This window comes from Athene noctua, chromosome 7 (assembly GCF_965140245.1).
Source record: "Athene noctua chromosome 7, bAthNoc1.hap1.1, whole genome shotgun sequence".
NCBI classification, from domain to species: Eukaryota; Metazoa; Chordata; class Aves; order Strigiformes; family Strigidae; genus Athene; species Athene noctua.
In genome coordinates this window covers 19,234,046-19,378,224 of record NC_134043.1, presented here as the reverse complement: position 1 = coordinate 19,378,224, position 144,179 = coordinate 19,234,046, and the positions used below count along the sequence as shown (strand labels likewise).

The 144,179-nt window shown below is 38.6% G+C and overlaps 3 protein-coding genes across 4 annotated transcripts; all 3 read right to left on the bottom strand.

The window, feature by feature from the left end:
• Positions 1 to 15,638: 15,638 nt before the first annotated feature.
• Positions 15,639 to 21,978, bottom strand: TBR1 (T-box brain transcription factor 1). The gene is made up of 6 exons (XM_074910928.1): positions 21,198 to 21,978; positions 20,654 to 20,808; positions 20,213 to 20,334; positions 19,702 to 19,860; positions 18,810 to 18,871; positions 15,639 to 16,665 (listed from the first exon to the last, which is right to left on the bottom strand). Exons 1-6 carry the CDS (start codon positions 21,887 to 21,889, stop codon positions 15,822 to 15,824), a joined length of 2,034 nt encoding a protein of 677 aa, XP_074767029.1. The 5' UTR covers positions 21,890 to 21,978; the 3' UTR covers positions 15,639 to 15,821.
• A 4,145-nt stretch (positions 21,979 to 26,123) lies between these two features.
• Positions 26,124 to 74,240, bottom strand: PSMD14 (proteasome 26S subunit, non-ATPase 14). Its single transcript, XM_074910616.1, has 12 exons — positions 74,034 to 74,240; positions 69,022 to 69,109; positions 66,012 to 66,063; positions 51,165 to 51,236; positions 50,714 to 50,833; positions 49,544 to 49,614; positions 48,429 to 48,579; positions 35,910 to 36,017; positions 32,527 to 32,601; positions 30,066 to 30,191; positions 28,744 to 28,806; positions 26,124 to 26,549 (listed from the first exon to the last, which is right to left on the bottom strand). The coding sequence occupies exons 3-12, from the start codon at positions 66,057 to 66,059 to the stop codon at positions 26,451 to 26,453; spliced, it is 933 nt and encodes a 310-aa protein (XP_074766717.1). The 5' UTR covers positions 66,060 to 66,063; positions 69,022 to 69,109; positions 74,034 to 74,240; the 3' UTR covers positions 26,124 to 26,450.
• Positions 74,241 to 106,916: 32,676 nt separating this feature from the next.
• TANK (TRAF family member associated NFKB activator) lies at positions 106,917 to 135,301 on the bottom strand. Of its 2 annotated transcripts, XM_074911266.1 has the most exons (10): positions 135,231 to 135,301; positions 134,450 to 134,584; positions 130,475 to 130,621; positions 127,174 to 127,282; positions 126,224 to 126,336; positions 117,505 to 117,684; positions 116,162 to 116,238; positions 113,866 to 113,984; positions 111,687 to 112,270; positions 106,917 to 107,321 (listed from the first exon to the last, which is right to left on the bottom strand). In XM_074911266.1, the coding sequence occupies exons 3-10, from the start codon at positions 130,571 to 130,573 to the stop codon at positions 107,154 to 107,156; spliced, it is 1,449 nt and encodes a 482-aa protein (XP_074767367.1). In that variant the 5' UTR covers positions 130,574 to 130,621; positions 134,450 to 134,584; positions 135,231 to 135,301; the 3' UTR covers positions 106,917 to 107,153. The 2 variants fall into 2 exon arrangements, with proteins under 2 accessions (XP_074767367.1, XP_074767368.1); XM_074911267.1 differs by lacking the exons at positions 134,450 to 134,584; positions 135,231 to 135,301 and having other exon boundaries at positions 127,174 to 127,278; positions 130,475 to 130,583.
• Positions 135,302 to 144,179: the final 8,878 nt, after the last annotated feature.

The window sequence follows — 144,179 nt, the reverse complement described above, 5'->3', positions numbered from 1 at the left end:
AAAGTCTATAAGCCTTCAAAGTCTTGATGCCACATAAAATCTTTTTAAAACTCAAACTGCCCTCAAATGTTCAAGAATTTGATCTCTCAAGCGAATGTGTCTATACGAGCACATTTTAAAAGGCTTTGTATTCTCGACTTTTACTAATGCTTTATCAGAAAAGTGGTCAGGTAGCCATTTCAATAAGCCCAATGGGTTTGAAACGTATAGACCCAATTTGGACTTGAACTCTTATTTCATTACAGAAATAGTACAATATACCTTAAAGAGTAAATGAGAGCATTAGCACAATAAATTAAAATTACAACTAAGAGTAAATGAGAGAGATACCCATTAAAGTATTTAATGTTCTTGAAGACACAAATCATTTCATACCATCATCACAGGATTACCTTATAAAAAGTAGCTGCCAAGAATGATTTGCTTCCTTCTCTTGCCTATCCTCATGAAAATATGGATATCTGTAAAGGACAGAAGAGATCTACATCTACAATTGCTATGAAAGAGAGTTTATTTTGGAAGTACATCCTTTATGGCAACAACAGAATCAAGTATTAGACGACAATCAATTCAGCCATTATTTTTATATAGAACTTAAATGCTGACACAAAAGCCAAAGTCAATTATTACTAGCCAAATCTGTTAAATTTCTCAAGATTAAGATGGGAAAAAATGGAGAATTTTCACATTAAGGTGGTGGGCTATATTGTAGCTTAATTTATAATTTCCAGGCGTATAAGGCAAGCATAGACAGACCATATGTCTTTTCTTGGCCTTTAAATGCTCCTATTTTCCACTAGACTTGCCTTTTTCTCCATCTATTGGCAGCCATACCATTTGCTATTCAGGTGATTGGCTGTAATGAGCCAACTCCTGTTTCTGTATGAATAACCACTTTTTTCCCCAATTACTTAAGCTGCCAGCAAGTCACTGGTGTCATGTTCTTTGATGCAAATCTGACTGTCAATAGAGAACAGGACTACATAAAGAGAAAATTTATGATGATACCCTTAGCTTAATATTTTTTGTAAATGCTATTCAATTTAGTTTCCAGGGAATATGGGGAAGGCAGCAATGGTCCACAGTTAGAAGTAAGAATATCTTTAATTGGCTTTGTGCTCCACATGCCCTTGTAATCAGCCTTCCCAGATGGTAGTCTGAAATAAATTTATCAATCTCCATTTATGTATTTATGTCACTTTAAAAGGTCCATTTTAGTCAATATCAAAATTTATAAAAATGTCACATTTAATTTTAAAATTGTATTTTAAAAGTTAGAACACTGAAGACATAGTTTGATATTTACAGTTTTTGGAAATAAGCAAACACATAGAAAAGCATGGGGGGGGGGAGGGCGGGGGAAGCTTCTGAGGCCAATGAGCACCAGTTATTAACAATACAAGAACTAAATATATCATTTCAACTCACTTTTTTGAAAGGTTATTTTTTATTAATCTTTCTTAAATGGGCTTGGATATTTTTCACTTAAAGGAAAACACATTTTGCAAGCTAAGAGACCTTCCTGGAATCCACCATGATAAGCATGATCATGGGGTAAAGGACAGATTCCTTCCTGGTGTTGGCACTCCTGACTGCAAGCACCATCTTTGACAGTAAATATCTACAGAACAAAACAATTATTTTCCATCCCCAAAAAAAGCTATGTTAAAATTCTATTACAAAACAATAAAAGGTCTAGTCTATTGACTACCTACCTTCAAACCTGTATCATTTCACGAAGCTTCCCCAGATCTCTATCAAGTATATTTTCCACGTTTTGCCCATTTTTTCCAGGTGATTCCAATTAAACACCATTGTAAGCCTCTGAGTAATTTCTTTAACATCTGCTTCTGCAGTAGATACCAACAGCCAATCTAAAGAGAAAGACATTTGTAGTTCATATTAAAAACTGCTATTGGTGCTACAAAACTCAGATTCAGTTCTGCATGTTCCCAGGTGCTCTCAACTGGGACTTTACTTATGAACTAATTAGCTCCTGTAGGAAGATCTTTTATAACAGCAGGTGTCCTAAACAACTACTGCTCTTTTGCTGAAAGGGTTTCTGGGTTGTTTTTTTAATCATTAAAAACAAAATAATAAATTATTGTTTACATAAGGTTGACAGCACTTTTCACAGAGCTGAGACAAAACAAGAAGCCAGAAAGGGAAGACAGGTGAAAAGCAAAATTATTTCTTTAACAGTCTGCTAAGAATTATATCATCTTTGATTGGCTGATTCACAAACAGGAAAGATCTAATCTCTGTAAGGAAAGAGGAAAAGAAAATAGCTGCTAAACCTGAAATTCATTAGTGAAACACATTTAATATCTAAATGGAACAAAACCGTAATGTTAAATGCAGCGTGCTTAATTAACTTGCAAAAATACAAATTCTTTTAAAGCTTAAAGTTGCTGTTTAACGACAACTTGGTTTTATTATTATTGCTGGGCTAACATCTGCTTGTAGATGCACACATAAAATGAGAGCAGGTCACAGGTTTCTTTTATTACTCAAGATCAGTACTGGATTTGACTCTGTACTAAGCAAGGTTTTCTCCCCCCATGCTGAAATAGCACACAAATAAAAATAAACGAATGTTGCAATTCATTAACTTTGATGCAGGAGTTAACTAGAATTTGTACAAATAATTTTATGCATTTTTTTTCACCAATGCATTTTAAAAGGTGTTTTAAGACCCTTGCCCACTATAAAGTATATACTCAAGCAAAACTGGCTGCCACAAACTCTATAGGAGCATTGTTGATCAGGTAGCAGGTCAAAGGCATTTAGACCCTGAAAGGAAAGAAAAATCCTGACTGGATTTCCAAAATGTACCTGCCTTGCTCTCTAGTTGCCTAAATGCTTTCAAATCTCTTAATAAATACTAATGGACTCATACAAGGCACAGACTAGCTGGAGCCTACATTTGAAATCTGCTCTCAAACCTCATTTGCAGATTGGCCAGATGGTAATTAGTGTGGAGGTGTTCTCCAGGCAGACTTGCTTTCAGGGCAGGTTTTTTTAAATTTTATTGGGGTTGGGGGAGGAGAAAAGGAAGTCTTTTTTTTTTTTTTTTTTTCCAGTTAAGATTAGTAACAGCTAGGAAAGGGTGAATAAAAGCTGAGCTACAGCAGAATATTCTCTAGTTTGTTATATTTAAGAAAGTGCTTGCAGTTTAATCCAGAGAGACCAATAAACAGAAGACTAAAATAAAAAGGCAGAAGGCTGCAGTGTCAAAGTGCTGTTAAAGTACATGAGAAAAGCAATCCACTTGGGGTTCATTGTAACACTTCTAATAATGAGCTTCCCATATTTAGACACAAGAGATAGCAAATTCAAACCCCCTGGAAGGGATACAATACAGTTATACAACAACATAGCAAACTGTATTTGTTTTGTTATTACTACCTATGCACCCTATGGTTTCTTTAGGGAAGACGATATGATATCTTTATACTGTGGTGTGTAAAATAGTCGGAAATCTCTATTTGACATCACTAACATACCAAAATCCTTCCCGAATAGTGAAAGACCTCCAACTTGATGTAAGCTTGATCTTAAGCGTCACTAAAAAAATAATATGTTTTGTTACTGCATTTCTCTCTGAGAGGTTTTCAAAATCCTTCCAGTCAGTACATGAGATAGGATACATATTGTCGGGGATAAGTTGTTAAAGTGAATTTGAAATGTGCTTCTCAAAATATCGTTTACACATTTACCAGATGGTAAAATAAACATGTAAATTGTTATCGAGTATACACCAACTTTATACTACAATTTTACCCACTGTAGAAATGGTGTAAAAATGTTGAATATAGTGTTACTTGTTCATTTAATAGTTTATTAACATTTTAAATACATTTGGAGAATAGGTTTACTTTCAAAGAAAAAAATTACTTACAAAAGCATCCTTTTAAGCCATTGATCAGGCCGAATTAACCTCCTTGCTTCTACATTTATCATTTTCTTTATCAATAATAGGATTAGCATAATTATAGTTGATTCCTAAGTATTTGCCTATGTATAGACATTATGCATGTTTAATGGAATGGGTTTTCAAAGATAGATTTAAGTTGAATGAAGTGCTAAAAAAGTAATTTTAAAAAGTATGCTTACCAACAACTAAGAGTAGCTGCTATTAAACCAACAGGTTTCTTTGCCACTGGAATTTACTCTTTCATGAGCCACCATACACAATCAGAAAGTGAAGACCTGAATACTGTTTGTATGGTGAAATAGAAAGTGTGTACTAACAAACCCTTGTATCCAAAGAGCCTAATGCATGCACTATTTAGCAATATGAAGAAATTAAAATCTTCCAGCTTGAAGAGTGACCCTTGTCCTTCTCTAAAATAAAGGTTCCATACATGTAATCACTTGTTAATGATCCTGGTAGAAGACAACAGATGAAGGATTTTGATGGAAGACTGTTGATTGTGCTACCTATGACTGGTCTCTCCTCTTGCTGTTCTGTTTCTACCAACTCAGCACATAGATTACACTGTTCTATAGGATTTTCTTTCCCACCTTTCAGACTATACAAGCTATTTAAAAAAAAAAAAAAAAAGAAAGAAAAAAAAAAGAAAAAGTAACTTCATTATTTTGCTGTCTTAGATTTAGGAACTTTCCTCATCTATGAGGACACATATTCACTCAGTATATTTTACTTGTAGTCTTATGTACCCAGCAGACTCTGAACTAATTACTCCTTAGAAATGAGCATATCCACTAGTCTTCAAAATATCCAAGGACTTTTTGGTCAATCCACAACAGGGTCTTCTATCCTCACCTGAGTTTTGTCTGAATTATTTTTCTCAGAGGCTTTTCACAGCATCTAAATTCAATCTCATGTGAGCCATTAAGTTCCTGTTTACTATTACGCTGCAGCTTTACTATCATATGCCCTTAGCAGTAAGGTGTTACCATGTAGGTACAATTAACACGATTCTCAAAAGTAATAGCACAGAATTTACTTATATTAACTTTATAAGTGAATTTTGAAGGAGCCTGCATATCCAACAAATACCATGTATTAGTAGGTGCCACAACATAAAATACTCCTAACAAAAATTACCTTTAAAGAATGTCCCCCCTATACAGGGAGCTAGCACAAAAATAACAGATAATAAGCTTTAACAAACCTGTCTGTTTTCTTGGACTATGGAAGCTTGTGATTTAAGATTCAGAAGTCCTGCTGAAAAAGCAAGTTCCAAAAGCTACTCCATCCTGGGTGCTTGACCAGGGCTCCAGCAGGATACTCTAGGAAAAGATGAAACTCAAACCAATTTGCATGTGAGCACTTTTAAAACACCATTTGGAGTTTGTTTCTTTACCAACCTACCTTTTGGATTACACTCTGCAGCTGAAATATTAGGCAAAAAGACAGAGAAATATTTGGTGATATTTAAGAGATTGCAACACTAAGGTTTTCATATAGGAATAAATAACATAACTTAATTATATACCCCCAAAGTCTCTGGAAAGGGATGGCTTAGAAACTGTTAGGCAGAAACACAAGTTCAAACTTAAAGCAATAACCTATGTGGGATAGGTGGAAGATTGACAGAGGTCAGAGAGGAGGTGTCCAATAACACATCTACAATTACAACTACACCTCTATACATGAATCAAGAAAAATGTGGGGAAGCTCAAGTGTCTGACTACCAAAATTCCTAGTGCATTCAATTCATGCGCTGGCTTTGCTGTACAAACATGTACGACAGACTAAAACACGAAACACGAGAGGGAACTGATGAAGAAAGCATTGTCTTCAGAGCCTGAGCCACAGAGCACCAAACACCTCTGCCAACTAACTTCGAAGCAGAGCCTGAGCCAACACTTCTATAAAAGCAGGGTGAGCACTGGAAACTTGTAGCATATGCTGCTATTTACATAACTAATTGTAGCATGCACAGTCAAAAAACAGCCTCTAGCTTTAGCATATACGTGCAAAATAATTGATTTTATTATGTACAGAAAATTAGAAACTGTCAGAAACAAAGCCACTAGTAACAGCCGTGTGGAAGAATTTAGAAGATGCATCTCCTAGATTGCAGAGGCTAGTCTTCACACAGTTGTGTGGTTTACAGCTAGAATATAAATCTAGACAAGATTCAATGACAGCTGATACCCTATCCAAGCTTTCGGTAAAACTGACATACACACACCATAGTCTGATGGTGGAGACACTCAAGAAAAATTTTCCCAGTCTCAGATGAGCTGTGGTTTGTCATTTCAGACATCGTAATGCAAGATCAAACTTTGCAAAGGATATTGCAAATATAATGATAAACTAATCTTATAGAAAAAAATGGAAGAAAAATGTGATGTTGTAGAATAAAGGAGTCCCTCCTAAATCTCTGATGAAAAATAGAAGGACACCAAGATGCGGAAAAAGACAGAAACTGCATTATACCGGCTACTTCTCTGTTGAAAAACAAACCCAAAAAATACCAAAATGCATAAACCTCAAGATTTCTCAAGCAAAACAGTGTGTTTGTGCCACACAGAAAAAATGCATATTGATTCTAGAATGTTCTTCTATTATTCAGAAATAACATTCTTTGAGACAACAATTAATCCAATAGATTAAATCTATATTGGCTAAACATGACATTCTTGCAATTACCGAATAGACTGGAATTTGTCTCAAGTTTAAATATTTTTACAAAAGAAAAAATTTTAAGCACGTTATTTTAAGATATCCTCTGGCCTGTGGTCTTTTGGAAAATGGTGTTAAAATTGTAAAAAAAAATAAAAGCTATAAAGAATCGAGCTTAGATCAGCAGAGGCCCCATAAATTAGAATGCAACACCCATGAAACTAGAAGTTCACCTGTTACGTGCTACTTAATTAAAAACTCAGAAACAGATACCCTGGTTATGCAACTGCAAATGCTAAAAATAATTACATTGTAGATTCTTATAAAATGTGTCATGTTAAATGTTTTATAGGAGTTAAACCCCTTATAATCACAAGAAACTGTATGTAAATGTAAATTTAAAAGTCTGCGGACAAGAGAACAGCCTCCCATGGATTTTGCCCTCTTCGCTAAACCCGAGCAAGGCTTTCCTTGCTTAAGCATCCTCCACAGAAGGAGTTAAAGGAGAAGGCACTCGTCTGCATGCTCAAGCTCTAAAGAGAAGAAGCCACGGAGGAGCCAGTGACGTGCCCCCCCAGTAGGGAAAAGGATGGAGGAGAGCAGGACAGAGGCTGGAGCTCATGGGAATCTTTGCAGATCTACCAGAGGAAGAGACCAGGGGCTACTTGGGGACCATGGGGGTTATCTGCATCAGCTTGGAGCTCTGCTGCTTCATCACCCAGAAATGCAGCGATGCATGCGTTATCCTAAACAACTCTCTGAGGGCAGGTTTCGCCTTATAGATAAGCCCATCTCATACCCACCTGCCTGTGAAAGGGATCACCAGCTTCCGGCTGTCCTGCCCTTGCACCCACCAGCCTGGCAGCTTTTCCCATGCAATAGCACCATCACCGTCCAAGCAACTTCAGAGAGTTGAACTGACAGCAAATCAACCCTCATGAAAAGGGCTGGGTACACAGAACTACACTTAAAATCTCCTAGGTCCTTATCCTGAGGCAGCTGTAGATATCAAATAAAGCCAAAATTACATATAATTAGTTTAGCACAGTGTGTGTTTAGCACAGGCATTACCCTTGTCCCTCTATAGCTGGGAAATGTGACCCCAGGTACAGAACTGCATTTTTATTACTAAGGGAAAAAAACACCACAAAACCCACAATGGATAACACTGCTGAAGCAAAACAGACTTAGGCCCTGATCCTGCAGAGACTTATGTCCACATATATGCTAAACTTTACACTGTCACAGGACAAATATTTGTGTTACTTCTCCAGTTATAACATATTTGGAAAATAAGCCTATACTGCTAATGGACTACTGTGGGGTTTGGCATTTTAGGTTACATCTGTATAAATGGCGTACAGGGAAATATATTTTTGAAGCAATCTTATATCCACATGTTGTTACAGAACATTTTTATGTTCATTTTTAAAGGCCCAATTTTCATTTCTGTTGTTACACTTCATGTTACTTTAGCTTATGTCTATGTATACAAATTAATCAGTTTGCTATTTAAAAAATTATTTTTAACTATTTTCATTTATATCAATGATGAGAGAGAAGTTATACATGAACAATATATGGAAACACAACAACCGAAACACTGAAATATTTAAATATGTAATACTGAATGTTAACATCAAAGAAGTTTTATAGTATTAAAAACAAAGGAAAAAAAAAAAAAGAGAGCTACACTAGATAAGACTGAAAAGAATGTGAAAAAAATATTTGGTCATTACAAAATCCCAGACACAGATTAGGAGGACTGAAAATATCCGATTAATTTCCTTTCGTTCAACTTCTGAACTTTTCTTTTATATTGAAAGAATATAGCTGGACTAAGTAGTCCCAAAAAGGGGACAAATTCTTTCATAACACACACCAAGCAAATTGATTTTAATTCAATTATGAAGACAATTAAAGCATCAAAATCAACCTTGATAATAAGCAGAAATTAAGCTTCAATTATTCTTCAATAAGCTTCAATATTCAGAGAGAAATAAAAATCTAAATACAGTAAGATATCAGTAGATGTTTTTATAATTAACACAGGAGAAACAAATATGTATACCAAATTAATACTTGGTCCTATTCATTCCATCAAACAGCACCTGCTTTGGATAGTATCTAAACCACAAAACAGTCAGATGATACAAATCAGTATTGAACCACTGAAGCCAATGAAATGACATAATTGTACAAGAGTTGAGGATTTAATCCACACTATTCTGACCCCAACTCTGCAACAAATACCAATCCTCAATATCTGAAATAATTGCTCAATAATGCACCCAAGAATAAAATTGTAAAAAGTATGGAAACCATTTAAAACCTCAAGCACTGGAGATTTTTCAGTGAGGTTTTCATCATTTCTAAACACAGGCTACTAAGCCACTCAAAAACTTCTGAAAAATACCTCTACCCCTCATCACTTATTGCACAGTGGTTTCCAAAGGAAATTCAGGAACTGTCAAGAGAAAGCAAAACCTTTTACCTCTTAATCAATACCTTGCATCTCACTCAGGTGAAATGCTCCCTTCTCCCAATGCAAGAGTAAACTGAGCTACCAGAAGAGAGCTTACACCAAGTTTAAAGTAATACCTAGGTACAACATTGTCGTGCTTTAGAAGTATAGTGGTAAGGTGATGGCAACACGGAAAACGGGGAGATGCTTTAAGAGCTTGCTGAAAGGGGATGTAGCGTGGGGAGCAGTTATTTCTCTGTGTTACTGCACCACAGATCTAATGTAGTAAAACGTAGGCACCGATCACAGAGCAACAGGCAAGACAGGAGGTGCTGCTGTCGGCCCCTTGGGTGGGATTCCCAGGATACGGGGTGAGGCTGGACTTGCCCCAGGGCCAGAGAGCAGCCACCATATTTCCTCAGTCCCTCCAGCAGGAGTCTGTGGGAGACAGACAGTCTAGTTGCAGTCAACTCCTGATAAATAACGCTTCCCCTCCAGCAAACATTTCCACAAAGGTAAATAAGCTGTAACCAGGGTGTTGATCAATCACCAAAAGCATTTGTTAGCCTGTTATGATTTTAGTTTAATTCTTGGTGGGTGGGTGTCTCCGTCTAAACTAGGACACCTTTCAGCAACATAAAATTTCTCTCAACTCAGAACATCGGTGTTGCTCTCTCACCCATCAGTCCCAGACCAATATTATATGCTTCTTGGATAAACAAAAGCAGTTAATGTATAACTAAATCTAATTCAAGGAAGAAGCCTACTTACAAAAATTAATTCCATAGCATGGCCTATAGAAATTAAGACATTACTTTTAAAAAGTTTAAATAATTATCTGTCAGTGCCGTCACTTAAAAAAAGAATTACCCAAACAAGCTAAAAGTTCTATTATAAATGATTGAAGTAGGCACTTGTATGATGCGCTTTGGTAAGTCATCAGTGCAGTGTTTCCACTATATTAAAAAATCAAATTATTAAGTGTATTCTAAATCAGTCAGTTACTTCAAGGTACACGAATATCACAATTATTGAAAAAGGCCTTGATCCTGAAAACATTTATGTCTGTGAATTTTTAGACAAGTGAATAGTCTTTGTAGGACTGACCTCTTACTTCACGTTGTTCACACATATGAACTTGCATGCACGATCAGAGACTAAGGCAGGAATACACATTTACAAGCTATCAACATTTTACCTAAAATGTCTCTTAAAACAGATTCAAAGTCATTACCAGCTGTTTCTTATTTAAAGCTTAAGAAAAAAATGCTTATTAATATCAATGTAATAGTGTAGATAGTTTTACATGGAAGTACTGCACCTGAAGTTTTCATCCATTCTGCCTTCAGTTTTAAAAAAAAAAAGTAAAATTAACCTAAAAAGCCAGCCTAAGACCAACAAGATCATTCGTACTCGTATCAGCCCCTTAGTGTTAAGAACACTGCAACTATGAGAAACTGCAGTGATAGCATGAATAAAACATCGCAGATCTTATTGTGTAATATATTTTATAAGGCCAAAAGTTACATCTAATCAGCAATGGCAGCCTTGGATCTTTATGAATTAATGATTATTCTGCATCTGTAAGAAGGAAAATATTATGTATGCTCAAAAATTCAAGAGTTATATATATTTCAACTAGTATATATATTTTTCAGATATACATAAATGGACAGCTTTCAAGTGATCACACTCTGAAATAAGCGGTGCTTTTGTTTGTGCATTCCCAGATTAATATGCATTCTGATAAATGCATGAAATATTATCACTAATCTGTGCGGCTTTCTAGACCTACCACAAATATATTACATCTATTTAGCTGGAAAGAACGAGGTACTGAACGCAAACAGTCTGCTGCCTTCCGTCTACTTATCACTCCGCTATTTCAATCTTTTTTCTTCAACTTTGCCCCCGTGTCTTAGCAAGTGACACATTCCCCACCAGAGACCACATCCATGACAAGTTTTAATACTTCAAATGAAACCTTGTGTCCATTTTGCACAGAAACAGTACCTGGAAAGCATACTTTCATGCAAAATCCTTTTTTCTGCTTTTCCCAATACACATGCTTTTTTTTTTTTTTTTTCATCACGGCGATTTTAAAATTGTCCTATGTAATTTAAATAAAATTTCCAAAAACAGTAACCTTTTACAGGGATAAATCGGAGCATTTCCAGCCAACAAAGTAATTTACGAGGGACATACAAAGCACCTGAAAACACAGACTGCGAAGAAAACCGTGTTAACTATAGCAACAGCACTCACTGCATAATGTTATAAGGAAAATTATGCAATTAGGTCTCTTATCAGACTTATGAAAATTCAGATTTATGCCATTGGGGGGGGGGGGGGAATTATTGTTCACCACATCTCCCTTGAGCACTACCTAGGGGAGGGGAGTGATGACCAGACAGCGAAAATTAAGAAGAACGTGTCCCACCTTACGCCTATTCTGCCAATCTGTCGCAGTTGTTCTTCTAGCTCCATAGGTTTACATGATTTTTTTTTCCTAATTTTTTTTTTTTTTTTTTTGCTGACAAGTAATACAAGACAGATTCTTGCCTTCTTAGGATCTTGCAATCTAGTTTAGACATAGCACGTCAAGTGGTGATGAAAGAAGGTTAGGGTGGGTTTGAAAAGATGAGGATTCCAACAGTAAACGATGCAGAGACATCAGTTTGGTAATGTACACATGTTTTGCATGATTCATTGGACCAAAATGGCCAAAGGAACTTAAAAAGCTGTCAAAGGCATCTTTACCTCTGACCTACCTAGTCATCCATCTGCTTCCTCATACTGTCAATCAAAACCCTCCCATCCTTATCACTATTCTATTACACACATTTTCCACAACCATTTCTCCTCCAGCTCTTAAAAAATATCTTAGCAAACATTTCAATCAGTCATTAAAAACCTTGTTAAAATATGCAATGTGTCATCAAATATGCATAGCGTACTCGTGCAAAATCTGCAGAGCGTAAATCACTGTATTACATTTGATATAGTATTAATGCGAAACATCGTAGAAAGTATTACCAATAAGAACTTTGAATTACTTTCTATGGATCGGAGCTTAATTTTTGTGTTATATCAAATAAAGCAAAGAAAGGACAATTCAATAGATTCTTTTACACAATAATTAAATTAAAAGCCCTTTCAGCATGCCTAGAATAATAATAGAAATTGTACTTCATGTAAAATTCATGCAATTAGTTGCTGGTCTAACAAATTCATACACAGGGTTTGCTTCAACCAAACTGAGCGCACTGCAAGTATTTTACACACACCGGGTCAAAACCTTCATGTTCGATCCTCGGCGAACGCAAACACGGTAACGTGTCAGCAAACATATGTTTAGCAGAGACACAGGTGCACCTCTAATAACAATAATCTAAAATATCGCAATAGGAATAAAGTGACCTACCGACAGGAAATAGCCTTTTTTACTTCTGCAGCCCTTAGCTCTTCCAGTCTCTCGCAGAAATAGTTATGGAATTATCCTGCCGAAATAGTTATGGAATAACATTAACCACTCACGCACAGGAAAGGATTTTGTTCAGACCTGTCACACGTTACGTATTTATTTCCAGACCCGCTGGCTAACCCCCACGGAACAAAACCTAGCGAAACCATTTTTGAGGAGCGGTCTGCCGGCGGTGCCTGCCGTACCGGCGGAGCCCCCCGCACCCCGCCGCGGCAGCGGGGAGGCGGGCGGCGGCGGCTGCCGGCCGGGGAACGGCGCCGTGCCCCGCTCCGGTCCCGCGGCCCGCCCGGGGGCAGCGCAGCGGGACAGGCAGCGGCGGGGGGGGCGGCTTGTGCGGGCCGGGAGAAGAGCGGGGAAGGAGGGCCAAACCCGCTTGATTGCTTAGACCCTCGGTCCCACGCGTGCGGGAGGGCGCCGGGACCCACGGGGACCCACGGGGACCCACGGGCGGCAGAGGGGTGCTGGCTGTGCGCGGGGGGACGCGAGCGGCTCCGCGGCCTCCGTCGCTCAGGGCGAGGCGGCCGGCGAAGGGGGCGCTCCCCCCGCCGCCCCGCCTGCCCGCGCTTCTCCTCGGGGTCCGCTCCCGCCTGAGGGCCCGGGCCGCCCGCCCTCCCCGGGGGGGCACTGCCCCCCCCCCCGGCCCCTCTCCGCTAGAGCGGGGGGTTCCGCCGCACCAGGGCCGAGGCGCCCCGCGGCCGCGCAGCCCCCCCAGGCAGCGCCGTGAGCCCGACGGCAGCCGCGGGGCGGGCGCCGCTCCCCGTTGCCCTCCGAGGCCACCGCCACGGGCCCGCGCTCCCCGCCGCGTTGGAGGCGCAGGGGCCCTGCTCAGGTAGAGCCCCGCACCTGGCGGGGTGGGAGAAGGAGGCGAAGGGGAATGCAGTTGGACTGCTCAGGTCCCCCCCACCAATACCGCGACAGGACAAAACGCCCCTGGTGACTACGCACCCGCGCTTCCCCCGCCGAGGAATCTAGAATAAAAGCGGCTTTTTACCCCCGGCACCTGCGCACCCCGACCCACGCAGGTGCCGGGGGCTGGCGCCTTTCCTGAAGCCTATGGGTGGGTATTTTTTAAAGGGGGGCAGCAGCCCCGGGAGGTCGGCAGAGGTGGTGCCGTTGCAGCGGGGGGTTCCTCCGCCGCTTCTCCGCTCTCGCGGCCGCCCGCGCAGCAGGGAAAGCTGCTCCCCTGAAAGGGCACCGGCCCCAGGGGGCCGGCCGGGCACCTTCCTGAACCCGGCGGGGGCTCCGCCAGCGCTGCCCCCGCCCCGGGGGCAGGCGAGAGAGGCTGCGGGCGGGCAGCGCTGCGCCCCTCGCCTCTGCTCCGAGAGCACAGCACACACCCACCCACCCCCCGCCCCGCGCCAGGCACCTCTCCCGCCTGCAAAATACTGTCAGGGGGTTTAAGCGTCAGAAACAGGGATAATTATAAACCTCTCGAGCCCGACGGGGTTTCGTCTCCCTCGTTCTCCGGCTGCAAACCTCCACGCTTGGCCACGGAGTGTACAGGCTGTGCCCTACGTTCACTCTCCCCCCCCCCCCCAAAAAAAAAAAAAAAAAAAAGACAAACGCGGGGCGAGAGGGCCGGCTCCGGCGGGGAGGGGAAGCGGCGGGACTGCCACCCCCCGAGCCTGGCTCGGCGGCGGGGCGGGAGAGGGGCGAGCTCCCGCCAGCCTCGGCCCCCTGGCCTCACCCACCTTCGTCCTTGCAAAACGGCGAAGTGCTTTCCAACACGACGTTCACGTTTTGCCAGGTTTATTTTACTTGTTATACACAGACGATACAAACGGGCAAAAACCGAAACATTTCTCAATGGAGCATGTACTGGTATAAATTATTCAGTTCCACAGACGTAACAGAACAAATATAAAAATCACAACATTCGATTTACAGAAGAGTCAAAAATATACACACGTTTATGACCCTGAATTTCTATTAGGAAATTTCCCCGTCGAGTGTAATCTAGACTGAATATTTAGCCTGATGCATATTTCAGTTTGTAATTGTGTTGGTTTTTTTTCTCCATATAAAAATGCGTTAATTGTATAGATTTGCTACTCAAAATTCGAAGACTTACTATTCTGCTTCGCCGGGGGGGAGACCTGGAAGGATATTGGTTCTCCTTCATTAATAGAATAAGAGGTTTACAGGAAAGATCTTACTTTCGATGTGCATTTGATTCCCCAGGAAGTCAGATCTTGGTTAGCTACTTTATGAAAAAGTCAATTCCAAAACTAAATGCAGTAAAATATACAACTCACAATTCATCTTCACTGGACTACACTATGGTTACCAACAATTCAGTCGTCTATATCTTTTTTTTTTTTTTTTAGATTATTCATTACAAAGATTTACAGCAATATAAAGAAAGAGGGGAAAACTGCAAAGAAATTTGAAAAGAGTTTGTCAGCATATTTGGCACCTGCAGGGACCAGTAATGGATTTGGCACTTGGGGGCGGGGAGGGGGGGGGGGGAGGAATACCACAAAAATAATAATATTGCTGATATCGAGCTATTCCTTTTAAAGAAAAATACAGAGGCAGTTAATTTTGCTTTTGGAAGGCGTCATGCTACTTTAATCGACTTTCCTACGAGACGTATTTCTGTTCTTTTGAAGGGAAAGCTGAGCTATTCCTTAGCTGTGTTAGCCCAGGGCACAGCGTAATTATTTCATGCGAGGAATTGCAGAGAAAGTGAGAAACCCATTACTCGCTGCTACAGCTATGGACCACTCTACATTTCCAGAGGCATTTAGAGTGTTCACCTGGGAGGGGCAGGGGGAAGAGGGAGCAAAGGAAAGGGGGGGTGGGGGGGGTGTGTTAAAGAAATTGAAACAGAATATAAGTTTTGTGACTTAACAATGAAAACCAAATAAAATCCAAACAAGAAGGAAACAGAACCAAAGAAAAGTAATCGGTTACAATAAATTAAATACTATGTACAGGCATTTCACAGGCTCTTTTCCCCCACTATTACTGTTATCCCCTAGTATCCATCCGTGGTAAAAGGAAGGAAGCGCTGTACGGTTTGAGAGAGTCTAAGCATCCTACTTATCAGTGGGTTTCGGAGTGGCGGTGCCCCCCGCGCCCCCGGGGCGCCGCCGGGCCAGGCCGGGCCGGGGAGAGGGGCGGGGGGGCGGCGGCAGCCGCGGCTCTGCCTGCCTGCCTGCGCCTGCCTGCCGGGCCGGGGGACGGATGGGGCAGCTAGGGGCGGGGGTCAGTGCGCTAACGCGGAGGAGTTATTGTGCAAAAGGACGGCGGGGCCGGGCGGGCCGCGCCTAGCTGTGCGAGTAGAAGCCGTAGTAGCCGATGTCCTTGGCGCAGGTCTTTTCGCAGTCCCGCTGGGTGAGCACCTCGCTCTTGAGGGGCGAGGAGCTCTCGGACACCGGGGTGTCCGAGGGGGAGATCCGCCTCCTTTTGGCCTGCTCGTAAATCCCAGAATCGGTGGAGTCGATGGACTTAATGGACGACGGCGTCTCGATCCAGCTGGAGTCGGACAAATCTTTGGGCTTGGAGTCCTCGGCGCCCGGCAAGGGGGACCGCTCGGGGGCCAGGCTCTCCGCCTCCTCCCCCAGGTAGGGGTTGCCGGCGGCCATGCGGGCCGCCGCCGCGCTGTTGGGCCAGCAGGAGAGCACGGAGCCCGACTTGCTGCAGTACTGCGGGGGGCTGCGGGCCCCCCAGCCCGAGGGGTCGGCGTAGTAGCCCAGCGGCCGCCCGGCGCAGCCGGCCGCCTGCAGCGGCAGCGCCTTGACGCCGGCGGCCGCGTAGGAGAGCAGCGTGGCCGCGTTGCCGGCGAAGTCGGTGGCCGTGTCGTAGGCGGAGGCGGCGAAGTCGAGGCGGTTGTTGGCGGGGGCGACGAACCAGCGCTGCGGCGAGGGGGCCCCCGGGTCCTCGGCTTGCTGTGGGGAGAGCAGCCCGTTGGTGTGGGGCACGCTGCGGTCGGCGCCGGGCCCCGGGCCGGCTCCTGCCCCGGGGTGGAAGCGGGACTTGGCGTAGTTACTCACGAACTGGTCCTGGAGGAAGGAGCCGGCCATGGCGTAGCGGGCCCCGGGCACGATCTGCGAGCGGGGCGAGTCGTTGGGGGAGGGCGTCAGCCGGTCCATGTCGCAGCCCGTGTAGATCCTGCCCAAGAGAAGGGGAGAGAGCTGGGTGTCCGCCGCGGCCCAGCGCCCTCCTCGGCTCGGCACCCGACCGGCTGCGGCCCTCGGGGACGGACGGGACGGCGGCCGCCCCAGCGCCCTCCTGCCCTGCCCGGGGGCCCGCGCTCCCATCCGGGCTCGGCCTCCGGCACCAGGAGCGCGGAGAGCCCTAACGGGGGAGCGGGAGGCTGGGGGGACGCAGGGAGAGCAAATCTTTCGGAAGCCCTTGGCCACTTAGTGGCAGGGCTGAGATCCCCTGCTCCGGCCCGAGCCCGGCATCCCAGCGGCGTGGCGTCCCGCTCGGTGACACATTGACCGGTCCCGCCATATGCGCAACAGGCAACCCGGTCATTTGCCTCCAACAGCATGAATGGCAGACTACGGAATTATATCGGCTGTTTAACACTTATTATTGGGAGTCACAGACGAACCATCAACATTTTACCGAGTTTAAATTAAGCTAATCTGTAGGAAATGTAGAACCAGACACATCCAGTGTTCCCTGCGTGGCCTATATATAATTCTCCCATGCTGGGCTGCAATTTGCGATTATAAAAACTTTAATGGATGAATAACTACTATCTGTATTTAATTCAGGCTAAAACTGTGCTTTAATTAACCCTCCACGCCTCCTGGAATTTCTTATCCAAAATAAACTTGGCCCTTAAACAAATTCAACGTGCTAGACAGCATTGAAGCTTCCCCCTCCCCCCGTCTCCTTTCAAGTGACGCCCTATAAAGTTTGTTGTGGCTTTTTTTTTTCCCCCTATTAAAAAGAGAAAAGCACTTGCGGCTGGGGGCGAAGGCCACGCAGCCTTTCGAAAGGCCGCGCATCCTCCTCGCAGAGCTCCCAGAAGAGCGGGCTGGCAGGGCCGCCGCCCTCCGTGGCACCAGGGACCGCCGTGCCCCTGCCGCGGCCGCCCGGCTCCCCGCCACGGCCGCCGCCACCCCCGCCCGTGGGGGAGAGCGGCCGCACCGCAAGCCGCTCCCCCAGGAGAGCCGCTGCTCGGCCCCGGGCCCCTCTCGCACTTGTTCAGGCCTCGGCGTCGTTTCCACCCGTGGGTGAAATCCCGCTGCTGGGGGACGCTGGGCCGCTCTCAGAGCTGAGGGAGGCTTAAGCGGGCACTGAAGATAGGCGCGGGTTTAGGCGCTCCCAGGGAGGCCGCTCCCCGCCGCAGTTTAGAGAGGGAAAAGGAGGTTTCCCCTCTCAAAGCCGGAGCGCCGTCCCGCAGAGCCGGTGCTTGCAGAGGGGTGGGTGAGCTCCAAAGCCACCCGCCCCCCGGACGGGTGGGCCGGCCTGTGCCCGCCGGCCCGGCCCGGGCTGGGCAGGGGGTGCCGCGGGCCGTACCCCGGGCCGGGCGAAACCGCAGCCCTCAGCGCCCGCCCGGCCGGGATGTCCCCGCTCGGCTCCCGAGGGCCGGAAAAGGCGGCGGGGGTGGGGGGGTGTCGGGGGCTGGGCCCCCCCGGAGCCGCACTCGGGGCGGCACCAGCCGCAGCGAGCAGGGCCGGGCCGGTCAAACGGCGGAGGCCGGGAACAGACGGACCCGAGGCGGACGGGCAGAGGCAACACGGGGACAAACCGCAATTAAAACTTCGGAGGTTTTAGCTCCACCCAGAACGAAGAGTGGAAAATGAAAAAAAATCCAACCGCAGAGAAGAACAGAACGATACCAAGAAATTTTCCTCCGGCCACCGGCTCTGCGGACCCCGGGATTATGCAAAGCCGGTGGGCTGCGCGGGTGCTGCTTGCGGAGCCCTTGCGCGCAAGTGAAACGGGAACTTGGAAAGGGGCGCAAAAATAGGTGCCAGGAAACAACAACAACAAAACCGGCGCAAGTGCCAAAGCGAGATGCGGGCTCAGGTGCGGGCAGCGCGGTCCCCGGACGCGGAGGTGGCCGCAGGCTGCGCAGGGCTGCGCGGAGTCCAGCCGCAGGGACAGCCCCTCCGCGGCCCTGCCGGGGGATCTTGCGGGTGCCTCCCTCCCAGAGGGCTCTGGAAAAGCCTGACATTACACATTTCGGTGTGAAACGAAGCCAGCCCGCATCCTAAAGCTCCCCCCCCCCCCCCCCCCCCCTTGACATGTGTGTGCAGCCGGCAGAAGGGTAATAAAAAATCCGGTTTACTTACGTGTCATAATTGTCTCGGAAGCCTTTTGCGAAAGGGTTGTGGTCTATTTTCAGCTGTGTGATCTAGGGAAAGAGAGGACCAGAGCGCACGTTGTGAAAGCCTGCAAAACGTCCCCTACTGCAGCAAACGCATTTTTTAAAAGGATCAAGCTCTACTCTAGTCGATAAAATTGCCCTTAAAACGTGAAAAATAAAGCTTTGGCATGCTTGTAGGTATCACAGTTTGATTTTAAGATTTACTTCATTGTAAAAAGTACGACAAAATTTAATATTTAACCCCATGTTTTGAGACGTATCAGTATTCTTACTGCATGGGTATGAATGTATTTAAATACAGAAATTAGGCAAAACCTACCGCAGAACGGTAGCTAAGAGTTTACATTTGCATCGAGCAAAATAATTAAAGCAGGAACGTGGACTGAACATATGTCATTTGAAAAAGGGGGCACCAGTCTGTAGCAAAGCCAGACCACTCCGAAACGCAGCCAGGCATTAACGAGCTTTTAATTTGAGGAAGTTGCTCCGTCACCCCCGGCGCAATCAATGAGGTTGTTAATTGATCTTTGCAGATTTAGAGCTTAAGCTAACAGTTTAACAGCTAACTGAGCTGTTTCCGACTGGAAGATAAACGCCGCGGATAAACACCCAGCTCCAGGCGGAGCGGGCTTGGGGCCGGCCCGGCGGGGAGGGCACCTCCGCCGGCGGGCACGGGGCTCCGGGGGCAAATGCTCTGCAGCCTCGGCCGAGGCGCCGCGGGGGGATCTGGGGAGCCCCATGGCCGGAGCGGCGAGGAACGGAGGGAGGGAGGGAGCGCAGCGGCCGGGCGGGCCTCGGCGGGTGCCCTGCGGGGAGCGCGGCCGAACGCGAGCGGGCTACACCGGGGAGCTCTTTACATCGGTGTTCTGGTAGGCGGTGACTGCTATGAACTGGGTCTCGGGGAAGGTGAAGGTCTGCACTCTGCCCGGCTGGTTGGTGTCCTCCGTCCCGTCTTCGTTCACCTCCACCACATGCAAGCGGGGCTGGTACTTGTGGAGGGACTGCAAAACCACCATCTGTCAGGCAGAGGAAGAGGAGGGAGGGGGCCGCGGGAAGAAGAGGACGTGAGAGCGAAAACGACGGGGAGAGCGATGCCCGCGAGCGGCAGGACCCCGCCGCCACCTTCCCGGGACCCCACCGCTGCCTCCCCCGGTCACACCGGACAGCGGCGTCAGCCCGGGCAACGCGCTCGGGGTCGACGAGGCCCGTAGCAAAATAAACGGGAGGGCCTTTCCCCCCACCCCCCTTTTTTATTTTCACCTAACGACACGATCTTAAAAAAAAAAAAAAATCCTTTCGGAAACGGCAGGATTTTGCTGGAAGCAATAAAAATAAGTCCAACGGAGCGTCTGCGTTCCCCCCACTGACCTGCCCGTTGTTGTTTGATGCTCCTTTATTGTTTGTAAGTTTTAGTTTCCCAAAGGAGATTTCCTGGCGCATCCAGTGGGCTCCCGTGTTGGGGGAGTCGGGGTGCATGTACACCCGGTTTCCTAAGCAAAACAACAAAAAACACAACCACATCACAGTTCTCGCGTATACCCCGGTTCTGCCACGGCAGCAGCACACGAGGTCGAAGGACCTTGTTAAAGTTAGCAGCATTTTACTGCTGAAACTCCCTTCATTTTAACCGAGAAGGATGAAAAGAGCATTTTGTAAACACCTTTTACTTTCTTCTCCATCCTCCTTTTTTTAAAAAGCATCACTGGCCCGTTCTCGTTTAAAAAGTCGCCAGAGCCAGTCCACAAAGGCTTTAATTAATCATTCTCACCTACATATGTGTCGGGAAAAGTGTTAATTGGAGGAACTTGCCTTGTACATTGGTGTCCGCCTTGCCGCAAGGAACCCATTTGCCTCCCTGAAATCTCCAGTGGTTGGGATCCGCCAAAATTACATCCACAAAAATATTGTAGTGAGCCGTGGGGTCGAGACCAGAAATATTAAAACTTAGGAAAGGGAACATGCGCCTATAAAAAGAAAAAAAAAAAAAAAAAAAGACAGGAAAGAAGGAAAGCGAGCCACCGGCAGCGACAAGCACACGCGGAGGAACCAGCCCGTTGTGCTTTATCCTCACGGCTCCCGGTAGCGACCGGGAAATGAAAATATAAAGAAACTCCTTCCCCGAAACACTGAGCTGTCGGCGGGGAAGGGATGAGGCCAGCGGGCGCGGGAGCCCGCGGGGAGGCAGGGAGGGCTGCCCCGCCGGGGACCGGTACCGGCGCTCCCGGCGCCCAGCGCAGGGGCCCCGGCGGCGGGCGGGCGGCTCCCCCGGGGCGGCGGAGGCTCCGGGCGGCTCCCCCGGCGCAGCCCGGCGGCTCAGCCCCGACACCCGGCGAGGGTCCGCGCGGTGGCTTACCTCCCCTGCTTCGTGATGATCATCTCCGTCTGGTGCCGGTGGAATTTCAGCCAGAGTGGCCTGTTGCACAGGTAGACCTGAGCCTTGCCGGGAACTAGCCCCGGCTGGGTGGAGGAGAACTGGTAGAAAGGTGCCCCTTGGTAGGAATGGCCATACTGCTGGGGGTACGGGTAGCCCGCCGTGGGGTAGCCTTGTGGAGAAGAGTTGGACAAGAGGCTGTTATAAGCTCCGTTGGTGATCACAGGATGGTGAGCCATGTAGCGGCTGGGGCTGGCGATGGAGAAGGCTGGGTGAGCAGGTCCATGCTGGCTGGGGTAAGGGAACATGGTACTAGGAGCAGAGGCAGCAGACTGGGGCTGGCTGGACTGAGAGAGCAGATAGCGATCTGCAGCAGATCCATCGAAACTGTGACGAAGCTCAGAGACCCCGTCCAAGACGGGAGAGAGTTTATTTCTCTGGACGTCCCCTGGTGTGTCCTTGGAGTCAGGAAAATTGTCTGTATCTGACTGATTCGTCATCCCCCTGGTAATTTTTTTCAAAGGTGAACTTCTCTCCAGGTTGTCAGTGGTCGAGATAATGGGATGATCATGCAAGGCAAGCTCAGATCCGCCTGCATGTGGGTAACTGCTGCTCACATTGAGAAATTTCTTGGAGAGCATGATAGAGGGAGAAAGACAATGCTCCAGCTGCATAGCTCTAGCACCACAGTAATAACCCTTCAGTCCCTGGATCTGAAAGGGCTCCTTAGTATCAGAAGCTAGACATCCTGGGACCCTCACTAGACAGAAAGCACTTCATCCACCAAATGCTTCCCAAACGTTTGATTTACTTTTTTTTTTTTTTTTTTTTTTTTTTTTTTTTTTTTTTTTTCCCTGGGAGAAGAGATTGGCCAATTGACACTATGCAGCAATCAGGAAAGACTCACTTTTGATCTTGCTGCTTGTGGAGAGGATGAAACGGCTTCTGCCATTGGTTAACCGCTGACAGTAATTTAATTAGATAGACATTAATTAGGATAATCACCTGGCTCCTGGTCGCGACGATCATGGCAAATTGAAGGAGATGATTTTATTGTGAGAGAGAAGGAAGGGGAAGGGGGAAGGGAAGAGTGTGTTTGCTGTAAGAACTCATTATTATGTGACCTTTCCAGCTTTTTTTTTTTTTTTTTTTTGACTACGGCTGGAAGATAAACCCAAACCCCTGCGATTCCCCAAATATTGCGCGTGTGTCCCCCGCCTTTGTGTGTCAGGGAGGAGATCGGGCGCTGGGGGCTTCGAGGAGCGCCGGGCTGGGCGGCCGCTGCCCTGCGCTCACCTCCGCGGTTCGCCTCCTCTTTCGGGGCGCGCAGCCCCCCTCCCCTAGCGCCTGGCAGCGACCCCCCCCCAGCGCAACGCCCCCACCCCTTCCCACCCGTGCCTGCTTCGCGGGGGAAAATACACCCTCTGTCCCCGCTGAACGGCGGCCGCGTATCGTCTCTTTTAAGTTCTGAAATAATCATGAGCCCTGCAGCCGAAGTGCCCTAATGTATCTGCCGCGATGTTTACGGGTTCTTTAGTAAATAAATATTTTATCTGGGAGCCGTGATGCCGGAGATTATCGGCAAAACAGCGTGGAAGGCATCTATCTACCCACCCGGCTCCGGTTTTCCACTTGATGCCTGCTTTCCCTCCGTGACTCAGTCCCGCAGGCAGCCCTAGGAGGGGGGAGAGCTTTTGTAACGCGGTTGTCAGGAGCCGCTGCCTCGCCCGGCGGCGGCGGGCGCGGGGAAGCCCAAACCGCGCCGGAGCTGCAGCGGGAGCCGCCGGTACCCTCTGCCCGGGGGCGTCTCCGCCAGAGCCGCGGGCCCAGCCGAGCCCCGGCCCCGGGGAGCGCACCCGCGGGGGGTGAGCGCGGCGCCGCGGGCGGCCGGGGAGCGCGGCGAGGCGCGGGCGAGCCCGAGCCCCGCGCTGCCTCGGGGCGGGGGCTGCGGCCGCCCGCCCGCCCGCCGGGACCCCCGGTAGCGGGAGGGACCGGCCGGCGGGTCCCGCAACGTGCCCTCTTGAGCCTCGGGCTAATGGAAAGCGGGGCCTCCGAGGTGTGAAGATGCGCCTGAAGAGTTCGGGGGACTCGCTTGCCACCCCGCCTCTGCCAAGCATCAGTCTTAAACTCCCTTCCTAAGCAAGCTTGTGAGTTTTTAAAAGCACCATTTCTTTGCCCGGGGAGGAGCTCTCCTGTTCCATTTGTCTTCGTATTTTCCCCTTAGTGGTTTGGACCTCAAGTTATTTTACAGACCCCGTCTCTTTCCAGGTGACATCAGCAGCCAGCTTCAAATTCCACTGATAGTTAACGCAGCCTGGACCATCACATAATAGACCCAAGAACAGCATGTCATCGTCTGAAGCCAGGCTGAAACTTCACAAACTCAAATCCAGAGAAGACTAGAACCAGGATGACTTGTCAGAATGCGTATTTCAACGCTCTTACATCCCATGGCCATTTATTTTTCTGTTGCTTAAACCACGAGCTAGTTTGGTTATTTGGTGTTTCACAGAAGCCAGCATGTGCACACTCTGCAAGGAAATTATTCTAATAATTTATGAAGCAAAAAGCAAGCAGTTCACTGTTTTACTCGCAGTCGGGTGGTACAGCGTGTGCAACTTTCCATCCCACACCTTCTCCTTTCGGTGCTAAGAAAATAGTTTTATTAGTATCAGTCCTAACTAATGTTTCTGATACTTGTTTCGCCAGTGTGCTCACCCCTCCCTTTCCCTGCTCAAAACCAGCAAAGGTAACGGACTTATATAGGCAGGAGATGAGTTTAAACGGAGATAAACCCTGGGAAACGCTGCCCTGAATTACAGAGCTACACCCATATAGATGCGGAGCTGCAATGAATTCAGTGGTATACTGCCAATCACATGGAAGTGCTAATATATGCCAAAAATCTTCCGTGCACAACTCCTAAACTGGTATAATAGGGGGATATGCAATGGCAGGTGGTGTTATAGAATCGTCACAGAAAGAGGGAGAGAGGTTTGCTAATACAATATGCCTGTCCTTCGTGCTGACAGGTGACGAGGGGTCAAGCTGCTAATGAAGGTCTGCTCCATTGCGGCTGGAGGCTCAGAAGGCGGCTGCTTGAAAACCTTTCTTCCTCCAAGATGGTATATGGGCTGCTGCTTTTCAGGTTACTGCATGCACACGTTCTTCCAAATCCGCTGTGCGGCTCCTAAAGCACTGGACAAAAATGAGGAAAGATGCCCCGAAAAAGCCTTTTGATTATTCATGAAACATCTTAGTAAAGGGAGAATTGTGCCTCCAAGTCAAACTGAGGACTGGATAGAAAGCAGGGTACCACAGCACAAGCTCATACTACAGATCTGCATCTCCAACAGACTCCCTTCAGCTACCCTCTGCACGATGTACATTTGCCAAAATTAATGTAGAATATGCAAGACTCCCTGGTTTGTCTCCCTGCTTGCACCGGCCTTTCACGCATGTATACACTGCAGCACTGCGATAGCTCCTCTCCTGTTCTGCAGTGCCATGTTACCCACGACCTGCCAAACTATGTCTCCCTCGTGGTGTTACACGTGTGTGTGGGAGTAGATAGCGGCAGGGATGCAGAGCCCCGCTGGCAGATGAGCCCTGGGGCAGGTCCCCCCCATCAGCTCCTGCCCCATCTCACCCTGGGGTGCACACATTGGACAACAGCAAGGCCCAAATACAGCCCTCCTCGATGATAGGCAGGTTTTTAGTGCAAATTGCCAGAAAGCACTTCCACTTAACTATATGCAGGCAAATGTAGTTTGGTATGTCTCCATTTTCCCAGTCTGATATTCTACTGCCTACTGTGGGGGCAGAGGGAAGGCCATAAGGAGGGCAGCTGCAAAAATCTGCATGTTTCCCTCTGAAGTAAGTGCATGCTAAATATACTTTGCGAGAGTGTTATTCTAAAATAGTATATTAAAAGGCCTAAATAAGAAATTCCAAACAAAAGAAAAACCTTTCAATGGTAATAAGTAAATAGAAAATTACTGGGCACAAAGTGAAAAATAAGACAATTTTACAGGCTATTTTTTTACTATGCAAGAAGTCAAATTTAAAAAATAATCTTCAACACAGAAAGATGTATTGAGTTTTAAAATATATGTCTGCCACAACTGTTGCCATTTATTTAAAAAAAAAACCCAAAACAGTAAACAAAATATTGTGAGTGACACAGAAAGAGAACACTTCTGCCCAGACAAAAGAACCAAATCAGCCTAAGTACCACCCAATACTTAAAAAACAATGAAACAAAAAACCCAACCAGACCCCTGCCCAAAACCCAAAGTCACTCCCCAAACCTAGTTATTTGGGTTTGCCTGCTTAAAACCAAGCAGCCAACCCACCTGCCTTCCTGTGAGTGTTTCCCTCCCTAGTCAGTGGAAACGGTTTTAAATACCGTATTGTAGTTAGGACTCTTTCCCTGTATTTATATATATGGACATCTCATGTACATTCTCTTTTGCAGGAGGGAGGGTTCATATAACCTAGAACAGCCTCCATCACTTGAATGTTTATTCTCAGAATACTGCTATTTATGACACTGCTTGTGAGAGTTGTGTGATTCAGTTATCAGCATAACTGAATTCATTTTCTTAAGGTCAATTGTCTTCTGTGGATATTAGGGTTGAATAATATGGAAAAGGAGTCAGCTGGGAATTTTCAGCATTTTAGTTTCTGTACATTCTCAGAATTCAGCTCTACTACAAATTTTAAAATATTTTTTCTTAATCTTAGTGAGAATATCTGGTAATCAATGGGAGCCAAATTTCATTTTGCTGTCCTAGAAATTAAAGTCTCAGTAGTTTTACAGTGGGTAGAAATAAACCTTTACCAACACTTTTCCTACACTGTTAATTCCCATCATCCTTTCTCAAAAAAGGCCTTCCAGAACTTAAGACAGGTTTGTAAATGTATTTTTATTATGTTGCAACAATCAAAATATATATGTACTACTGATTTTATTTCCCCCAAATATTAAATGAAAATGTAATACATTTTTTCCCACATTGTGTTCTTGAATGCTTTGGAATCTGTAAAGATCCTGACAAAAAGAAACTGAAGCAACTGCACAATTAAAGACTGAAAGGTGTTACAGTGCTGCACTTACATTGCAAATGAAGTCAGATGTCTCTGTTTAATCAAATATAGCCTCAACAGTCTCTGTTTTGTGAGTATTAGAAACAATAAACAAATATACACAAAGCATCACAAACAGTGAATCAGTTATTTAAATACAACTGTATCCAACATAGCAGCTAAACACTGGACAATGTTTGAGGTCATCAGCACATCCACATGCTCTTCTAAATGACGTTTGGGGTCCTGAAATACAAAGGATGCCATGAGAGAAATGACTGGAACACATCTCTGAAGGATTTAATTTACTTCAGGTCTATTTAAGGTGATTGTGAGTTAAGGAACACAGGCCAGTAATGCTCCTAAATTGTGCATTCTAACAATACCTAACAAATGACTGAATTTCCATGAGTATGATTTTATTAGTCCATGCTATCACTCAGATAAGTTGAGGACAGGTTTAGGAAATACATTTCTACCCGGCATCTGAAGAGTAACCATGACAGCTGTGAGTTTTAGGGACAACACACAATATGTGAAATTTACTATACATCTCACTAAGGCCAATATTTTAATCTTAGTTCTGGTACATTGCAATTTGTTTTCAGATCTTTGCACAAATGTGTTTTAATCCTGTAAAGACTCAAATCTGATCTAACACACTCTTTGAATAGTTGTGTTGACTGCAAGAAAATAAGCATATTTATACCCATTAAAAAAATGAAAAAATGCACAATGCTGTGTTCAAATATTCTGAAAAGTTGAACATTAAGACTGAGCAGCATTCTGAAAATACACATCCCCACACACTATTACTCAATTGATGTGGGCATTTGTGGGCATCTGCATAGAACAATAAGATTATTTCTGGTTGAAAACCACACTCATGCACTTCTTCAGTTTCAGAACTGAGATTAAGTAACTAATCTCCAAATACTGCAAAATTATTAGGCATATTTAAAAAACATCTCTAAACTTTACTGTAGTATTATTGTAGCATTCTTGTGTGTAAATAAATTAAAATACAGGAGACAATCACGTGGGAATTTTAACTTTTCAAAAAAGAATTATTGTCAAAATGTAACAAACCCATCTAAGTTTACGTAAAGGTGTACTAGAAAAATCTGTGTAAACTGTCCTTCTTAAATACCTCATTTTCAAAGATCATACGGTTCTTCAATATTCTCTCTGTTCCTAGCAAATTATGCAACCTAACAATGTAATATCCCTATTGTGAGCAGCTGTTTGTTTACAAAGGTTTTTATTTAAGTTGCGTAAAAAAAATCACATGGAAATTACTTAACTGAACCATTTTATAATTTAAAGAAAACACAATAATTTTATCAAGAAAAAAATTCTTTTTAAAGAACTATATAAAAATAGATTTTTTTTCATGGACGCATAATGATTTAAACAACTAGTAAAGCTCAAATTCTGTTTGAGATGACATCATAAGCATTAAAATACAACCCTTTTTACATGTTTTTATATATATATATTTATGTATGTGTAGGTGTGCATAAACTCCATTGTTCTGAATGCTACAGAAATACACGAGTGACTGAACAATAGTGCAGATGTGTTATGACATAGCTGCTAGAAGCTGACACATAAGAGCAATCCAGAATCTTTTAAATTCTTCTACTGCTACTAGCAATACAGTAAATACTGGTTCTTTAAGGACACACTGGATGTTTTTAAAGCTATTTCTTGTTTCCACTGCCCTTCTTGAATTTAAACACTACCTCTTACAAACTTGTCTTGCTCTCCCTCACCAAAGCGCATTTTCTTAACCTTTATGTTGAAATCTAATGTAGAAATAGTTTTCAGTCGAGTCTTCTATAAAGATGTTACAGCCTGACATTGCAAATGGATAAAATGAATTGAGTGGGTGTTTTCTGGTTCAGCTGTGGTCCTAAACTGCCTTCTTTCAACAGCAATACAAAGCAACACAGCTTACTTCCATACCTGTGTACTGGAGCTAAGCACTGTCAGTGTGATCATGAACTGAGAATAAGGGGTGAGGTGGTTCTTTAACCAAGATAATGTAGAACCAACACTCCCACTTTTTTCAATTATTATTATTTTTTGAAAGTCTTCACAGTTTTGGTCTCTCTGACAGAGACTTGGATATCTTTACGCCTTTCTTGAAAAGAAGTTAAAAAAAAAAAAAAGGAAAAGAAAAACTAGCAAATCTCAACACTGCTCCTTAGCATGTAATACAAAACATGTAGAACGAAACTCGCACATATTCTGCCAATGACCTATAGCCAAAAGCCTTGTTCCTTACACAACAATGTTCAACAAAAATAGTCATTTTTCTGAGCATTGAGAATATCTTGCACGTAGAACTAAAATCACCTACGCACATGTAAAAAAATTAATATTTAGAATGAACGAAGCGTATCATTCCACCTCACTCTAATTCATCACACCTCACCTGCTTGCCAACATTTTTTATTGCCAGCTGTTCAGGTGTCATCTTATCTTCTTCTTCAACAGCCTGTGAAAGAAACAGAGAAAAGGTCAGTGTTTCAGATTTCATTTACTTTTTTCCCAAGCCACAAGATTCTCAAAATATAATTCTCTTCCTCAAAAAAAAAAAGAAAAAAAAAAAAAATCAAACAGCAACACATTTCAGAAAGTCAAAAGGAAAGGTACTTCAGCTTTTCAGCAGACGTGGCTTTAATTACTAAGTGTTAGTGCAAAAGATCAAGGCAAATACTCATGAATGGTTTTATTGTCAGATATTTACAAAACTGTTTTTAAGCAAAAATCTTAAATGAGCGGTATCAATACTTAAAGATAATTGAAAATAGTTAACTTAGAAAAGTAGAACCAAAAAGAATGTTACCTTCATTGTTTCAGCTACTGGAGGTTTGATCACAATAAATTTTTATACTGTTTAAAGTCACTTATTTTAATACATATTTTATAAATGTTCCATTGCTTTCAAACACAGTGTCTTTATCAAGTAAATCCACTCACTTAACGTAATATTGAATTTTTTATTAAAAAAATAGCACTCATCAAAAATGACTGACATGCTTAGTACTCAGAGGATGCTTGTTGAGATCTAGTATTTATAAAAAAATATTACTACGTGTTAGTGACAGTATTAAAACAGTACAAATAACTGATTCCTCTTTCTTACAACACCAATAATAACTTTTTAACCTAAAAGGAACAATGAATTAGGCTCTACAATGATTCTAAATACTTAGTATCTATCTACTGGAATGATACAGATAAATAACCTTTCTTCTGCTATACCGGGTCAAGTAGTCCTTGACTGAAGAATATAATCAATTGCTTATTTTGATCTACAGGAACCTTATAGTCTATTCACTAAGTAAAAATACAAAATTGATGTGATTACTCAAATTTCAAAGGAAAACATGTAACTAAACACTTTGTTAGTTCAGGGCAAAAAGTCAGGTAGCAAAGCCAAGAGGTAATAGGCAACTTCATATGGAAATAATACAAAGTTGAATAATAAGAAACACAGTCTCCACAAGGCCATTAAAGCCACACTTGTGCCTAATTTAACCAGATCCCAAAGAAACTCTTTGCTGAAAACAGATTATACAAACCAAAAACCACCAAGCTCCAGAAGAGTTCCTGCAACAATCATTTTGTTCTTATAGTCTAGTACTTTAAAATTCTTTCTGAGTAAGGCTTGATTATCAGCTTCTGAAATTAAGTAATACATGTCTTCATAAACACAGCTACAGTTATACTATTGTTATGGGATATGAATACCTTGTTGTAATTTTTAGCTAATTCTAACATCTCCTTCACTACTGTTTCATTGAGTTTGCAATGTTCACTGTAGTCCTGAAGTGTCAAACCTTCCATCCAACTCTTCTTATGCAAATTTAGCAACATCTGCAAAAGAAAACCTCTTTAAAGCATTCATTATAACACATTCATAATACTATGAAGATCTCTTTGACAGAAAAACAATTTATAAGAGTAAGAATGTAATAAAAAATGTATTGATCTTACAATGTTTGAATACAGTAATCAACTATTCTGCTAGAACACATGATAGATTTTGCATGAGTTTTTAAAGATCAAACTTCTTGAACCCTAAATACGAAAATGAGGCATGTAAACCAGGGCCACACTTACTTTGACAGGAATACTTAGGTTTTTCTTTTGTAATTTTTTATTTTTACTGTAGGGTGAAAATGCACAACTGAACTGTAGGAGAGCTAACAGAAAGGTGAATATTTTAACTGCCAAATGAGGAATGGTTACAGCTTCTGGCCTCTGATGAAGTGAAAAAATATTTTAATGCTTGGACTAAATATATGAAGTAGTTATTTAGGCCTCACTGATTATCCTAAACTGTATGCAGGCAGCTGCCACAGTTGTGATGAAGTGAACTTCAAAAGCCAAAGCATGACTTGTGTGTTTGTCCTTGTATAAAGTAAACAGCCCTAAAAACAACATGATAAAGTGATGCAGAGTTTTGATGGTGATAAACGCAGGGTCTATTAGAAATATCTGAAATTTTTTGCTTGACACTCTGATGTCCTTCCTGAAAGAGCGAAGGAATAACTACAAAGGCAGTTTCCTGATTTTCCTGGGGGGGGGGGGGGGGGGGGGGGGGGAAGTATATTTTGTGTATCTTCTGCACACTTGAGGACTGTAGGGAGGACCCTTTCAGCAAACACTTCCAGCTTGCCTTCAATTTGCAAATATTTACTACATCTTTGAGAACCTGTACGTCCTGTAACTGTTACCAGCTGAACAAAAGTGCCTGTTTCATCCTGTGTACAGCTTCCAAAGAAACCTGGCTTTGGAACATATGAACCGAGTAGGAAGTTTATGTCATAATTTTCATTAGCAAGATCTTAGTTACTGACAGAAAGAGTTGTAGGCAAACTGCATATGGACAGTTTAGCTAGACTATCCGGATTTTTAAATTATGGTTTAGTGTGATGGGCTCCTCATGTAATACATGAAGCATGTACTCTTCTTACTACAGATGGAGATAACAGATCAGCACCACCATGAGAGGGGTTTGAGATATGTATGAACCTGTCTTATCAAAGATGTGTGGAGATAGTTGCTGCCTCACAGATTAAAGTTCTCCTCACTCAGTCAAGATTATTCTCCTACATGCGAAGGTAGTAACTTACATATGTAAAGACAATAAATAAAATACACACTGGGAACTTCAGAAAAGACTGGATTGACTACATTGTTGTATTTGAATGGAAACAATAACCTCCAAAAGCTTCATGGACATTTACTGAGAACTGGTTTTGTTGAATCAGTTACTCTTTTCAGTAACACTGAGGTTTTGAATGCCTGATACCATCCTAAAAAGGGTTATGCATTTCACAAATTCTTTTAAACTCCCCGATTTGCATACACATTCTTCCGTTATTCATTTTTCTAATTACTTCTAGCCCTCTAAAAGTCACAATTAATGAGAAAGCTATTCTAACCTCTTCATCATAAACTCCAACTCTGACATCAATTTATAACCCTAAAAAGACCATGAACATACACAGGCATAACTGAGGACAGAATCTGTTTTTTCAAGAATTAACTGCTGTAAGATGATAAATAAGCTTTTTTTTCTTCTTTCTGTTTCTTTCTTGGTTGAGATGTCAAGCTAGATTTTACCGGTAACTGTGGAAGTTTGATACAAAAGTAACTGACAATATTTTTTCAGCAACTGAACAACATTTTTTTCTGTAAACGCATGACATCACAACTTCCTGATATTCAGTGAAGTCTTGGGCAGCTCCATTCATACCAACTGGAAGCCCCTTCTGTCAAAGTGATTATAGCCAATAAAAATTTGAGATTCCTTGGTTCTACAATTCCATTTTGGAAAACACAGTCTTATAGCTTCAGGAATTCCAGCCTGTGAAAACCTAAGGCAGCTAGTATGTCTTTTAGCTTCATCACTTGAAACTTTGAACAAACCTGTTAAGCTCAGAAAACAGCATGAGGACTTCCCATAAAAATGTGGACAAAAAGGATGTCAAGCTATTTATACGAATAATAGAATGTGGTTTTGGAAGGTTTGTTTCATCATCATGACTACACATTTAAGTGCCTTCTGGCAGAGAAGCTATCTACTCCAGGAGAGTTAAAACACCTACTGAAAGTATCAGCAGTTGAAATCAGAATATTATACAAACTATTTAAGATTTGTGGCAATGTTCTTTGTCCTCTGAATAAAAGCTGAAACAATTACCTTCTGTTCTAGTTCATTCTTCCTGTAGTTGATGGTGATGGAATAGTAATGTCTGTTTAGTCCATGAATTAGTGCCTGTAAAATTCAGGGAAAAGTTTGTATAAAAATTGCCCATCTCTGAAATTAATCAGTATTAGAAGAAAAGACTTAATTTAAATACAGCCATCTTCAAACATCACTTAAATAAAAAGAAAACCACAAAGAAACAAATACACAGACTATAAGTACTTATGAAGTAAATATACCTGTTCCTATTTCTCTTTCAGTGTTCGTTAACTGACAGTTACATTTTCTATTTCTAAACCATGGATTTTTTTCACACAGTAACAACTATCAGAGAAATAAGTGGTAACTGCCTGCAAACATTTGACCGATACATATGCACAAACATATTTCTCTCAAAGCCTTCCTCCCTCAATAAATTCAGTTATCATTTTTATTAAAATATAAGGCTCTTTCTGTTGCAAACAAAAGAATGTTGGCTATCTTTATTTACAATCACTGCCAACACTCCAAAGTTCCTTCTCTAAGGTACAATACAAAGAGAGAGTAGCTGAAGCAGTGATTAAACATGTCAGGTATCAGTTAGACTGCACATCAAATTAACCTTGGATACTAAAGCTATTTTTTTTTTAACTTTAAATGAAAAAAAGACTTTCTCCTTATAATTATGCCCTTTGTAAATTTGTCCTTGAACTTGTACATCACAATCTGATCAACTAAGATTAGGTTAAGTGACATCTATATGCATGTATCTTCTATTTTCCTCATGTGCATTACTTTTTTTTTTTTTCCTTCTTACATTTATGCCTTAAGGGTGAGTTGGATTAATATTTAGGGGCTGTGAAGGGTTAAAATTCTATGATAAATCCTCATCACAGCTAAAATAGTCTATTTTCCAAATAAAATTTTATACATTTCACTTAGAAATTTATTATATTTCACTTAGAAATATGATAAACCCACACATAATTAGTGGCAAATATTTCTTATGTTCCAATCATTCCACCTATTAATGTTTAAATATATTCTTCAGTGCTATACAGAGTTAATGTGTATTTGCATCTTACACAACTTAGTATTTCAGCATTTCAAAATTATCTGTATGAAAGTTGAAAATGTTCTTATACATATACTTTAAACAGATTTCTTTTGCAAACACATATACAAAGATACAAAACTACTTGAATGGTTACATTTACAAGAACCAGTTACAGATAACCATCACTTGTGTCACTTATAATTGAAACTGTAAAATACAGGTTCTATCATCAATAAAGTAATTTATGGTTCAAACTATTAGCAATAAGTAGTTTCCACTGCCATTTTCTTATCCCACTCAAAATGACTGCATATGATATTTTGTGGTCTGTGTTTAAACTCAGTTGTAGATGCTTATGGAGTTTTCTAAAGCTCCTAAAATTTGACAAACATCTTTCCCTTCCCCCACTATCCTCTCCCCTTCCAAAACTGCTTTTAAAGAGTGAAGCAATGTAAAAGGTAAACAGCTGTTCCACTTCAAAACTGAACAGCAGTTGTAGTTTAGTCACTGCAACAGGTTAAAATAAAACCTATAGAACACTTTAAAGCAAAGCTTGTTCTTCGTATGTTTTGTTTCAAATGGAAACCATAATTCCAACAAGCCTTACAAATCAGATGCACAAAGAGCATGTAGAACCAGCTGCTGATAAGGGAACACGAGAAAAAACACAAAAAAGGAGTGAAGTCAAACCATGTACTATTCTTATTCCTGAGACTTTAAGGAATGTTTTAAAATCCTTGCTACGAGCCCAGCTGAAATCAATATTAAGTTTGCTGCTGACCTCAATTGGGTCAGAGTTTTATTCATGACCTTAGAATAAAAGGAAAACAACACTGCAAGAACCCTTGCAGTTTTAATAACAGAGTATCATTTTAAACTATGATTCTTAGCTTAACAGTGACATTTCCAACAGCTCACTGCCGACTTGCAAAAAAACCTAACACAAACAAAGAATACCCACTCTAACAACAGAAACCCAAAACTCCCATCGCCAAAATATGCCATGCTGTAGGGACAGGGATCTTAAAATAATGAAGTTGAACAATACTACAGGGGTTTACAAGGGAGGTCATTACACATGGTCCAGAAAAGCTCAGTTAAAAAAGCCCTGAAACATGCAAGCATGGGCTTGCTTATATCCAATCAAGAGTATTAGCTGCCTATTTCATACTCATTATAGTTCACAGTTTTTACCGATTCAAAAAATCAAAAGTAAAACAACAACCACCTCCTGAAGCAGACTCTTTAATCGTCTTATTTTTTGGGCTAGCATTTTTACAGCTAGTAAAGGGTTTCAATGCATTAGTGATAAAAAGAAAGACAGGGGTATGGTGATTTAGTAATTTCCAAAGGATGGCTCTCTTACAACAGAAGTTTAGCCTTTATTTCAGTTTTACTGTGACTAGTGTACAGTCTTTTTCTTGGACATTTATCTAGCAAATATTACTTTTACTGTTCAAGTAACAGATCAAAAGAGCAGGAATTAGGCTTCGTGGTTGCAAGTACACATGTCTTTTAGAATATATAGTAAGGGGAAGAAATTTTCTGGAGAGAAAAAAGGAAAAAACATTGAAGCAGAAGAATGACACAGATAAAAACAGTAATCACTCCAGGGGATACTTGTTTCAGGACAGAAACTATTTCTCAAAATAAAGGTTTGCTTCATTGAAGACCAACATTTATGTCTCACTAGTGAAAATCAACTTCAGAAACCAAATGTTGTATATCTAGGTTTCACAAATGCTTTCAAAGAAATATAAGACAACATACTCAAAAGAAACATTACAGTTGAAGCCAATCTTCACCCATTGAATTTCCTACTCCACAATTTTTTCAGCAAATTACTGCATTATATAAAAATCAGAGATTAATTATTTAAAACACAAGGTTAAATCTAGATTATACAATAAGCAAGAACCTATACAAGAATACAGCAGAAAGACAAAATTATTAATGAAGAGGGAACTTTTTCCATAATTTGCTTCAGAATAATTTATCTTTAGGACAGCTGAGATGTTGAGGTAGTTTTTAAATTGCAGTACTGAAAACAGTACCTATCTTGCATCACGTGACATCAATAGTCACTTTTAAAAGTTTGTATTTCCATAAATCTGTACTTTAACCTTTACAGTACTTACTTATACATGAATTCATACTTAGGTAGCTAATTTCGGGCTCAATTTTTAAACCCTTTACATACGTAACTCCACTGATGAATCGTACCAATTATAAAACGCATGCAGAGAAATGCTAGAGAGAGAACAATTTGTAGCTTAAGTACCTTTCCCCCAAAATGCTGAATAAATCTTACAATTTACAGAACTATCAACACTGGCTTTACCTGGATAGATGGCTTGTTTAAGTGACCCAGATTTGAAGTTGTTTGTCTTGGTTCATGTCCCAAGACCATCATATTAGCATTGATCAATCTGAAGGCATCAATAACAACCTGTAAAAACAAGATGTCAAGTCAATTCTTTTTAGAAAACGCAACTAATAGTGCCAAGCAACAGTGGACAAGGCACAATCAACTCTCATCTGTTTTTGGCCTTTATCCAGAAAATCATTTAATTATAATATTAATAAAAAAGAGCCTCCTGCTGGCTATGCTATCAGCACACTACACTACCTTGTATTGTAAGGTGACACCAATTATTACCTTTTCCATGGAGCTGTAAGTTTTTTATACATAATATCATCATATAACACTGAATTTTTACGTACACTTACTCTAAGCTTCAAAGGTATGCATATGTTTGTCACCTAAAACTCATCCAATCAAAATGAATGACAGAGAGAGTCTAAAACTGAAAGTGAGCACAAGCTAAGGGACTGAGTCTAAAGCCCAGTCCTGTCACATCAATTATACTACTACAATACTTGAAATGACAACAAAATTATAGCCAGCAAGGAACTTGCCCCATGTATTCCCTTCTAGTCAGATGCTTTTTGCTTCTTGTGACTACGAAAGGGTCTATAAACTGTCTGATGGATTAAAAAGTCCTTGTCAGTGTCATGCTCAGGAGTAAAAAACAGAGTAAAAGAAAACCAAGGTCATTTATGATTTAAAGGTACACAGTAGGTAGTATTCAGCGCTTTTTCATTGCAAATAAAGTAAAACCATCACTGATTTTTATTCTGTCCTGTGCTGAATTTGTCTATGAAAATCTTTGGAAATAGGATTTCATGGCCCCATACAAAAAACCCCACACCCCTACCCAACATCTACGTGAGATGAGACAATTGAGAACATACCAACAATACAGCCAAACCCACTCTTACTGGGTACCTGAAATTATGGATTCATAATTGCAAGATAAGATTTCTCATTTAGGCCCATCTTTTAACTCGACCAGTGTACTTACAGCCTTGTACATCCACAGAAACAGTACCAGGCATACATTGCAGGCATCTTGTCTGCATATGTTTGAAGAGTTATTCTAGTTCATTACAGTAATTTAAATCTCCTTTTAACAACTTTTATACAATCATTTTTATACTTTTCCTCTCCATACTACAACAGATGCATTTATATGGCTGGTTTGATATTTTGAGGAATTAGACCTAAACCAGATCTTTTACGTTGAACAAACAAGAAATCAACTAAGTCACTGAAAGTCTGCAGAGAAAGCAACATTGAGTCTCCCACCTTCTTCTAGAATTTTCCTCTCTATTTACACAAATATTCACAGCCAAATATACATGCAATTTTTTAAGGAGTCATTCATGTGGAAATAAAATTAAATTGGCAAGTATTTATAACAAAAGAAAATAATCTCAAAGTATAAACTGAGAAAGCCTAATAACGTATTTACCTGTTGTATTTTCTTTTGAGACCCAACTATTTCAATCATGTTGAGTGACCCAGTGCCACTAATGGCTATTGCCTGGACTCTCAGATGACTGGCCAGATACATCTGCATGTCATGTCTTAAAACTGCATGCAGGATATGTACAATTAAAAAATCTTTAATATAAATGTTAGGTTGTGACCCCATTAAAGTGAGTTAACAGTAACAATTTTTTCTGAACAATAATAAAACCAAAACACAATTCAGAATTAATATGCAGCAGAATCATGACACTGATTCTAATGCTGCAAAAAAAAGAACTGTATTTTAAAAACCCTTAATTCTCAAAAAGATTCTATATACATATACATTCTTCATGGTAACATACAAAATAATTGTATTTTTTCCTTTTTAATCATTATCAGATTTTTCTCTATATCAAAACACTTGTGACTTTTTATATATCCCTCTGTGTTCCATTTCAACCAGATGCTCTAATTTATGAACACCTGGAAATGCCCAACCATAACAAACAGGCAGTATAAATTAAAGAGTCAAAGCAAAAAAAATTCCACACCACAAGTTCTCTAGAGACTATCTAGATAAAGGGGAAAAAAACTCAAGGAAGCAAAAATTTACTCTGAGGAGCAAGAAGCATGAACTTGGCAGTACGCTATAATCAAAAGGAGCTGCCTTATAACTTACTAACAGCTATGCTTCTAGAGTCGACTTTAACCGAAAACTTTACTAGATAAGGTTGAGCCTATCCAAGAACAAAAGGCATTATCCAGCATGGATTTGTTTTGGGACTTGAGTCATGTAAAATAGAAAGAAAACCCCAAATAAAAAACTGGTTAAACTTGGTTTTGATAATAAATTCAACATTTCAGTTGGTATTCTCAAGGCTATGTTCAGATATATTTCACATTAAAATAAGAGAATTAGCTGCTAAAATATTTCTATGTGATACTGAACATTACTCTAGCATCTTAATTCTGACCAGAAGTAATTTTCGTTATGTTTCAGGTAATAACTGTATGAGAAAGCACTGCCTGCTCTAACTGTCCTCCTGAAGGAATGAAATGCAAGTATTTCCTAAGTAGAACAAATATCAATCTAACAGAAAGTGGCATGAAATATTAAAATCACAAATATTAAGCTTTAGAACGGGATAAAATGGTAATTTCTACAATCTCAGGGGTGTACAAAAAGTACGCATGTGAATTATATTTCTCGTCTCAGTTGCACTGTGACGACCAATGGTAACTAAATACTTTAACTACACTAAGATTAAAGGAATTTGCTGCTATCGCTATAGCAACCATCTTAAAGCAACTAACATGCTCAACAACCTGGAGGCTAAATTTAGACCTAATACGCAATAAAAACATAAATACAACAATAAATCCTGCATATTCATTTCTATGAAATGTAATTGCTTTTTTCACAGTGAACACAAATCAGTCTCTCCTTTAGAGGATTATATCAAAACAAATTGACTCATTAATGTCCAGTGTACTAATGAGCAATGGGTGAAGTAGGTGTTAATTATGCCACAGTAAGATTCAAGAAAAAAGCCTGGTGAGCACTTGGGAGGTGTGTACAAGCTGAAGTCTCCTCTCTACATTTGTGTATTTTGAAGTACAGCATGATGCAATCAGATAACAGCAACATGGTCACCCCGTATTCTATGATGGAAACTTTAGACACAGTATTTTGAACAAAGAACCTCTAAGGATTAATTAAAAGCAGCATAAAAACCCACTCTGTTACTTAGATTTTTGTTGTAAGAAGTCAACATTTCTCATCCAAAAATTTTAAGCTTTCATCGTACTTAAATTACCTAATGCAGCATTCACTGTTTCAGTGAAAACTACAGTTTCCAAGCTTCATGCTAAATTCCTTTTCTGTAAAGACATAAACAAAGTTAAACAAAAGTCTATGTCACTGGAATATTTTCCAGAAATATGAAGGTAGATTTTTTTTTTTTAAATGCACTTCCATAGTGTAACTCTTTCACCACTCTGACCATTTAATTTTTTGTAGTATAAGTGTCTTCAGACTTTTCAGAGGTCATTTCAACAGCAGACAGCTTATAACAAAACCATTAGCAGTTTGGCTAGCTTAAGGAAACCTCTTACTTTCCTTTTTTGTTTATTATCACTGCATGAATCTGCAGCATATGAGAGTTTATAATTTCTCAGGCTTGTTAAATTCATGTTAAAGGTCTGTTTTCTTGTTGAATAAATTTTGTTCATATAATGCTGCCTATTTCATATACTGAGTCTTTAATAGCACCTTTGGTCTATGCGCAACTCACAGATCAAAACAGAGGACTAAAATAGGGGTTGATGATGCTATTTACATGTGTGATTCCTGCTGTCTTCTTGTTAGTAGCTTTAATATAATAGAAGACCTTGTCTGTTTTGTAATTAACACATCTTTACTGGAGAGATATTTGGAAGTGATTGCTGTGAATATACTGGTTAGTAAAATAAACACAATCACACACCACTTTCTGTTATCAGACAAATTTGTGAATTGTACACATTATACTCCAGATCAACAAACTGTGATATAACAGCCAAGTAGAAGACACATTTATATAACCCTTTATTTTTCTGAAAATATGTATTCAATCTGACCTTGCAAATATAATTAGCTTGTGGGATGTGTGGATTTCAGTACCATGGATGCTTTACTAATTGCAGCTCTTGGAAATAGATACTAAATATTTGGAAGCTGCCAATACAAAATAAAAACTGCATCTTTTTGTACATCTGTCTTAGCTTCAAAAAGCATAATAATCTAAAAAACAATAACTATACAGCATTTTTTAAGCACTTCCTCAGGGTCAACAACCCACAGGAGAGCCTGCATAACATATTTTTAGAAACAAAATTTGCAGTTATGTTCAGTGTACTTAATAAATTTGAGGATAGCTATAATTAATATGATTCATAGTTATTCACAATTTAAGACAAGTGCTGGACTCCTCAATTGCTAACTAGATAAAAATCTGGCCTTTTATAGTACATAGTTATTAAAAATAATGGCTTGATTAAAATTTAGGATGCTTAGTAGCCAGACTTATTTTACCTTCTTCAGAGAGTGTGAATGCCATATATAACACCACTTTTTCTAAAAGAGTCTTCATAACTTTGTGGGGTAATTTTTACCAAAAAAAAAAATTGTAAGAGAATTTCAAGAGTACTTTACACACTTGATTCTCAAATCCCTCCAATATCAAATCTACAAACAATATTGAAACAAGCAGTCCTGTTTTGCAAGACCCACTATATTTTAATGGTAAACTTCAGTTAGAAATGTCAGCCTTTTTTGTTTAAATTAAAAAAAATTCTAACATCAATATTTTTTCCAGTGAAGAATCTATGACATATGGTGATGATCTTTAAAAATGTATCGTGTCCTTAGAATTCAAATAGCAATGTATTGTTTATGCCATATGTTTATGAACAAACATACCAGTGCTTAAAGACAACTCTTCAAAGCATATAATGTGGTTATGCCAGGTGTGGAAAAAAGAAGTAATGTCCCATCTAAAATCTCTTTTATCACCTGCAACTGACCTGTTATCAACTGCTTAGTTTGTTTCTAGATTCTTTAAAAATGAAATGGAACATGTGACCTGAGAAGTGCAGCTCAGGTTTATGACCATTTCGTTATTTATGCTGCCATGCACTGTTAGACAACTACAAGTGAAGAACATCTCCTGTCCCCTGTAAGCCCACAACATAAAAAATTCAAAGAAATCTTACTTTTTATGCCATTTCCAATGAAAAGCACTAAGAACTGAAACTGACTCATGCCAAATGCATATCACTGAATTGCTGTGATTGTGAGTTTGAAGTTTGCAACATGGAAATTATTTATAAAATGTCAATTTTAGCTCTAGAAAATATATTCCTAGGAGTATGTGCATTTTCCTTGTCTATCCTTAGAGAATTGCTTACTTGTGGTCATAGCCACAGTACAACTTGAATATCCATACTGGGAGGGGAGAGAACTACAGTATAATACATTTATCTTGACAAGTGAGGGCATGCATCCATAACTCCCAAGTAGAAAGCCACAAGTTTTAAAGCTATATTCCTTAATGAAGATAAATGGACTATTCTACATCCACCATGGCAAAAGGAAATTAAACATTTAATACTTCTCAACAAAAAGTCTTCTTGGAACTTTTTTTAAGGAAGGGAATGAACTGAGGTAACCTATGTAAATGGTTTAGTAGGTAAACATACATTGCTTAATTAAACCACATCAAATCCAAAGGACATTGCGTAACAAATTTTAGAACACCAATATTGATATTAACAGCTTTGGCATATCATTAAAAAAAATAGGACATAAAAGATGTAAAATATGTTATACTGAATATGTGCAACTACTATAAAATGTGCTGGTTTTCAAACAAAACAGTGGTACACTGGCAGTAATAAAACAGTTCAATACTTTGTAGATTATGCCTAGGTTTAGAAAAACACATCCTGAACTGAAAACACCACGTGGTCTACGCTGTAGTGCAATTCATCTCTTACAAATGTGATTCTTCAGGAAAAAGAGCATCAATCTTTATTGAATCAACAGTAATCAAACCCAGCACAAATTTATTCTCCAGATCAGGCTCCTACTGAAACTTGGTTCTTGCCTAGATCAAATTAGGATGTTTCTGTCTCTGATATGCAGGTTACTGCACCAAATGCTCTGTCAGTCAACGTAAAGAAATACCACAGCACTGTAAGAATATCAAAATGTACTAGACATTGTACAAAGAAGTACAGAAATGTATCCCTGAAACTTAAACCAAAATTACACATTGTAAAATTATCTTCTGTATTTTAGAATTTTTCCCTTTATAATAGTAAAGTGTTAGCAACTCCAGTTCTAATAATGAAAGTTATTCCAGGTATAAAAGATTCTGATGTAAAATTGTAGGTATCACATGTTTTGAAACATATTTTCTTGTAAAATGTTATCTGCATAATAGTTCACAATAAACAGACATGTCTCCAAAGCAGTATTGACAATATAGTCAATTTACTGTTTTGTTTAGTTGTTTTCAATTAATACTTTCAAGCTGTACTGACTGAATTCACTTGTATGTAGGGAAGATTTATTAAGGTAAAGGTTATTAAGACGAGCACATGAAGTGAGGAGGGGGAGTTTGGTATATAAAGAAAATCTTGTTGGTGGGGGGGTCCAATCTACTTAAAGTTCTTACAAACTTAATTCTTAATGGGCTATTTTAAATTTCAAATTTCAGGCATTACAGCAGTGTCTCCACACTATCTCATTTTAAGGATTGTTTTTAAAAATGGCAAGAAAAAAAGCAGTCAGAATCTCCTCCAATCCTATGGTTAATTCAAACCAAGGAAAACGACAGGTTCAAAGGAAAAACAATAGCACTAATAAAAAAGCAGAGGTCTGAAAACATGCAATCTTTCAGAAAACTAGTATAAGATTTATGTTCAGCTGAAGAAAATTCTTGAGGCTAGATGGTAATTCCAACATTCAGAAGAGTAATTGTTAAATCTCCATCTGCTTTTGGTTTCACTCTTTTAGACTACCAACTGATTACCAAGCTATAAAACCATTCAAATATATATTTGTCTTGATAAGTTGGGAGGATTTCCAATGCAAAATCTGTCTCAGAAAAGGAGTTCAGGTTCCTTTTCCACATATAAGTCACCGAGCTAAGATAGTGTAGTGTATAGAAAATTTAACCTCAACTAGAACACAAAGTAGCAGAAGAGAACAAAACTATTTGCAAATAGCTATTCTTATGGTCAGCACTCAACAAAATGACCCCCTATTACTCTTAAGAGTTAAAAAAATGAAATCAGGTATTAACAGAACCATATTACTCATATACCTAACTAATTACACATGGGTTGTCACCTAGATTTAGAAGTAGCAATGGGCAAAAAAAAGGGGAAGACTAGTGTTTTATGGAAGAGGTTGCTAGAACAGGTCATCCAGCAAACAAAAAACACAGCTCTATTCAACCGTATGATCTACTGGGTTTTGTGGTGACATTTCATCCCGTGCCATTTTTTAAAAATGGACAAAATCTCATTAGCACAGTAAGAATTAAAAACATTCTGGAATACTACAACATTTCAAAGCATAGTATTTGAGCCACCACACTTGTACAACGGGCATAGAATGTATTATCATTCTAAAAAGAAATTTAATTAAAGATATTATTTTTCTTTGTTAACGGCTCAAGATGACTGAGACCTTCACCTTGCTCAAGATGACCTTGGCTTTGGGCAGACATAACTTTGCTGTGGACCTCCAGCAGCAACTCAGCTAAGCTCTCTTCTCAGCTCTTCATTTGCACAAGGAGGATAAAACCAGCATCTCCCCCCCCCTCAATAAAAGCTATTTTAGGACAAATTTTTTTTTTTTAAAACATACAGTATAACTGTCCCTCTTTGGGACTCAAAGGAGTATGGTAAGAATCACTTTTTTCACACTTGAAAAATGAGTAAAAGAACAAATGATAAGGTTCATCACATTTGTTACTCCTTTAAAAATAAAATTCTAAAGATCTCATAAATCGAACAAAAGAAAGCAGTTTACAACTTCCACTGGAAAGAAGCTGCTTGAACAAAATGGTTTTATACTACAGCTCACATTCTGGCTACTCTATGAAGTATCAAACCTTGCAATTCCAGAAGAGGTTACTCGGACCACAGAACAAGGTTCTTCAATGATCTATGTGGCAGGAAGCAGACAGTAGTAATAAACTGAAATGGGGAGCTGCTGACCGTACACAAGGGAAAAAAAATAACTGCAAGAATAATAAAATGCTGGAACAACTATTTGCATGAGGTTGTTGCATCTCAAGACTCAAGTGTACAAAACCCTAAGTGAGCTGGTCTGAACTCAATGCTGACACTGTGCTCTGCACAAAGTTGGACTAGATGATTTTCCAAGATGATTTCCAACTGGAATTATTTTCATTTACCCGGCTACCCAAATGTACACGGGTTTTTTCTCCTTTTACTTCTGAATGAAATTAAGATAAGGATAAAATACCATAGCAAAAACCTCTTACGAGGCAGGATATAATTTAAACTCAAGATAAAGATACATAGCATATTTGTCAGGAGGTGATTAACAAGTAGAATTTATAAAAAGTTATCACAAAGACTAGTCTTTTCCTCAGCAAACAATAAAAAAAAGAAAGATTTTTGCCATAAACCAACACCTTCCCACAAATGCTTCTGTCAGTGCCTTGCTAGGAAAAATTATAACAGACATGAAATTTTGCTACATATCCTACAAAACACAATAAAGTGCAAACAAACTTCTCAGGTGTACAAAATGGACTTCTGACAATTTTGGGTATTTTACTAATCCTTATGCCAGCAACTATTAATCAAGGGGAACTTGACTTATCTAATTAATAATGAACTGCTTCAAGAAACCAAGCCATTTTAAATGGTGACTTTTAATAATGAAGATTTAAAGTGTAAAATAGTTTGAAAAAGAAAACACCACTTTTTTCTTAATTTATCATACAAGTGCAACACAATTCTTGTGGAGTTAAAGATACTGTTACAGTGGGCTTAGTGTAGTTATATTTTCTGTAAGAGGTGAGGAACAGCTGCTAAGTTAAGGTCCAAAAAAAAATTTATTTTTAACATTTGGCAAAGGTATGTAGTTCTCTGTACAGACATCTCAAAATGTATGTTGGAAATAAACATGAAATGTCAATATTTAGCTTTATTCCAGATCTTTAATGAAATTACTGCTTCTGTGGAATATTCTAAATATGTATTACAATTTCCACTGCACAGACTGAAAAACTGGAGGGGGTAAAAGAAAGGCTTATTAGTAAGTACAAGATGAAGCAACAGCTAGCCAGGTTACCCCACTGGCCATATTTCAGCATGTTTACTTTGACTTCATTCATAGAAATCAATTTAAAAGCCAAAACATAAAGCTTTTTCTACCTGGGTTCTGATAACACTGACCTTCAGTTAAAATTCACAGATCTGTTGTGAGTTTATTTTACAGAGAGCTAGAACATTATTAGCCTAAAAATTGCAATATATGGTACACAGTCATGAAAAAGCATATTGCGTGCGCAAGGATATGTATGTAAAGTAATAAGATCGGTATTTAGAATTACTTGTCCTTCATGTGTCCTACTATATTTATGTAATAAGATCCCAATCCTAAAATGGTCATTAAAGCAGTTGGCATTTAAACCATCGATCTATATGAGGGTTTTCTTTTTATATAAGGATTTTATACGACTTTTTATTTTTGCTCATTGGCTTTAAGAAGAAATAAAATGACTTTTTTTTCTTTTAACTGATGAGAATTATATGTATTCCTATCTTTAAATTGCAGTCATACACCCCTGTCCTACTAGTTTGGAACACATGTATCCAGACGAGGACAGCTAACAAAGAAGTTAACAAGTTTTCGCTTTCTACCAGTGACAGGGCAAACTGCTTTTTAATGCTTTAGCTAGGCAAGGTGAACCTGAGGCTCCTCATCAGAATTCATTTCAACTTCCTGACACATGAAAATAACCTCTGCCCCGGTTATTCTTCACTAGCACAACCATCACTGCTTCACTGACTATAAGCCATAGCAATTTGTATGGGCACGGACCTGCCCTGAGGCAGGTTTAAAATCAGCTAATGTGTTATTTTGGACTTTGTTTTTAAATACATCTAATCTCAGTCAAAACACACCATATTAAAATCTTCTATGCCACATGTTCGCTATGATTTTTTGCCAGACAGTTATGTTAGTAAAAGGTATAATGAGTAATGATCTTGGACTCATACAGCTACATACACGAGCAAAAGCCCACCAGTGTAACGGCTACTACACCAGCAAAATTAACTCTGCAAGCAGTTCTTCTTTTGCTGGCACTGAGAAAAAGCAGGTACTTCCCCGAAATAGGCTTAGCTTGAGTTGTCTAAGATATGAAGAGGCCCTGGACACCATACTGAGGCAGTCATGCATGAAAGCAGTCAAACCTGACCTAAGAAATCCCCTTCAGTTCTAATATATCTGTTCTTCTCCCAGTTCATATAAAATCAAAATACATTTTAACACAAGTGATCTTGCCAATCAGGATCATAACAGTTATACACATTCCATAGCCCAATCTCACCCCCAAAATCAAGAAATTAATTAGAAGTGGTATGCATAATTTGGGGGATTCTTTCTATTTCTAAGCTTCTAAGGATGCACTTGCCAGAAACATGACAGATGTAAACTTTTTTTTAATGTGAAACCTGAGAATGTAATATAATCTGACTGTAGCAGCTAGACATGTATGAAAAACAAACATTAGAAGATTTCCAGTGATCTCAAGTACTGGCAGCAATGCCATAAGAAAAGCTGTAATTGAGAAATGTTTAGATGAACAGAAATTCCAGAAATGTTTAGATGGACAAAAATTTATTCACATTCAAAATACATCTGCCAAAGATTATTTTCTTGAAGAGAACAAAGACCCTCAAAGGTGACACCTGTGTTAAACAACAGTGGCAAAATTTAAAAAAAAAAAAAAAAAAAAGCACTTAGCGAGCAAGTGTGTTATAACAGTAGTGTGACTTATTAGGAAGCTTTTCCCCTTTACAGATTTAATAGCTACTGAGGTCTAAATTAATTACTAGTATAGTCCTGAAAATTATATATTGACAAAATAAGAAAAATCCTATTTCAACATTGTTATTGGAGTGGGAAAATAAGAAAAAACAAAAGGAAAAAGTTCTAGAAAAAAATAAGTCGGGAGTAATTAAGTATTCTACTGCATCTTTCCCCCCCTCCCCAACCCACCTAAATTTTCTTCTATTCTTTATGCAATTTAAAGGGAGCAAAATTGATTCAGATGTCTAATGGCTTTCAAACAACCAGAAGCTACTAATTTTTCAATTGCCTGTTACATAAACAAATTTCCTATAAGAAACAGAACTTTAAAAAATCCTGTAAATGCAACTGTAGGTTCAGAATATTCTGTTACGAAATTAAGGGAACCCTTAGGGGAATTGTTTGGTGGCTTTAATATGATCTGTCTTACAGGAAATATGATACTACAGCTTTACAGAAGAACACTTACTTTTTAAATATTTATAAATTTACATTAATATCATCCATATATACCATGACGCATTTCAATAATTATTATACAATACAATGGGAGTGCATGCTCAAACAAAACACCTCAGCAGTATTTTAAAGCAGCAAACCACCTAGCCAATTTCTGTACGTTCTGTAGTTTTTCTAATCCACTCTCCCTGTGGTTGAGCAAAATCGAATTGCCTCTCACATTTGCAGACAGCTCTGTGAAGGTGATAATAGAGCTGCTCCCTGCTGTCATGAGGCAGGAAATAGGAAAATGGCATATGGGGCTAGAAAGAAATAAAAAGAGAACTAAACAAGAACAAAAGAGATTTCAACAAAGGACAACTATAAACCAATATGCTTTGCAAGTTAATCTCTTCTCATAATCATTTAACATACTTAATCATTTATCTGCACACTTCTCAAAAACTCAAATGCTTGATACCAAGTCTTTTGTAAAGTTTTATTGCCCAAAACATTTTGAATAGAAATGATACTAAAAGCCATCATATGTAATGCCTATAAATCAATGCTTTCTTAGTACCCACATTAAGGGACTGAACCTATTCCAATCTGTTAGTAATTGATCTTTAACCATAACTTTTATGGTCAAAATGTACTATCTGGACCAAAATATACTTGGATTATTAGTTGCAGATATGTTGAGTGACACCTAAATAACAAAATACTAAGGGAGGATTACAATTGGTTATGTGTACTGACAATACCAAAGACTTCCAAGCCTGTTTAAGGACTACTGATGTAAGATGCAGAATAAACTAAAAATCATTTTTTCATTTACAATGAGAAATCTTTTTTATTTAAGGCAGAATGGGCTTCTAAAAAAAAAAAAAAATCAAGAACTTATACATATTTACAGTGCTTCTATATTAATTCTTACTGAAGTACCTTAAAAAAAAAAAAAAAGAGGAAGCCTACTATACCTTTCCTTTTACACTCTGAATGGGATCCACCACCACAGCAACAGCTCTTTCTGATAAGGCTTCAAAGCTCTGCTGAGTATTGATATCTACACCAGACAACCAACAGCCAAAGCCAGGGTGACTATGATACCAACCAACTACCATCTCAGGTCTGAAACAAAGAGGACATTGAGGTTCTTAAAAATAAAAACATGTAATACAAGCAGAAATAGTAAGGTATCAGGGCATAAATTAGGAAGAGCTGTGAAAAAAACACTATTAGAAATATTTAAATTACTCACCATGGTATGGTGAAAACATGGACATGAATAAATGTGACAAAAGAGGGCTATCATTAAGGGATGCACATTAGCAGTGGTAGATCATGCTTTCAGTTTTTCACCCTGTTACCACACCTTCCCTGAACCAGTTTTTACCCTTTCAGCACTTGAGTAAATATCTACTCTTAACTCCTTGGCGTCGAGGGCTGAATTTTCACGGCAGAAAGTCCTTTTCAGATATGGACAACGGGAATCAACGGTGGGAAAGGATTAAATATCAATTAAACCAGCAGTAGAACTAGGAACTCAGTCAAAAAGCAATTTGCACTGTTCTGTTCAGCTGCTGAGCCTTTTGCTAACATTAATTTTGAAGTTTTTCCCACAGTAAAAGAATTTGAGCAAGGAGACGACAACTGTTGAGAGACAGGAGCGAAATAAAAATTTGTTTAAATACTAGGGTCTTTTACAAAATTGTTTTCCCTTTTCATTAAAATTTCTCATAAATAAGCTACGACTTTAATTTTTTTATCTTAATTAAAAGAAAATTTTTAAAAAATCAATCTTTTAAGCAGGTAGTGTCTAGTAACTCCCTGTACTAAATTGAGCAGCATTCTAATCTTTCTGTGCAATAATCAAAGCTGTAGGTTTAACATGAGTGACAATCTCCTGACAATTGAAGTGCGTGAGGTGGACTCAATTACATGCTATGCTACTCACCTGATTTCTGGGCCAATTATTTATTTTTAAACATTACTAATAACCCCTAGATCACTACTTTTGTGGAAAATCAGCTGTTTCTTCTAAATAACATGCAGGGAGTACTTGTTACTGTCAGCCCTCTTTACGGTGACTTACCTTCCCGTCTGTTTCAACATATCCAGCATTTTTGCTTGAAATACAGGATCAACTGCCTCCACACTGACACCCTGATGTAGAAGGCAGACAAAAATCAGTTGTACATAAAACAAATTTATCTTTTAACTTGTTACTTTCCACAAACAAAAAATACCTTTCATAAACATCTGTTTAAAACGGCAACCCAACTACTTTAGAACTAGTTGACAGAACACCCTTAAATGTAAAATAAAATTTTGATAAATTTATGTGATTTTTAAAACACTGAAAGAAGATTTTGAATTGCTATTTAAATTATCTCTACTATGAGTAAACATGATTAAAGAGGCATAGGAATTCATCTTTTCCTCCTCTTTTTGTTCTGTAAACTCTGGCCTGTTGTTTCTCACAAATTTAGCTCTACAGGTTTTATTCAAGATAAATACACAATGGCTTTCTGCAGATTTTACTTATACTATGTACATGCATATGATCAGCTCAAGACAAAAGAATTTAAAAATGTAATTGGTATGCAGCTCTGAGTTACAAAGGGATCCGTGCTTCTTTTAAGAACAGTATTTCATTCAAGTTACAAAAAAAAAAAAGCATCATAAATTCCACTTATACCCATCAGCTCATCATCTCTTTAAAATATATCTTTGAAACATGAATATTCTCACTCAAAATGAAAATACATTAATTTTTTTCACATCACAAAAATATCATTTAAGAGACATGCCACTAAGATCTGTCAAAGACAGTAAGTTTGAAGTATATCTATAGCACCATCACAGTTAAGGGTATAATACACTTCTAATACAAACTTTTACATTTTGGATCCTTCCCCTGGTCATAGTATATGAGTTCTTAAAGTTATAAATTGATAAATCTTGTAAGTGATGTTATACCAATATATTTATACATAAAGGCATAACACCTCCATATATTGATATACATGCTTACGTACTGGTCTTTGCTAAAAAAAAAAAACCCAAATCTGTTTTAAGTTTGTTTTTTTTTTTTTTACTGAAACAGTTATATCCATTAGACATGTCTGAATTATACCTAGTAGGTTATACATTAATATTGCATAAATGAGGTAAAGCAGGAGAAGCTTTTAAAAAATATTTACTATAAGGAAAAAACAAACAAGTAAACAAAATTATCAAGATCTAGCTGCAAAGAACTCACCGTTCCTGACTGTGGCATTGCAAAAACATCAATCACTCTCACAGTGTAATCATCAACAAATTCCCCGAGCATCAGACCCATAACTTCCATAGGGACACCAGCACGACCATGTTTCAACATCTGGAATTAAGACCAAATGACACTGTATGTTTAACAGGGAGGTTCAAGTTTGACTTGGAATAGTTCTTGAATTCAGCCTTTGTTGATCTATAGATAATTTACAACTTGTAGCACTTTTGGAAAATGAGAAGTATAAAATAGTAAAAATTAAACCAAGAATAGAGAAGTAATTAAAATAAGTTTCTTACTCTGGGTGTTCCAAACAGTATTGATTTATTTTAAAGATTATTCTGACCAGCACCTAAGGAGCACAAGTCCATAAACTTTGGATGGGTGCCAGGTACTCTATCTCCAACACTATACACAGATTCAGTACACACAGAACACTTACTTTCAGCAATGCAAGCGAAGAGATATAAACCTGTTCCGCCGTATCGACTGCAGGAGCATCTGTTGGTGGCCCCTATGAAAAGAATAAATAATTATTTTCTCTATCATTGTTATTCTGCAGTTTCTAAACATTTTTTTTTAATTTTCCATATTACAAAACTTACAGAAAAATGCATATATAACTGTGACTTTGTGTGTTAGATGCAGTTCTTACAAACAAAACCAAAAAAAGGCACACCTAAACCCCAAACAGTTCTTTATAGCTCCTTCCTTCACTAACATATTTTGTAATACAAGTCACCTAGTCATCATCCCCTGCCCCCCCTCACCCCAGAATGTATCAATCTGAAGAAATCTTATCAGAATCAGCCAAATAAAAAACTGGCAAGTAGTGCACTAGGTACAAACCTGTTACAAGACATACAGGCTAAGAGTCATGTAAGCTTCCATTAGTCAGCCTTGCTGCAATGCTAACCTTCGTCAGCTGTAAAATAGGGCCAGTTCTCCAATTAACTATGTGTTTCTTACAGTGGTGTGAATGTAAATGCTGCTGGGCTAGCATGATTAACTGGCACCAACACAAACAGCAATTTCCCTTTGCTTCATCAGCTTCCAGCTAAAGCGGACTTGCAGATAAAGGCTATGGGAGTACTTTGCAGATACACTGGTACAGCGAGAGAAAAAACGGACCTCCGATCCCTAGGTGGAAAAGCTGTGAACAAAATACTTTGCTCTTTGCCTTATGAGTAGTTATTCAAAAATTAGCACAACTGTCCCAGGTGTGAATGATTGGTTGAAACAGGTTCTGTGTACTGCTGAAAATGAAAAACACAGGAGGCAGCAGTTTAAATGTTCCTTTTTCGAGGAGCAAGAGACATATTGCTCATATACAGAATTCTGTATCAACGTACCTCATTACAGCCAATTAACATCACATTCATTACTTTATTACCAAATTGTGTACAACAAATTTTCACAGAAAAGACAAAAGGTTACTTCTGCACTAAGTGATGTAAACTTAGAAGGGCAACAAAGCAACTACGGAGTACAGTTAAAAAAGATTCTCTATGTTAAGGAGGACAAAAAGTGTCTTCCACAAACATTTTGCAGATTTAGAACTTTGATTCCACAGTTATAAACAAAATTGGGGGAAAAAATTGAGTAAATTCTTGATTTTCCACTTAAAGTGGAGAAATTCAGTACAACATGCTCCCACGTGACATCAAAGACATGGTGATCAAAACAAGCCATCACCTCCTGAAGATAAAATCAGGAACTTAGGTAATCAGCATATTAAATTTGTATAGTAATTCAACTTTCTGCGTACTATCACTTTTACACACACAGAAAAACATCTAGTCTTCAAAATGCTTTAGACAGTAAGAAAATTCAGTTGCGTTTTTTTTCCCCCCAATGCCAATGAATTCCTTCTCTATTAGCTCCAGATCCAATCTTATATTTTGAGTACAATCTTTGCATTTTGAAACTCACATGCATGCATGGATCTCTGTCAACCACAACTCTTTCCTAACACCTTCAAACCTTTATTTCCAACTTTGATGCTGCTGACCATCACCTCCTGATATTTGCTCTCTCTCACTTCTTACTACTCATTGATAATTCTTCTGTCACTTTGGCCTTTCCATCAGCAATCTTCCAGCAGGTTTAACTTTTCACCTTCTATAATATTCTCACCAAAGGCCCATTTTTAATCAATTCCACCTCTTCATCAAGTATTTCTCTGACTAGCCATAGACCAACAGTGAGATGCTCCAGTGGAAAGGTGTTCCTTTAACACTTACGATGAAAAACTTTACAAGCAGTTCTTCAGTACATTTCACAGAACGAGATGCACAGGGCACTCAAATCACTTATTCCCAATTTACAACTAAATTGCTTGACCAATAAACGTTCAAATGCCCAATCATTTTCTGATACCATTACTATGTTGGTTTTCTCCATAAACATGTAAATTTACTTTATTAACTTATCTCTCGCCTGTTTTAAGTCTACTCTAAATTATCTTATTTTCTCTTAGAAGTCCTAATACTTTGGAAAGCACAAAGACTTATATTTCCACTTAATCACCACTAAGAATAAAGCACAGAGGAGTTGGGTTCTAATTAAAAAAAATACTGGTCTGATAACAACCCCTTTCTTCATACATAAAGCTCTCTTCCAATTTTCTACCAGTTCTAGACCAGAGAGGATGTTAAGTTAGGGTAGAAGTAGAAATACAGTAACCTTCTGCTTCAAGAATAACCATAACATCCGTGCTGTGATCACCATACATATTCTACATTTGTCCCAGAATTTGTTTAACATTTCCCCATAAGCAAGCATCCCAGTACACCATCCAGTATTTTTTAAAATAAAGAACAGCATAAAAAAAAAAAAAATCTCCCCTGAACTGGCATAAGTAGCTCTGTGGTTTCTGGAAGGGTAATGTTGATGTTTGATTGAGATTAGCTTCTCAAAAATCAGGAGCTTATTCCACAGACTAGGGCTCTTGAACAGGCCCGCCTACATTGAATCTCTAATGTCTGTGAAGATGGCAGATCACACTGACACCCTTCCTGCAGCCGAGGCATTAACCATGTCTCTGTCCCCTACGTAGACACCTGTGTTCACAGCTTCTAAGAGTTTAATTATTCTACATAACTTTTCCCGTTTTAAAATCAGTCAGTAGATTCAACACTTACACTGAGGAGACAAACATTATCACATTTTGCTTCTGTAACAAGGCAACTAAATTACCTTTAGTTTAAGCGAAGGCAGGAACTAAAGCTGGGTGCTCCCCTACTGTACTCATTCCTAATCTTCCCTTCTTCTATTATTTCTATACTCCTTGGAGGTTTCAAATGCATTTACCTTGGTGATGGTCCAGAAGAGAGAATATTTAATATTACACTTTATCAATTCTTTAGGCATTCTACAAAATAAGTTTTGAAAACAGAAACTGCTTTATGCTGAAGTTCTCCTGCCAGCTGCCATTACTCACAGCCAACAATTCACTTTCAGCACAGGAAACGTTGATAATTCATAAAGGTGAATCGCCTTGCTTAGCATATTTTTTCTTTTTTGAAGCCATAGCATTAGCTGTGAATGATTTTGCACACTAAATGTGAGTTTAATACATAAATGATTACACTAAGGAGATATTAACTGCAAACTTCACTGTTTCACTTTACACACGTGCCTGAGATAGTAAAAATATTAAAGGTTAGCTTCCACTCTTGTCATGCAGTTGAAGCAACTTACCTGACCTCTTAAAAATTAGTTAATGGTAGGATACAATGCACATATAATGTAGGTTTATTAGTAGTCTTCTTATCAAATACAGCACATACTTTTTAGTTCCTTGGTCACAGATGCTTCTTTTATGAAGACTATGATCTCCTTTTAGTCTGCTCTGTTCTCCTTATAATTACTAGCTAAATTATCAGAAGAGGAAACAACTCATTGCACCGTACCAATTATGTGTATTAATTTTCATATTAATATTCCTTAATTTGTTTTGAATAGAGATTAGAATGAACTGCTCAAAAGAATTCTGAAATTATTCTGATGCACCAATTCAGGAATTTTGAGGAGGAAAGGATCCATAGGTCAAAACCTGTCCAGAATTCACTTTTGCAGTAGATTTAGTTTCACATTATTTTTCTACCAAAAATAAACTGGCACGTAAAATACTACAGGCACACAATTGTCTTTCCACAGAAAATTATAAACCCAGGGTTCATCAAAATCATAACTTAAACTTTTAATGATTTAACACATCAGAATAGAGCTTGAGTCTTCCAAGTAGTATACTTGGCTTTAGACAATGCCATTTCAAAAACCAGACATTTGGTAACTAGAACCAATTTACTTCCATCTCTGACCACTTCCTTTTCTGTAAATGGCTGATAAACTAACACAGCCTTGGACTGACAGCCACAGCTTCTGTATGCTAGTTACACGGTATGGGGGAGCTAGCTATGGGTTACATCTTTTGAGACTTCTTTGGCCTGTTTCTGCTAGCCTTCTACAGAAGTTTATGCATTTCTTTCATGAAGCAAAGAGGAAGAAAGACTTTATCAGCTAATCTCTACATGAAGGCAAAGTATTTTACACTGACCCTCCACAGCATGTGCTATTATCACTGTTCATAAACTTCACTGCCTGCCAACTTTAACAAGGGAGCACCATCCTTATGAAGCAGAGTACCAAATTAAATTAACTGGTGTCAGAAACCCAAACAAGAAAGCATTTGTATCTGCAATGAAAAAGGTCTGCTTTATGGTTATTTTTGGTTTCATTATGGTATTCAAAGGCCAGAGAATTCTCCCACTGCACTGAGTTTTGTAAGACTGTTCATCTCACTGCAAAACAGCAAATACTGCCTTCATTCTGCCTGCCCACAGCTTTATTAAATAATTTCTTGGGGAACTGGAGAAAAACAGGATTTGAAAACTGCAAGGAATACCGAACACTCTTTTTCCCAATTATTCATGTATAAACTGGATACAGTAATTATTAAACCTCAAAAACTGTTCTAAAAAAGTGTTATTGTGCTACTTACTGAAAATGGATGTTTCTTCTGAATCAACTAACTATACATGCTGTCAGTCAGTGCTGTCTGATGGCCAGCAATCTCATAAAATCCAACCAACTTCTGGTTTTGTTTTTCTTTAGAATGGCAGAATCCCAATTTCAATAATAATTGATAAAATTAAGTTACCACTACTAAAATACATATTTTTGTTCATATTTTTCAGTAGTACTTAATGGAGTCATGTTCAAATTCTGAACAGAAGATTACATTGTAATACTAAATTATGCATGATACTATTTTTGTTTCAAACAGTTAAGAGATGATCCAATATAAAAAGCAGCCCTTTACTTGGGCAGCTCTTGTTGATGAAGTGTTAAAGGCATTTGCCATTCTAACAGGATAAAAACTAACGCCTTGAAGTGTTATCTACTCAGGCCTTTTAGCAAATTTGTTAACACTTTTAGGTATATTACTCCACCTTTCTCTTAGTGTGAACTGGTATCAATTATTTAGCCAATTTTATTATGTTATTAAAATACCTGCTGATTAAATGTGAACTAAAGTGTCATTTTAGAGCACTGCTCTTTATTTGTACTACTTTACATTTATTCAAATAGGTATAGAAAGTGGACTTGATTAATTACATGAGCAACTGAGAAATATTCCACAAATGGAGACACTTTCTATTGTTTAAAGGCATCTTAAACACTGCTCTGGTGTCACATTAATAGCACAAAAGATGATTTTGAAATATATCATAGCTGTTTCAACAATGAAACAGTTTTTCAGGGGCAACTGTAATAAAAAAAGGCAGTGAACTAAAGTGCTGTCAAGCAAACCTTAGCTTTATTGCACCAAACAGCATTATTTTACACAGAAAATGTAAGAACTGCTACAATCATTACTACTTTTATTTTTGTAGTTGGAACAATTTAAACATGAACATAAGACACAAGCAAACACTGACAGCTAGAGTTTTTATTTCTTTCCCAGTAAGGTAAGAAAGAACCTTTTAATAGTTTAATTTTGTGAGTATTAAACAACTAGTGTGAAAAACAAGCTGCATGTAAACTATTTCTACTGCCTCTGCTTCAATGACTAGCTGAGGCAACCTGTTATAGGAGGTGTTAATTGGCAATAGGAGTACAAGTCAGAAGCATGTTCCCCATCGTCCTAACCCAGCAAGGCTAGGTCATTAAAGTGGAAATGAATTCTTTCATGCCGACTTAACCCTTTCAGTACATATTTTCAGCTATTATATCTAAAGACAATTGAGAAATAATAAAAAGACAGAAAAAAACTTGCATTACTTCCAAATTTTAAAAAAGTATCCCCCCCCTTATTCTTCACTTCCCTTCTCTACCTCCTCCAAAACAAGTGTTTTAGGTAATCCTGACATTTATTATGCAGGTGGAGGGGGAGAAGGGCAACTGGTGTATAAATGCAATTACAATAATTGTAAAATAATAATTTATCATATTAAAGGGTGCATGGAAAGATCAGGCACTTAAAGTGAGCTTAAAAATGCTGTTTTGTGAAGGTGAATCCAGTGGTGGGCATACAGCTTGGCATGACAGAAAAAAACATTACAGAATACTACCTGCAGAGAGGACACAAACTAGAGCAAGCACGCAGAGGAGGTAGAGGTATTAGTGATAATAAAAAGACCTTAAAAGTTCACCAGAGTACCACTGCTCTTCTCTGCTTACCCTCTGTCAGCAAGTGGTATAACCTGATGATATATTGACATAAAGAATAAAAGATTCCTTAGACGAGCATAGTGCTTTTTACACATTGCTAAACCTAAAAATCTAAACAAAATTGTGATTGTGGAGAAATTTTTCCTGTACCAAGATGATACACTTTAGAAAATACCAGTCATATGCAATCACTGGAAGTGGTGAAGGGAGTAAACTGTATTCCCAGATCACGGTGGTTCTAGTATCATTGTCATGACAAGCACCAGAAGCCATGTATTGCGTTTTCCACAGTACAGGAAGTTAACATAATCAGTCATGACAGAAAAAATGATCCGGTTCATAAAAAAATTTTAAAAATCATAGAGTTCATAAAAAGAGAAAAAATATATTACTTTACACTGTGAATCACACACTAATTAGTAGCAATTTGAAATTTTATTGCTGTTTTCAAGCTAGTACACACACAATTTTACAGTTAGTTCCACATCAACAGGATTATATTTTGAAGCTAGCATTATGTCTAAACAGTTTGTATGTTTAGGCCCATTTTTATACCAATTATAATCAAGCATACATAACAGACCACAAAATACCATAAGTCTCAACAAACAGACTAGATTTCTGAAAGGATCACATTGTCTTGTTACACCATATGTCAGATGAAATAAAAATTGTAGTAATATGTTTAGTCTCAGACTCCAAAATGGAGTAGGGATACTAGGGAAATATGGTATCAATTGCTACTTTAAATTAAAAATATCTGCAAAACCCCCTTAACAGGCTAGATAAAAAAGTGTCTCAGTCTGTTTTATGAAATCCCGTCTTCTAAAAAAAGTTTATCCAGGTTCACATTTGCAGAACTCCGTAAACAGCAATAGAGATGGACTTGAAATATACAATGTTTTCCATCTCCCCTCCTCTTCAAAAAACAAAATTACAGAACTTTGTATAGCTTTGTGCAGTTGGTTAAATGGGTTGGGATCATGAGTTTGCAAACAACTCTTCAGTGCAGAGCCAAAAACTTTACTGCTTACCTTTTCCATTTGTTTAGAGTTTTTGTCTCTGTGTTTTTTCATGGTGTTGTTTTTTTTTTTTTTTTTTTTAATTAAGCAGAACTTCAAACAAAAATAATCTCTAGTTCACTAGGACACTCCACAGAGAACCTGGCCATAATTTTTGTTAAAGAAAAAAAGACACAAAGAAAGCCAAAGTTTAGCTTATGTTTCTATTCTATCCATCTATCAGTAATCTCTCTCGCACTATGGAAAGTTTCATGAAAGAGGTACAGTAATCCACCAACACGGGCACATGCAGGATTACACTCTACAGGTACATGTGGTTTGCTCATTTAACTGACCAAAATTGTTACAATCTTAAAAGGTCTTTTACAAAAAGCAGCACTCTTGTTTTCCAATACTACCACTGAAAATATTATGAAAGACTGAGGCTTAAAGTTTGCTAAGAAAAAAAAAAAATTACCAGCATCTGACATCAAATTATGCTAGATGATTTTATTTTGAGGTCAGATAAGCTTAATTTTATTACAGTGTACTTTATAGAAAGTCATTCTACTTAGTATAATTTTTATTAGAAATAAATATTACCAAGATTAACATTTATTAATGATAAAAAGTTATTTACACGTATCACCTTGATGCAATTTGCAATAGTCAGACTTCCTGCAATACTCTCAACACAACTGTTGCAGGAAATGGCTGCTTAAGTGTAATCTTTCCTGGTTCCAGTGTTCCCTCTCTCTGACCCATTCAACCTACAAATTCATTGAGCCACACTAAAAAGCAAGGAAAGGTATGCTGCACCGCTCCAGTTAACATGCCTTGTTATCAAGCAGAAGGACAATTTGGATTAGATGAACCCAAGTCATTCTATGGTTCTATGACAACGTCATGGTTAGTGAAAAGCCGTAAGATCAGGGACGCAAAACCTCAGTAATGTACATGTTTTGAAAAGAACTACTATTTTTCACAACCTCAGGCTACTGGGAAAAAAGAAAATGCAGAAGATACAAAGGTCAGTTTCACTCCAGAATAAAATCAGGGCTAACCTGTTATCTATTCCTATCATCATTATAGAAGGTATTGGGATTTAGAAAGGAGAGCCGCAAGGCACATAATGAGTTAGCATTTGTAGATTTTGTCTGCCTCTAGAAGTCTTGCTCTGATGCAGATCTTTAATTACCTTATTCTAGACACAGTTCTGCCAAGAAGGCAAGGTAGACTTCAGCAGGTGCTGTCTGAGGTTACCCTAGAGTACACTTTCTGCAGCAAAGCAGTTAAAAGAGATTCACTCACAACATAAAAGAATGCATTGGATTCTATATGCCTACATGGTCTCTGTTGTGAAGAGCTGGTCCTCTGGACACAAGCAGGTCATCTGGGAGACTTAGTGGCAACATGTAGGAAGGTTAGCTGTTTGTAACACTTTTTAAAAACAAAATGAATAGACAAACAAGCCACCACACCACTATTAATACAAAAAGAACACTCCAAACTTCCAGGAAAAACTGAAGCAGACCTTTCTACAGTGCAGACAGAAAAACCTAAGCCCTTGTTCAAAGGTGCTGCATAGTAGCATTGCAACTTAATATTCAATAGCACGGGATTTCAGAAAGAAGAAACAATTTCCAAAAGAAATAAATTAAATCGATCACTGTAAGGGGGCTGTTTCCTGCTTACAGAAAGGAACATTACCAGTGAACAGGTGTAATGCAAAAGACAAAGATGTCTGCTCTTGTTTAGTCTTTTTTCCCCCTGTTCTTTCTCATTATGGCTACACTCATTTCCTTGCCCAAGCTCCTTTGTCTCTTCTGGGGAAAGTCGGCTGGACTATACTGGCAATTAAATTGAGGAGAGAGAAGCTAATTACCTAATTATTAGAAATAAGGAAGTTTAAGATCTGAGGCCAAGAGAAGGCAGCTAAAAATGGTCTCCAGAGTTTACAGGAAAACAGTAGATCAGAGGAAACTGGTAATTCTCAGGCACAACCCACTAGCTTTTTTAGTTTTAGGTTGGTTTGTGATTAATTTGTAAGGTATGACTGTAGTGCAGCCTATCATACTTTAAGGCAGCTTTTATAACACAAAATACACGCTGTGTTGTAAGTACAGTCATATGTCTGTTTCTAAACCAATTCTAGCATGTTTCTCTCTTCCATTAGCACTTTTGGATATAAATCAGGTTACAAACGCTCAACCGTGTTTCAAATATAGGAAAACTATACTCAGCCTTCAGCAATTCCCAACAACTTGCAAGTAAGTCTGTACTACCCATGGAGCTATCATCATCTCTAGTGTAAGCACACCCAGGCTACACCAGTACCCTAAATTTGATATGAAGCTTTTGATGAACAGCCCTGTTTTAAAACACTGACCAAAGCAGTAAAATACACAGTTTAGTATATCTATGGTGTTTTTTTCCTTAGAACAAAATCATGTGTTTTGGATAAACTGACACTGAGACTTTCTACAGGAGATAACACAGACAATCAACTAAGTCTTTTGAACTTTTTACAGGAATTGATGTTGGATGTTTTTAATGGATGAAAAATGTTTGTCATGGAGAAAAATTTTCTACTCTTCAAATGGGTTGATAGCTTCTGAGGAAAAAATTTGAACTGGAATAACCCATTCCAGTTGTACACCATCTCATCCACTGGTAGGTATATTGTAATTCTAGAAATATTAGCATTCTTAGTACTTGAGAACTTTGCTGGAAAATGTCTCAGAAGCTATGGCACAGAATGATGTACAAAAGAGTTGTAATTCAGATTTATTCCCCTGGCAGAGCATTCTCAAAAGGATTATCTGAAGCTTCAAATATGTGTGAGAGGCAGGCAGTGTGTCACCACAATTCAAGCCACATAAAGCATATGCACCCAGGAGACACAGGAGGAAAAAAAGTCACACAGGTGCAACAGATACCACAATACCAAAACACTCTAGCTTTCCAAAGGAAAAAGCACTTCATTACATTAAATGCAACACATTCCGACCCTTCTAACTAAAAAGCAACCTGTTTCAAGAATCAGTTAACCAAGACAATTTTCAACAAGCTGTTACAGTATTATTGTTTTTTTTCTGGATGGGTTTTTGGGGTTGGGGTGGTGGTGGTGTTTGGGTTTGGTTTTCACATTTTTTGTTGTTGTGGGTTTTTTTGTTTTTACATAGGGAATCTTGGGATGCAGATTAGCCAGCTAGAACACATCATTTACTTCAAGAGACACATCAGCTTAATGAAGTAACTCATCAGAATTTGAATTTAATTGTTAATTGAGAATGATCTACACTGAGCCTGACCCTCCTTTGCTTGCCAGATCACGAACTCTTATTCTGAAGCCCTGAAGAATACTGAGCCAGCTCTTCTCTAACAACCATCCTGGCTATATCAGCAGATGAAACAGAACTTTAGATCAGTGGCAGGTCTCCCAAGTTCCCACGGTGCCATAGATTTACTAAATGGGATCAGCATGTTCTAAAAACCCATGATAATATGAGGGAAAAAGGTTCCACAGCATCAAGCAGTACAATGTTTGAAACCTCATAATCAAAGTGACAGTTTTCAAGTGCCATTTACAATGCCCTAATCTGGAAACATCCCAGCTAACCCATCTGATCAACTGTTTCACAGATGGAAGCACTTGATGGCTAATTGGCAAGTCCATTATTCAAATAAAATAGCTATCTGCACTTCTATTTTCTATATTCCAAGTCAAGGTGTAAACACTCCTTATAACACACAGGTCACTTTTCTGTCTCTCCCACCCTTCCCGTTTTGATTTTTTCCCTTCTCCTCTGCCATCAGATATGTTAATTCAGAAATACAGAATCAGTTTTATTTTCCATTTATTGCACTAGAACAGTTGTCTGCACTAACAGAGCAATGTAAATGAGCTTTCTCAAAAATCTATCAAGTAATGAAATTATTTCAACAGCATTTTTAAAAACTGTCAATTATTTCACTGCTTCCTATCACATCTGGATTCAGAAAAATAGACAGGATGCGTTAGCATGGACAAGAACTTGTACAGCTTGGATTATTGTTCTGAAAGTGTTGGGGAGAAGACTCTCCTAAAAATGCACTTAAATTTGCCCACACTCTTAAATGGTATCCAGTAGGATTGCCTAATACAGGCATATGTGGAACTGATTTCACTAGCAAACAATAGTTCAGCATACCAAATGAAGAGGAGTGTTGCTCCAAATTCCTGCCTGCTACGTAAGTAGAATGCTTGTACATACCCCACAAAGCCTGTTAATTTGTCTGCAACAAATGTACAATGCAAAGTGAAGTACTAAATCACTAGTGAAATTCTGCAGTAGGCAGTATTCCAGGGAGGGTGAAGAGGGAGAATGAAAAGAATGAACCAGGAAAAGGATGATAATAACTAAAAAAAAACAACATGAGAAGGGGCAGGAGGAGGAAGAGAGGAGGCCATACAAAAAAAAAGGAAAACAAGGGCATTGCCAAAATCAGAACTCCCATTAACTACAGAAGGGAAATTAAAGTAATAAGCATTTTGTTTGGGACATCACATCACTTTCAAACTTTAACTGCTCTGCCACATCTTTTTTGAAAAGCTTCAATCTCTCATACTTCTTATGTGTATAGCATGAGAGCAGAAATTCAAATGCTTACTATACCAGGAATGTAAGACACAAACAATTTCCACATGAAACAGCGTTGCAAAGGTCATCTTTATGTTATCAAGTACAAACCTAAACACAGGTACTTTCCCATACAAAGAACACAAAGTTAGCGACCAAGTTCACTGCCAGAAAATACCATGGATGGCTTATGTGATGCCAAAAGCTATCAGATTCTCTTTTCTCCTGTCTTGTCCACCTGTTGCCCCATGAAGACAGTCCTTTGTCCATCAAAGATTAAAAGATGGCTCAAAACAACTAAGCTGCAAGCCACTGGAGGGAAAATTTATTGTTGAAGTATCACTTTAAGATCACTTCCTTAAAGATTTATAAGCCATACCAAGATAGGCTTAAGGTCAATGGAATTTAGAGTCACACCTACCACCTCTAGACAATTCAACACTGAAGGCCAACCAGTCACTCAATAGCATGCTGATGAAGCAAATAGTAAAAAAAAAAAAAAAAAAAACCAAAAAAAAAACCCCATGAATTCACTGACAGCAGTTAAGTAGAATATAAGACACCAAAAGACTTGAAAAGAAATTACAAAAACATGAATCCAAAGAGCACTTGAGTCAACATATTTGAGTTTGGAAATGAAGACAAAAACAAAAACCCCCAACAAGATAATAATCAGAAGAGGTGGTTTTAGCAAGAAAAAAAGAGCTGAGTAACTGCTGTTGAAGAAACTAAGGCAAGTCAATGAAAGAATTCCTTGGCAGAGTTCAAACATGAACTGTGCTGACCAGGCAGTTGCTGTTATTCGAACATTCGTTACAAAGGAAATCAAACAGGCTGTTAGCAGACCTTATGTGATGCAGTCCTCTTGCTAAGCAAACCCCTAGCTACAAGAAAAAAAAGATATCCCCAAATTGTTGTAAAATTACTTTGAAAATGCCTCTTTTATGAGACTATACACACAGATGATTTTTACATTAACAAGAATGACTCCCTCAACAGATGTTTTTACTATGTTCACCCTTAATTAAAAGCAAAACCTCCAAAGACAACAACTATGACATAGCAATAAAGAAAAACAAAAAGCTTTGTACAGTTGTCTAAAACACTCTAGTGCAAAAATAGTAATATCTTTGTCTACTTTCTAGCAGGATGAAGTATGTCCAAGGAATACCTAACTTCTCTCTTCTAAACCATCTGATTCACTCTTGCTTATCTCTCAATTATCAATCAATATTCAGAAAAGTGATCTTTGAAGGTCCATTGAAACACCATATTTTAAGGACATACAATTATTCTTTTTAAAAAGCATTCCTGCTGATTCCATAAACCAAAAAACTACAGAAGTAGTCAAGACATCCAGTGCAAGCAGCAACTTGCATAAAGAGCAATTCAGTTTTTCACTTTTTTTTTTTAATCCAACACATACTCATCAATTCATTTAAGAGACAATTCCATATTTAAACAAACAGACAGCAGCTTTGCAGGCCAAAGCTGCCAGAGGAGTTCAGTGAGCTGTTTCTGAATGTTATGTTCTATTGTCTGCCACAATTTTCTAGCAAGCTTTAAGTTAAAGCTGAGAAATTCAGAAAGCAGCAGAGAGAGTTAACTGTAAATCTGAAAAACAGCTTTGATATGCGTCAAGTTCAGAGAGGACTAAGAAGTGAAAGCTTGAGTGATTAGACTGCGCAGATGTTAAAAAAATGAAGAGTCATGAAGCAGGCTGGCAGCTCAGAGGAACAAGAGAAATAACTGTTTAAGAAAGTGAAACTAAAAATAACTGAGGGCTGCTTGAAGATTCACTAAGAGAGCGTGAATAGAATTTTAGCTATAAAAAGGAAAAAATTATGCACCAAAAGTTACAGCTTATTTGGCAAAACACCTAGAGGCTGTAAATCAATTTCAAATATTTCACCAAATGCTTTGGTATTAAACCACTCCTTTCCTAGCTACACTGGACACAAACACACTACACACAACCAAAAGGAGCTGTGGGTTTAGCAATTTCAATCATCTCAGAAACAAACAAACATATCATGAAGCCCAAGACAAAAAGAACTGATTCCTCCAGAAGAACAAGAGTCTGGATTCTCAATTCAGAACAGAGCCCAGAGACAGATGAAGAAAGCAGAGAAAGGTCAGCTACTGCAGTCAGCCAAGACTACAAAGGAAATAACATTGGAGACCTTTCCTTAAGGAAATAATTCTTCCTACAAGCCTCAGACAAAGAAGTTCCTTTTTTTTTTTTTTTTCCCCCTCCTGTATCCACAAGTAGCCAGCACAATGTAATAAGATCAATGTGGTTTTATTTTTGAGAATTGCTAGCCACACCAGTTGGCCAAGGAAAAAAAGCACTAGGACTTGCTCTAGTGGTAGCAGAAGCCATGCAATGTGTGTAGGTATCCCACTGGAACAGGACAGCTGCCAGGGAGGCCTTTTTGCTGCAAGCAGAATCACAGAAGCAACAACAACAGTGAACAAAAGACACAATAAAACACACATAGGTGGCTACAACTACCTGCAAGTGATGAACTCAACTCAAATTACCTCCTGAAATTTACATGTACTTCAGTATCTTATAATGCCCACTATAATGTGATCCAAAGACTGAAAGATATCATTTACACAGGAGTAAGTGGGTATGCTCAGCCATTTAGAAAAATCTTCATCTTCTGAAAATTTGTATTATTGGAAATCGATGTTTACATTTTCTTTTGTGTTTCCGATGCCTTTCAATACAAACTTTCAAATGTTCAGGCACCAAATGAAAGGTTTATAAACATTTTGTAAACTCAGTGCCAACACAAGAGTTCATACGGACAAAAAAAAACCAATCAGGCTGTAACAATGATTTGCATACACTTATATAGCATCTCTAGAGTCAGCGATTATTGCCATAAACTCTGGTTTTTTTATATTGTTTTTAAATATAATAAAAGGAATATTACAGAATTAATAGTAAAGAGAAGATATGACAACCTATATACTAACCTGTCCCAGTCCAGGCATACCTCCTCCAAGTCGCAGAAGTCTATCCATATTTCTAGAAAAACAGAAACAAAGGAAAAAATGTTCCCAAGCTCTGAAGTGTTTACTAAATTGCTATCTATACAATTCACCTTCAGTCACTCAGTATGTCAAAAATATTGGTGGTAATTACAACACAACATCAGACTTCCTGTTAATTAACACCACATATTAATTCATGAAGCTGTCTTCCATGCTAATTAACAGACCTTGTTTTATTGCTTTGGTTTTGGGTTATCCCAGTTTCTGAAGATGAGTACTCTTGTCAAACTTTTCAAAACTTTCCTATCATTCAATTAATTGAGGAATTTTTGCTGCTTAAGAACAACACCTAAATCCAGGAAGTGCCTATAACTTATTAGATATACAATCAAGTTTACGCCAATTTGTTCAGAACGCATCAATAAAAATGTGAAAGTAAGGATTTTAGCATCCTCATTAGTAAGTTCTGCGCTAATTAACTTACAGCTTGTCAGTTATCATCAAAACTACATGTGAAAGACACCAAGCAGATTATGGATCTCTGAATTAGCATCAAAAGCTTTTTTTTTAATGAACTCATTATACTAAAAGAAATACTGTAAAGTAAACATTTAATGTGTATGTAGTTAGAATGCTAGTGACAGTACAGTCATTTAATACATTTCCAGCGTTGCATGTGCCATTGCTTTAGTGCAAGATTCCAATCAATGCAACTAACTCATTACTTCAAAAAAAAAAAAACCAAAGTGTTTCTATCTTGCAACTTTTAACAGAGTGATCTTCAGGAATAAGAACTGTTAAGGTGCCCAATTAAAAAACATTACACTGATTTTTTTTCCTGCAGTTTTTTCACCTTCTATTGTTGAAAAGCAATCTACTATTAATTGTGGGTATCTAAGTAAAGGTTCTGTCCCAGCTGTAACCTTTATCTTGCTTACTTGATCTTTCCAACTTCTTAGCTTTACACAGCAAAACTCAGTGATAAAATAAACAAAAACTACTGAATATTACTTTTTAAACAGCTGCTTTCAGCAAATCAAGCCATTTCCGAGGCTTACAGAAATTAGTAAATTTTACTGGTTATTCTATTTATGAAATAAAAGATATAAAGCAAAGCATCAGAAGATTACCTTAACTGCACAAGTTTTAATGCAACACAACAAAGCCTCTTCAGGGGATGTAAGAGCAATTGAGAACATCAAGTAATGGTATTTCCAAAATACATTTATCCTCCAAATGGATGTTACATTACACATAAGAAAATTATATACATAATTTAACAGACTGCATTAACAATACTAATCCATGAACCTTCTTTAAAAATTAGTTATGCAGAATAACTTTGAACTTATGAAAAAAATTTGCTTTGTATATTCAAATGTAATCTCATTATTCCTTCTGAAATTTCCTAATATTTTTACTGGCCAGATATTAACAGGCTTTATTTCAGTTTAAGTTTAAAACAAATATTTTAAGCCTCTTGTAAACACACAAAGAGGCAGCATTTGAACCTACCACTAGACAAAGATTATCTAACTCCTACTTTAATCATGTATGGAATTTCACCCATTTCAAACAAAAAGATCTAAGGCACATGGATCAATAACACTTGCTCTGTTTGCTGATTTCACTTTTCTAGTTTAATGCTCCAGCAAGCTATTAGCTTCATTTGATTCATTCCCTTGATTCTCCAGAACATACAAACCCAACAACTCCAGCCTCAAATAACAATAAGTACTTTCTTAAAGCTACCTTGCCACTATATGAATTTAAAAGGAGTTTATTAAAGGGTCAATGGTTATGCTTTTCTTTCAGACAGTCATTGAAACCAAGCTTCTTTATCACAGGCAAAAGCTGCACACAAAGTGTATATACTTTTCTACCCTGAACTACAATAAATTTCAAATCAAGTTGTGGGATTTCCATGGAAAGGTTAAGTTGCTGTTTAAAGCTATTATGTAAGCACATGGTAAATGCCTTCAATAAAACAGTCACGAGTATAAATTAACACCAACTACATTTCATTTTACCCCTCTGTGGTAGATACTCCTCCATTGAAACTCGCAATGATTCATCTTTCATGACACTAACGAGGACTGAGGAATAGCTGAGAAGTAGATTTAAACTACTAAAATTATTATTTTAAATCAGTCATGGTTGTACGTTTATTTTAAGAAACTCTTAGTCTCTACAACTGGTAACTATTAAACTGGTCTTTCCTACAACTACAGCAACTTCCCTAAATTGATGAGGTGTATTACCTATGTACATTTAAGAACTAATATTGAATAATAAATCTTCTACCTATTTACATTTCACTTTACCAAGTGAAAAGCACTAGTTATTTCTAGTTCATGAATATTTACATAACTTATTCCAGTTTCTAACCCAACACAATAGTACATCACTTATAGAAGCATATTTTGCTGTATCAAAGTTGGATTAGGCTAATTAGTTACACAAACTGATTACCAGGGTAACATTCCAGGTTTTGAAACAACAAAATTTCATTGTCTTGCAGAACTGGAGGGGTGTAACATTTCCCACCTAACTATCACAGACTAGCCACTGAACTGAAGATGTTCAGATTCTCAATACAGCAGCATGGAGAGAAAACCTCCACAAACCAGTTCTAGATGCACTGCAAATTATTTCACTAGCTCTGTGGCTTGACCCGGGTTAAGAGTTTTGGCAACTAATACTTTACATTCTTATTTGTAACTGAAGGTGTTTTAGTGGGTTATACCATATTTATATATAGCACATAAACATACTTGTTTACTCTGTATAAACATGAGAAGAATTTAGGTTAGTGAACCAAATGAAAACCAATTTTAATTTTTGTTAATCCACTGTATCCAAATATTATTTGTCATAAATTCTGTTTATGAAATAATGCTTTTGTAAACCCCAAAACAGCTTCAGCAAAATTTTTAGACCTTAATTAAGATTACTTTAGCACTTACAAATAAAGCAAATATTATTTTCTTACCTGGTGCTCAGCAAGAGGTGATCACAGAACAAACTCAGCAGCAGCTCCCACCTTTTGACTATTAAGATGATGCCAGTAGGTCTCTTTCCTATAGAGAGAAATAGAAAGGAGGGGAAGGGCAGAAAAGCAGTAAAAATTAGAAACGGTAGCACATGTAAAAAGAAATGCTGCATTGATGACCTACAAAAGGACAGAACACCGTTGAAGGATAACCCAAAGAGTGGTTTTATGGTTTTGCTTGTACAATATAATCCCTGTAACATGTACATGCCATGTCTTGCCCAAGTATCAGTAACACTGAAAGAAGTTTACAAGTTTCTCAAAATTACATGGAAGAGTAAAGTATTTTAATAACCTGTTTAAGCCATTTAAAGCTAATAAAGAACTTAAAATGCTGTTAGAAACTGAAACTATGGTCCTTTATCACTATTTCAGAAGATTTTGCCATAGCTAAGATGACCTAAGCAAAAAGGTAAAGAACAGTCTGCAGGTATGGACAGTTTTCTTGTTTATTTCTGCAAAAGCAGTTGGTGTGACTGAAAAAGTCACAGAGGCTTTTAGGTTTGCCTGAATTCAGGTTGAGAAAGGCTGCTTCACATTCAGTTTGTTAAGTCATGTTATCCTCCTCCCAGAGAACACTGCCCACTAATTGCATCCACTCAATCATGTGTAGTGCAGTGTTTTAAAACAGATCTGTGAAATGATCTGTGGCCATGATTTGATAGACATTTTTTTCAATGTCAATGTTAACATAAGGAGCAGTGGGGAAGCTGCTGCTGCTGCTTACCAACTTGATGCTGCTTTCTCGGTACTGCCAGGACAGCCATTTGTGCAGCCTTGCAGTAAACTGATAGGCTAGCAAAAATGTTGCTTTTAACCCTGTTCACTTCTCTGAAAGGATTCACACTGCATCCCAGAAACAGTTGTCTTGGCATAACAGAAAAAGAGGTCTTGGAAGAGCTGATTGCTTCTAACACTAATCCAGACTCCAGGAGACATTTATGTCAAATCATTCTTTAAGCTAAAGCTGCCCAAAGAATGTCTTTGGGTTTGGGGGTTGGGGTTTTTTTTAGTAACTGAGGTAATTTAACAGAGACCATTCTGAACCTTATCTCAAAGAAGTACAAGAGCAAAGGAAGATGTGTTAATCTTCCTGGAAAGTCAGAGGAGAAAGAACAAGTCAGAGTTTCTCAGTGCTGACAGGCTGGGGTGGAATTCCACTAACAAGTCAAAAGAAAAGTTGCTACATTTCTGCCAGCTTTGCACAAGGAAATCATCCAGGAGAGATCAGATGAGACAGGACCACAACAGCCAGCAGTTATACTAGCACAGGCTGCAACAGAACTGCAACCAGTTCACAAGCAGGCTTCAGAGTTACAGCCCAATTCACTTTTAGCCAGCTGGCCACCCAGGAGTCTTGCATTCCCTTCCCCACTTCCTACAAGGATATTAAAGAAACAGATCTCTGTGAGCTTGGCCAGTTCCCTGGAGGAGACACACAGCATGGTAACCAATAGTTGAGAATTTTTTTTCCCCTCAGCTGCAAAGCGCAAAAGGCTAGTTTTCATTACACACTTGCTGTTTTTTTTCCCCTGTATATATACGCACACACAAATATATATAAAACCACCACAGAAAAATAAACAGTTCACAGCAAATCTTGCCTCCTTTCCTTCCAAAGTCAGCAAAAGGTATTTTGATAATATTTCCTTCTTTCTACAAGGAAGAGTTAAAAGCCTCTGTTTAAAGTGAAGCTTTAAGGAAGTGAGTACGTATCAAACAGTTCCTTATCAGAAAATTGCAGAAGGCCAGTTATAAACATAATAAATTTGCCTTTGTGTGTACTGCAGGATTTGGATGACATGCACTCATCACTGATGGCTTAAAAAAAAAAAAAGTTAAAATTGCTTCTCTGCTTTTGTATGATTGAAATACCTCAGCTAAAAAACATCATAAGATGGTATTTAAAAAACCCAAACCTCCATTATTCCAATTTTATTTTAATTGTCCTGGCCTCAAAAGGGAAGTCTGTGGTTATTAATAATGCAATGGAAGTATACACAGAACATCTCAAAACTCATATGAAAATAGAACTTTTTTTAAAAATCCTTGTCTAATACTTGTTCATAATACTACTGTTAGGTAACTAATAATTGGCAAGAGTTGTCCATTTGGAGAACTCTGGTTCACCATTCAGTTGACAGTTACTACTTTTAAATTACCTAAACACTGACAAACAGTGACTTTTAATAATGAAAATGTTTTTCCTTAGGTAACATAAGGCTGAAATTATATAAACACATTATGCATAAATGTATATATACATACAGGTAGAAACCAATAGTTACTGTGTTTATACTTGGCATGTTTCAGCACGTATTTTGAAATCAACAGTCTTAAATTACTGTATCTCTTTGCATGAGACATGAGTTTCACACTACAGTGCACTATTTTTATCTAGCATTAACACTCCGTGATGTGATCCCTCAACGAAAGAGGGTTCTCCTGGGTTGACAACTTTTGAGTTAGTAAAAAAACCCCACAAACTTAGCTTCAACATACATGGAACAGAAAACACTGGCTACTAAACTGCCCTATTAGGGGAGAGAGTATCAGGCTAGACTGAGGTGACAGCAATTTACTCCACACTTTCCAGTTTGTACATTGCTTTGTATAAGCACTTCCAGATCTGTTGAGAAGTTCCCCATAGAAGATGGATTAACAATTTTATGAACAGCAACTATAAAAGTGGCTTAAGGTTTCTGCTGCAACTATAACAATTTCAGCTTTGCTAGGAATGATAAATGGCCACAAAGGTAAATTAGTTGAGGGACTGCATCTTTCAGGGAAACCATTTCACCGAGAAAAGAACAAAAGCTCACTGCAGGTAAAGTCACCAAACACTGACTGAAAGAATCCTGAACCAGAACAGGGGGTGGGCAAAGTCTATCTTCCTAAACATTTTGTAGGAAAAGAGAAAAAAAATAATACCATCAATACTCAGTAATCTGTTCTTTAAAGCTAAACCATGCCATGAATTAATGCAGTCTCAGTAGTGCAAGTCCAGAGCCACATGACTATTTTGCTTCCACAATGTGCTCAGCTCTATAAACTTGATATTTTTGGACTGTAGAGATCTGAGCTGGACTAGAAGGTGTGAAGGTTAGCTTCTCAGACTCTGCTTTCTGACTTCTAGAAATACAGCAAACCTAATTCTACTACATTCATTGCCAAGCTGGAGTTACTGAAGTAACTCAGACTCAAGCAGACTACTCTAAAACTACTTAAGTACATTCACACCAAACTTACAGGTAAGGGAAGATTCATTAACAAATCACACCACCACAGAAAACAACAAAATTAGTTTAAAAAATAAATTCTATGCTATATAAAAAGCTTCTCCAAAATCTGCAGCAGGGGGGTAGACACACAACTATTGTGGAACCGTCCTCTATCACCAACTACAAGTACTCATCACACCGGTTTTGTTTTATTCAAGGTATCCTAACTACCTGTCCCATCATCCTAGATGTTCAGAAATAATTGTAGCTACTATTACAATACACTCCATAATGCCCATCAAGATTGTAAACTTTCTTGGAAGTGATTCAAACTGATTTATGTTTTGGTATTATTTCACGTTCATTTTGAAACTTCTCATTTTCTTAACCACAGATATCAAATTAATATTCCTGATGAGGCATGTTACAACAGCTGATGGAACATAAATTTCCCATAAGCTATGGGAAAAATCTAGATGCTCAAAGTTGCACTAAGTGATTCAGAAGCACTGAATCTGCTTGCAAGTCAATTTCTGGATTTCCTCACAAACACAGATCTTTTCCTTGTTTCCATAACACAAGCTCACAAACAGTACTCTTCTCATCAGAACCTTCTTCCAAGCATAACCCCTATATCCAAGGCATACAGTACACCTTGGACTCACAGGGGGTGAAAGCTTTAAGATTAATACAAACCTGTCAGATTTACCAGCTTGCCCAGCACCTTTTCAGCTACATACAGTTTTTAAACACATTTGCATAAGACTTTTTTTTAAAAGTCAGTCTCAATACTTGTTGTCTTCCTTGTTTTCTACAGTGTACCGGAAACAAGTACAACTTTAAGAGATGACATCAACACACATACAGATTTGTCAACTGTTTACAAGTATCCAATTATATCACATAAATTCGTTCTGAAAACGATACTTAGGTCTGCTGCATACTAGAAACAGCAGTGTTAATTTTGATTATCGCTCCTCTTCTACTTAATTGTACTTCACCTTTCCTGAAACGGAAATATTTCTTAACCTTCACGCATCCCAGCCAGTACTTTGCCCTCGCTTCCCCCTCCCGCCCTAACTCGAGCTGTACACCTCTAGGGACCATCGGAAGGCTTCATTCCAGAAGCAGCAGCGTTCCACTCCGTGAAGTCCCTCTGATGGGAAACACACCGCTGCTGCCGCCCGCACGACAAAGTCGCACTCGGAGCCACCGCGGCACTTGGCGCCCCGAGACACCGGCCAGCGCTCGCAGCCCAGGCACTACCGAAGCAAAACGCGACGGCTGCTCTCGGCCGGGAAGGAGGCACCACCGCCCCGCGCCCCTGAGGCGCCGGGGCCCAGGCGGCCCGCTCCACTCCCCGGGGCCCGGCCGCCGCCTGCCGCCTCGCTCCGCCTGTTCACAGCCACGCCGCCCCGGCACCGCCGCTGCCCGAAAGGGCCCAAACTTTCTTCGGCCACAACCAGCACGAACGCGGGCTGCCACCGCCGACCCCGCGGGGCCCAGCGTGCTCCCCGCCCGGGCCGGTGCCCCACGAGGAGAAAACCGCCCCCCCGGGGCTACCAGACCTGCCCCGACCCCACCACCCGCCGCCCTGCCCGGCGCCCGGGCCCACTTCCCGCGGGCCCCACTCCCACTCCCACCACCACCCCTAGGCAGAGGCCGTCCCGCGCCGCAGCGGGGCCCCCACGGATCCCTGTGACGAGGGCTCCCGCCCCGCCGGGCCCTCACCTCCGCGCGGACTCCTCCCCGGCCGTGCCGCCTCAGCCCGGGCCGCCGTGAATCAGCCGGATTTCATTCAAACCGAGTCCGCCCAGGCCCCCGCAAGGACTTCCCGGTTCAAAGGGCACGCGGCGGGGGCTTCCGGTGCCGCCGCCCGGGGAGGGGGGTGGGAGCCATGGCAACGCGGCCCGCCCGGCGGCGGCGCGTGCTGCCGGTGGGCCCGCGCCTGCGGCTCGCGCTCGGCAGCAGCTGTGACCGCCCCAGCGTCCGGTGCCCCGGCCGCGGGCCGCCCCTGCAGCCCTCGGCCTTTGGGAGGCGGAGCGAGGACGGAGGCCTCTCCCGGGCGTCATGGGGCGCGTAGGCCGCGGCACTCCCGTGCACGGCAGCCCCAGGGACGGCGAGACGGCGAGGTGGGGCCCACCTGCGGCTGAGACCGCTGAGAGCCTGGCGGCGGTAGTGGGAAGGGGCCCGAGAAGCCCCTGTGCCAGCGGAATGCTGTGCTCGCACCCTCGTGTCCATTGTGCCTGCTGGATTGTGCACCAACAAATCCATAGCTGTCACAGCTGGAGCTTTTGGGAGCAGAGACGTTCAGAGGGATGCGGTCTCTAAGTGACACGGAGTGGAAAGCGGCACATGCTGAACTGAAGCGCTTAAACTGCTTTGTTCTGAAATGCTATGGGTTAACTTTGTCCTTAGCTCAGAATCAAATTGCAGCTGAATGGCACCCGTGCTCAAATAACTTAGGACCATGGGATGGCAGAAGAACCAACAAATGTGTCATCAAATCAATAAAAGAATGATGACAGTAATAGGAACAGTACCACATGTGCTCCTCTTGAAAACAGTATTGCAGAAAAGAGAATTTAGAGAAAAGTAGTAAGAACGGTCATATGTGTTAAAATGGTATGAGCAGAAAGGGGAAGGAGTGAGAATTTTTGCCATATAAAGAAACAAATTGGAGATAATCAGATAAAACCACGCATACTGATGAATGATCCAGAGAAGCAAACTGGAATTTCTATTATCCTTATGTTAACATAGAAGCACAAACTGTGTTTGTGTAAGAAAATGCAAGGCCAAGGAAATAATTTTTCAGACAATATATGAACATGTGGAGCTCAGTGCCTCAGGAACTTATTATGGCTAAAACAATACGATTTTTTAAAAGTTCATTTATATCTAGTTACTGAAATATTACAAATATTTTACAAAGTATTGAACAACTTAAGAACCTACAAAAGTGATTTATTAGGACCGTGTATAAAGAGCATTATGGCTTCTATTTGAAAACTCCTTTAAGGATTGAGAATGTAATATTAGAAGATGGTCAGCATTTTCTGCTCACAGACAACCACATGGAAGCCAGTGAAAAGGTATCGTGTTGTAAATTATACTGAAATAACCTCGGACATAGTCACCTCTTCCATGACACTTTAGCAGACTCAGAAGTCTAAGAATTTTATACCATGATGTGTAAAATGAATCAAAAGAAAGTGAATTACCATGATGCCTGCTATTCTGCTTTCTAAGAGGGGCAATCTTTTTGAATAACAATATTCCTGTAATTGTCTCTTCCATCCTTTTTCAGATCTTTACTAGGCTGAGGAATCAAACGAGTTAAAATTTCCAAAAGGTTCTTTAAAAACCTTAAAATGTAGTTTATATTGTAGGTCAGTCATTTCTTTTTCGTGTTGCTAATGCAAAACCTATTACTGCAGTTTATTGCCGCACCCACAGCCAAATTATTGAGAAAAAAAGAGTAAACATATATGTGTGTCTGTGTATGTTTATCTCGTAAAAAAGAAAACTTGCACCCTTGTTTTAACAGGCTGTTACATTCTCTCCTGTTTTAACCTGGCAAAATTTAGCACCTACAGTCTTGAGACTGTATTTTGAGACTTGTGCATATTTTAATGCTCTCAAAAATAATTTAAATAATTATGTGGGCAAAAGTTCCTTCTTCTTTTTTGAGATTACATTAATGATGTAAAGTATAAATTCAGTAAACTGAAATGCATTATTTATTTTCCGGATTTGTAGCATGTTTTCAAGAGCAATCCTTTTATTCCTCCATGTTCACTGGAATTCTGACACCTTAATGAGAAATACTCATTATATTTCGATTCTCAGTCTGTAATCGTGTGTCTTTAAGGAACTCTGCACTTCGGTAAAAAAAGAAAGAAACAAAAGTATTTATGAAAACCGAGCATTCCTCTTGGTTAATGTGTCTAACAAGGAAAAGCAACACAGTTAGATCTTTGTAATTTACCTGAACCCACTGACTTAAATGAGCCATGTCATTTCAAACCATGTGAAGATTTGGCCCTTCTCCTTTGAAATACAAAGTGAAACAGACTTTCATTGTTATTCTTAATTACATTTCAAGTCATAGTATTGACTTTTTAAATATATACATTTATTGAAATTTTATAAATAAATACAGTTACAGAAGAAAAAAGGAGAAAATAGGAGAAATATTTACATTAGAAAGTATAGTGAATTAATTGGATATATAGAGGCGGTATCATAGTTGGTACTTATGACAGATGGTATTTTATATTTTGATATAAAAAAGATATATTCTTAATCGTATATGTCAAAGAAAAGAGACCATATGTTGTTAAACACTTCCAAATTGTCATTTAATCTGAAGGGCACTCTCTTGCATGCTACTGAATCCCTCATTTTTTCAGTCTAACCAGTGCTAATTCATAGAAGATTTTTATTTATTGTTTTGCTGTAATGCAGTGGTGAATGAAAATGTTCAATATTTATTCCATTTTTATTACTTGTATGGCTGTCATAAGTGATAAAATTTTCTTCTGATTGGACCCTTACATTCTCCAGTTTTCCCCATACTAACCTATCCTTGCTTGTAGTAAAGCGATCAAGAGGGATCTGACTTACTGAGATATCACACCCTTTTTTCCTAACTCCTGTCTTATCTGGTATATGATTTTCCCCCAAGTCTGTCTGTGATTGGGTTAAAGCAGCAATATTCCTGCAGCTCTGTAATTAATGAGTTTAATTTTACACAGCTAAGCAACATAATTGAAGAGTTGTATGTAGAACACGAGCAATGCACTGAGAGATTGGCCACAATTTTCTTGCAAATCATATATATAGACAAACAGAATGTTGTTTGTGCTAGGACAGGAGGAAGTCTCCAAGACTTTGTTATAATATTAAAAAAAACCCAACAAAACTAACAGAAAATACAATTTTAGAAAGCCTGAGATTAGAACATACGATGCACTGTGGATTGGACAAAATATTAGAGTCATGGACAGTTACATTTTCTATATTTAAGCATGTAGAACAGAACATAGGGAATGAATATACATTGGAGAGTACAAGAACTGACATCATCCGTGTGAAGCGAATAATAGTCAGAAGCAGCACACTACTGTTTTGTTTGTTTTTTTTTTTTTTTCTTAGAACGATGTTTGGTAGTCAAACAGTGGAAAAGTAATAGAGGAATAGTAGTTTCTTAAACTGCAGCCTTTACCTTGGTAATGGACTGGAGCTCTGCCTTGGCAAACCTGTACATGGGAAAATGGTTTCTTCTGTCATACTTGGCAAGCTCTCAAAACAGTTAGAAGTGCTTACAATGACCTCTGTGACATCCCCAACAGCTTGTAAAATGCCTGATCAACTCTTTGCAGCATAGAGACTAATAACAGGTCTTGTCACAGACAATGAATAAAATTTTACAAGATTAGTTAAAGATAGTACATAAGAGTGAGATTACTTTTTTTAGTCTTCTCAACAATTCCAAAATCAGCTGCAGAAGGCTGTTAGAAGCTTCATTAATCATGAAGCATATGATTATTGAAAACCTGCAAACAAAACTATTTTCATCTCTTCCAGAACATAGACCTGCCCATTGAAGTATGGCAAGCATAAACCCCGATTAATTTGTGTGAGAAGAATGGTTACAATGTATTTGGATATAATCCATCCCAGTTTAGAAGGGAGAAAATATTATGAAGCGGCAAACATTCCCTAAAGTAAGCCATAATACCTCCCCAACCCAGCTGGACCCAAAAGATCTTGTTTATATTGAGTTTCAGTATTTGCCAGCCAATACAAGTTTCATATACAGTCCTAAAGGAAACTGGACTTTTGTCTTTTTATGCCTATTTAAAGTGATGGCTGAGTTGTGAGAACTATCTACAAACCATCTGGAGAAGGCCAAGAAAAAATCAGTCTTGCTTGTGTTGGGGGTGTCTATGGAAAATTTTTATGAGGAAACAGAGAAGTGGGTTTGTGTCCCTGGCAATTGCAAAGGTGCTACTCCGTGAGAGACAGATTATTTAAATAACTGTGTAGAAGACTGTAAATTGAAGACTGTAAATTAAGAGAAAGGTGGTATGCAAAGTGGACATACTGTGGTTTTTTTTCTGGATTACTGTGGGATGGAACGATGTTCCACCTAATTCTTATTTTTTTATTTATTCAGTGGGAGTTTTCCCCCTTATTTGTGACACAATAAAAATAAATTTTACACTTCCTTTAGTATTTAAGATATTTCTGTTGTTAGACAGAAACATTCCTTTACAAAAGTGCTGTGTAACTGGTATAATGCTTTTCACCAATGTCAGGTAGTGAGAGACAAGAAATAAAGACAGTTTCAATCATTTCTATGGCTATGTCTGTGTTCGGAAGTAGTGCAGACTAGTGGGAACAAATCTGTAGGGCTAAACAGGCAAACACACTGTAGTTTTTTCAGCAATGTTTACTTTGGATAGCTCTAATTGAGTCCCATAGAGTGAATGCCCATTTGCAACCAAAGTGTATTAAGCATGTTCCTGGCCTGCAGTTTTTCATATGTGCTCTCAGACAGCTTCATGGGGCAAACCAAAGCACCGAAGTGCATCAGAACATGGAGTTTTGCTTTAAAGGCATGCTCTGGATCCAAACTTAACCATTCATGTAGATGCATAATACGTGTCATCATTTTTTTTTGTCGCAAGAATTAACCCAGGGTATGGAAAGAAAACATGGCAGAAAGCTGGAGAAGAGTGAAATAAAACTGAAGAAGGTGAAGTCCTCCACATTGCTACACATGGCATGCCCAAAGCACTGGGTATGTACAATATGTTCTATGGAGAGCCTGAGGGACCTGTAAACTGCTAGATAAAACCCATTCAGTGAATATTTTGATCCTCACAAGAATGTCACTTGGGAAAGGCACATTTTTTACAAGAAACCAGCTGCCAGATGAGACCATTGACCATTGTTAAGATCTTTAAAATAAAGCCAAGTAATGTGAATTGGAGCAGTTAACAGATGGATGAATTACTTGTGATATAAGTGATAACCAAGTCAAAGCAAGGTGAGAAAAGGACTTGACATTGCAAAGAACAGTGGATATTTGCAGGGCTAGTAAAGACTGCTTCCCAAATAAAAGTGTTAGCTAGTGGTGAAAGAACTGGAGTGTATCTAATTAAAAATGCATACCAAAGCATAAAGAGAGAATACAAGGGTAAACAAATGGCAGAGACCAGACTTGTTTTCAATAGATGTAAAATCAATCACAACATGGTGAAAAGGTCCCGCACAAGAGGTTCAGTGTCCTGTATACAATGAAAGCAGCCATTTTGCAGAAAATAGATTGCTTTCAACTCAACTTGTAAAGATATGCTAAAGAAAAGCTATCCACGACTATACTGCTGAAGGACATAATGATGGTGACAACAGTGAAAGTAATTATAATGACTTATTGAAGGGATGGTAGTGATGATACTATTCTATAAAAACAGATTTTCTGCTCGGCCGGAAATTTTTCCTTTGAAATTGCCTCACAAACAGAGATGCAATTTGTAGAATTTGGAAATTCTCCGATGACATGAAAGTAATGAAGGATTGCTACGTAGCTTCATTCCACAGTGCTCTCCATAAATGTATTAAATCTGAGGAGATTATATTACTCTAATAATCACAATGATGTAGCAGAGAATAAAGTATTTGCAGTCTTGGTGCCTCTACGGAACAAGGTTCTATTCATCATTTGTGATTTATGCTGTTACTTAGGTACTGACAAAACATGTACTTTCTATTTAAATAGAAACTGGAGTGAAATACAAAATAATGTATCTAACTTAGACATTAAATTTTTGACTTCCACATAGTCTTCCTCTTCAGAGTTATGCAGATCAGATTGTGTTGACTCTTCTCTTTAGGATGGTTTCAGTTCTTGCAGTCCACCAAGATACACCCCGTGGCATTTTTCCCCTTCACAGGTTTGACTGTTTCATCCATGTCCTCCTTAGTAGAATTATCTGCTATGCTTATAAATATTAAAGCATGATGGATCCATATTGTGTTTGGAAATTTTCTGAAATAATACAAAATATAAAGAGCTAGCAGATAAACATAGGTAATTTCTCCTTCTTGGTTTAGAAAATAGCTATTTTATTGATTAAACACATATACATCACACTTCAGCCAGCTCAGCTTTTCATAACATGAGGCACTCACTGGTAGCAGGAAAAGGAAAATAAAATATAGTATAATTGTTTTTTGACTATGCATAATTTGTGCAGTTGCGATCATGTCTTGTTCTCTGTGTTGATCACAGCAAAAATACTAGAAGCACATAGGAAAGGTTTGTTTCATTCTTGTAGCACCCAAATTGTCAGAAATATGATTTTTCATTAATTTATTCTGATGAATAGGCAAGCTTCAAACACTGATAGAAATGTTATTTGGGTAGGGAGAGTACTTGCAATTGGCAATACACTATTCAGGTAAGGGAAGATCCTTATTTTAGTTATATTGGCTATGTGCCATAAATAAATACAGTGGCAATTTATCTCATCTCACTAGATATCTTGATTCAGTTGATTAAAGGCTATAAACTGACTTTAATTACATGTTGTAACAGTTGGTATTTGGAGACCTAAATATTTGGGACCATGTGGTGGCAGTTTGAATCTCCATTGTAGAAATGATGTGAAGAAACTCTTAATACTGTCCAGATTTCTAATTTCAGCCTTTTTTTTTTTTTTTTAATTCATATGCCTCCAGATTTTTTTCTTAATTTAGGGGGTCCTGATTCTTTTAGCTTGAACTACTAAACACTTCTTTTTTTTCTATCTTATTCCAGGCCTAGTCCAGTCCAAGCACCAATTGAACCTAAGACTTTTCTCTGCAAAGGATGTGGAAAATGTGATCCTTTTCAGATATTTTTTGCTAAGAATCAAACAGTATCACATTTTTATCCCTTGCAAAGAAGGTAGATGCAGATACTACACTTGCACATACTGTTTTTTTATAAAGATTTGCATATTTGTCTTTTGAGTTCCTGAGAACTGATAACTCAGTGTTAGGTACTTAAGGCATCATTGATCTGTTCTGCGAATAGCTTATGTTAATTTTAAATTAATTTAATTTTAATAAAATTTAAACTTTATTATTTTATTTCAGATTTAGTTATATTTGTTTCACTGATAAAAATGAATCTAAATCCAGATAAGCAGAATATCACACAAATAAGCAGAATCTTTGAGGCAAAAGTAAATACAAAAGTTTGTTTTAATTAAACAAAAACATTGAAACCAGATAATGAAAAATGGATATTAATTAAGTTTTTCAAATAATTCTATTTCAAGTATAGATGGGTTGTTAAAATACACAATCTATAATGGTGGTTTGGAGCCTCTGTATGGTAATGAATTTGAATTAATGTAGTAGAGAAACATCTTAACCTGTGTTGAGACCACAGATGTTTCTATATACCTGATTAAACCAATGTAGCTGTGGTTTAATAGCCCAGAGAACTTCATGCACAGATGTAAATGGCCGGTTACTGAAGTCCAGGACAAGACTTCAGTATCTGCTACCTAGTTTTGTTAATATTCAAGCTTTGTTAATACTAGACCAAATCTTAAAATTCTCTTTGGCTCTTGATTTACTTCAACAAACTATTTATGGCAGAATATGGCAGTAGTTTTCAATCTCTTTTGACTTGTGAAGTCATAAAAAATTTCAGTGGACTCCTTTAGATATGTTGTACATGTTGATTATACTGACATATATAAACTTATTGTTCTTAAATGCCTTTCACATATTGCTTTAGAAGCAGAGTTTGAGAACTAAGAATTAGCTCACAGACACTTTTTTCACATAGTCTGCAGATCACGAAGTTAGCATCAGTCCTTTAAAAATGCTTTGGAGTTTTTGAGTAGTTTCCATATATAGATCATGAAATGACAATGTTTAAAACATCTGGAGTATAGTACAATGATTCATATGGAATGTGTTCAGTAGGGAATTTTGGGTGGAATAAGTGCAATTGTTACTCTCGATAATCTTTTTCTTACAGCAATTATACTCCCTAGAAACTACCTCATGGCATCATGTTTGTATTCTTAAAACTCCCACTGCATTGGCTTTTCTCTAGTACCCTTCTTGACGTTTGTCCAAGAAGATAATATGATTATTTGCTCCTTGAAGCTTAGTTTTATGCTCAGTATTGGGAATAAGTTTCCTTTCTACAGAAAACTTATATAGAAATTAATTAGATTACATATTTCCAAGTTACCTGAAAAATAAATTTTGGCAAGAGCAGTAATCTTGTCTAGCTAACAATTACATTTTTTATTCAACAGCCTTTACTTGCTGTTTTCAGCAATTGTGGATAGCCTCTAAAAAATCATCAGTCCTTTGTTGCATATTTCTTTATGAACACAAATGCTTACAACTTCTATTGGGTGACTGTAAATAACATCATTTTTAATTAGAAATACGCTGATTTAGAACTGCCTGCTCATCTTAGCTCCATCTTTCAGGTAACTGGAGCTGCTAATTACTTTCAAAAACCCAGGTCAAACAGTCACTATCTGAATTCATTAACCACTCAGCAAAATCTCTCTCTCTAAAAACCAGGAAAACTTTACAAATATTTTAAAGGTCAAAATTTGTGCTCTAATTTACCCATTGACTTTGTTCTTGGTAATAAATCTAGGATTTTGTAATAGTAGTAATACATGAAGAGTTAATATTGTTTAAATGAGTAGTAGGTAAACTGGCTCTGTTCTTCTGTAATGGAAGACATCAAAATATATTCTTAATAGTATGCTTAAGCATATTAAGCATTAAGCATATGAACATTAAGGATCTTCACCCCACTGAAAAACTTTCAAGACCAGTTCATTCAGATTTTCTCCATACATTCTTTTATGGTTTTGTTTCTCAAGTAAGAAAGAGAAAAATAATCGCCAGTAGTGATCATCACATATAGGCTACCAAATAATCTGTTCAAATAGTCATCAAAATTAGGTATAGAGTCCAGGTCTTTTAAACCATGTCTTTTGACCCTCTGCACAGGACACAATTTTTAAAGACATTTTTTCTTGTTTGAATTTTTGAAGAAAAAATTGAAACTATTGTAACTTTTTATCTGGCTGACAGTATGGATGTTGTCCAATCTAGATCTGTACTTCTGTGTGACTGATACTGTTATACACACAAATACTTAAGTAACAAAGATTTTGTAAATGCAAACCACCCTTACTGTCTTGAAGCATCAGAATAGGCTGTTAGTCCTGTGAAAAGTAATCATGCTTTTAATTATTAGAAAATATCTTTGATATTGCAGTTAGTTTTCAAACAACCATTAGACTTAAAGTTGTTGAGCTATTTACAATATTAATGTGGTGTAGGCCTTTTAATTTTATGGTACATCTTTCATCTCTTCTTCATTTTCTGAACATTTGACAAATTTTCTTCACTGCTTACCACTAAAATTCTAACTAGTTTGAATGCTTCCCTTGTAACGTAAAATTGGCTTCAGATATACTTGACTGATGTGGATTATATTCATGTCATGAATGGAGTAAGGTTTTTTGTACTCTACTTAAACGTGTTGTTATAATTATGTTCTCTTATAATGTAGGTAAGTTTTGTTCCTTGTTGCTTCTAGCATTATGTGTTACTATACAAATAAAAAAATCCTGAAATATTATCAAGTTTTTCTTATGACAGAGCAAGCAGCTATCCCTTATATATTTTGAATGAAGTCATATTTTTAAGGAGGAAAAATCCACCCTGCCTAAATTTGGGCATACAGATCTATTGCCTCTTGAGGTCTTTGTCATTTTGCCAGTTGAATAAGCAGGGTGCTTTTTTTGTAAAAGAAGCTAAGAGTGCTAAATATGCTGTTTCATAAAGCTTACTAAAGAATTATGGTTTTATTTTATTTTACATTGACTGATGTAGTATTGCACACAAATTTACTTCATGTTTGCATGGAGTGTATATTGATATTTCTTTAGAAAAAAAAGGTTAAGATAGATCTTCAAACACAAAGTAATACTGCAAATAATGCTATATTTCCCATTTAAGAGTTGCAAACGTGTTCTATATGACTCAAGCCATCCTGGCATAGACTGTTCTACAATGCCCAAGAAATTAGACCAGAATTTGGTTGGAAATTCCAGAGTGTCATTATCAGCTCAGTTGGCAGTCTTCTTATTTTAGACCAGAATTGCCACTACCTTTAAGAACAGCATATAGTAAAGGTCCTGACTACAAATGCTCATCAGAATTCTATGGTATTTTGTGTAATAGCTGAATACTATCCTTCAGTTAAGTCTTCATCTAATTCATGATATTGCAGACAATGGGAATGCCATTACTAGTTACTTGTATCAACTATCAGCAAGAAGATCTTTTTGGATACATATTTTCCTTTTTGTATATGAAACTGTTGCAGATAATGGCTATTGAACAGGTGTGCATCAGTATAGACAAAACCATTCCTCTGTAGTGCAGTATAAAAAAAAAAAAAAAAAGAGTGATGAACTTTATCTTTGATCTGGATGAAAAAAAGTTAGATCACAAGATCATTCGTATTTATTACCACTGATATTAAATATCTGTGCTAGCTGCATGCGTTTGTTCTGCAAATGTTGGTGGAAAATAAGGCCATGCATATTCCTACAACAAAGCTGTTCATTGTATAATTTAGTTTTCAGCTGAGTCTGAACTTACTGCAGGTGAAAATAAGATGATCCAGATCTGTCAGCACTGATATACATGTAGGTGGTTCCATTATTATAATTTGTGAAATGCTCACAAGCTGTCTTTGTGAGGGTGCTTATATAGAGTAATGTATTAAAAAGAAGCAAGATGTTCTACCTTATGATGGCATTGCAGTTGTGCAGTTTGTGTAAAGTGATCAAATGTTTCTAAAATACACATGAAAAGTTTTTGAAGAGAAAAAGTGAGCATTTTTCTTGTATGATTTTGTGTGTAAGGTAATACTACAAACTTTAAGAAATAATTTCCTGCTTTTTATGTGACAGATATGTTTCAATCAAATGGAACTGATACGTATTTATAAGCCAGATGCTCTTTTTATGAGCTGTGAGTTACTGTAAGAATAACACTGCTGTTCTTACATGGAGCACTGGTATTAGTTGCAGAACTGTCACTTTTTCATGAACAAAGAATTGTTGTGTTAATACCAGAATTTCTGGTATTGTTTCAGAAGTTCTGAAATAGAATTTCTGGACTTTTTTCACTGTTTTGAGAAACCCCTCTGCTTTTATCAGTCTTTTCTTAAGTTGTACTGTCAGTTGTTGTTTAAATTTGCAGTGATGAGCATGTATAGTGTATGTAATAGGTGTGAGAACCAGTCTGCAACTCTGATAAAAATGAAAAATCTTACTTCAAATATCTACTGTTGATAAGCGGTTTGGTTTGGGGGTTTTTTTGGGTGTTTTTTTTGTTGTTTTTTTTTTGTTTGTTTGTTTGTTTTTTTTTGTTTTTTTTGTTTTAAAAAAAAAGGTTATTAAATATAGTATGATAATATAACTGGATATAATCCAGTAACTCATAAGACTAATTTCAGTCCTCCCCTCCATGTTCACAATGGTAGCAAAATGATGCTTATATTAAGACGTTTTGTTAAGACTGGCTGATAGAAGAAAACAGATAAGGTTTTGGACTCATAGTCTTTTCAGAGTCATTTTGCTTCATTTACTTCCAGTAAAGCAAAAGAAAAACCAATATTTCTGAAATGACACCGATTTAAGCTTGCACTCTTGTAGCTGTATAGATATGCCATTTCAGAGCTCTGCTGGGGATGTTTGGTCCACATGTGAATCCATGTTTGAGCCTGAATAAGGAAAATGGCCAGCTTCATGATCCAGTAAATTCCTTATGAAAAGAGAATGAGTTGTAGTCACTTAAAATGAGCTAATTCTGTGAATGCTTAACCATATCCCCTACTTTAGTCACATGATTACAGACACCTTTGTATGAGTAGAGCGTTCTTAATCTATAAAACATTGCTCGATGGGCACATAAACAAGATATTCTTCATTATGTGAAATTAAGGGCAAAGTATATTTTATCTATTCCTGAAAACAAAATTCCTGCACTGAAGTGTAGTTGACTGTGTAGAAAATAAAGTATTGAAACATTTCTTCCAATTGTGTAGCCCTTTTTATCTACCTGAAACATGAATATTGCAACCATCAAATTTTTTTTATAAATAGCAGTTTTGCTTTTCTCCTCTTTAGTTCTGACCAGTGTGCCATTTTTGAAATATTCAAACAAAGAAACCACAAACCGCTAGTCACACCACAATACCAGCTTGTGTTTACATTTTCAGCTCTCCAGATCATGATCCTATTGAGTGCACATAGAGCGAGTGCGTGTACACGCGCCCATCCACCATCAGGAGAAATGAAACTGTAAACACAAGCTGGTATTTTGGTGGGGGCACACTAATATGGCGGTTGGTGGGGTCAGAAGGTGGAGGGTGAATTATGGATCCAGAATTTCCTTGTATTTTTCTCTTTAAGTCAGGCTGCGTGCACAGTAGCTGCTTTTCAAACTGAAATGTTTAGTTGTTTTAAAACAGTAGGGCCTAGTTTCATTAATTTTAAACTATGTATTCAGACTTTAAAGAAGGTGGATGAAAGCACTAATATTTGACATACTTAAACTAGACAATAAATTATAAACTATATTACAGGGAGTTCTGCTTGCATGAGTGGAGAGTGGGCAAGGATGATGTCACAGTTTTTACCATTTATGGAATTCTTTGCTGAACTATCTAGAGAATCATCATGTTTAATATTAAACTAAATGCTAAAAAAATCATTAAAAATAATACATTGAAAGAAAAATTCCTATCTTTTAATTTGGAGAATCTAAGATACATATTTAAATATAAACTTTTAAGATATAGAGCACTTGATGAGTAGACTGAAAAGATGAAATGTATTCTATTAAATATCTCTAAGATCTTATACTACCTATTGCTTAATTTAAATATTCCTGCAAGTCTCTATTCTTTTGTTATCAATGAAATAGTATTATTTAACAAAAGCTGGAGTGCCTGAACAAAGCTTTTATCTGGAGAAGACTTGGTTTTGCTGCTTACAGATCAACTGTTGCCATTAATCTTTGTGGAAATCGCATATTTGCAGCTGTCTGAAATCTTCCTTACTGCCCATTTGTAGCCATTTTATCCTGCCTTTTCCAAGAAGAAGAAGGAGTATTGCTGAAAGAAGAGGTATATTGCTGTTTTGAGAGAGCAGAACACTGGAATGCATGATCAAGCTGTGGCTATAAGGAACAGAGCAGAGGCATGAACAAAAGGGGGACTTTTCTCTTCAGAAGGAAAATAGTAGCCCTCTAAAATCTAACTAGTCTGATAGCTTCTCCTAGGGTGAGAGCAGCATGTCCTAATTTTCAGTTCTGCTATCATATTAACATGTTGTGTTAACAACAGTATTTCTGAGCTCTACTGCTTTCAACGCTGTATGTTGTTCTTAGTTCCATAGTAGACATTTTAAAGCACTGCAAAATAGATCGGATTATAGATACTAAAATAACTGCTTTACAAATGAATTTTAAAATAAATAACCTTAAAAGTAAGAAAATGCAGACATAATATTTTTATCTCAAAACTATAAATACATTTTATTAGTTGTAAGTTTGATTACTCAGCACACAGTGCCCGTATTTATCTGATACTTTTAAAAAAATTTTTATATGTTGCAGGGAGTACAGAACTCAAAAAACCCCAAACCATAGGCTTCTTTGTGAACTGTCTACACTTTATAGAAATTACATAACAGATTAGTTCTTAGTACATGCCTCGCTAAATAGAGTGAAAAAGGCTGTTTACCTGCACTTAAAGGACTTGTGAAATTTGGTATGTGTATAGTTTGAGCACTTGGAATTACTAACTGAAAGAGACTAAATATAATAATGGCTTATGCTTATAATTATTGTGATCCTTTTGGAACAATAATATTGAGAAGACTGTAATTCAGCCACAAGATCTGAAAAGATACCACAAACCTTTAAAAAAATCAAGATCAGGCTGCTTAATGTAATTTGGTAAGTCTGAAACCAAGATGTTTTAATCTGCACCTGTAGATGGTTCATATAATATCAGAGAGAGATTAGAGAAAGAGCCAAAAAGGGATACTGCTGTCACATTTGTGCTATTAAATCACTGATATTTTTTACAGGTATGCTTAAAGTTATTTGTGTGAAAAATCATGTTTTGATTTCATTTAATGGAAGCTGAGATTCACAGTGTAATCTGTCACACAATACTGGGAAATCTTCAGTAAAATCATGAGAGTTGGCAAACTGCTGAAAGCTTAGTGAACTAAAGTTGTAGCAGAATGAATTGGTAGTTGGTGGGGTGTCCCAGCTCACACTCATCTAAATAAATGGTTGATAATCTTTTGTTTTAGCAAGTTTATTGTCTGTCATTTTTTTTAAATGTAGATCTCCTTTCTTTCACACTGATAGGCAAGATGTGCTCTGTTTTAGGGGTGACTTCCATTCATCCAGACTCGCTATTTATTTCTGTGGACGTTTCTTCTCACTCTGACCTCTCTAGTCATGACTGAGGAACTCATCCAACAGCAAGAATGAGCTAATCTTTCAAAGACTTACCTAGCCTTAAGATTAAAAGTTTCTTCTCTGGTAGGGCAGAGCAATAGAGATCCACCAGGCAACTCATGAGTACTGCAAAGAGATGTAGTTGTGAGAGATCTGCTCACCTTAAGAGAAAACTAGTTAGCAAGAAGTGAGGAATGCAAATCTCACTAATGTTTCTCCCATATGCATGTGTTCTACTAGTGGCTTTTTAACTACATTTTACTCTGAAATGTTGTGTTTCTATGAAATCTTGTCCATCCAATCCATAATCTTCTAATTTATGGCTTCATAATTTTTTCTTACAGAATTGTTATGGTGTCATATGAATGAACATTAGACTAACCAGTAAAAATAGTATAGCTGCAGTAGTAACCATAGCTGAATAGCTATTAGTAATATAAAGCTACAGCCCTGTTTTTCAATATAAATTCCTTCTTTAATACAGAGCAGAAAAAAGTAAAATTGAGAAGATTGTATTTCTGAATGCCACAGCTAAGGGAACTGACAAGAGATCCATCGCTCTTAAATTCCAGTTTAAAATACACCAAAGATTAAAAAAGTAATAATAAACTAATACAGAGAAAATTCCTAGACTTGGTATGCAGCTGAATGACTGGTGTGATTAGGAACCATGCAGCCAAATCCCACCTGTAGACACTTTTGCCTTCTGCTGCTATGACAATTTCACTTTATCTATTAATAGAAATAACTATTAATGTATTTTTTAACTGTCAAACTGTGGATTGCCTTTCATATTTACTATATATATATTGCATATGTTTTAATGCAGTACATAAAAGAAAAATGTTATAAAGTTATATCTCTTTACATAATTTCAGATTTTATATTCAAATTTAGAAGTACTGAAAATAATCACAAGGTATATAAATATTATATAGCAAATAGTTTCATAATGTATAAACTTATTTTGACAGCATAGCATCCGATATACAATTACTCCGAGAATTATTTAACTGGAAAATTTCTTCTGTAAGAGCTATTCTTTTAAAAGGCTTTTACTGACATTTCAAAGTAATGTGATGTATATTTGCATATAGTAAACAGTAAAACACTTTAAAAAATGCATTGCATTCCATTTACAATTAAATGCTTTTAAAATATTCTTTGAAGGGTCAGATTAAATCTTGCATAGGTGAAACTCCATTCAACATCAAGTATAATCAGCTAGTAGACTGACGTGGTATGTCAAGGGACTGAAAATACATTAGATGAAATAAGGTTCTATTACTATTACTATCACTATAATTGATGTACTTGTTGTTTTTTTTTCCTTGGGGGAGGAGAATGGAATGACTTGCCTTATGTTTGTTTTGAGGAAGTTCCTTCAGAATTAGATCTTATTTACAGTAAATCCAAGGCTGTGGTTCCACTGAAGCTGAAGCCAATCTAAATGTTGATTGCTGCAAACCCTACTTTTGGCCATATGTTACCACTGCTTTCCCTTGAGCTCTCTTTGCTGTGCTCTTCTCCAGCATTTTCACTGGCACCTTCATTCATCTGACTTTATACTGAATCTCTTGTAGCTCCATGGCTTGCTACTAACCCTGAGAAGTATATTTTATATGATTGGTTTTCTGTCTCTTTGACTTCCCTGTGGGGTCAGATCAATACCTATGCCAATGAGGCATGCAACCAGGTTTGGGAAGAAAAAAGAAGCAGGATAATCTCTTTTGATAGGGACTTGTTTTCAGACTAGCCTAGTTGCATGGTCAGGCTGCACCCTGAATAGTGTTCTGCCATTAAAACAACGCACCTTTGTGGGAAGGCAGTGGAGGGACAGCATCATCCAAACACTACTACTAATACAAGGGAGTAGGCAGAAACACTTGGCAGAAAGCACGCTAGCAACTCTGACGCAGAGCAGTTCAAAGTGTCATGAAACTGCAGCTTTAACTAATGAAATTGGATAGCTGGCTATGTGTTGCTTAGGAATTGTCAGAGTATGTTAGCTTTTAATTTAAAACAATGTCATGTTTATATTTAAACATAAGTGTAGTAATGGCTTAAATGTGTTGGTTTAGGATGGCACAGTGGAACAGTTTGAAACTTTCTTGTAACTTTCAGTTATTAAATTATTGTACAATAATTGTTATCTAATTATTATAATTAATGTTTTATAAATATTTAAGAATGGGAATCTAAACCTGATTTCTTTCACATCCATGGAAGTTCTGTTTTCAGTGCAGGATTAAACACACTCTCAAATTCCCGAAAACTCATGAGTGACAGCATCTTACTACAGAATTGGTCACTCAGCTGTTTGTTATAGCAGCAAACCCCAGCAGATTTTAAACATCAAGATCTGTCTGCCATCAAGGTTTTCTTCTTATGTAAGAATGTCCTGTTATTGCATTAATTGTTCCAAGACTACCAGTACTTCTAAAGTGATACACAGAGCCTTTTAAAAATATAATAATTACATATTTCCAAAGTACTTACAAAAAAACCCTCAGTAGCTTAAATTGTGTCATATTAGATGTGCAGTACTGCATCATTTTAATTATCTTCAAGATTTGTATCTAAACAGTATTAATGAGGTTAATATCCATAAGAAGACAGATTTAGAATCTCATTGCTAAAACTGGTCAAATAATTCATAATGAATTATTCACCTTGTTTTTTTCATGAACTCTTGGTGAACAGATTGTGATTTTCTCAGAAGGATTAATTATTCAAAGTTATTCACCAAAAAACTTAATAATTCTTGGGCTCAGTTTCTTGATGAGCAATATATTGTGAACATCTGACCAGCCCCAGTATTGCAGATCACACAAAAGTGGGTTTTTTCCTATTGTGACCTTTCCGGATCAGTTCGGGTCTCCCTGAGATGACATGTTTATAAGACTTTTTCTCATACTGTCTAGGGAACTTTCCCTTTAAATCTGACAGAGAGATAAAGTAGCAGTCCTAAAACAATACAATATTGTCTCAGTGTTTCAGTTAATAAATATTGTATGCTGTATTACACCTTTACCTAGTTTTATATTTCTTACTCTTCTAGAGATGATTCATTGTCATTATGTATGGATGATGAGGGTTTACATATTGAATTATAAATTCAAAATTTTCTTATAATTATTGCTGAAAATGTTCTGTATAAGTGAATAATATTTTAAATCACTTATCTAACCCAACTGAATTAATTTTAATGTAATATTATCTAATTTGTGTACTATCAGAACAAGACTTTTTTTTTTTTTTTCTTTAGTAGTTTATATCCATAGACACATTGCCTTCTCCATCTCTCAAATATGGAAGTTATCAATCTTCAATGTGGTCTCTTCACTTTCTGCAAAAACATCTCCAGTGGAATGGCTACAGTTGCTGAAATAGCCATGGATTATCCAGGGTTATTAAAGTTTTCCAAATATTATCTAGAAAATACTATTTTTCCTGTATAGTTCTTCCTTTCTTTCTTAAGAAAGATCCAGTTCTGAAGTTGACTCTCACTGAGGAGCAACTCTGTCTTCTAAGGAGGCAATATTCTAGAGTCTTCTTTTGGCTCTCCTTTTCCAGAATTCTCCCTTCTTTTTATTTTTAACTCAAGCAATTTGGTCTACAGTGTTCAAATCACATCCTTCAAATGCAACAATATAGCATCACCTTTTAACGTTGTAAGATTTCATATCACTAAAATGCTTAAATAGTGTAAAACAAAGCCTTTTGCATTGTTTTCATTAATCAAATGGAAACAGCCAAGATAGGTAGCCTACTGGCACTGTGACTCTTCTATTACTGTCACATTTCACTGACTTGTTTTCTTCCTCAACTTTTGTTGTTCACAGCTTCTCTTTAGTAATGTCAGGAGAATGTACTTGTAAAAGTGCACCCAATTATGTTCTGCCCCAATATACTGCTGTAAAAGTTGAAGGATTGCTTTCTACAATACAAAAATTGGTACTGGATTAGTGGATGAAATTCTGAAATTCATTGTGAATGATTTGTTATTCTTATCTGTTGTCTCAGGACCATGGAGAAAAGTCCAATAATTAAATAGTAGAATACTCAAATTGGAAAGCTGTTCAGTTAACATTAAAATTGATTTATTATAGTTCTGTTTTCTATATCCCCTGATATCCTTTACTTGACCCATCCCCTCAGTATCCCAAGTAATCCTTACCTTACTTCTATATCTTAAAACCTCCAACACATCCTCTGTTCCTTTAATGGGACATCTCCAGAATATTTCTGGCTTTTCCCATAACCTCTAGTTTCGAGTTCTGGCCTGCCAGCTAGGTAGGAAACATCAGTGAGACTGGTCCAGGAGCACATGTAGGTTTTTTGGTAAACCAACTGCTGCCAAATAGAGCAAATAATGGTTGGATTCTTTGTGCCTTTTCCCTGGTATTAACAGGCTTATTCTTATTCAAAACATAAAAAAAAAAAAAAAAAAAAAAAAAAAAAAACAAACCAGTATCTTAATATATATTTCTCAGTCAAGCTTGACTGAACTTTGCCAACTGATTTTAAAATTATTAGGAGATAAGCCATAAATCCCTAACCCCCTATTTTTCCTTATTTTCTCTGGAGACCAGAATTTACAAAAACCAACACCACATTATGTCCTAAAGCAGGATAAATTAACACATTAAAATGTCTGAGTAGCAGAGTACTCAGGAAAAAAGAAATATTTACAGTGTTTACGCAGTTGTGTTTATGCCTATAGCTAATAGAGAGGTTCCTAGATAACAATTTTATGGAAACCATATCCAAAGTTGAGAGAGAGACATCATGTTCTACAACTCCAGATGTCACAGAACTCTCCAAGCAGTGCATGCAGTTATATAGCACCACATGGTTTCCAGTACGCATTTTTAATTAAGTGAACTGAGGATGAAGGCCCAAACCCTGTTCTCCTTAGTAATGAAAATAATTCCATTATTTTTGTTCTGAATTTCCTGGATACAGTTAATGTACATGAAAATGTAAACATCAGAATTATTTTTATTAGGTTGTACCTTACATTGTTTGAGATTATATGTTCAATATTAAGGCTGATTAAGGAGATTTATGTTATCATCAGAACAGAAGAAGCAAAGGAGTTGTGTGCACGCAAAATATTTTATCTTTATGTCTACACAAGAAGGCTTGAAGGTCATTCTTTGAGCAAATTAAAACTTGAAAAGCAGATTCTTTAATGGGACGAATTATCAGATCCTATGAGATTTCATGTAAACATTGGGATACTGATGTGGGTAAACAATACAAAATTTAAAACATACTTAAACTACACAGCACTTTTAAAAAATGGTTATGTTCTGTGTGTTTATGAGACACTGGAAAAAACAAAAGAGTGAATCAACAAGGGTGTTGAAGAAGTATTTGCAGGCTGGAAAGAAGCATCACAAATAATAATCCAGGCAAGGATGTAGATGGGGAACTAATCTGAATGTCCTTGTTGAATACCCTGCAAACAGATTTTCCTCTGTGTGTCTGGTGAAATTAATATTTCCGTCAAGCTGGTCTTCTTTTTGCTGTAGTCGACTTCAGGTGAGGATTTATATCATTCTGCCTTTGGGACCCTACTGTCTCAAGAAAAATTGTCCCTCTCAAAGATCTGGCTTTTTAAGGACCTGTAAAGATAAACGTGTTTATGTAATCCAGTTCCAGCTGAAAACAGGAACGTATGGACCACTTTTCTCTAACTTGTTTGCAATATTGATTTGGCGATGGAGCAGAATGGTGAAGAATTATATTCTAAATCTAACTATATTTTCTTTGTCTGACTGAATTATCGGCTGCTATTGAGACACCCGCCGTTGGACTCCGGTAGGGGAAGCCAGTTTTGCAGACAGAGGGGAGGGGGCAGTCAGATTTCAGGCTACTGCGTGACCGAGGAAGTCGTAACGCCGAAATATCCTTGGCTGGTGCGGCAGCAGCTGCTGCTGGGGCTGGCCGGGCCGCCTGCCCCGCCGCGCCGGGAGCCTCCCCGCGCCGAGCGGCTCGGCTGCAGCGCCGTCCGAAACAGCCTCCGTTTGTGAGCGAAAGAGGGCTGAAGTGTAGGAACACGAAGGTGTTTCAACTCAGAATGCAATTACTGGGTAGTAAAATGGGAAAGGATTGCTATGGGAGTGTAAGTGACGGCGGAAAAAGACGGCAGAAGCGGCGGCGATGCGGGGCGGGCTGCCGGCGCACGGCGGGCTGCGGCACCGGCACCGCCAGGCACGGCCCTTCCCGAGGCACCTGCCCCCGGAGAGGAGCGAGCTGCCTGGCCTGCCCGCGTGGAGAATCCGCTTTTTCTGCCTAATCCTGAACACGCCGAGATCTTTATTCGTGAAAATAAGACTATTAAGAATTCACAGATTATCCAAAACGTTAGCTAATCACCCCACGCCTGTCCTAGAAGAGACAGACAGACAGAGGGGAAAGCACTGGGGACGGGCTGGTGTGAAACGCAGCAGCCTTGCAAAGCCTTTCCAGCTCCAGCCTGCTATTACAAGAAAAGGATCATGTGAGGATCCTTTGAAAGGCAGTGTTCTGACTAAAGAAAGCAACTGCATTAATTGGGAGTCTTGTATTCATACATGCTGGGCTAAATAAAGCAGGCTGGTTTGCTGCAGCAGGCTGGGGAAAATATAGAAAACTAATCCTTTCAATTACTTTGTCGTTGATTAGAGTATCCATAACAAATGCACAGTCCTAAGAGTTCCATGTAGCACGGAACATCTTTTCAGATAAGCATCCTAAACTAAAACAGAAAGACCAAACATTTTTTTTTTTTTTGGTCATTTTGGGGGGGCGGAGGCGGAGAGAAGCGCGAATTGCCACGATTCTCTGCTTTCGAGAGCTGGAGCTACAAGGTATCCCCCTTTTTTTATCGCCTGAAGTTAACTTTCATGATGGAGACGAACTCGGCAGGACAACAAAGCTTTGATCTTTGTGTGAAGGAAGAAAGTAATAGAGTGAAAGTCTCTCCAGAGGGTAATTATTCTTTGGCCGCTCAGGCAAGAAGTTCCCTGTCACTGTTAAGGTTAATATTAAGGTAGCTCCGCTATACTTTCCCATATTAAAAAAAAAAAAAAAAAAATCCTCCCCAGAATGTTATACTATTAATTGCCAATTTGCATATGTGTGCAGCTGCTGTTTTGGCTCCGATCTTCCATCCGATAAGCTTGCTGGAGGTATCACAGAGCACTTGGCAGCTTTCCTATTTGAAAAGAAAGCCTTCCTAACTACAGAACAGCTGATAGTCTATCAGTGATAGACCCTGATGGCGTGAATTACAATTACACTACTTTTCACACTAAATCTGGGTGATAGCTACTTGGAAAGAAGTTTCATCATTTTTTACCACAAACTGGAAAAAGAATTACATGGTCATGCTGTGCTTTTAAAGGCAGTTTGGTTCACTTTTGTCTATTTAACACCTAATTCCGAGGAGTCCATAGGCATCTGGAGATCTGAACGTCGCGTAATGAATTCACTGTTTAGATGGGAGATTTTTTAAATCTACCTCAAATTACATTTATTAACAAGGCGAGCAGGAAGTGTTAGAGTTGTTAGACGCTTCATTTATTAAATAATTTGTGGGTATTTTCAGTTGTCATACCCAGAGTCATGGGGGTTTACTTATTTTTTAATTAGCAATTCCAAAACAATGCTACTGCAATCTAACAATTCATCACGTAATCTGGGGCTGTTCAGTTCAGCCACTAATGCTAGATAATTCAGATTGTTATTTTGATCTGTTTATAACTCATTTTGTTGTGATAAGAGAACTGCTGCCTTGAAATTAAATGGCACGATTTCCTATGGACCTTGTTGCGACCTAGAAGCTAACTATATCGTATTTGTCTACCTACTTATTTCTTAAGATTATACCTGGAATAGCAAAGCAGTAGTAATTTAAACATTTCACTTATTTGTTCTCTCACTTCATGATTGGTCTCTATTTCGCCTTAGTGTGTTTTCATATACCACTGCGGAGGAGGAGGTGGGGAGAAATGCAAGTGTCAAAGTAAATTTAATTGTTAGAGTAAGTCACCCACATTGCTGCCGAGGTCACGATGTCTAAACTTTTTCCTTTATATGCCAGCAAGCTAATTTAACGAGGTGCTGCCCTGATAGTTAAATGTAGCTGTTTAAATATCTTGTAAAGGCATGGTGGAAAGCCTGACTCCTGACGTAGCTAACCTAACAGAAAATAGACTTTGTTTTCCTTTTTTAGTTGCTTGCTTTATTAGATTTCTCACTCTCGCAGATTATCCAAAAACTACCCATTGATTGATCGCCCGTAGAGCTGCATTTGGTGTAAAGAAAAACTTCACAGCTTTATTGGCTCCCAGGAGACAAAACAAACATAACAAGATATTCGTATTAATACAAACAATGCAACAAATGAGAAAATCATCACATTTAAATAAGACGGTAAAGTCAGTCCAGTGTACATCCCAGGCTCTGATACACTAGACTTGGCAGCTCAGCTAATCCCCAGCGCTCAGGCACGGGTCCCTCTGGGAGCTGCGTTACTGCTCACAGCATCTCAGCATCGCGCACCTAAGAAAATGCCACCAAGTAAAACTTTAAGAACCCAGTTTAACGGTATTTTACTGTAGCTTTCCACTCTAAATACAAAGGTTGAGATTAGTCTGCTTCTTCAAAAAGATTTTGAATGTTTCTTTGTGCATGCTTGAACCTGGAAGCTGTTGCTCATTTTTTTTAGGGCACCACACATCTAATCGTAACAAGGCGTTATTTTAGGAAGAGAAAGCGAGAAGATTCGAACTTTCTGCCATTTCTTCTGAAGACAAAGAAGGGGACGTGTCCCTTTAGCCTTGGTTTAAAATAATGTCTAAGGAACAGTTTTATTTTTAAAGAAAGTAACTTTCCCTCCCAACACAAACACACCCACACACACCACGAACTTTTTGTTTAAAAGGAAACTAATGCCCTCCTAGCTTCGTCTCAGAAACATCAAAGAAAGGGACCGTTCCTGAGGACAGCAAGCCAGTAAACCCACTCTCTGTGTTATTTCCTACAAACTCTTTATCAAAAGCAACCAGCCTGTTATACAGTAACATTATTTTCTTCACCGGCATTTTCTTATAATAGCCATTTTCTTCACCCTTTAATGGAAAAGTCACTTAGGCCCAGTGGGAAAGACGGACCTTCTGAAATGCTGTGGGAGTCTTATCATCCTTATCATCTTGTTACCCTCACGCAAAGGGCTAGGTAATTGCTCTTCTGCCATTCTGGTAATCTCTTTGATAGACTGACTAAAATCAAAGTGAAGCTGGATTTGTTGGCCATACGATTCTCTTGAAGCCCATAAGGGATTTGACAGTTCTGAGAATCACATCACATTCAGATCTTGCATCCGTTTTCCACCGGATGGTGGGCTCGAAAGAGGCTGAAGGGGCTTCCTTTTCCTTCTGTGTTTGTGGCGTCTTCGGGCTGGACAGGCATTTCTTGGCAGTCCTGGTATTCTGCACGAAATAAAAATAAAAATACAAAATAGAAATAAAAATTAAAAATAGAAATAAAAATAAAAAGAAAAAGCAAGGCTACCTCATAAATGCTTACTGCAGTTACGCCCATTACATTTTAATGGGCTTGTGAGCTTGAATGCATGACTACAGCCTCTCTGGTAATAACATCAATACTGATCGTTTTTCACACTTGGCCGTCGATCCCCGTACACGCCCGAGTCGACGGAGCTTCACGTAAAACTTCGGGCGCACAAGGTCCACAGTACCGGGTCCCCTATGCGGGTATCGCTTATACTGCCTCTTTCATGAGCAGGTCGGTAAGACTCGCATGAAGGGGCAACACGCACGCATTTAAATAATAAAAAAAACCCGCGTGAAACTAAACTATAGAAGAATTTGTAAAGCATACAGCATTTTCTTCTCCTAGAAGAGGCACTCACAGATTACTACACGTGTCTTCAAATAGTTGCTATTGCAATCATGGCGTATAATGCTAAGTTATCATTACACAAAGTAAATTTTAAAGTGACGACTCTTAAAACCTTCCTAAGGTATAGGAAGCTATTTCATGACCAGTTGATACAATATTTCATATTGCTTTCCAGCTATGTATTCTTCTCGGATTTTTCTTGCCTGAAATGCGTGTGTGTGTATATATATATATATATATTTCTATGAAATAAAAACTTCGAAGAAATGCAGGGACTAGTATGCTGAAGGAGATTTCAGAAATTATGCAAAAGAGCGAAAGGAAGTTTTGATGGTAGAAGGAAACCTGCTGTTCCTGTTCCCTGGGCAGAAGGAGGGCTAAACCTGGCGGCTTTATGCTGGAAGACTTTTCTCATTCTTTGAATACTTAGGGACACTAAACTCCCTGAATAAAGAAATCAGACGAGTCCGTTCTAATTAGGGATATTCCTGTTGCTACTGTCTTGTATCACTTGAGGCAACTGGGAATCTATAAGTAACGAGCTTATTTGATCTCTATCAACTGCAGTGAAATGGACACATGGATGAGAACTCTATTAAAAAATCAGTGTATGCGATTTTGGCTGCTGCGTCTCCGTGGGCTTTCACATCTCGGATGGCATGGAGCCCGAGGTTTCTCTCCCGTGCTCCTATTGAGCTTGGACGTGGCTTTTTTACGCCCCCACCCTTATGTCCAGAGTTATGTACATGTTTCCACATATTAAAAATGTAGTCTACGCTGCTCGGATTGACAACACTACCAGAGCCCCTCCAGACGTATCCATCACCAAATCTGTGTGCTCAAGCCCGCTAGTTCCGTTGGGCTGGTTCTGTACTGGAAGAGAACTTGCCTAAAACTACAATGGTATTTTTCTCCCGCTCACTTCACATTCCGTACCTCTTCCTACAACTACTGTAATCCCTCTAACCCAACAGAAACCTCCAACGCTCGACTGTTGATAAATTGATGGGTCGGATGGCCTTTCACCCGGTTGTCACCGCTGGAAAAAGTGCTAATGGACATTTGTAGATAGGATTCTCGCCCGACCGGCGGCTCAGTTTCTGCTGTGCAGGCACGGTCTTGTCACACAAAGGCTCGACTCCACACCCCGTCTGTACATATACTCTTTTGCATGCACACTGACCCCAGGAATAGTTTGTGTGTTTTTTCGGGGCACCTGGTGTAAGCAGATGTTCTGACAGTCTCACAGTCCGTGATCTCAACGACTTGTTTCATTCCGCTATCCCGTGTACGTGAGTAACCCCTGTACAGGAGTCTTGTGATGGCGAGAAGGGCAGTTAATCAGTAAAAAAAAAAAAAAAAAAAAAAAAAAAGAAAAAAAAAAAGGAAAAAAAAAGAAAAAAAAAACCCACAACATTATTTGTCACTCCCTTGCTGGCGGTCAATTATAAAGAAGAAACTTTCAATGGCAGCATATCAGTAACGTCAGGAGGGGTGGCAGTGCAGCTGTACGGGCTGCCTTGGTTCATCCATCATTACCTAGCAAATGAGCCGACTGGTTTGTGGGCAGGTACAGAAGCCCTGGCAGGCAAGCAAGAGAAGAGATTATTTTTGCATATCTTCTGTGAATCTCCAGGGAATTCGGTGGCGTTCCTGATCTCAAATGCTTGTAATTAAGAGGATGGCATCTTTGGGCTGGAGAATTCCGGAGAAAATCATTTTCACAGCACCTAGAGGGCTTGATGTCGCGCTTGATGACAGATGGGAAACCTTTATGAAGGCTCCATAACCTTTTGCCCTGAGAGACTATACTTTTTGACACTGCAGGATTAGGAGGATATAGATGTTTTTGCTCGGGTGATAGTGTGGTGATTTTTTAAAACAACGAGTCATTTATTAAAGTATTTTAATGAACTATGCAAACAGCGAAAATCTGACAAAGCTTGTGTCACTGCTGAGAGCGAAAACATAACTATTAACCACAGAGCGCTTTGCTCATGGAGACTTTTACAGTGCACAGAAATAAGATATAGGAAAAGACTAGGAGATAAGATTTCTTGTTTCGTCTTTTCAGATCATGACCTCAGGAATGCCATGCCACTTCCATTAATCCTTTCTCGACTTAAAGATGCCTGTGAATATGAATAAAGTTGTATTTTAAAAACGATAGAAAGAAAGAGAGAAAGAGAAAACAAGACTCATTCACATTCCGAGTCTGCTTTCTGTCTCACACGTATTACATTTCACAAAACAGATAGAAACAATAGAGCTTATTAAGAAAAACTTGTTTTGAATGGCAAATTAAGCATAATGAAAATACACACGTTTTTACAAGTAGTTATTTTTTTCACCAATTGAATATTTTAAACCTTTTAAAAGTATGTACTTGTCTCTGTAAATTGTTTTTCTTTTAGCTCATTTTCACCATATCACCCTGCTATATATATATATTTAAAATTTTTAATTCGGTCAGCTCAGAGACCTTGATAAGCACAGCACCTTGTCTGCGGCCAGACATTAACCAATAGGGGTGCCCTATCCCAGCTATTTATGAGCAATATCAGTGTTGGTTTCCAGGCTGAACAAGCTGATGCATGGATCAGTCCACACTATGCCTTCCTTAGGCAGGAAAAAAAAGTGTTTATTATATTCGAGAAGATATCTCAGCATTCATCTTTGACACAAATACCCTTTCAGTGCTGCATAAATCATCAAGATATATATAATAATTTGTTACCAGTTTGGAAAATGATGTGAAATCAAGAAACAATCCAAGAATCTTTGAATGAAAAGTAAACTTGACCTAATGAAAAGTCAGTTTCTCCTTTCATCCTTATGTACAGTTAAAAAAAAAAATACAGATAGTAGCAAAGAAAGGCAAGTTTTTAATCTCCATCCCCCGTCTTTCCAAATTTAGAAGCACAGATAATCCCCTTTTAAAAGTGCACAGAGGTAATCTTAAATTTTGCTTTGTATCGTAAATCCATTAAATCGGTATTCCTGATTGCACATACTTGTGTATCTAGTGTTATAAAATCTCTTAAAACATAAAGCACTCAAATGTTGAGCATTAAGGTGGACTGCATTTTTCTACTTCTTAGGTATTGCAGCGATCTGGGAATTTATTTTTACAGCCTGAGATGTCAGTATGCCACAGAAGCATGAAAATCTCACCATCTGTATGCTCATGGACAATCTCATCAAGTACACTCAACGACAGACTTAGAATAACAAAATTTAAATGCTATTACTACCGTCTAGCCATACATGCACTCAAATCTATTTTAAATAGCATTCGACCTAAGTTATCATGCTGCTTACCTCAGGCCTAAACCAGTTTAATTCTTTTCAATGTTTGCTTACCCTCATGAATCCTGTTGTAAAACAGGCACATGCTATTTGATGAAATAACACTTGTTAAATTAAATGGGAGGTTACACGCATATCATTTAATTTTGCCGGGTGCTGATCCATAAGCAGTGAAGGTTCTGGAGCTGAGCGATGGCTTCACCTGGCAGCTTACCTAATGTGCCGGGCAGTGTCCTTCTGGATATGTGTTACTTGTCGGTGCCAGGAAACAAGGATATGTTTTAGTTGGAACTCTGTTATAGCAGACACTACATAGTTTAGATTAACTCCTTTCAGTAGTACAGCATCAATGTGTTATTCCCTTAACATAAAACATACAGATTATGTAAATCTGTAATAAATACTATTTTGAAGTGTATAGTAATCAGAAATCTTTCAGGGCAGGATGGAATGGAAACTGAGAAATATTGGAGAGTAAACATTCCAACGCTCATTCCTCTGCTTCTCCCTGGCAGAGCGGAGCACTCGCTATAGCTGGGCTGCCAATGCTCCAGCGCCAGGGCTTGCCCTGCGAGTCCCGCAGAGCGTGGACTTTCGGGGAAAGCTAGGACCAAGGTGATCCCGCGGAAGGCATTTCTTCTCCCGCGGCAGACCCCGTCGCCCTGTTTGTAAATGGGGACGGTTGTGGCCGGTTGGGGGAAGGCCAGCCCTTTTTGTACCTCCTCACGGGGCACGGGCTGGGTCCATGCGATCAGTCAGGCTTGCCAGGCCAAGCAATCGGAGAGGCGAAAAGCAGCAGCGGGAGAGGCCGTACAACTTGCTTACAACATGTTTAGCGTGCCGGACTCTAGTGACTGTGCAGAGCTAGGGGGCCAGCGGAGCCCCTGGAGTCCGCTAGGAACTGGCAGAGCTCTGCATTTCCCTCGCCTTTGCGGGCCTGTTGAGGGGCTTCGGCTGTGGGTTGTGTGTCGTTAGGCAGCGCTGCCGCGCTGCCCGCTCCCGCCTGTCCTCTTGCGGGAAAGAGGGAGCCGGGCTCTCGGCATAAAGAGCCCCCAGGACTTGCACGAAGAGCCTCTCCCCTCTGCCCCTTGCGAGGACGCATACTGAGGGGCTCCGGGAAGCCTGGGCACCAAGGGCGAGGTCTGAAATCTGCCACTGCTACCCACCAGCCTGCCAGACCACCCCGGGTGCTGCGGCGCGCCGTCCCACCGGGACCCTCTCGGGTGAGCGCCTACGGGCTGCGGCGCCGGCTGCGCCGAGGGGCCTGACTGTGTCGGGATTGCCATGCGGCCAGCGGGAAGGAGGGATCGCGGCAGGCAGGCGGAGGGAGGGAGGGAGGCAAGGAAGGAGGGAGGGAAGGAAGGAAGGAGGGAGGGAAGGAAGGAAGGAGGGAAGAAAGGAAGGAGGCCGGGCTGATTAGCATGCAGCAGCGCTCGCAAGCCCAGCTCCATTGTTTTAACACCTCCCCTCTCCTCCGCGCCAATCTGTCACCGTTCAGCAGGCGAACGCTGCTGCCTCGAATGCTGCTCTTCTCAAATGAGACGGATAATTAGCTGCCCCGCACGAATGGCGCACTCTTCTCACCCCTGATTGCTATCACCTTCTTGCTCCTGGCAGTTTTGACACCTCGTAATCAGCCTGCTGCTTTTTCTCTTTTCTTTCCCTATTTCTGATTTTTTTCTCCCCCTTCCTTCATTTTTTTTTTTTTTTTAAATGAAATCCCAGTTGCCATTTGGATTGAGACTCCTCTGTTGAGTTAACCTTGTATGATTGCGGGGGAAAGGGGAATGTACGGGAGGGAGGAAAAGAAATCGCCTCCTCGGAGTCTCATCTGCTGAGTGAACCATGGGTGGGGGTAGGAGCATCTCGGCTTGATCCTCCAGTGCTTTTGTTCGTAAGGGAGAACAGGCTCTACTGAGCATCCTCTGAATTAACATTATCTCAGATGGGAAGGATCGTGTGTGGAGCGACTCCTCCGTTCAGTTAATGGAGCAAAGACTGCATTCTTATTGAGTTATCTGTTCAGTTAAATTCAGCAATATGAGGAGGGGATTTTCAAAGTAAGTTCATATGGCCAGGAAGCTCTCTCTTCCTGCCGGGTAGGCAGGGAAGGAAGGTGACTTTTCCTGAGTCTCTTAGAGTGAATTCACTGTGTTTCATGGGAGTCGGAAGAGACCTCTGATTGGAGTGAGAGATGGCAGAGGGAACTTCTTCCCTTCTGATTCCAGAGAAATAAGAGATCTTAGCCAATGCTCTGGTGATTTCAGTGAGATTTTAAAAAACAGAGGACTCGTGGAATCTGTCATAGGAGCGTTTTCCTCTCCTCTAACAAGCACTGACAGTCTAATTACTGCAGCTACGAGCAGCTGTCGAGTTAGCCGGAGAGACAGAGGAGCTACATGTGTTCTACCCGGCCGCCGGCACTGAGCCTTCGCCCCAGGCTGAGGCAGCATGCCCCTCAGAAACCTCCCCGGCAGGAACGGCGACCGCTTTGCTTCCTCGCTTTCAAGTCAGAAGCAGAGTTCCCGCGAGTTCTGGCTGGGAGCGTGGTGGGTCAGCATCGTGTACGGCCAGAGCCGGCGGGGGCAAGGGAACCCCCCCGGGAGCTCTGGAAGCAGCTTCTGCCCCGGGGCTACCCCAGGAGGGACCCCGCTGGCCCTGGGAGAGGAGGAGTTCCATAGTACACCTTGACACGAGTCTGCTGCTCTTCAAGTTCCACCTCCTTCCCCTTAGATGATATTATTATTATTAATGAAATCCCACTTCCCATTTGGATTCAACCTCCTCTGCTGAGTTGAGTTTGTGTGGAAGGGGGAGCGGAGGGGAGGCACACTGAGCCTCCTCTGGCGAGTGTAATAAAGCAGATGTCCCTGCTGGCAGCAGCAGCCTCCTCCAGGGAGGCTGTATGAGTGAGGCCCACTCGGGGACCATGCTCACCTCCCACTTCAAGTTGCTCACAATTGCTTAGCGTGAGATTTATTTATTTATTTATTAGTTCCTAAACCAGACCAGTGCCCCTCGTAGTGGACCGATGGGTGAGCTTTATGCGGATGGCCTCTCACAGCAACTGCTTGAAGGACGCGGAATTAAACAGCTTCCTAGGCCGCCGCACTGAGGCGGGCAATGGATGGGTTCTGCTGGTCGACGAGGCTTTGGACAACGGTGTCTCCGCGCTTTCTCCGCCGCCCCCCGCCCTGCCCTGGCTGCAGGGGAGGCCGCAGCCCTGCAGGCGGAGCGGGGGGGCCAGGCTGCCGCCAGCCACAAAGCCGTGGCCCGGCGCGGGGCTCCGGGGTCCCTGCCCTGCCCTGCTCTGCCCTGCCAGCAGGAGAGCTCATGGGGAAAACGCGTCCATTGAGGGAGATGGGCAGGAACAGATGACTTGATTTTCTTTAGAGGTGATTCGCAGTTTGCTTAGCTCTTAATAACGTGAGCTCCTGAGCTCAAATTTCACGGTTGAGAGGACAAGTCGGTTTTGTGTCGGGCTGGCTGGAGATGTGCGAATCCCCTTCTCCCCTCCCAGTCCTGGAACTTCTGCCTCTCCCGGGAACCACCCCCAGCCCCACTCTCCGGGGAGGTACTTCCCACGCCCACGGCGGGGCCAGGGATGCGCCTACCCTCAGCGCTGGGGGCCGGCGGGCCCTCAGAGCTGGCAACAGTCACAAACTCTTTCTCCAGGTCACGAGGCAGACAGGCACTGTACACTGCTGTTTATTACAGTACACTCTGCTGCAGCCAGTCACAAACATGAGATGTTTAAAATAGAGGAAATAATTGCGGAGAACTTCATTTCTAAAAATTATGCAGGTGTTAATTCTTCCAGAAATTGGTCACCTGCGAAAAACCTTTAAAAAGAGAAACTGTTGTGCTTTGCTGCTATGAAAATATTAATGCTAATCATCAAATATCAGGATTAAAACCTATATTCAGTTCAAATGCAAAAAGCTCCAAGTCACTCTTTATCATTAAATTACTTAGTAGCCCCCCCCCCCTTTTTTTAAATGGATCCCAATAAATCCAGAAGTGTGCAGACTTTATCAGAATGCAATGTTTCAACTAAATGCAAATTTAAATTGCATTGAGAAAGCTATTAAGCATATTCAGAAATTTCAGTGATTAGGTTTGTCCCTTTCCTTTCTAGGCTGTAATGGACTTGAGCAATCCTTCAGAGCAGACCAAAAGGAAAGGCAAATAATCTTCGGTATTTTTAGTTTTAGGGAAAATTCAACATTTTCTCACTCTATCCTTCATACTAATATAACCTTTTCCTTGAAAGTATTTTTAATAATTATTAATGCTAGAGAGGTACATGAACAAAATGGTTATTTTTTTATAACATGTAACATATTCATAGAATTGCTACTGTTACATTTTAGCAAAGGGGTCTTTTATGTGCTTTGTTTGATTACACTCTATCATAAATCATCGGGGAAAGTCAACCATTCATTTATGTTACTAGTGAACAAACCTATCCTAATTTTGGCACACCTGGCATTTGGTGATTGTGATGATTTTACAAGATGCTGAATTTACTATTTTTACTATGGTTTACTATTGTAAATGAAATTTTATAATAGAAATTAAAAATGAGAGCCTACTTCTCTTCTTGTTTACTTCAATGAGAACATAATTACATCACTGGATTGTGAAAAAAAATTCTAACATTACCCTAATTTCCCCAATCAGACTAAGGCATTAATCCTGCAAATCTACACTTATAATAATGACTTTGGGCCTATCCAGCCAATAATTAATTGCCTGCCCTCCCCCCCCCCCCCCCGGTGTTTAACATCACTCTCACAGGTAATACTGAAGCATAACAAGCAATAATGTGAATTACAGTACCAAGTGACTTACAGTTTTGTTTTACCTTGTCAAAGGACAATTAAAAATGTGTTTATCTAACAAACAATTTCAGTCATGAGTTCTTACAAGAAGTCTTAATTCTTAAATTCTTAGCGTATCTATTGAATAAAAAAATCAGATGTATGCAAAACCAGTGATCCATTGAATTCTCATACATTAAGATTGTACTTTAAAGTGGGAATTCAGATGCCGAAGAAAATCTTCCTTAGATGTTATAGATGGTGGGAAAACTTCTCGACAGAATTCACATATTCCACACTGATTCAGTTCAGAGTCTGTATAAGCTTGTGCCAGCAAATCATTGTCTCGAGGCTGCCAAATGAGCTAAAAGAAACAGAAAATGATTATTGCTGTGGTTTACATTATGCTGTGGTTTATATTTATATAAAAAAATACTTGCCTCTTTAAAATAGGCGTCCTTTACACCTGCCTGGCCAGAGACATTAACTAGAGTTCTCATTTAAGAAAAACAAGATAGAACTTCGATTTTTTAAAGTTCTATAAACATACTATCCTTGCAAACACTTTAAATGACTTGGTATCTATTAATGATAAATACTGCTTAGGCAAAAGTCTATAATAGCAGTCTTATATGTATCAAGACTTTTCTCTAAATTTGCATTTGAGTCTTTTACTGTAGAAGTCATAGTACATAATAGCCAGAGACAAGAAACCACATTTTTACCTTAGAACAAAGTGTTTCTTGTACAGAGTTAATATGAATTGTATTTTATTTCTATTCTTATTTACACATAACTAGTTCTGAATTTACTAATAAAATGACTAGAGCAGTGTCATATGGCTTAAGTTACTTATTTGCTCTGACTGACTTTTAGTGTAATCGTGTCTCAAATAATCTGTTTTAGGATTCCTTCTGCCATGACAGCATCAAACCCAGTGAGACCATCTGAGTAACTATCCATGTATTCAGGCAATTCTGTAAACTATGATAAATTTGGCAGAGCAGCTGTATTGCTCTTGGTCCCTGAGCTAGTTAGTTTAAAGCCAGCAAGTCTGTTCACCTGACACCGGAGTTCAAGGGACTTCAGCCTAATACATACTTTAAGTCTGAGTGTACACTAATTATTTAGTGTCATAGCAACTAGGAATCAAAAAGTCTACTGTCAGTTTTCAAAGTAAAGTTAAAAATTAAGTTTCATTACTTCAGTTTTACCAACACAGGATAAAATCATAGTTATGTTATATGGCCAGGACGATTAAGTTTTAAGTAAACTGAAAACTAAATGCATACTGCTGTGACTGCAAAGTAGACAGAACGGCAGCAAGCTGGTATGAGCTCTATGTGGGGATGGAACCTAGAAGAGGAGAGCGCCCTACAGTTTTTTTTGGCTCAGTTTTCTTCTCTCTTGCTTCACTCACACATGGAAAAGCAAGCAAGAATACTTTAGAAAGTAGTTTCTCTAGAAGTTTTAAATTTCTTGCTATTGATACTTAACCAAGAATTTTAATTTTCAGCTCTTATTCAAATTTCATCATGCAGGATACTTAGAATCTATTGTTTATTCCTCACTGTACAACTAACCTGGTTTTCATCATAGTTAAATCTTTTCAAACCAGCTAAACTTTCTGGAGTCAATTTCCTGCCCATTCCCTATTTAAGCAGTGTTTAGCTTATCAGATAGCAATAGCAGATTTACTGTCTTTCATTATGGTCAGCAATCCATATAATTAAATTGACTAATTAGTAATTAAGTGCAATCACACCACGTTTTTCTTCTCAAAGAGTCTACTTATTGTATGTTGCTGGTGTAAATTGCATATTAAATCTATCTAGACACTAACACACTTAAATATCCTTACAGAAATGTGTTTAGAATTACTTATACTAATACCTTATGATGTAAAGCACCATTTGAAAAAAGATAAAATAGTATTGTAAAAACCCCACAAAGGACATAGTAAGATTTCAAGTCTTGGAAGCACAACAAGGGGAGGTACTCATCCATCAACCCACTGAGGCAGGCACTTAATTTCTATTTCTTTCTTAGAGTGTTAAGCATGTGCTTAATATGCTTTTCAGAACAGGGATATATTTAAACATGTGTTCCATTTCAAAAACATTAATATTCAGATTAAGATCAATAGACTATCAATTTACTTTTAAAATCATGAACATTCTTAGAAATATTTTTGGTGGAAACAACCCCCTCAAACTGTGAATACCGATAAACACATGCATCTGTATGCAAGTCACAGTTAAATGTAGTCTGTAAAATCCTAGGTCCACTAATATCCATGTTTATTTTAATCTGCTGCTCTTTTCAGTCACATGTTTTTTTAAAAAGTTACATCCTAAGAAAACAGTACTGAGTTTTCACATTTAGTATCCACATAGAAGGAAAGAGCTAAATTTATTACAGCAACTGAGAGCAGTTCCAAGAACTTACTGTTGCCAAATCTATTGCATTTATGGGGTTTTCCATTTTATAAGTTAACATATGTAGTAAATACTTGAAAGTTTTATCTACAGTAGGAAAAAAAAATCAGGTATATAATTCCTCCCTATTGGGGCTTCACCAGTGGCAGGGATGATGGAAGCTGTAAGCGCTGTAACTGCCCGTTAGAAAGGTGGCAAAAATACTGCAAAGAAGTTTATGCATAAATTTTGCCAAGCTTAATATGGTTGAAAGGGCATCTATACAAGCAATTTTTAAAAAACATTAGTATTTTAATCTACATATGCATTATCTGTGAATCAAATCTTTAGCACAATTAAAAGTCAGAAAAAACCTTTAAAGCTGAGCCAATTCCCCAGGAAAAATACTTAAGAACCTCCTTTGAAGACAGCTGAATAAAGGTGATAGATATTTAAATATATTGATACACACAGATGTATTTTTAATGGTTCTAAAGTAATATTGACTTGTTTCAAACAAGCTTCTGGATAAGATATAACATTTTAATCAACGTCCTGTATTTTCTACAGTGCTATTGTAGATATGCCTTACAAATACTGAAACAGTTCACCTTCAGCTTTCTTTTCTCCAAGTGTTAGAATTAATATATTTTTCCCCACAAAGTAGATCATTCACATTTTAACTGATGGTTCAAAATTAATGTCCTTATTTTGCAGAAATACCAATGATCAAACCAAACCCTTATTGCTATTCAACTGCAATTCTTCTCTACTTTTTAAGCTGCATACTCCCCTATCAATTTATAATCACATACCAGCTGTTTCACTTGCTGTAATACACAATGCAGGGTGCCATCTATTGAAAAATGAATAAACAGACTAACTAGTAAAAGAACAAGCTGGAGAGGGAATACAGAAAAAGAGGATAGTAACAAGCAATGGAGTGAATGCTTCACAGCTCCACAGGAATTCTACCAGTGATAAAATAAATGGTTTAATTTGTTTAACTCGGTCACAACTTTAACTGAGGGCCCAATGAAAAATAAAGCATAATAAAAACTGTGCTTTTTGTAGTATGTTAGTATAGAATTGATATCTCCCACATTACAAATAGATATTTAAAATACATTCTGAAAAATCAGGCTTATAGTTTAATATACAATGATGAAGAACTGCAAACTTTCCATGGTTTAAAATTCTCATGCAAAACTGGTTTACAATAGAAAACGAAACTAAACTGGGTATGTTTTAGAAGAAAACATTAAAGCTATCATGTCCTACAAACATTTTTCAAATGCTAGTTTTTCATGTCATGCAGTGGCCAAATTGAGAAGTAAAGCTCTTCTGCTACCTGTACCTTGTCATCAGCAAAGAACACAAAACCATATCAGTGTAAATAGTAAAAATATGCCAAATCCACCCTCACAGAATTCCTAAATATTATTTGCTTATTCTTGAAAAGCTGTCCTCTCACAAGGTGTGAGAAAAAGACACAGAAATGTAAAAAAATCAGTCTATAAAGGCCCATAATAATTTTGCCAGCAATTTCAGTTGAGACAGGATGTTACACAAAAGCAGCAAAGTATTCAGAAACATGATTATCAGAACCTGCTGAAATATTTTTCTATATTACAGCAACTGGGCCTTGCTTTCAGAAGCTCCCATGGATGTCAAGTAGCTATAACTGAAATTGAAGCCCAAAGTACCTACATAAACCTAAATTAAACTATTTTAGTGAACTTCCTTTCATTTGAAAAAATAAATATGCTTTCCTCCTCAACTGCTTAAACTATGAAGAAAAAAATTTAAGTTTTCTTAGAGAGAAGGAATAGGGTGCTGTTTATACCTCAGACTGAGATAAAAAGTAGATCGTTTTCCATGGTGAAGTATTTATCTGTTCAACTTTTTAATTAGTCCATTTGTCATGTTCTCTGCTGTACATTAAAAACAATTAGAACAATTATGTGCCCCACTCAACTGAGATCAAAGGTAGAAACAAAGCAATCTAGGGGGCAATTTACGATTAATGACAGCTTTGAAATAGATATAGAAGCAATTAATATCTAAATGAACAGAAATTTGTGCAAGCATATCCAGTGCTTATATCTGCTTAAGTTCCTGCCCTTTCACTGGAAAAGTGCCTTGTACACACACTTCAGTATCAGGAAGAAAAACTGGTAAGAGGTATTGGGTTAAGAAAAGACTGATGAGATACCTCATAGAATATATTAAACCTGTCTCAAAGATATTCACGAAGTGGTTGTCTGAATCATTAGCACTTTTTGAAATTTACAGTATTTATAGAAAGTTACCTGATGAGGACCTCTGACGGTTGTCCCAGCACCTTCTAAAGAAGAGAAAATTACTTCAGGTATACCCTGGTTTGTGTGCTTAGGTACAAATGTGAAACCAGTGTCTGTTGTTTTTAAACATGTTTTGTCACGGCTATTTTCTATGGGTATGTTTGCATGATTTGGGGGGTTTGTTTTGTCAACAGTAGTTAAGCTTTGTAAAGCTGAGGTCATGAGATCAACTCCATGAGCTTCAAATGAGTTAGGTTCCAATTTACTGAGGTTAACAGCACGGTCTCTGTGCTCCAGGTTAAAATTATGATCTTGAAGCATGTTTTCAGCTATACCAGTACAAGGAACTGTTGGTTTTTCCTGAGTGCTCTGCAAGAAAGCAGAGTCATTGTCTGTAGGTGGAAACTTGACATTAAATTTAGAAAGTGATTCTACAGAGTTGTTGTCCTCATCTTGGCCCACTCCTCTTGGTGTGATAGATGTGATGCATGATGCACCTCTATTTATATCGTTTATAACCCGAGGCTTAAAAAGCTCTTCTGCTTGTTCATCAGTTTTATCAGTACACTGTATCGGCATGGAAAACTGTATTTCTGTGAAGAAAGAACAAAAAAACCCATTGAATAGTCCACTTAAGTATAGTTATTAAAGGTGTGGTGTTGGAGTGTTTTCCTGAGAGGTTTTTGATCTTCCATCTTGGCTGTTTAACCTTTATTTTTTCTCTCTGAAATCAGAGGCATAGTTCTGAGCATAGTTCTCTTTCACAAATATTAGCTCTGACACAAAAATTATCAAAACAGAAATAAAAGGAAATAATTCTGTTCTAATAATTCTATTTCTTTTTGATTTATGGCTATGAATATTTTCATTTTATTGAAAATTATGTTGTCCCATACTCTTAACACATATTTGCATATATTTACTGAAGTGTTCTGGCAGAAATAGAAGTTGGAACCAAACCCATTTCACACAGTGACAAGAACATGCTAGGCACCATGAGCACAATTTTAGAAGGTATTCAGGTACCAAACTCCCATTGGTTTCCAAATCAGGTAAATATTTAAACTGAATAACTATTCAGAATTGGACCATATTTTCCCTTTCTTTTGAGAATTCTCCCTTCATTTTCAGCACTTTATTAACGAAAATGGTAATAATAATAAATGGTTATTCCTAATCAGGTGAGAGAACAACTTCAGTACATATGTATTGTACAGCAGCCTTCTGACATCTCTCATTAAAGTGGGCCACAGAAGTAAGAGAAATCAAAAAGATTAAATCTATATCATGTACAGTTTTTCATTCAGCTGAGTTAAGCACTTATTTAAGGAAAACAAATCCATTCTGAAATAAGTTGCCAAGCACTCATCCCCCCAAATTCCCATCTCCAAATAATAAAGTTTAGTATAAAGCTACACATTAGCACTTCACGTAACAAAACTTCTGTAATGGTATAACCTAAATTAGAAGTAAATGCTGAAGTCAGTGTCTTTTGCTTCAACTGTAAGTTTGGCAGGTTTTTTTTTTGAAATCACTTAAGAGTCTGATCCTACTATTAAGAAAAGCTTAATAGTAACAAGGAATACCCATGGTAGCTTACTTTATATTAAATGTAAGCATTAGCAGAACTGGACATTCAGGATCTCTTCCAGTTGCAACAAAAATCAAGTCTATTTTTTGTTTTCAGGAAGTGTTGAATTAAGCTCTTGTCCCATATAACAAAACCGTAATCAGAAGTTAGCATAAGGAAGTCTAGAAAATATGTCTTCTGACTCTCCTCAGTCCGGCAGTTTTTCTCTAACAGATATGGGTCTAGAGACATTCATAACAGACATCTTTTGAACTGACAGCTAAATTAAAAGCAAGCAAGTGCTGTCATTCACACAGTATGATGGGATATCACATGTAGTAAGTGCCTGCCTCTCACTCCAAGGGACAAAACAATTACAAGAGCCATTGATGTGATGACTGTCTTTTATAGCATGTGATTTGGAGCATTCGTCATAGAATGCCAAAACTGGCGGTGCATTTTCTTGGTGAAATACTGAGCACCATGTGAACAGACTTGAAAAAGGCAGATGGTAAACAGTGGAAATACTTCTATGTATGTGTAATTTACAGTATTTTCAAATATAAAGCAAAGCTTTCAAACAGTTGAATCACAATAAGAGCTTAAGTATGATATTACCAGTTTCAGGTTCTGGCTTTATCTTAAATTTACTCAGTTGGTCTGTTTGTTCCCTGGCTAGCATACATATTCGATGACACTCTTCTTTCATGTCCTGGAAAATAGTCTCCAAATTCTCCCTGGAAGATCAAAATTGTAAATTAAAGAGTCAATCAATTCAGCTTGTTTTGACCTTTAATCTAGTCACACCCACAAACCAGAGAAAAACAATAGTGTAAGCTATTTTTCTTGGATACCTTGTTCCTCAACATATGCATACATATTTTTGTTCTCCTCCGTAAAAGCAAGCAGGAAAGAGAAAAGAAAATGTTATCAAAGAGCTGTTTAGTCATATCATACACACATACATTTGAGTTTAGGGCCTGACCCTGCAAGGAACAACCCTCCCCCCAAATCCAGCCTTTACATTTCTTTCAGTTCCCTCAGGTATTTTGTGGAACAGTTTATCTTTCACCAGGGTACCATTTCAATCTCATTCTAAGGAAAATAAGACGTGAACATTAATTGTTTTCCACTGGTTTCTGTGCACTTCAGGTTTTGCAGGAGAAGGAACACATAAGCATTTTTTACAGTTCCTTCGTTCTCTGTCTAAGTGACATTTTGGAAAGGGGCTTGTGAACTCATTCTTTCTCTGTTTTATACAATATCACATAAATTTTCCTTTTATTTTGAGGGATTTTTTAATTCTATATTTTCTAGAGTATCATATGGATATCTGATATTTAGTTATCTGCACTGAGAATGGTAAAAATAGTTCTTCATGCTGGTGTTTTATTTGCCCAAAGGCACTATGTTATTCAGTTATTGATCCATCCATAAAATTCCATTGTGAAGTTTTGATAAAATTCCTGAGTAATTTATATTTCTAAGCACAATATAACTAATTTTATAAAATTAACTTCAAGGGTGAAAAAGTAAAGTTGGTGATAAACTGGATTTGTGTTCTCTTTTGCATCTTTGTATCAAGAGCTCAAAAGGGATTTTTAATCCAATGAACTGTTTTTCCTGCTATTGCTTATTCATATAGCAATCAGGAGTGTCACGAGCTGTGTTCCTACTTCTGCTGTGGTTCTCTTTTTGAAGACACAAATGTCTATTTGTATCTCATTTGAAAAAAAATCTGCAGAAGAAGTTAAAGTTGCTACTGTTAACACATTCTGACCATTTTTCAGGTGTTATGATAAATAAGAAATTAAAAGACTCAACACAAGTTTCCAATCAGAGCTTTAAAATATACACATGATTAGATGAATCAATCTTTGCTTGACATTTGTGATACTATAATCTTACTAGTGTCAAATTACCAGAAATCTTACCAGTTACATACCACCTTCCAAGAAAACAGTAAAGTAAGGGAGCTATTTGAGAGCAGGGAGACAGAAGACAAGTAAAGGTTTTTCATTTTTTAGATATAAATCAGTAAAGACAAAAAGTCTTTATTACATCATGGTCTTATTTCCTCTCTTCCTTATCACAAAGCAGGAGTGAGTCAGACTAAAGATCCATGCAGTTCACCTTGCCTATGTCTGCGAGTGACCAAGAACAGATGCCTAGGCAAGAGTGTAAGAAGACAGCAAGAATTTATGATACTTGTTGCTAATACTCTCCTAGCCTCACCTTAGAGAGTCTCCTACTTGACCTCAGCAAAACTGTTAAAAGTGGTATTACTGCCTATGCTGTGAAAAATGCAAACCTAAGACTTTGGTCAATATTTTTCCCAAAACACTGGCAGAAGAGGAAATACTTGTATAGGAAATATACTGCTTTTGGTCCCTTGGTCATAGCAAGGGCTGGCTGGCTTCATCTTAGAGAAACCTGGTTTCAAACTCTCTCATCTAGGATGGATCAGGCCAAGAATTATTTCTTCATGCTGAGTAGCAGACCTCCTCCTGGCAGTGCAGCAGGATCCTCTGCTGTGCTGCCATCAGTTAATCCATTATGGTTGTACATTCTTGTTCTGAAGAGAGTTAATGCAAGGGAGTTAATGCTTATCCAAACCCCAGCATTAACATCCACTGCTGTTTCCCACAGTTTAACCTCTTGCCGAACCAAATGGCTATTTTTCTCCTTCTCAAATTAGCCCTACATACTTGCAAAGCCCCAGCTATGATTCCACATAGCTTCTGGCTTTATTACCTTCCTACACTGGCTCTTTGACCTCTGCTGCTATCCCCTCTCCCACTGCCCCCATCAATTTTTTAAGGTACTGTGTAGAAAAGAGGGAAATTGCTGGTCTTATTTAATGGCAGAAAAGACAATTAAAAGCAAATTTTTAAAATGCTGCAAAAGTATTTACCTTTCAGACATAGGTGAAATACCAGAGATCCCTAGAGATACTTCAGACTTCTCTGGAACAACTTTCTTATTTTTCACCTTGAGGAAAAATATGAAAATAGTGATCACAGGTTAGCATATTAATTTTGCTCTTCACCCTGATATGAATACAAACGTCATGGGATCCTTCACCTAGTCCTTCTGGAAGCTCTCAAAACATTCACAAAATGACAAAAGCAGTGTTTTACTGTTTGTGGGAAATTTCTATTTTTAGTTTAACTTAGCAACTCAGTGTGGCATTCCTCTGCTCATACTCCCTTGAAGAGAAACAGGTTCTAAGAATATTGCCTGACTGTAATTCTGTTTCAATCACATATAAGGTAAGATTATGTATTGTGTATAAGTTTGCTAGTGAGGTATCCAGCTATTTAGGCTCTTAAAAATCAATTATTCACTGATATTTTCAATGAACACATCACAAGCTAACATGTCAAGAGTTCTAGCAGGATTTTAAGTTATTAACTTTGACTACCACCTTGTGGTTCACTCTAGTATTACATAGTTTTAAATCTGCCAGGCATTAAGGAAAGTTTTTATAATAACCAGTCATTAAGCTGCAGTTCCACTAGATCTACATTACCAGATGGCCTGGGTAGTTCATATGTGCTCCAAATCAGACACAGCACTTGATCATATGTCTGCCAAATCAGCTGATTTCAATGATACATTGTTTATGATCACAGACCCATAGTCTACAAGTTTGCCTTACCTTGCACTAAAGTGCAACTGCTGCTCCTGTAGACACGGTTGAGCTGCCTCATAAGTAGCAACACAGGTTACAAATGCTTGTCACAGTGAGCTAAGCAATGCTTGGGAAGTCTAAAAGCAACAGTTTCTGTGCTCCTACCCTTACCTATGTTCACTTTAAATTAGCTAGCTAAAATATTTTCATGGTTAGATACACATCAATGACTGTACTCTGGCTATCCCTTAAGGACAGAATAGTACTCTGGATGATATTCTGTAACAAAAGCAGGGTCACATAAAAGTGAACAAATCAACTCAGTCCTGGTGAAAACTTCCAACCGAAAATTATAACACAGAAATGCTAATCTGGAATTTTCACAAATACTAGAATTTTAATGACATAACATAAAATAATTAACACACAATCCAACTGATATATATTTAACAGTTCAGTGTTCCCTATGTGCTTTATATACTTTAATGTTTTCCTAGTAATTATATAACGCTGAAATTTAAAATCAGTTTCTTAGAATACTTAATACAAACATGTTTGAAAGAAGTAATAATTTACAAACATTTGTTTTTTTCATTTGATCTCCACTTGGTTTCTTATCTTACCTCCCTTTTATACGTTGGCATCTGTATACCCTTTTGTGCTTCATTTAATTCTTTCAGTTTGCTTTTCAGAGTTCTTATTTTATCTTCTTGATTGGAAATAATAGATAAAAGCTTCCTTTCCTTTTGATTGTTTTTGTCCTCAAGTTGCTTCAATTTCATGCTCTCACTTTCTAACTGTTCCTAAAAAATAATTTTAGAAACACCAGTACAATTAATAGAATTGAGGCTTGCAAGATATCACTACTCAGCAGTCTGGAATCAGCTAAATTAAGCTTCTGCAACATAAGTAAGGGTCAGTCTTATTTATTACATTATTAACTTTAAACTGATAGTAAAGACCTACCACTACACATAGATGTAACTCATAATAGATGATTACTCAAAACAACTGTATGTTCTGAATTTCTGAAAGTCATATTAGTGTTTATAAATAAAGACACTCTTTTGGTTCACTTACTATACCATTTAAGTCAACATTTTATGTACAATGTATAAAATATTATTTCATTATTTTCAATCAGTCTTAAACAATTTTGAAGTAGCTACCTTAATTTTTAAGCAGAGCCAAGAATGGAATCATAGAGTCACAGAATCATAGAATATCTCAACTTGGAAGGGACCCATAAGGATCACTGTGTCCAACTCCCTGCTCCTTGCAGGACTACCTAAAATGAAATCATATGACTAGGAGCATCAACCAGATGCTCCTTGAACTCTGACAGGCTTGGTGCTGTGACCACTTCCCTCAGGAGCCCGTTCCAGTGACCGACTACCCTCTCTCAGTGAATACCTTTTTCCTAATGTCCAACCTGAACTTTCCTTGATGCAGCTTCATTTAATTTCCTTGTGTCCTATCCCTGGTCACCAGAGAGGGGAGATCAGCACCTCCCCCTCTGCTGCCCCCCTTGAGACTGCGATGAGGTCACCCCTCAGCCTTCTCCAAGCTGAACAAACCAAGTGACCTCAGCTGCTCCTTGAGAAGATGTTTTGCCCTTGAGACCTTTCACCATCTTGGTCACTCTCCTCTAGATATACTCTAATAGTTTGATGTCCTTCTTATATTGAAGTGCCCAAAAGTTCACACGGTACTTGAGGTGGGGCTGCACCAATGCAGTGTAGAGCAGGACAATCATGTCCCTCCACCATGTGGCTCTGCTGTGTTTGATGCACCGCAGGGAATGGTTGGCCTTTTTGGCTGCCAGGGCACACTGTTGACTCCTATCAACTTTCCATCAACCCAAACCCCCAGATCTCTTTCTGTGGGGCTGCTCTCCAGCCTCTCATCCTCCAATTTGTATGCATAACCAGGATTACATTGCAAATGCAATGCTATAAAGATTTGTGAAATAAAAAGCAGTGGCTGGCCCCACTTCAATTATCAATCTGGTAATCATGGAATTTTTATGTATGTGGACTTTTTGGTGGAACGAAAAATATAACAATTTTTTTAATATGCACAGATAGTCCTTGAATAATTTTCAAGAACCAACCTATGGTTAAAAATGTCTATGAAAACCTTACAGTTGTCAGTTTATGAAATCTATAGAAACACTGATCTTGAACTGTATCAAGTGTCACAAAAAATGGCCTGAAGCCCAGTGTCTAACTCTACCAGAGAAGTAAGCCCAAAGGGTTAACTCTGCAAGAAGTAATGTAAGTGAAATGCAGTGAGATAGTCTGTAGACAGGTAGGACAAGGTGAACAGAAAAGAAGCAAGTAAGTGCTTTTTCAAGAACATTTGTTTTATTTACAGATGGGACATAAATAGGGTAAGGCTGTGCATTTGGAGGTTAGGTAAGTAGGTGCTACTCTACTAGACAATGACAGCCATGTAGAGATGGGTCCAGAGGCAGTCTGGGTGGTTAACCATGGATATGTGTATATGCAGTTGACACAACAGCTTAACCTCAAAAAATTATACTAGCTGGATAAAAAAACTCAGAAAAATGGTTTCGAAAGCATTTTTTTTTCCTTTAGTTTCAACTGTGACTTTGAATAGCAAACCTATGGTAAAAGCTTCCACGCAACTCCAGACTTGGGTGGTATCTCAGGGATCCAGATTAAGCCTCTTCTGTGCAGTGGGTTCAAAACAGTGTCTAAAAATGGGATGTTTCTATCCCAGAAAACCTCTTTAAACTTAACCCTTCTTCTATCCTTTGCACTTCTGGCAGGTGGTGTGGGGAATATATGTATAGTTCTCAGACAGATCATGAAACAGTTCCTATACTCTTCTAGTGTAGAAACTGTATACATCATGGTAGATAAGTTATCTGGGGAAGCCGAAGGAAAAAACAAACAGCAAAAGAGAAAAAAAGGAGATTTTTTTTTTTATATGGTTCTGGAAAAAAACCGAACAAGACAACTGAGTATTTTAGGCTAAAGAACCTATAGATCACGTTCTATAACTGCTGCTAGATCAGCTAAATTTCGTTTTCTCAAATGGCACAAGAACACTAGGAAGAATTACAGTACTATGAGGCACAGAAAGTTCAAAGCAAGTTAAGGAAGCATCTGGTGAATGAGAAAAGACAATCATGTCTAGCAATGTGGGAAAAAAATAATTTATGTTAAGAGGAGATGGAGATGTACATAGAAGTCTTCTTAACAGATATGAAAATACTTTGAAGAAAGTTATAGCAGGGCCAGATGCTGAACGTAATTTTATAATTATACAACTTTTCCATGTTTTTTAAAGATTACAAAGTCACAGTAGCTATAGTATGGGGAACTGCTTTTTGCCATTACAGAAATGGGAAGGCAGTGATATTCTATGGTGTGGGTTCACAGATCCCAAGCTACCACTGAGCCATTATTTGATCACAGAGTTCCTAAACATCATAGAACAGTTAGGGTTGGAAGGGACCATTAAAGGTCACCTAGTCCAACCCCGCCTACAATAAGCAGGGACATCTTCAACCAGATGAGGTTACTCAGAGCCCCATCCAACCGGACTTTGAATGTTTCCAGGAATGGGGCATCTACCACATCTTTAGACATCCTCTTCCGTGTTTCACCACCCTCACTGTAAAAAATCTGTTCCTTCTATCTAGTCTGACCATTTCATGGTCAAATTCCATTTCCCATGTAAAAAGCCAATGGGATGCAGCTTCTCCTGTATTTTCCTTTGAAAAGGATTTGCTGGAAATCTAAACACCTAGGAAAAAGCTTATGTCAAAGACAACACTTGTCCTTGAAGAACAACTCCACCCTAAGGACCATAAAATAACTAACTGAGCCTGTGATACAGCATTGGTCTCCACACACGTAATTTATCTGTTTGGGACTTTTGCAGCTCTAAATAACGTGGGCTTTCAAAACCTCTCAGATAACTGGGAACCCTGCATTAATGACCAGTAGTTCTCTTCCATTTCTCCTACATTCTCCTGCAGGAAATGGAGACAAGATTTAAACAAGCAGTGAGAAAAGTCACATGGGCACCAATATGAGAAGAGCCATGCAATATGTTGCAATGAAGTTCTATCAGTACATACTGATGTAAACCATCATTGTTGTGCACCTTCAGGATAGCACACCAGGAAAAACACTAGAGAAATGATGACACCTTTTGGGATCTTTCAGTAAAACAGCCCTTCATAGCTTGATGATCTTGCAGTTTCTAATACTGGCTGAGACTAGCTGTTTGCAGCAATATGGTAACATTTATAAACTGGCTGAAGTTTATAAAGCTAATGCCATGACAGATATCATACAGGTCGTACCTGGTCAGTTAAGTACTTGGCCACACAATGGATCTTTTAAGCATGCTGGTATTAGCAGCCAGCAAAGAAGTTACATTTGTATTATGAACAGATTAGTAACTTCTCTTTTGGTAAGGCTTTATAGGATCAGAGGATAATTCAAGTTGGAAGGGACCTCAAAGGTTCTCTAGCTCCTAATCAAATCAGGGTCAATTATGATATCTGATCAGGTTACTCAGTTTGGTCTTGAATTCTCCAAGGATGGAGACTGCACAACCCCTCCAGAGAATTTTTTCCAATGCCTGACTGTCCTCATGGTGAAAAGTTTTCCCTTATGTCCAGTCTGAACCTTTCTGTTTCAACTGCCCATTGTCTCTCATCCTCTTGCCTTGCACCACTGCTAAGAGCCTGGCTCCATCTGCCTGATAATGTAGGTATTGGAAAGCTATTAGCTTCCCCTGAAATCATCTCTTCTCTAGGCTGTACAAGTCCAGTTTCTGCAGCTTCTTCTCATGGGGTATGTACTCAAGACCCCAACTATCTCAGTGGGCCCTCTGCTGAACTCACTCTAGTTTATCAATATCTTTCCTGTACTGGAGGTCCCCAAACTGGATATAGTATTCTAGATGCAGTCCACTGAATGCTGAATAGAGGGAAAACCTTGCTTCCATGCGTGTGTGCTCCTGTTAATACAGCCCAGGAAGCTGTTGCCCTTCTTTCTGTCAGGACACACTGCTGGCTCATGTTCAGCTTGCTGTTGAACAAGACGCCATCTCCTTTCCAGTAGAGCTGCTCCACAGCCAGTCAGTCCTCTCACTGTACTGCTGCAAAGGCAGGTCCTTTTATTTTTCCCTGAAGTGTGCTATAATGGCTTGTTTCAGTGGCTTCCTAGAATAAACAAACTGTCAGATGGTTTCAAGGAAAAATACTATTCAACTGATGAACTACTATAAGTGGTCTCAGGCAATATTAACTGTAACTTTTAACAGTTTAACTACAAACTTTTCTTTATTATTGGGTAGAGATAGTTTAAGTAGATGAAACAATAAGAAAAAAGGCTACTGATACCAGAATTTCTTATATCAGGTAGCAGGGCCTAACTAATCCTACAGTATACATCATACTGGCAACAAAGAACTGCTAAATGAATAAAATTGTCAGCTAGCATAAAATCATGAAGTACTGCTTTCTTTCCATCAAGGACAGGAAACAAAGTGACATTAGAGAAGCTGGTATATTGACTGGAACATGCAACTCTGCAAGACTGCTGCAGTAGCTGCTCTTAGTTACATAAGTAAATTTAGCACCATGATTTTGAGCATAAAGATGACTACCATACATCTGCATTCCTCTGCATATGTCCTGCACAAAAAAAGACCTAAACATTCATTGCAGGATGAACAGTTCTGTATACTGTATGCATCAATCATTCCTCACACAGTTTCCTTCTTTTTCATGGCACGAGAAAGTCCAATCCACATGGTGTTTAATATTGAGGTTCTTGACCCAGGAAAATATGAACATGATTTCTTGTCACAGGTATTGACTTCAGCTTCAAGTTTTATGGAGTTTGCAAGGATTCTGATGTCTGACTCTGTACTAAAAATTGCATGCAGAAGAAGCTTTACTTGACATTGTCTAATCTTGTTTAGTAAAGTCTTCTGTTTCCTGGGCAGCTTTGGCTCTGAAACAGTAACTGGATCCACATTCTTCCTGGTTAATAAAGTTTAGCCAGGCTGTACTCAAAAACAGGCAGCAATTTAGGTCCTTTTGGTCTCCTCAAGCAGGCAACTGAAAAAAACCTGATAATTTTGTATATAGTTTGGTACTGACCACCAAGCCAATCTGGTCCATTCACCTCTTTCAGTGAAGATGAATGTGAACAAAAAAACCACCCCCAAAACATTTTATGACATGCTGGCAACAGAATTTGACAACAGCAGATAAAATACACAAGTATGGCCACCTACTAGAAAATACAGAAAAGCTAATCCCTCCCTCATTTTAAGCCTCTGAAATTTAAGCTCTAACCACACACATTACAATCAATCAAGGATTTCTATTAACTTTACTGGAGGACAGAAATCCCATTGGACTTAGCAAAAGACAGTTTCAATAGGTATTACTAAGACCAGGTACCTCCAGCCAGAGGAGAGAGTCTGAGTTTCAAGGAAAGGCAGCAACATTTTAATTTATAGACTGTAATCATAATTTACTGTCCGGAACTGTACATTTTGCAAGCCTGAAATTTTTGGTGGAGAAGTAGAATAAAGCAGTTAATGCAGTAGATGACAATGGCCACAGACATAATTTATTTGATTTAGAGCAGAATGTGGGTAGAATATGATTAGAAAAATACGGGCTTTCAGACAGAATAGTCAAGCTTCCAAATTTTAATAGCTGAAAAAGCCAATACTTTATTGAATTAGATACAAGACAACTATACTGGGTCAGTGACAGAATGATGGATTTTTGGTTTAACATGTCAAAATACGTTGTCTAGGGAAGAGTACAAGAAAACAGGAGGCATCCATGATACATCCCAGACATTCTTAGTAATAGTTTGTATGTATTTATTAACTCTCAACAGATTTCTCTTCCGTGAAGTTGTCCAATTTTCCCTTGAAGCAGGAAGATCCACTGGTTGACTCCCTAACATGTGAAGAATCAGATCCTTTAGTTTTGATATTTTTTTAACATGGCACATAGATTATTTTTTTTCCACTTCATTTATTCAGAAAGACAGAGAATTGGGCACTCTTTGGTTAACTTGATGTGATCCTGGTGATTTGCTACTGTTCATTCTCCCCAACTTGTTCCATACATTCACTCCATGCAGTTTACCTTTCTATCCATCATATCCATCATACATCAAAAGTTCTACATTTACAAAATGCAAAAATTGGCAGCTGCCATAAAAGTACATAGCATTTATCACAGCACAGTTAATTTTCCATCATCTTCAACAAGAAGTTGGGGTTATATGGTTCTTCTCCCCTGAGTTTGCTCAGTAAAACGAGGACTTGTGTACAGACTGCTGCGTATCTCTACTCATAGCCAGCCCGTGAATGGCATGGCCAAGACACAGTCTGAGCTAACACAAGGGTGCGTATGTCTGCTGTGCTGTCTGGACATCTTTGTATCACTCTTGCCAGGTTAGTGGAAGCTTACTAGGCACAGCACCAAACACTAGGTTCCTCCTTATATCAGAAGGATGATGCAAAGATATCCATGTACCTCTGCAGAAGCTACACTTTGTCCAGTCACACATGTTTTCCTCAAGCTCCATGCTCTCAACACTTAGAGAAGTACCACATTCCCAGTAACAGAAACATAGAGTAGTCTGGGTCAACTGTAGTTGGCATGGGTTTAAATCTCTACTGATCTCCTCTGAAAAGACCTTATTCGTATTGTACCTGGGTTTAAATGCAGACAGACTGTATAGCTGATAGTTGATTCTGCATGGAGTTAGAAGTATTTCTGTTCATGGCACAGATGAAGCAAAATCCAGATGAACTACCTATTGCTGAGAGGTAACTGCAATAACTACTACACAAAAATAGGCAGATAAAGACAAATAACTTACATTCCATTCATAAAATAGCTCCTGAAATAATGATTCCAGCTTCCTACGCATTGCCTGTAATCTTCTGTATAGATCACATAATTTCTCAGTGTTTCCCCACAAGAGCAGATAACACAGCTTCCTTTTTTCTACTCATTATATGACTAAATTACTTAAAACTACTGTCCTTGAGTAAGCATTCAGAAACAAGAGTATGAAATAATAGACTTTGTGAGGTCTCCATGTGCAATTATAAGACCGAATTTTTATCCAGCTCAAGACAGAGAAATGCAAAAATATGTAAAGATGTTCCATTAAAGAATTAACCCTTAAGCTGTGCAAATATTAGGAAAGAAATAAAATCTTGTGATTACAGATTCTAGTGTAGAAAAATTCTATAAAGATTTCTTTTAAATAGAAAAGGAGTGTATATAAATATTTGGTAACACTACATTTAAAATGTTTGCAAAGGCTTAGTCTCAAATGAGATTCCTTCAAGATAATTACACATCAGTAACACAATGAAATTATTTTAAAATTAACATTTTTGATAAAAAAATGTCTTTCTGTGAATTTAGCATAATTAATTTTTTTATAGCTCAGGTTTAGGAAACAAATCCTGAAATTAATTATTTTAAAATTCAATGCCTGACTCCTGATAAGGGTTTTTTAATGACCATTACAGGGTCCTTGCTATGGAGATTCGTATTAAAAAATAAAGAGATTTTGTGTTACAAGACATCATATTAAAAAATAAAGAGATTTTGTGTTACAAGACAGTTCTCAGAAACCATAGTAGGATGACTTAGGATAAGAACCATGCAACTTTGTGCATCTCTGTCAGTCTTCTCTCAATATGCAAAATCCATTCAAAGTATTTCTCATCTATTCTGCGTTATTGCTTTACTCATTCCTGTTAGTTACTCCCAACAGTTATAGTGAAAATCTCTCTACAGTGAAGAGGGGCTGAAGAGACATCATATTAAAACTGACTACTTAAAAACCCAAACAAATCATCAGTGTCTCCAGAGCAATGGATAGTTCACTTTCCACTCCATCAGTTTCTGAGTGCAGATTCTCCATTTCTTGCAAAAATACATAGACTGGTTGCAATGTGAAAATCTCTTGTGAGAGAAAGAGAAAGCCCCTTCTTGAACACTGTTTTCAGCATGTCAAGAAATAAATAAGCAACTAAGTTCCTACTTTATGATCAAAACTGTTCTAGAGAGCTCAATGGCTGAACAGTGATTACACTGGGAAGAATCAAAAACAGATGATTGGTTCACCTAAGCAGACTGCAGTGGCACAACATTCATGCACTTTAAGTGAGGATCTTGTATTAGAAATGCAGTTCAAAGGCACCAATAAAAAAAATCTCACTTATCTCTTTAGGTTGTCATAGTACAATCACAGCACAAGTGTGATCTTATGTTAAACATACTGCAAGCAACCATACCTTTAAGAGTTTTTCTCTTTGCTTTGCTATGCTCAGTTTTTCAGAGAGCTGGCTGAAAGATAAGTTGGAGGTTTCAATGTCTTCATGCTTCAGAATGTAGGTATGCACATTACCTTAAAAGAAAAAGGACCTGATTATCACTGTGTTTATCCCCAGTCTCTAAGTACAAACAAAATTAAAAGAAGCTAGGCTTATGTTAACTCCTTTATTTTCTCTGAACATGCCTTCATATCAAACAAGCAAGAGAAGCCCAATTCTGTGCTTAGAGACAATGCAAGACTACATCAGCAATAAAGAATGTACATGTACACTTAAAAATAAAAGCCAACCACTTTGCTAGTATTTATGAAAACCAGGAGTGTTAGGCTAGTGTGAATAAATATTTAATGAGCATGGCAGATTAACACATGGTTACTTTGACTTTTTTCTCTTATTTGTGTAATACAGTCAAACAGTGGAAAATTATCCATCAGTGACTATTTGATTTGAAAGAGAATTACCTGCTTATAAAGCTTTGGTTATCCAGTAAGATTAGCATCATAAGACTCATCTAACATAAAAGACATATAACCATAGCACTCACATCTAGAACAACCTGAGCTACATTTATTAACAGATAATCGTAAAATTAATATGTAGCAATTTTGTTTTTAATTCTAGTGAATAATTTGAACCCATATTTTCATAACTTTTATTGGCTTCAGTGTAAGCAGGTTCTACCTCTAAAGAAAATCTCACCATTTCTTGAACAGGATAAAGAGAGACCTCAGAAGTGTTGCATTTTATAAATAGATTTTGAAACTGCACATTTGTGTTAACTCTCATGTTCACAGAAAAGTATGATACTGCTTTGAGAGATGTATATTGTAAAAACTGAAGCAACAAAGTCAGAACTATTCATCAATGCAACACAACATAAAAAGAAATAACATGCAAACTGGAGTACATACCTCTATTAGCATTCAGAGCAGCTAACTGTGATTTCAGTTTTGCAATAATGCTGTTCTGAAGCTCTATCTTTTCCTGCTGTTCACGTATTTGCTGCATGTAGTTTTCTGTCTGCAAATATAATTTAATTAGCATTAATCTTATTCTGTTTTGACTAAGGGTCTCCTATTTGACATATAAAAAGAGCTCTGATTTTTAAAGATAATTGTAGTTGTGAACCTCTGCGTGAAAACCCAACTACAGTCACCTTTGTCAAATCCATATTTTTGGGACTGCACTGATTAATGTATTGTAGAAAATAAATCCTGATTTTTAGTAACTGTTTCAACTGTGGTAGTTGTAAAGGATAGGATAACTTTTAAGTTAGGATTCTTCATTTATAGCCACAGAATACATCAGGTTCAAAATGAAGAGTTTTAGTATTCTTCAGAATGCTTGTCAGTTAGCTTATCTATAGAAATATGTAATTGTCTTCCCCCATATTTTCTAACAAATAAATTATATAAAAATAGGCTTCCAAAAGGATAGATTTTAAATGGAAAACAACAACCTTGCTTATTCCATACTACAGATATTTTCTAAATAACTTTAATTGCCTATGAGCAGAGTTTTGCCTGTTCTTTGAATGTGGTAGACTTGTTTTTCTAACCTAGAAAACAGAGCAGGGGGGAGAGGGAACGCAAGTGAGCAGCCCCATTCTGCATCTAGCTATACTCCATCTCATGCTATAAACAGGCCATACAGAGCCTAATAAGACTGCTTACATTTCACCGAAGTGTATAAATATTGTTAGACAGCCAGTTAATCGAACAAATGGTCAGGTGGCAGGAAGATGCTAATATTCAAAACTTATTATTTCATTAGCACATGAATAATGTTGCAGTTACAGTAGTGCTAAAAATAAGCAAGAAAACTTGTGAAGACTCCACAAGGAAACTTACAGGAATGCACTGAATTTTTCTGAAATTAAGAATATGCCTATTACTGAACAGGTCATGACCTGGAACAAGACTAGGCATTGTTTTCATGTCTATTCATAGTTTATCCATACTGCTATCTAATTCTCAAATCTTAGTCACATTTAAATTCCATGCCCCCCTACTGCCCAATGTGTTTGTCTGTAAAGAGGGCAGGAAAAAAAAATGTACAATCAAAATTTATTTTAAAAGGCCAGGTAGTAGTTACTATGAGAGTTTATTTAAAAAAAAAAAAAAGTGATCAAAGAGCAGTACACTCCAGCAGCTATAAGAGACCTCATGAAGCAGAAAAATCACTGAGAACCAAATTGAAAATGTACAACAGCAATGTCTTGTCAACACTTCTGTACAGAGCACAGACATGACAGCTAAAACAGACAGAAGAGAAGATGCTTTTGACAGCCAGTGTGCACAAATTATTCCTTGAGTCAGATGGCAGCAACAAGTTACCAACTAGAAGATCTGCATGACAACCAACCATCCATCTGTATCAAACACCATCTGGCCGAGATGACTCTGGCTTCTGTGTGCTTGACATGGCTCCCAGCTCTAGAGACTGGCAAAACAAGTGGCCTATCGGTAACTTAAGTAGTAAACTGTTAACAACAGAATGGTGGACAATCCAAAAATGTGTGAAGGCCACACAATGAACAGAGGAAGTTACTAGAGTAAGACGCGGTACAAAGGTCATTCAAAAATCAGAAGTTTGGTTAAAAAACTTGAAAAACAACACAAACACAAACCCCAACTAATTATAGTATCAACTCTTCTTGAAAAAATACTTCTGTTCTCTTTTGAAGTCATGAAATCCAACTACTAAAGTTGGATTAGGACAAAGATTTGAACTGGTAGTACTCCTTACGAAAGGCTTTTGGTTTTAGTTTTTGAACCAGATAAAATGCAGAGAGAAATCTTGCAAGCATTTAGTTGACTTAACACTGATGATCTCATACACTTCTCTGGTTTTCTTCCATATACTTTAGAAGGGCTATCTGACCTTCTACTTGATGTATGCTTTCTTGCATGGACTGTTAGATGACCCAGGAGTATAACTTGACTGGTTTTCCCTCAAATGAGTAATTGCTCATCATAAGAGACAGAATTTAAAAGACTCCCAAACATTCTAAAATGTTTGCCTTTTGTTAAGTTAGTTACAATTTCAGCACCAAATGTATCAACACGCTGTGCATGTTAAGTACAGAAAGTGCTACAGATTTGCACCAACACTGCTGCAACAGACTATGAATGGAGATAGACTGCACAGTGGAAGATTGCACACATGACTGACTTGATAGCTGTTCTGCAGTGCCTTGGCTAGTTTATTTTGCCATGCAAGGGGATGGCAGGATTGTGTCCAGATATCAGAATATTCTCTAGTAGACCTTTCCCTGATCCCAGTTCTACTACTACTTCTATAACCTGTAACTTGACATCGAGCACAGTTCACCTGCCCCTGGACAAAGTCCCAGCCTACCAATTCTATGGAAGTATTAGGAAGTCCTACAGCATCAAAAACATTCAACCCTTCCTGTAACAGAGGTTCCAGTGCTGGGCAGAATATGCACAATAGAATTAGTATGACAAAGCCCAAAACTGATAGCTTTGCAATATGCTGGCATACATGATGAGAAGTCCTAGAAGAGTTTTGGATGAAGTAATGTATTCTACAACAGACTAAGTAAAAATTCAAAGGTGCTCCTTACTGGTCAGAACGTCTCCAGAATCCTTGTGTTACTTCATAATTAAAGAATAATTGTACTGATCATTATATTAAAAAAAAGAATCAATAATTATTTGAATAACATTAAGGTAAGGTTGCTGTAAATGTTTCAACACACAAACTCTGTTGTCCTAATAGCTTGCACAGTGCTTAACATATTAGAGTCTTTGACCTTTACAAGAAGTAAACTAGTAATTCATATGGAGTATCTTCCTATTAACACAAAAATGATTAAAGCTATTTACATAAATACCTTAAAAGTAGTCTTTTAATAAAGCAAGTTAAATTTCAAAAAGTACTTCATTAAAGCTAGGTAAATTTTATACAAATCAAAAGACTTCATTAATCCTCCAAAACAGACACTTTTCTCACCTTTAAAACAACAACAACAACAACAAAAAAGGTTGAAAATCTTAAACCCACCTACTACATTCACAGCCTAATGAGTTACTCTGCATTGTACTGGCCCGGTTTCATAATGGCAATTTTCAACTTTAACAGATGCACTGAAGTGCTCACAGCTAAAGTGAAACTGAAATCTACATCTACCACAATCCTCCGTGGGAAGGAGGGCTTCAAAGATACAATTCAGAACCCAACACATACTTTTTGCTGTAGTTCTTTCACAGCATGGTCCCTATCCATGCATGCTTGTCGGTAGGCCTCATAAGCTTTGTTAAGCTGCTCTCCAATGTTTTTGTCCATAATTCCCAGTGTTGTTTCATTACTGAAAAGATGATCAAGTAAACAGGCCTGAAAAGTAATCAGAAGGAAAAAGAGAGAATGCTAAGAAACAGAAGTGCATAACCAAAAACATATATAATATGACTTGTATTAATATAAAATTCAAGTAATATGTGCAGTATGTTTGAGCATTAACTCACATAACAGTTTGAACTGTACCTTTGCTCACCTCAGCATTTAATTTTATGTCCAGGGATAGGTTTAAACAAAAGCCAAATAAAAGCAGCTTAACTATGAATCAAATTCTGGATGTACAGAATGTGTAGATGTCTGAGGATTGAGACTTAAAATGGGTGCAGATCACCTGATTTTATCACATTTCCAACAGCTGAACGTTTACTCAATTGTGAAATCACAGCATTAAAAAACAAACCAAAACTCAGCTCTTAGAATTATGAAATAAAAAGATAAAAGTTCAATAACATTAGGTCACATGGACCTATCCTATTCTATGCCATTTTTTAAAATGGCAACACAAGCAACACTACAAGGTGAATTAAAATATCATTTAGCTAAAAATCAGTAATACCAACCAGTAAGAATTAGCAAGACTCAGACCTTTTCACACAATACTATCAACTTTTTACACTTTGTAAACAATTTCAGTAATAATTCCTGAAACTACAGCTCATGAACTTTGACACATAAGACTACAACATACAACACTATTCAATGTCACAGACTTCAACTTCAAGACAGTGAGCTTTGCAAACACAGATCCTTTGCTTCTATAATAATACATGATGTGAATTTTAAGATTAGAATTTATCATAATGTAAGTACTAAAGGACAGGTTAGTGAGGTCTCATAAAAATCTCATCCCAAAGTACCAGCATTATGGAAAAAAAAAATAAAAATCAGTAGTTCACATCTCCTCTCCAGATATTTAAAGCCCGTTTACGTCACACAGTATGGACAGCCATGATCATCTCTCACTATCTTCTGGGATTATGCATGAACCACAAATACTATTAAGGAAAGTGGTGCAGTCAGAAGATGATAAACTAAACAAGAAGGGTATGAGAATAGCTTGTCTTGGACTCTGGTCAAAATTGTAAGGATTGCAGCTTGAAGATTTTGTTCATGTTTTCTTGCTCTTCAGTATCTTCCATATCACAGAGCCTGAATACAGAAATGTGGTTTGACTTTCCTAGAAGGTGCAACACACTACTGTATGGATGTTGCAATTTTTGTCCTGCAAACTTTATTTTGATGTATGCATATTGCAAAAGCTACTGTATCTCAAGTCCGATATGGCTGGAGTTTAATAGTGGCAAAGTGAATTCTCTAACAGCTTGGAATCATTCAGGGATCCTTTGATGTAACAAGTAATACTGAAATCCAAGTTTGTAAGTTTTCTGTAAAATGCCTACATTGTTTCATATGAAAGGTGTTTGTTTGTTTGTTTGTTTGTTTTTTCCCCTAAACATCAGTTCAGTAATTCATAATCTCAGGTCCATGTATAGTGTCTCAAAGTATTGTTAGTAACACAGAGTACTTCATCCACCCCCTTTCTACCCCTGAGAGTATCCCTCTACCAACTGGAATATTAATTCTAATACCTGGGCACATCTTTAAATAAATGAATAGGCTTTTTTTCAGTTTCAAATGAAGGACTGTTTTATGTAGTTCAATTAATAAAATGAGATATTACAGCTGACTGCAGGGCTGTGTACTGAACTGCAGAAGGGTATTGTTATGGCAGTAAGTGACTGAAAGTGTGCTCTCACATTCTTTAAAAACTTGCAGAGTTTGCACCAATGTTGATTTTGTACTGTTCCAGAATTCTCCAGAGACCCTTGTAACAATTCACCTAGTAAGTGGCAACGTCCTGCACATATAAAAGGTAACTTCAAAAAAATCAGTGCAATGAGAATTTAAGAGCATATGTTCTGCTTCTAATAGAGGCAATGAGGTTCACCTCCATGTGACTCACAGTTCATAGAAGATGAAGGCATTAATTTCAGTCATGCAAATTCAAATCTCAATTTGAAAAACAGCATTTAAAATTTATACCTAACTTCCAGCCTTTTACTTACTGATTGTGACTGGGAGTATTAACAAAGAGTTCTGCTGGTACCAAAGGTAATTGATTCAATAGGCAGAATTGTAGCACTGTACCTGATCTTCTACTTGGTAGGGAAAAATAAGGAGAATGGTAGCCAATTTACTGGTAGCTCCCTAAAATCCAGACTCCATGCAGTAAGAAAGGGGCAATAAAAATCATTACTAGTGATACTTTAAGATGGAACTGTAACTAGAAGAACTGGTCCTATATTCCCCCATACCCTAGATATACATTGCTGCTTCCACCTCACCTTTCCCCTTCTTTCAGCACAAGCAGCCTTACTTGTAAACCATATCAGCAAACCAATCCAGCTTAAAACTAAATGCTAAAGGTATTTTTGTGTTAGTTTTAACACAGATCAGCTCCACAGACCACTTCAAATGTCACGATAACACAAGGAAGCCAGCACAGGAGCAGAAAACATCAGCAAAAGGCAGACAGAACTCCTGTGTTCAATGGCAGCACTGGCTTCGAAATTGTAACATGAAGTCGTGGTTATGTAACAGTGATGTAAGTCTGCACTGCCACAGAAAAGGATACTCCTGCCTTCCCCCATCTCTAGCCATGTATCTTTGCTGCTTAACTTGTACTGACATTAGCGTTTTTATGCTACACAGTTGAATATGTCAAATAGCTCCCTCCACCCTCAAAAAAGCAACAACAAACCCCCTGAAAAAAAAAAAAACAACAAAAAACCCCACAAAATTAAAACCAGAGCTAGCTCACTGTGAGGCTGCTGGAGCTCTACTACCAACACAAGGAGGCAGTGGGAACATGAGACTAGCCGTGGGCAGGCCTGCAGCAGTCTAGATTTAGATTGGATTAAACTACTCTCTAGTCACACCCCAAATTGCCTGCTGCTGGAATAAATAACTGCTTCTTATGTTATCTATCTCATATCCAGAACTCCTTGCAGTTAGAAAAACTGGCTCCTTTTCCTGCTTCTCCTCCATAGGCATCAATATTTATCAGGGAATTTGCCAACTGTTCCTTGTCATTTACTCTTCTACCTACATCCAGTTAGGAGGAAAAAAAAAACCCCAACAACCTTAAAATAATAGAAGAACCCCCAACCCCCCAAATAAACATCCCCTCTATTTTAATCAGGCTTAGTTATGCTGTATTCATATTCAGCACAAAGTTGACAACCCTGACCTTTAGCAACTGACATTCTAGATATTCATTAGGTCCTAAAGACTTTCACAATCATTAACAGCAGTATGTAGTCAGAACAGACGCAGCAACACAAAATGCTGCATTTATTCTAACAGGCACAGAATTAGAGAAAGAGATTAGCTCCAGAGTTTGTCTGATGAAGGGGTTCTGCAAATGTGAGTACCTGTGAGTGTTGTGAGCTATGAGCTATGGCAATGAGAACTAGAATTTAATCTTTGAGTAAAGACTTGAACACTGGAAAAACAACTGGGTATGGAAAATGTTGTAAAACAAACTTTAAAGTAAACAAATCTAAGGAAACCTGCAGATGCTCTTAAACTACTTGCTTAAAATGAGAAACATTTTGCTGATATAGGTCAAGGAAAAAAAAAAGCAGCAGTAATATGAATTTTCTACAAGTCAAATGCCAAAAAAGCCCCAATGCAAAGATTAGCAACATATTGCTGCGTACATCCTGAAATCCCAGCTCCACAGATCACTAGAGGCACACTTTGAGTTTTCATAGTGTCTCAGAAAACACCTTAAATTCTGAAAAAACAAGGTTTTAGCTAATCATGTGTATATACACATTCATTCATAATACACATGCCTACCTCTCATAGGTTCATATGAGAACATAGATGCCATCCAGAAGCAAGTACTTCTCTACATATTTCTGTTTTCAAAACAGCTTCTTCAATGGAAATATTTTGTTAAGTTACACTGCCATCATCTTGGGAACAGGAAACCTGTTGAGGTAATAATTTGTGAGAGACTGAGAGCTCACTGCACTTTCATTTTGGTTGTGGGTTTGTCTGTTTGGGGGGGGGGTGTATATTTGTTGGGTTGTTTGTTGTTGTTGTTGCTGTCTAATGGCCGAAATTCCTGCTTTGCCCGGCTGTGGGAAGAGTCGGGGTGCCATCAGGAGCCCCTCATGCCACACCAGCCCTGCAACCCAGAGCGCAGACACCCCCGTGCGCTCGGGCAGGGGCCGGCGATGACTGGCGCGCTGGGGTTGTACGCCCCCCCGCGCCGGTACCTGCCGGGCGGACAGGACACCTCGTTCTGCTCCTCCGCTCGCCGCCGCGGGCCATCGCCACCCGCGAGCGAGCCCGCTGCCCCCGCCCGCCCGGAGCGGCCGGCCCTTCCGCGGGCGCCGGGTCCGCGCGCAAACTACGCGCCCCTTGCCCTCCTCCCGCAGCCGGGCGGAGCGGCGCCGGAGGGAGAACCGGCGTCCCTAGGAGCGGATGGCGGAAGTGCGGAGGGGGGCCGAGGGCAGGGGCGGCCGGGGCGCCCGCCACCCGCCGCCACGGCCCGCACCCCGGCCCCCGGGCCGAGCGCCCGCCGCTCCCCGCGGAAGGGAGCGGAACGGTTTCAAAAGCGACTCAGACTTACGAGCGCCTCACGGAGCCCACGGCGGCTCCCGGCCCAGGGCGCTCGCTCCTGCCTGAGCACCTTAACCCAGGAACCAGAACCGACTTCCTGTTGTGCCTCTCCCCGCCCTGTGACGGGGCGCCGCGGCGCTGCCCGCTCCGCTCCGCTCCGCTCGGGGCAGCGGGCGCCGGTATCGGGCGGGGCAGCACCGGGCTGGCCGCCCGGGCACGGCAGCTTCCCCGCCGCCGAGGCAGCACGGAGCCGGCCCCCCCGGCCCCCCCGGCCCCGCGCACGGGCTCGCCTGCCGGCTCTCCTCCATCTGCCTTGCAGCCGGGCGCCCCCTCAAGCAGGGTCTGCGCCGCTCCTGACTTCCACAAGTCTCCTCCTGTTCCAGTCTTTCCGTGATTCAGCGTGATTTGTAAATTACTTGTATTTGTAACATAATTATACTTTTCATGCCCAGAGTACTTTCTTTCTAAAGTGACTTTTCCTTTTGTAGGTTACTAAGGTGGCCCTTCCCCCCCCCTGCATTTAATTCATGCAGACAGTGAATTTTATAGACCAGAATATAATGGAAACAGTTTTAATTTTCCTACTGCTACAAGCCCTTCTCTCTTTAGGTCACAAGTACGAGTACTTTTTTTCCTGAAGATGTGTAGAGGCGTGGGAGTTGATGGGAGAAAACGAGGCAGTTCTTAAATACTTGAAGGGTACAGTCACAGAGCCAGCAGCAGAGAAGCATTACAGATTTCGAATTAGCCTTGGCCATCTCTGAAACCCAGTGAACACATCCACGCAGCCAGGCCGTGGTGTTGCTTCTGCTAGAGCAGAACTTGTCCCTTTGCTCACTCCCAGTTCAGAACCTGCATTTCAGCTATGGCAACCTGACCCGCTCTGGGTGTGTGCACTTGGAAGCTCACACATAGCCACAGGAAGAGCAGCCAGGTGTTTTCTGTACTCTTGAAAGCTATTTCTATTATAATTTACCTTTCCTGTCAAGTCTTTAACAACTCTTTTGGTCTGTTCTGATCTATAGTAAGACTAAAGAGACTTACAGACAATTTAAGGAACCAATAAATATACTTCCTGGTTCGCCACTTTAAGGACTTTGGGTGAGGTTCTAAGGTTCAGACAGGGTTTGCTCTGTTAGCATGTTTCCAAGACAGGGGATTCAGTCTCTTCTTTCATAGACAGAGTGTCTGAGACATCCACGTTAAGGTTTCATTCAACCAGGTCTTAGAAAAAAAAAAAAAAAAGAGGGTATTTATTTTTTAATTTTTACATTTTTTTATTTTTATTCAGTCATCAAGTAATTCTGCACTTAAAACGGTAGTGGATACCTCAGTAATGGAAATAAAACCTGCAATTCTTAAATTCAGATCAACGTATGTAAATATAATTTAACTAAAGCTATATTTTAAAAAGAGATAATATGCAGAAAAGTACAAGTAGGTATTATCTGATGATAAAAATGTATCATATAAGATTATGGCTATCTGAATTTGAATAGAGCCATAACATATATAGCATCTCTGAAACACTGACATTGCACCTTAGTTGTTACAGGAAATAAAAGTTCATTTATTAAATTCTAGAAATGTAAATTTGCTGTGAAGGTCCCAGACCTGACCAAGCAGAACTGACAACTGTCTACAAACATGACTTTTCAAGTCACATGCATTTTTCTCTTAGTACTTTATCAGTAATATTCTTTCACGATAAGGCACAAGAGAAGCTGGTCTTTCCTCTATCTTTTATTTAGTATTTTTTTCTTTGCTACATTTCCTCCTCAAATACAATAAGATATATGTTGCAAGCTTTACAGCATCCCATCTTGACATTCTTAGAGATTTCCAACCCTTTGGACAAATTGTTAAATAGAAGAAAAAAAAACCCAAAACCATGGGAAAAGAATGTAAAACCTATATTGTGTACCTAGCGTGATCTCTAATTTTGATCTTTTAGAGTAGTTTCTGCTTTACAGTCAATTATTTTTAAAATTTTCTTCCTCATCTTTCTTTTTCTCGTTTTTGTTGTTTTTTTTGGGTTTTGTTTGTTTGTTTGTTTGTTTGGGTTTTTTTTTGTATTTCCTTCTCTACAACTATTTCAGTAATGACTTTTTGTATTTCTGTCCCACACTGATATTTCATATTTTTATGTCATTGTTAAGTCAGAATTGCTTCCCAGGTAACTGGGAAGAGCAAGCGTATATCAGTATAGTTAAAAATGATTTAAGATTTTACGAATCTACTAATCTTAAAACCAGTTGCAAACCACTTATCTAGAGTTTAGGAGTGGTAGTGAAAAGGTTCATGTCTGTATTATTTTAAAATTTCACTTTGTCTTCAGACTCAGAGAGTCTTATTTTGACTAATTATACTTAGAAACATTTTTGGTTTCCCCCCCCAGGGAATTAGCAAGTTGATACTTTTTCAGAGTGAAAATTCAAAAGTTTGCTCTGAGTGGGTCAAGAAACCTACCTAAATATCTCACATCATCTGTATACAGTTTACTGTTTGACACTACTTCTGAAATGGTATTCTAACAGGAATTTTACTTAGTCTTTACTGAAGCGTTAACCAGTGTGCTCACTGGTTAAACTGTGCTGAAGTCTTGAGAAGAACTGATTGCTCTTAAGGTAGTCTTGTGGTGCGGCAGTTGCCAAAAGGCTGTATTTCAATAAAGTGTTAAATCTGATTTCTTTATACAATTTTAAGCTTATAAATACAAATTGGCTTCTACCAGCTGTCAGAGAGAGGTGAAAATGTTGCTTGCGACTTCTTAATGTAGCCATTCGTTCAGACACTAGGTGGCTCACGTCAGATGTTTAAACCTTTTCCACAACTTTTAAACTGTGGTCCCAAAGGAATGTGTGGCGTGGTGCTTGGTGCTGAAAGAGTCTGCGCTACTCTGTGGTGTTTCTCCGTTCTTCCAATAGCTTCTCGTTGCAGTTGTTTTAACAAAATCAGAAGCGTATTTTGCTCTTCAAATGCCCTTCCTGGTCAGAAAAGGAGAGTTGTGGCTTAATTTAGACAGCATGTTGTTGTTCCATAGTAAGAAGGAAGGTGAGGCTGAATCCTTTTGTTTTTTTTCAACAGCAAGGTTAGTTGATGAACCCATAAAAACCTTAGTATATGCAATGCCAATAAGGTATGTATTTTGCCTATAGGTTGTAACAGACAAAACCTGGGTTCCATAAACTAACTAAAGTATATTTAATAAAAGCACAGACATACAGGCTTGGTGTACTACAAGCAACATAAACGTAGTGTTAGTACAATTATAAAGTTTATAAGTCATCTTGTACTTTTCCTATATATCTGGATGGTGAAGCTGATAAGTATAATTTACCCATTGTCTTTACAAAATATAGGAATCAAAGGTTTAGATTTTCTTTTCTCATATCTTTAGAACAGTATAGTCAATTTTTATGTTGCCTGGGAGCAGTGTCAACAGTATTATGAAATGCAGTTCTTGTACTTCAGTACTGCTTATGACTAATATTAGCTGGGAACTTCCACTGAGAAATACCCAACTGAAGAACTTCCTTAAGTACAACTCCAAGCAGTCGTTCTCTGAAGCAGAGACTTTAGTAGAAACAGCCTGCAATCTGGCTTTGGACCAAGTGCAACATTCCTTACTTCTGTAAGTGATGTCAATGATTTCTGGAGGCTCACTGCCCTGCAAAAAGGTTACCCTGCATGAAAAGGGAGCAGTGCACGAACAGGCAACCCTGCATGCCTGGGAACAGTTAACATACATAGCAACAATTGTACCAAATATAATACATCCTTTTTAACATGTGAAGAAAAAGTCAGTGATGATAATGACACTAATAGAAAGTAGCAACAGTTTTGTAAAACTCATGCTATTCCTCTATATAGAATGTAATCTGTGCTACATATAGGGTGCAACAAGATGGAGGGTGCAATACGCCTTAGAGGAGAATAGTCAATCCACTGATTCTTAGATAAGCTCCAAAGGAACTTAATTATGCAGACCCTTGAGCTCTGTTTAGGTTTTATCCCTATTGTATCTTCCTCCACCCCCACCCCCCTGAAACCACTATGTAGTGAAACCTAGTTTCTGTAAAACAATGTAGGGAAAACGCTTACCCTAAAAAATTCATTTTCTCTAGCATCAGTGTCTTTTTGCCATAGAGACAAGCATTCAGGAGATTTTACACATAAGCATTAATTCCTTAGACCTGTCAATGTGAAGAAGTGAGATATTTTGATATAAACTACATTACACAGGCCTTCTCCCTCTGTTCCTTGTTAAAATTCAGTAAATCTTGGTAGCTGATTTAGATACAGCTACATAATATTCAGTATCTAATTTCAGAAAACATGATTGATATAAGGACCCTTTGCACTATTTGCTGAATCTTGTTTGATCTCAAGCCTTTTTTCAGGCTGTCAGTGTGGAGTAAGAGTAGAGGAAGTCAAAGAAGAGATTTATTTGAAATTACACATTTGATTTCTGGGATCTTATGACCTCTTTTCCTCTTCTGCAAAAAGGGAAGCTATGTAGTACAGGAAGATCACAGATAACATAGTATTATTTTTGTTTCTGTAGTCTCATAAAATTCCAGAGTTTGGCGAGAAGGAACAGACAGGTGTTGATGCAAAGTCATTAATTTAATGGACCTGTGTTAGTGTACCTATGGAAATTCTTGTCAAAACTGTTCAGGATGTGAAAATTTTGGATGTGTTCAAGGGAAGATTGGACAAGCAAATACTTGAGAGATTCACTGAGGGAAACTAAAGAGACAGGCAGCATCAATCTCAGGAAGTTCTCTGACCTGAAAATAGCTGGCAGCTGGGAGAAGACTCTGAGGAAGTATTGCATATGCTTGCCCTGTTCTTATTCTTTCCAGGGCATTGATTTCTAGTCACCGCTGAAGAGAAGATGGGTCTGAACCAATGTGGCATATGTTCTTATGTTAATGACTTCATGCTGATACAAATGTGTAGGAATTTCTCTACATTAAACAATCTCCTGTAAAAGACAGGATACTGTAGAAGCATAGAGAACATTACTATTGCAGAAGCTCCAAAAGATCTTGGAACATCCATTCAGAATTATTTCTTATTATTTTAGAATATCCTTTTGAAAGATAAAACCTTTGAGCAGATGTATTAAAGATAATTAGTGAATTTTATCTGGTTTCTGAAAAAATGCTGTGTATAGTTTGATTATGTTTACAGTTAAATGGTGGTGTCCAACAGCTGCATAATATCCTGGCTTTCATTGTTAGTAATCATTCTAACTGCACACAAAGCTTAACAGAAGGTATATCTATGTAAATACACAGCAAGGCAACCTCTTTGATTGGTGGATTTTAAACAGGTCTTGAGAAAGAGACCTCACAAAGAGTAGTGGTTATTTTCCTTTTTTTAGCTGCTGACAGCATCTTCTCATTTAATGCAGTTTATTTAGTGCAGGAGTTTTTAAGTGGGTCTCCATATACACCAGTTAATGTTGTCCTGTTTAAAAACTGTACAATGGAATAAATTTTCCAGGCTTTCTCCTAAAGTAAAATTTACAGGGAAAGCTAGTAAAATGCTTTGATTCTGTTTAGCCTTTTAAGGAAAACACAAATCCCCTTTAATTACTTTTACAAGATGATAGAGCAATGGAAAATATAACTTCCCTGACACATGGAATTGGTATATTTCCTTTCAACATTATTTGATGGTGTGTTATAGTGGAATTTGAAAATAAATAGTTCTGTTTCTCTGCACAGCGAAAAAATATTTTGGAATGATTCATCTCTGCAGTCTTTTTCTTGTTGATGTAGTTGTTCCAGCTCCTCATGTTAATTTTTAAATTGTTTTATAAATGAAAAGATGGCTTTGTGACTTCAACAGAGCGCTTTTCTTGATTCTTACTCATAGTCATCCTATCAGAGTTTGGTGGGTCTAAGCTTGACTAATTAGTGTGTAATGAGTGTTTCTGTAAATCTTACAATCTACCAATGCAGTGAAGTTCTATAACCAAGTAAACCAAAAAGATTTGAGCAGTCAGGCTGCTCATGTTTTAACTAAAATGTCTTGATATCTACATGCACCCAAGATAAATCAGCAGCTGTGCCTGCTGAATTTTATGGTAAACGCTTCTTAACTTTAAGCAAAGAAAGCTTGAAGCTATGTGCTGTGTAGTGGCTTACAGTGTGTTGACACTGTGCTTGGTTGAATACAGCCTCATTGTCTGTGAAGCTGAGAGGACTAAATGATAAATGAAAATTCACACCAGTTTCTTGCAAATGATATTTGTTCTTACCATGCTGTAAAAGGAATATGTGTACAAAAAGATAAAGAAACAAACGGACAATTCATTGTGTGTTCTCAGTTTTAATACAGAAAATACATCACTGGTAATAACTCTGACTTTCTGAAAGAATTGTCACACTAAGATTTATTCCTGGTGAAGTAGGGAGAGAAACACATGATCAATAGGTTTGGGCCTTTTTGCATAATTAGTGGCAAAACGCGCGCACACACACACACGCTCACTTACTTCGTCTGGCACAGCTTCAGTCTTCATATTCACCAGCTGCTAAGTCATTTTCATATCCGTAGCTGCTTCCTCTGAGTGAAAACACACCTGCTCTTCTAGCATTGTATCCATTTATTGTTGGCTTCCTGGAAGCAAAAGATGTAAGAGAATTTTGGCTTGTATCAGAGATCTGCATAAGCATGGGATAACTCAAAACTGCCACACTCTTATAAAGCTATTATACATTAATTTGTCTGTATTAATTACCAATTCATTCCAGTAGATACACATCGAGGGCCTAGAATGAAATATTCTAAGTGGCACTGCGCTCACGTTATTTTCTGTCTGTGCCATCTGGAAATACGCTTATTTGACTAGGTTTTGACCATTGCTATAGTGTTACCACATACCTGCCAGCTCTCTTAAATTGCACTGCAATTAGTTTATTGTGTATTAAATCAAATGGGAGAATTCTACACAGAACTGAAAAATCATTCCACGCAACAGTGAGTAACAACTGCATTTTAGATCGCAAAAGGGAGATCAGGCAAAAAGAACGTTAAAGAAAGACAGCTCTTAATATGGGGAATGACACCCGGAAAGATAAAGTGATAGATGTTGGGTTAGTTGGGAATAAGAAAATGAAGTACCAGGGGCCCTTCTTCCCTGGTGCTTGGCTTTACCTTTCCATCCATAAGCTAATTACAGCCAAATTGATAGCTGTCTCTAAAGCCCTTTTTTCGAAGATCTGATCTACACTATGGCCTGGACCTTAGAGAATCGATCTTAAATTTCTTCTCCAAATTCTTCAGAGGCAGTGGGCTGATAAAATACTGTTCTATCAAACCAACCCCTGACACATTTGTAACTTCCAACCTATCTACCCCTACTTTGTTGACAGATAGTAGAGTAAAAACATGATTCACACGTTCTAGTACCGGCAGCATCATGGAGACTGCTACAGCCTCTGGTACATAACTTCTTTCCTACACAGAGTATGAGGCTTGCTGAAAAGCAGTGCTTTAAGTGGAGCTGCTGGGTAATACTCTGTAGTCCTGAATCCTTTCTAGTCATGTCTCTTAGAGATGAAAATTCAATTTTGCATGGACTAATTAGGGCAGATCACAGAGATTATAATTTTCCAGTCTTAAGGCTACAACGATCTTTGGTTTCCAGCCTCCATTCTAACAATGTTTTCATGTTTTATGGCATAGTAGGCAGTAGGTCATTCCCACTTCACTGCTTTTGACAATAGGCTTTACTGACTGATTTTCTATTTTACTGGTGCCTGGAACCAGCCCTCTGAAGATACCATCCTTGCCAAAGACAGCATCAGCTTTACCTAAACCATTTCTAACATATGTTTGCCTGTTTTGAAGATCTATATTGGTGATAAAGATTTCACAGCCTCCCAAGGGACCTTCTGTTCTTTCTTACAGATTTTTTTTTCTAAATCTCTAATTATTCTTCAGTTGAACCACACTTTCCACAAGGTACAATGAACAAACTGGACAATATGCTCCAGCTGAGACTTTGCACTGTAGTTTTCAACGAATACATGCTGACTGTTTTATATCCTTAAAACAGGACAAAAGCTTTTAAAGAAACTTGTTCAATTATTTGCTCCAGTATTTTTCTCAGAATGAAAGTGAAGCAGAACAGTATGTAATACCCTGATTTCTTCTGTTCTCTCCTCTTAAAGATAAACATGATGTCTGTCCTTTTTTATTCTTTTAGAAGTTCATCTGTTCTCCATAAGTTCTCAAAGATAATTGCTAATGGTTCTGCAATGTCTTTACTCTGTTCTCTAGGTATTCTGAGAGGAATTTCTTCGAGCCAAGCTGGTTTGAAAATATTTTATCTAAGTTATCGTTCTCTCCCCTTGTCATTGATACTAATTATTTTAGCCAGCTGATTGAGATAGACCCTTCTAGTGAAGAAATGTAAAAAAGGTATCAGCCTTTTCAATACAATCTCTAACCATCCTTTCTCTCCACTGAGTAGCAGATCTCTCTTTCCTTTGTCTCTGTCTTGCTGCAGATGTATTATCAGAATACAACTTTTTTCTGCTTTGCCCCTTATCCCATTTTATGCCTTGAATTTTTTGATTTTGCTTTTTTTTTTTTAACATTGTTGCATTATTCTTTGACACTCCTCAATAATTAGAGCACAGAAAACAGAAACTTTACTGATTTTAAGGTAGTTAAATTCTCAGTTATTTAGTGTGCTGGGATTTTTTAAAGCACATTTCTTATTTTGTCCCTAGCATTGGGGTGGTTTGTGTTACCTCCTCTTTTTTTCAAGGAGATGGAAAATCTCTTAAACTCCTTGATTTATTTATTTCAAGGGTCATAATGATGTCTGCATTCTGGATTTAGGTACTTAAAATGTCTGTATAGATCTAGTACTGAGTGTTTTGCCAGAAGTCACAGTGTACATTTATGTTAGAGATAGGTCTGAAGCACAGAA

Bases quoted from the DNA above. Each gene is read 5' to 3' on its own strand.
- TBR1 (XM_074910928.1), bottom strand. From the start codon at position 21,889: ATGCAGCTGGAGCATTGTCTTTCTCCCTCTATCATGCTCTCCAAGAAA. The intron at 19,861-20,212 runs GTCAGTGGGGGG...TCTGCCTGACAG, and splicing joins CATCAAACAACAACGGGCAG to ATGGTGGTTTTGCAGTCCCT. The intron at 16,666-18,809 runs GTAAGTAAACCG...TCTCTTGGGCAG, and splicing joins TTCCGAGACAATTATGACAC to GATCTACACGGGCTGCGACA.
- PSMD14 (XM_074910616.1), bottom strand. From the start codon at position 66,059: ATGGATAGACTTCTGCGACTTGGAGGAGGTATGCCTGGACTGGGACAG. The intron at 49,615-50,713 runs GTGAGTTCTTTG...CTTCTACATCAG, and splicing joins CAATGCCACAGTCAGGAACG to GGTGTCAGTGTGGAGGCAGT. The intron at 32,602-35,909 runs GTAAAGCCAGTG...TGAATTTTACAG, and splicing joins TAAACAAGCCATCTATCCAG to GCACTAATTCATGGACTAAA.
- TANK (XM_074911266.1), bottom strand. From the start codon at position 130,573: ATGGACAAAAACATTGGAGAGCAGCTTAACAAAGCTTATGAGGCCTAC. The intron at 117,685-126,223 runs GTATGGTTGCTT...ATTATTTTTTAG, and splicing joins AAAGAGAAAAACTCTTAAAG to GAACAGTTAGAAAGTGAGAG. The intron at 107,322-111,686 runs GTAACTTTCTAT...TGTTTCTTTTAG, and splicing joins CCGTCAGAGGTCCTCATCAG to CTCATTTGGCAGCCTCGAGA.